We start from the raw sequence: 123,887 nt of genomic DNA, 5'->3' as shown, positions 1-123,887 counted from the left end.
TTAGGCTCATTATATTCGTCTCGCGAATTAGTCCAAAATTATGGATGGGTTTTATTAATAGTCTAAGTTTACTATTTATAATAAGTGTCCAAACATCCAATGTGACCGACAGTGGCGGGCGCAGGATTTGAAACTTGGGTATTCGAAATGTAACGGTGTAAAAAAAATTTTATATCCGAAATCACACAAATTAGATTATATAACATTGAACACTAAGTGATTGTACGATATATAACACATATGCCAAATTGAGTCTAAAGTCATATTTCATTGAATAACAAAAGCACAACATTGTTCAACTTATAGAAAGCGAAAGCATGTGAAATAGGTAAAGGATGATAAATGATAAAACGAGGAGAATTCTTACCATTTAGAGGACAACTTTGCGATGCTCCATATTTTGAAAATATGTTATGATGTCCTTATCCTTTACTTGCAAGAAGAATTCCCATTCAATGATTGTAACCAAACAATCATTCAAATATTGTTGGCCCATCTCAAAACCTAAAGTGAAAATAAAATGACCCATCAATCTTGAATCGATTATGATTCAATTGTTGTAACATTCTAAGTTCTAACTTAAGAAATTGGCAATGCACTGTGCACAAAATAAAAATTAATAGTTCATGCAATCATACTTCAATAACAAAATAAAATCAATCAGCTTGGAATCATACTTCAATAACAAAATAAAATCAATCAGCTTGGAATCATACTTCAATAACAAAATAAAATCAATCAGCTTGGAATCATACTTCAATAACAAAATGAAATCAATCAATTTGGAGCTTGTTGCTTGCTAATTTGCAGTCTGGACAGAGTACAGAGTACTGGACATGGACCGTGGACGCAGTAGACCGTGGACGGTTGCCGGCCGGAGTCGCTGGACGCACCGACGCAGGACGCCGATGGCGGATGGCCGGCTGCAGCTCGCCTCGGCGCCTCGGCCGCTGCCGCCCAGCGCTAGCCTGCTCGCTCTCGCTGCCGCTAGCCCGCTAGACGCTGTCGTCTGCTAGCCCGCTCGCTGCCTCGCCGCCTTGCCGCCTTGGCCGGCGGCCGCGCGCGCTCGCCGCCCAGCGCGGCCGCTTGGCCCGTCGGCCGGCTAGCCCGGCTGCGGCTCCCCGCGCCCGCTTCCCCGCTCGGCGTCGGCGGCCTCACCGGCTCGCTGCCTCGGCCGCTCCCTACTCCCGGCGCCGATGGTGACTACATGGCTGGACGGCTCCCCGCGCCGCGACCGGCGACCCCGCCTCGCCTCCCCGCGCCGCGACCGGCGACCCCGCCTCGCCTCGCCTGGCCGCCTCGCCTCCTCGCCTAACCAGCAGCCGCCGCCGCCTTGCCCTCCACTCCTCCAGCCTCCAGCCGAACAGGCCAACCGGGCAACCCTCTCCACAGCTCCACACTAGGGTTAGCAATTTTTGGGCCAAATGGGCCGTGGGCTTTATGGGGGAGGGGTCAAAAATAAGAAAAAATGGCCCAAGAAGACTATTTTTGGCCTGTTTGGACTGAATTGGGGTTTTCTTTTTATTTTTTTAATATACATGTGTATATGGAGTATATATATGAATTTTTTTGCTAAAAATCTTGGGTATGCATCTGAATACCCGTGAATTATGGTGGGCCCGCCCCTCATGACAGAGACTAAAAATAAGTCACTACAAACAAACACCCCCTAGTCTTGTACTGCAAGGCAAGTCTCTAAATATGAAATTAAATGATTACAACAACATCATGGATTATTACATTTTGGAAAAAACATGTCGATGGACTGGCTTCAGCCCCACTCACAAGTCATATATGCTCCTCCAGAGGCCCTCCACTTACTTACCTTTTAAAAAACAACAAAGTTGATGTTGAGGTAGGTGATAGATTTACTAAAACCATTACTACTTTTAAAGAAATAAAAGTAGTATATTACATCTTGTAATTACTATAAATACTTGATATTACTTTGCCGAAATATACTAAATAGACTGGTTTGGTCAATTACACTACCATACCTAAAAGATATTAGGAAGAATCAAAGCGAAACCAAAAATGCAGAGGCCATATGCAAATCCACAAGCATCAGTAGCTTTAATTTGGCGGATGAGACGAATATCGATGGCATGGTGCTCTCGGTGTCTACATGGAGATTGACAAACTGGCGTGGTTTGAAATATGTATAAATCAACAAATATATCTGTTATTACATGGACACATCATAAAAAAATAATTGGAGTGTGACAACACAATAAATTCATGATACCATACTTTCATAGGACAAATTAAAAAACTAGTTCAATTCTAAAACCACCACTGATTCACTAAAAAAAACCCTCCGGTTCACTGTATTTTTCTACTTCCCGCCTCAATGATAAAAGATGAAATACTATTTAATTCTTACGTAGTTTTCTAATAACTTGTGTACTAAATCTATTGTTCTTTGAAACTAGTTCTTACGTCTGTGGTTTTGGAATCAATTGTGCAAAATATCCATAGATTTGTGAAATTTACTTTAAAGACGCGTTGTTGAGAATCATTTTATAGAATGTGACATTTGTGCCGGGCCTTGACAGGAACCAGCACAAATAGCATGAAAATTTTCACCTGTCACAAATGATAATTCCCTCCCGTTTCTCCGAGATATTTTAAATGTCTGGCACAAATGATGAAGTTATTTGTGCCCGTTCTTGTAAAGACCTGGGACAACTAATTATTTGTGCCGGTTGTATCTATTAACCAACACAGATAGTTACTTATTTCTGCCGGGTATCCATGCTGGACATCTTTTGGTGAGCTTTACTGCCTATCCATGACGCGTATTAAGGAACCCGACAGAGATGTCCTGGCTTTTTTTTTTTTTTTTTGTAGTAGTGTTAGTGGTCAATTTTTTAACTTTGAATTGAATAAATTCCTTTTGTAAGCATCTGATTGACTATGTAATCTTTTAAATAATTAAATCATAGGATTCAGTCCTGAAATACTTAGTCTGAATATTTGGAACGGGGAGTAGCATAATTAGTCTGAACCAAAGACTTGCTCAGAAAGTGAATTCCTTTTCTTCTTGTTTCACTTGCCCGCATATTTCCACGGGATAGGCTGCGGGCCCACTGATCCTCGGCTCTGCGTGCATTCGAGCAGCAGTCTAGGCGTGAACAGAAAGCTCGTGATTCATTAGCTCGCTTGACTCGTGACAAACTCAGTTCGGCTCGATTTGGCTTGGCTTGTTTCATTTTTCTAATGAGCCGAGCTTGCATTTTAGCTCAGTAGAGAGATGAGCCAAATCGAGTTGGCTCGTGAGCTGCTCGCGAGCCTAACGAGCTAGACCAAAGACACAAAATTCACCGGTATTCATTGATTTTACCCTAGAATGCGTGTTCAGTACTTCATAGGTTCATCATGTGACTTGTTGTTGGTTCAAACTTTAATATTTAAATACAAGTTCATATGATTTGCATATTTGAAATAAAAATTTGCTTGTATAATCTATTGAAAAATTATTTAGATTAACTTTTTATGCATGACTCACAAGCCTAACGAGCCAGCTCGAGCTTTATAACGAGCCGAGCCGAGCTGGGTTTTTAACTCGTTACGATAACGAGCCGAGCCAGCTCGTTATATTAACGAGCTGGACCGAGTCGAGCCAAGCCGAGCTGGCTCATCATCCAGCGCGAAGCAGCACTCCGACACCGTGCCGTTCCGTCCGATAAAAAATCAAAGTGTTCGTCTATTGATCAAACGTTTGATAATTTTAATTTCTTCAATCAAATTCGGTCAATGTCGTTGGATGATAATTTAAAGATATACGCACAAGTCAAAAATCTCATGCACGCCCTCTTCCCAAGCCCCCATCCATTACGCGTCTTTTTTACGGAAGAAAAAAAATCAATAGCAAAAAGTGAAAATCAAACGGTCAGATCAGTCGCACTACTTCATGCCGGAGCCAAACATCAATTCCCCGTTCCCTACCCGATCGTTTGCAGAGCCAAACCTTTCGTCTTCGAATTCGATTTCATTCATTCTTTTTTTTTCTGAGAACCGATTTCATTCATTCATTCATTCACAATGCAGCCTGGGGAAGCTCAAAGGATATCGTCTCACCTCGCTCCTATAAACTGAGGGCACGTACAACACATAGCCAGCAGCTGTCTATTTGGTGCCACATAAGCAAAAGAGTCCTACGTGGACACCATTTATTGAGGAGAGAGAACAGAGTCGTCGCCTGGTTCGTCTACGATGAGTACTTGTGCTCCCAGGCGAGTCGCCCACTCCGGCCGAGCGTTGTACGAGCCGCTGCGACTCGTCGATGGCGACACAGATCCCTTGCGCCGCGCGGGAGTTTTTTTCACAATCGCGCCAAAATTTCTCAGTCGTGCCACTATCTTCCCTCCCCAAACCCCCTACCTTTGCTGCATCAATCCAAATCCAAATCCCTCTGATTTGAAACCGGCGCATGTGGCAGAAGGAGAAGCAAGCGGCAGTGGCGGCGTGCCAGCTGCTTGACGTGGCTGCAGTACGGCGGTGGCGGCGGCGGCGTGCCGGCTGCTTGACGCGACGGCAGCAGCGGCAGCAATGCTTGCACGGAAGGGGTCGGCGTCGGCGTCGGCAAGTAAGAAAGTCTTGGCGGCGACGCACATGCGCACTGGAGAGGGAAGCAGAGCTGCGCCGGAGCAAGTAGCAGCAGGTGTCGGGGGAGGAGTTCAATTAGCGTCTTCACCGACATCCATCACTGATAGGAGCAGCTTCTTCCCTGGTATTGGCCCGTTCTTCAACAACTCTTGCCATAGCTCATACTCTGAACCATAGATATTTCCCAATATTCAAATTCGGTAACTTGGTAACATATATTCCTGATTTTCCAATTTTTCTTTCAGAGATTGGCTATAGAATTAGTGTATGTATAAAAATTTTGATAGGTTATGTCAGCATATAGAATCAGCGTATGTATAAAAAATTTTAGAGATTGTCTATAGAACCATCCTAAGTTTAAGTGACTTATATGATTTATTTGGATATATCCTATATTCTCTTATGAAAGCACGTAGTAGGTTACGAAAGATCAAACTACTGATCGTCATGGTTTTTGATGTAGATGGATGATTTAAATAGTTTACAGACAGCCAAATAGACAATCTACTATATACATTGTCTATTTAGTTGTCTGTATGTGACATGGCAAATCAAATAGACAGCAGCTGTCTAGACTAATATATATAACATCTTCTCAGGAATTTATTAACCATCGTTTGGAAATCATATCTGCTAGTGTTTAATCACTGGAATAATATATAGCACTATTTGCTCCATCTAATTAAACAGCCAAGAAAAGTCAAGACGCATAATCAGGCAGCAGAACTTCATTTTTTTTCTGATATCTATGATTTCAGGTCACCCTGTCTGAAGGGCCTCTCCCTCCATTCATTGACCGCTGCGATCTGGACGTGGTTTTTACCACTTGTGTGGCGACGATGCGGCAGCTGCGACACCTGGCCGTTGGCGGGAAACACATCCGCAACGAGGACCTGACGGCCATCGTTGATGGCTGCCCTCACCTTGAGCTTCTCGATGTGAGCGAGTGCGCTGGTCTCCACGTCGACGGCGCCCTGCGAGCCAAGTGCGCCAGGATCAAGACGCTGAAGCTGCCCCCCTCCTACATCAGTGGCTCTGCATGATGCATGATTATTGTTTTGCTTTGCAGAACACTCATAACTACGCTCGATCGATGGTAATTACTGCGGATGACCGAGTATTTGGTGGCTTGTGTTGTGTCTCAGGCTGCTTCTTTCTCATGCCTTAGCTGCTCGGTTTAATTGGTTGAGAGCGAGCTTGTCCCAATTCGAGTTCAGAATGTGTATCTTGCTTGTTACCTTAAACTCAATTAAGCTGCTCGGATTAATCGGTCTCTTGTTTACGGAATAAGATCCCGAACTTCTTTTATTTAGTTTGAAAAACATGTGATCTTAAATTACTTTCGCTTTTGTTATTTCAACCTCTTCAGAGTATCATTATATGCCAGATTACGGTGTCGCTTGCAAAACATGAAGTTCTGTCATCCAACTCTAACCCAGGTTCTTAGTCTAGCTTGCACGATGTAATCCAACTACCTCTAATGCTGTCTACTAAAATGACAATCATGCCAGTGTGCTTCAGTAGGAATTTATTTTTTGCTAGTTAATTACACATTCTCCATTTCATTCCTTTTCAAAATATAAGAATTTCTGGAATTTAAATTGCATAAAAATTATTCAAACTACTTGTGGTCTGTGTCACAGTTGATAAAGAGAATACATATATGCATTAAAACTGGTTGAACACCCTCCTAACCTATCTAAACCAAATTTCGTCAGATCTTGTGTCCTTAGGATAAAATAAAGAAAAACTGTTCAATCTCCATTTTGGTTCTGAACCCTGCCAAGGCCGAAATGTTAGGCTTGTTAAGTTCTGACAGATTTTGAAAACCTCTAATTAGACGAATATCACCAAATCTCATAACAAATGGGGAAAATGAAATATTATATATTTTTTCCCTTTTGTTTTGCGGGAATATACATGTTGAGAAGTTTATCGCGCAAATGTACATGCGCCACGAGACGGGGGTTACAGCGCAGCCGGACCGCAGCACTGCCTCGTTGCTGCGTTACAGTGTAGCGGTACCGGAAAATAGCTTCACGTACCATGTGTTCGTATGATCCGTGTACGAATCAAACAGGTGTGGCGCTAGCGCGGACGGGGAGAGCGCTAGACTCATGGCGCGCTCAAGCGCCCAATGGTAGTACGAAAAACATCCTCAGTAGTACCCTGATATGTATGGCACCGTCATAAATAAAACTTTGATACACATACTTTTAGCAATCTAAAATTCATGCTATAAAACAAATTTTAATAAAAAACTAAAATCTGCTTTAAATTTAAGATTAATGATTTAAATTTTACTTATAAACAGCGAGATTAGATGGGTTCGAGTTCACTGATGTCATCGCTGTCACATCAGTACTCAAAATCAGAGCCTTGTATTTAGATTTAGGCCCCGTTTGCCTCCACATGTTACTTAACTTATCTCTCGTTTTCACACGCACGCTTTCTGAACTGCTAAACGATGTATTTTTTACAATAGTTTTCTATAAAAAAATTGTTTAAAAAAATCATATTAATCTACTATATATTTTTTAATAATTAATTAATAATATACTAATTCATTACCGTGTTTTGCACGCCGCATAAGTTAACTTACGGACCCTTCACCGAACGCGGCCTTACTGTCATACGTTGTTCATCGTGCTTTGCATACGCAAAATCCCATATATTTCATGACAAAGGTAGTAATAATTAGTGATTAATACGTATGTGAGCAAAGAGCAGAGCATATTAATACGGCCTTCGTGAGGCTAGCTAGTAATATACATGTTGCCTATTGTCAGCTGCTAACTGGAGTATGTTGGTGGCTATATTTGTGGCGTCTGACGCACACGTTAGCAGCTGAGACAAAAAACAGAAACTCTCATTATCATACATTAATAATAAATAGCTAACTATTAAACAAGTGAGCTAAGAGAAAATATTATAGCCAGCTTATTGACTATATTATTAGCCATGCTCTACGGAATAGATGAATAGCCTCAACAGCAGCCGTAACGACATCGATCCAGCGTTGTTCTTATACATAATTAATACTATCTCCATTCATAAATAAAAGGGGTTAAGGTATGAAACCAGATAAGCGTTCGACGGACATGAGACCGCCGGTCACCTAATCATGGATTGTCCGTTCTCCTCCAAATAGGTGTGGCACTCGGTATTCTCTGGTCCGAGAGTTGCCTCATCAAGCAACCAGGGAGACTACCTTCAGTGGATCATCGTAAGAGTATATCCAGTGGTCCATCTATCTCATTCTTTATATTAAAAATCAAAGATAAATGATAAAAATTATGCTTCAGCACAACATCTATTTTATTATATATTTTTGGATATCATCCATATAAGAAAAGAAACTCTAAAGATGTTCTCTCTCCATCCTATAAAGAGATATGAAGGATGTTACATATGGATGATCTGCTATAGTACAATGAGATGTGAAGAATGAAACTTACAATGAGATGTGAAGAATAAAACTATTTTGGATGATCGTTCAAATGAAAATATGTATGACCAAATTTAGATGACCTGCTATTCGACTTAATTGTCGCTTAAACATCATGGTCCATATGGCTGCAATGGAATGATAATAGGATCTTTAGCTCCAATTACAGGCCTTCCCAAGAGACACCGGGGAAAAGGCCATCGAGCTTAATAAAAGTTAGGAGCATAGCTTTTGGAAAATTTTCCCAATAGGCATGCCGCTAGTTGTTTCACCGAATCCGCTCCCTACTAAAACCGATTTAACTGATTTCTTTCGCTCTTAATTGAATTGACATTGCTCCAGCCTCTTTCCTAAAAAAAACACGGGATAAGTGTTTATTCAGATTTATTCGTAGAATCCCTTACTTCCTCCATTTCATAATATAAGACATAACCATTTTTTCTTTGTCCCATAATATAAGGCATACATACAAGTATGTATTAACTAGCATATTTTTCATCATCAAAACATCCAACCACGTTATATGCAGACAGGCATGCACCTAGGCAATCCAAATGACAAGGTAGTGATAACTATTTTTTGATCTTTGGGCTAATAGTGGTTGTGTCTTATATTCTAGAACGGATGAAGTAATAAATTTTATAAAAAAGTCTAACAAATGGAGGTAAAGTAGGATGGATAACCACTCTGAGCAAGTTTATTACTAGAGCCAACTTGGTTGTAAACTTATATTATAAATAACATGTACTTCCTCCGTTTCACAATATAATACTCTATAGTCTTGCTTAGATTCATATGGTTGCTAATGAATATATATATACACACGGCGCCATAGAAAGCGCTGCGCACTGTGAAGCAACGTAGCGCGTCACACAGCGATCACCCAGACAACCTCTACGTCAGTCCACCCCCCTCCCACCACCCCACTCCCGACAAAGCCAGTGGAGTTAAAAAAATAACTAATAGGTACGAGCGCTTGAGTTAAAAATAACTTATTTATATGTTAGGATATTTATATACTATAGAGTTAAAGTTTAACTGATGACAACGATAAAGAATATGTGTGTTTACTGGTTTATGAGTTAAAAATTAACTGATGACCCCCACAGCTATACTTTCATACCTCAGGATGTTGCTGAGTTAAACTTTAAGTCATACTTTGTTTGCATGATGCATTTAAGAGTTAAAAATTAACTAGACATAAGCAAAAAATGTTACATGATGTTTGTGTGTTCTTTCATAAATTTTTAACTACACTTAATGTACATGTCTCCATTAAAAAACAAGAATTTAAAAATTAACTCGAGTTGGTTTAGGCTATTGGTGTGCTCGATGGTTGGTGTATTTCAGTAAAATTTTAACTCAAATCGATAAATGCGGTATGTTGTTCAAAAAGTTAAAATTTAACTGGGGTGTGGAGGTGGGGGGATGAATAGTGTGTGGTCACGGATAATGATGGTGTCTCACGCGTTGTTTATTACGTAGCGCTCAAAGCGTTGTATAGTAGTTATATATAGAGTGAAGTGCACCAGCGGTCCCTAAACTTGTGTGTATGTGTAATCTAGGTCACTGATCTTTCAAAATGTATTTTTGGGTCCCGAACTTGTCCGAGTGTATCATATAGGTTCAAACGAGCTCTGATCCTCTCCATACACTGACGTGGCATGTCACGGTGGCGCCTACGAGAAGGGAGAGAAAAGAATAAGGAGAGAGATAGTGACATGTGGGACCCACATAGCCCCACCAACACGTAGGCGCCAGCGTGGCATGCCACGTCAGCGGATGGAGTGAGTCGGAGCCAGTTTAGACTTATATGACACCCCGGACAAGTTCGAAAACCTAAAATTACATTTTAAGAGTTCGGGGACCTAGATAATACATACACACAAGTTTATAAACCGCTGGTGCATTCACTTATATATATATATATAAATCTTTCGCCCGCCAGCATGTTTCTGTAGGATGGGCTATAGGGACCACTGAGCATTCAGGTCCATTTAAACGCCTCTGCTTCATTAGAGCATCCCTACAGCTCATCCATCCCATCCTCCATACTAGAAATAGAGGATGAAGAGTAAAAGTTGAACTCCAACAGATCATCTATCTCATCATCTATTTTTAGATGTCATCTATATTAGGGGAGAGAAACTCTATATTTAGATGTTCTCTCTCCAATCCTCCAAATAGATATAGAGGATGTTATATATAGATGATCTACTGGGAGTACAAAGGGATATAAAGGATAAAAACGTTTTAGATGATCATCTAAATGAAGATATGGATGACCAAATTTAGATAAGTTTTTGGGATGCTTTTACATCAGCTCTGTGTGCATTCGAACAGCACACCGTGCCGTTCCATCTTCCAGCCGTCCGATTGAAAAATAAAACCTTTCGTTTGCAGAGCCAAACCTTTCGTCTTCGAATTCGATTTAATTCCTTCATCATGCAGCGGGGCAGCCTAGGGAAGCTCAAAGGTTTTCGCCTCATCTCGCTCTTATAAACTGTACTGAACAACGGAGCAAGGCTCGGGAAACGCAAGATACATCGTCTTCTCTCCGAGGTATGGAAACATTTTGTGGTTCAGTGTTCGTTGGTGAGCTGGTAATTTATTCTCTTCACATTTATGTGTTATTTTCTCTCGGTGTCAGGTATTTCGTCCTTGCTTTACGGCGTGGTAGTGAGATGGACGACCTGCCGGCGCCGGAGACGAGGGACTGGTCGCAGCTGCCGCTGGACGCGCTGTCCCTGGTCTTCGCCAAGCTCGGCGCCGTAGAGATCCTTATGGGCGTGGGCCTCGTGTGCCACTCATGGCTCGAAGCGGCCAAGGTGCCTGATGCGTGGCGATGCGTGCAGATTGCGCGGCACGAGATTGTAATGGGATGGCCGAGGACGAAGAAGCATTTACTGCGGGCAATGGCGAAGGTGGCCGTGGACCGTTCTGATGGCCGGCTTGAGGTGTTTGAAGGGGCACGTTTTGTTGACGATGAGCTGCTCAAGTATATAGGTGCCAGGTACTTTAATTTGTTTTTTTTCCTATTATTGTGGTTTTGTTTTACTTAATGTCCATGCTTATAATTTATAATACTAATATTACATTCGTTATAAAACATAAACATAAGTATTCTTGTGTTGTTTAGAATAAAATAAGGAGATGCCAAAAATGATGTATGTCATTTCCGAGCTTAATTTTTAAATTTTGAACTAGATTCTCTTCCAAAGCATTTGGTTGGACCTGTGATTATTGTAGTGGTTAAGATTATAGTAATCAGTGTAGAAATTCTTATTACATCTGGCATAGAATAAGTGTATTTTTTTTATTGTTTATATTTCGTTCGTCTTACTTATAAAGTTTTATTTTTAGTATTTTATTGTTATTAGACGATAAAACATGAATAATACAAACATCGGACACGAAAAATAAAAAAAAATATAGTTCAATTGGGACGGAATTAATATACTAAAAATGAATTTTATAAACGATGGAGCAGCGGCACTCCGTTGCTAAACTGAACCTTCAGCATTTTCAAATGCTCACAGCTCTCGTTTATATGTGCTAAACTGTAGTAGTATGGTACAACGATTTCTGAAACTTTCGTCTAAATTTTGCCACTTTATAATGGCCTTAAGCTGGTGTTTTGGATGCATGTAGGTCGCAGTCTCTGAAGAGCATTACCCTGTTTTGCTGTCCATCTGTCAGCTCGGCAGGACTCACCGAGCTTATGAGAAACTGTCCTCTTCTGGAGGACCTCAACCTGATCTATGGCTGTTCGTCGTGTGTCGGGGCCAATCTGTTTGAAGCCATCAGGGAAGCGTGCCCGAGGCTGGCATGCATCGTGATTCGCACGGAGGAGGACCTGGACTGGAACCTGCTGGTCGAGATCGCGACGCTGCAGCAGCTGAGACGGCTGACCCTCGGGGGCTTCGATTTCAGCTGCGAGCAGCTGACCGCCATCGTCGATGGCTGCCCTCGCCTTGAGTTTCTTGACGTACGCTACTGCTGCTGCCGTCAGATGCTGGCCGGCAACGGCGCCCTGCGAGCAAACTGCGCCAGGATCAAGACGCTCCGGCTGCCCCCTTATATTGATGATTATTATTTGGGACAATGGGGCTAAATCTGTGATCAACGAGCCGTCAGCCGTAATGACGATCTGTTTGATCACCAATGCTCTGATTAATTTTGATGATTGACGACGATTGCCTGCAGTGCTGCTGTTACTATGAACCCGTGCCCCTAAATCCCTAAACCCGGTGGCCAGTGAATTATAGGTTGTGCTTGTTTTTGGAAGTGGTACTATCTTAATTATGCTGTAACGAACGTGCTCATTTCTTCATCCTGATGGCTTCATGCATGGGGAGCTTGAATGTACTTCTGAATGCTTTATCAAGGTCATGCAACCATTTTCCTAGTTAATATTTGTTTTCCACAAGCAACATAAAGAACATAATGCTATTTTTCACTGGAGGTGGTGGCTTGTCCTCCCCAACAATTTGTCCCAGCAACCTCAGCCCAAAGTCCCACAGACCGAGAAAGCCCAGAGCGTGGGCCGCGGGGTTGTTTTGTTGTTGGCTAAATTTACCACCACTAACCCTAGATGAAATGTGGTATGTCACAGAAGTATGACCATAAACTAGTTGGGTGCAACCGTGCAAGTGAGATAGGGCTAGCAGTAAAAATAAGTTACAGATGTTTGTTTTTTTTAAATTTACATGAACCCTAAATACAAGTTATATTCATAATAACATAATAGCCACATGCATCATATCTGTGAAGAAAAATTTGTCGATAGAGATATGTTGGCATCGTTGATAATCCTGAAGTTTTTTCACCAATTCAGTTACGCTGTATCCTGTAGCGTGTCTAGTTGTTTTCGTTCTTTCTTTTTCTTCAGTTATCTTGTTAGCTAGTCTTTAGGATCTGAGCCGGCACCTCAGTGCGTGTGGTTGAGTGCTCGTGCGCGTCGTGTGTAGCGAGAGGGACGTGTGGGACGGCACACGTTGCAGACTGATCGTGGCACACTTGTGAGGTTCGTGGCGAGAAGCCCGGCCGTGTCGATCTGTTCTTTATATTTGGGAACAAACATCAGAAAAGCTGCAGCAACTTTTTCGCAGCACCAAATCCTTTGCTTCCACTATGTTTTCGTGTTGAGTATTTGCAAGTTCCACTGTGATCCAGCTGTGAGCCAGATAACAGTTGGTATCAGAGCCATGTCGGCTCCGACGTCACCGCTCGCCGCCGCGGACGCACCGTCGTCAGTCCCGCTCCCCTCCGCCGAGCCACGGCCGCGTCGTGCCTCCCCGGCAAGGGGTGACGAATGAGGTAGGCGGTCCAGCAAATTACCCAATGTTGACGAAGACGAACTACGACGACTGGGCGCTGATGATGAAGATCATGCTCCAGGCACGCGGACTGTGGGATGCTGTGGAGTACGGTGACGCAGACTTTTGGGAGGATCGCACGGCCCTTGAGGCCATCGTTCGGGCCGTTCCGGCAGAAATGCTGGGCACTCTTGGGAAAAGTATTGTAAACCCTCAAGGGGATATCTACTCATCTATTGCATGCTATCGAAATAGTTATTAAAAAAATTAAAAAAATTATAAAGATAGATTAATATAAGATATATTACTACACAAATATGCAAGTTCAAATATGATTTCTACAATCCACAGCAAAAATAACAAATTGAATTCTAAATAGTATACGTATACTCACTGTCATATTTATTATTTTTGTTATGGATTGTAGAAGTTATATTTGAACTTGCATGTTTGTGTAGTGATATATCTTGTATCAATCTATCTTCACAATTTTTTTCAATTTTTTGATGACTATTTGGATAGCATGCAATAAACAAGGGGATGTCCTCTCGAGAGTTTAAAATCCACTCCCGGCACTCTTGCTGTCAAGGCTATCGCCAAAGAAGCGTGGGACACGGTGAAAACCCTACGCGTCAACGTAGAGCACGTGCACAAGTCGAAAGCGCAGACGCTGCTCCGAGTGTATGAAGCGATGGAGTTCGGCGATGGCGAGACCGTAGAAGAATTCTCGCTCCGGCTGAGCGGGCTCGCCCCCACGCTCGCCACCCTTGGCAACACAATAGAAGAACCGAAGGTAGTGGAAAAGTTTCTCAACTCCATCTGTGAACACCTATAGTAGGTGTAACACTCCAGTCTGTTTGAAGCCTGTTAATAGTGTGTGTGACCCAAGTGGCCTAGAAGTGAAAGTGTAGTGGTGGTTTAGTACCATCTTGTAAGTTTAGAAGGGTAATAGCCTACTTATAAGCCTTGGCCAGGGCGTCAGCCCTGCCTATTAGTAGTGTGTGTGGCCCATGTGGCTTAGAAGTGGGAGTGTAGTGGTGGTTTAGTACCACATTGGAAGTTTAGGAGGGGTCTTGGTGCTCCAACCATGTTATCCTCGGGTTAATCCTTTTACACGAAGCGAGGACGAAAGTGTAAGCGGGATACCATGCGAATATGGGTTCGCTCAACGTGCAGCGCACTAATGCGGATTTTGGAGGCAGCATGTTACAGCAGGTCACGATCTTAATCGAAACCCTTCTCAACCTCAACTCGATCTACTTGGAAGAGGTCACCGGGAGCCTTCGGAATGCTGAGGAGAAACGTGCTGGCAAGAAGCTAAGGGCGCAGAGCCGCAAGCAGATGCTCACAGAACAACGGCTGGTCCAAAGGCAGCAACCGATGACACCATGGCCACGGCCGCAAGCCCGACGGTGGCAACTCGTCCACGAAGGACAGGAATCACAACAACGCGCGCGACACTTATCAAAACTGTGGAAAGTCCGGCCATTGGGCCAAGGACTGCCACATCCCCAAGAAGACGGAGGAGGCCCACCTGGCCCAGCACGAGGAGGAGGACAGCACACTTCTCATGATCTAGGCTGGCCCAGTGCGCTTGGAGCTGGACGAAAGTCCACTCGCGAGCACCGTGTCGCCCATCATCGCCGTCAAGCAAGCACACGCGTCGTCCCCGATAACACCGCCATTGGAGATCGTAGAAGCCAAGGTGCTTGTGCAGCTCAACGACGGTGAGAAACACGCCGGCGACCTCTGGTACTTTGACACTGGGGCCACCAATCACATGACGGGCGCCCGCGATGCCTTCTCCGAGCTCAACACCAACGTACGCGGAACGGTCAACTTCGGGGATGCTCCATCATGCGGATCGAGGGACGGGGCACTGTGCTCATCACCTGCTGGTCCAGGGAACACAAGGCGCTCACCGGGGACTACTTCATCCTGCGCCTCTCTGCCAACATTAGCTGCATTCGTAACTATTGGTTGATTTATCGGTTAGCCAATATTTAGAAAAAGATATAACCATCGTAATCCTATCCATAATCTATCTCTAAATCTAAAATTCGTAACTGCGATCGGTGGTTACGGGTCAGAACCAGATTAGGAAAAGCCCTCGAGGCCCACCAATGCGATATAAAAGAAGAGGAACCCATGGGGACGCTCGTGTGGCTTATTCTCGTACTCGAAATTCGAAATTAATCCATCCCGATCAGAGACACGCTGGAAGGGTTTCGTGCGGCGATTCTAGGGCAGTGCCGTTGGAGACCCGAAGATCGGAGGTTCACAACAGATCACCGGTGATCTAATCTCGCCGGAGACGAAGGAAAGAGGAAGGAATTGAAGGAAAGGCAAAAAGGGAATCAGATGGCTTCATATGCAGGTTGATTTATTTTCCGTACTTAAATTAATCGGTGATCATGTATTGATTAGGGTTTAAATTCGTAATTTGTTATTTATGGATGAGTTGAATTATCTAACATTGTGGTATCAGAGCTAATCCTACTCGAACTTGATCCCAATTTAATTGAATTCGGCGTGTTCTTCTATTAGATTGAACTACGGTTCATCTTTACTGTTCTGTGCAATAGTTTTGTTTTATACTATATCAGCATATCACAGGAAACTCTAGAAAATTAATTAGAATCCGATTCAATCTAATAGATGAAAATTTCCAAATTCAATCATCAAAAATAAACCCTAAATTTGATTCGGTTTACTGAGTCGAAGAAACTCACTGGAGTGGGATTAGTCATCGTCATTGCCGTCGTGTAGGCTTTGGCCACCGCATGATGCCGCCGCCGCCGCTGTCTCCACGCCGGGGATCGACCGCCATTTGTTGCCGCCGCCGCCGTGCGGGCTTCAGCTCGAGCGTGCACGCGCGTATATGGTTGTCGCGCGTCGACGCGCCGTGTGGGTGTCGGCCCGTGCGCATGCGCGCTGCCGCCTCCGCCCTCCTCCTCTGGCCACGCCGGCCATGCCGCGCGCCACCGCCATCGTCGCCGGGCTACTGCGCCGACGGGAACGACCAGCTTAGGTGCCGCCATCTCCGGGGACGCGCCCCCTAGCTAGTGGGTGACGGGCCACGCCTTTGGTGCGCGCCCTCCCCGCCGGACCGCCGTGCCGCCGCTATCCAGCGCCCGGACGCTCACTGTCCGTCGCCGGAGAAGAGGAGAGGAGAGAGAAACGGGAGACCGATTTTTTCGGGGCTAGGGTTAGGGTTTTGGCCGGCTGGGTCACGTGATCCATGCTGTGCCGGATCTCGGTGGTCGATTTCGATCAGACGACCATGATCAAGCCCCTTATTTCCTGGGCCGCCGCCGCTATTTGGGTTGTCGGCGCTCATGGGCTGACTCGGCCACATGGGCTGGCGTCCTCCACGCGCGCACTCGCCTTACTAACGGGCCGACCTGTTATGGGTTGGCCCGATAATTGGATAGGCCGAAAATTTAATTTAATTTTGTTTAATTATTTTTTAAAATCTAGAAATTAGTTTATACCTTGTTTGGGCTGTTTAAAATTATTAAAAATTAGGAAAATTATATTTTATTGCTCAGAAAATTATTTATAGTCAAATAGAACCAACGGGAAGTTTGCTAGAAAGAATTTATGATGTGAAGTTATTTATTGACCAACGCTATTTATGATTTCACGTCAATTTAAATTTGATTAATTCTCCCTTGATTATTTCTGCCCAACGGTGACACAATGAAGGATTTATTTCATTATTTTCTAAGTCTTTTCTGCCCAACGGTGACAAGATTTGAAGAAGTATTTTATATATTTTATTTTATTTTTCCAAATGTTTTATATTATAAATTGTTATCTGCAGATTTGTCACAGCTTAAAAGGATTGAGCCACTTGATAGGGCTAATTATGCTGAATGGAAAAACAACATGCTCCTTAATTTAAGGTTGCTGGAAAATGATCTCGCACTTAGAGAGGATCGACCTGTGAAAACAAAATTAGCTTATTACATGGATGAAAATAATGAGAAATACATCTATCTCAAGTGGGCTTACAATGAAAAGTGGTCTGCTAGGAAGAAATCAAACAGAGTGTCCCTAATGTACATCAAGAGCAACATCTCTCCGTCCATTATAGGGGGATTGCTGACTCTGACAATGTTAAGACGTACCTGGGCAACATTGAACCAAACTACAAGGCGTGTACCAAAACTTATGCTAGTACTCTTATCATGAAAATGGGCTCTTCTGTCTATGATGGAAAGAAAGGCATTCGACAACACATCATGGAAATGTCACATATGGCTCATCAACTAAAGACGATGGACATGGAAATTTCGGAAGCCTATTTTGTCCATTTCATCCTGAACTCACTAAACTCTGATTATGATCCGTTCAAAATTCATTACGATACTCAAAGAGAAAAGTTGACCATTTCAGAGCTTATCTCCCATGCAGTAGAAGAGGAAGAGCGTCAAAAGGCCAAAAGGCAGAAACATATAGATCAGCTCAACCTCGTCAACTCTAAGGGCACGAGAAAGTTCCGTCAAGGAGAAACCTGTGGATCAGCTACAATTTAATACTTAATAATGTCTTAGTTGCTCCTTCCGTTAAAAGAAATCTTATTTCATTTAGAGTCCTAGCAGAGTCAGGATATGACTGTTATTTTTCCAAGAGAACTTGTTACATTAAGCATCTTAATAAAATAATTGGTCTTGACTTTGTGCGAGAGAAACTATACTTGCTCTCTTTGGATCATACTATGAAGAATGTAATAAATGCCTGCAATAATAAAAATGAGACTTCATCGAAATTGTGGCACTGTCGCTTAGGCCACATTTCTAGGGGGAGAATCTAACTTCTAGGGGGAGAATGAAACGTCTTATTAACCAAGAATTATTACTTCCCTTAGATTTTTCTGACGTTGATCATTGCATACATTGCGTTAAAGGAAAATTTGCTAAATCAATTAAGAAAGGAGCCACTAGGAGCACGAGTCTACTAGAAATAATTCACACTGATATTTGTGGACCGTTCCTAGTGACATCTGTAGATGGTTTTGACTCATTCATCACATTTACGGATGATTACTCCGGTTATGGATATATTTACCCCATAAGTGATCGTTTCGAGTCTCTCGAAAAATTCAAAATATTCAAAGCAGAAATTGAAAACCAGCACAACGCGAAAATTAAAATAGTGAGATCAGACCGTGGTGGTGAATACTATGGGAAATATGCTCTATTTGGGCAAAGTCCTGGTCCATTTGCTCAATATCTTTAGATTCATGAGATTATAGCTCAATATTCCATGACTGGGGAGCCTCAACAAAATGGAGTGGTAGAAAGACGCAATCAGACACTCATGGAGATGGTGCAGAGCATGCTTAGTCACTCCAACTTATCAAATAAATTATGGATTGAGGCATTAAAAACGGCTGCACACATACTAAACAGAGTTCCAAAACTCTATATGAATTATGGACTGGAAGAAAATCAACATTAAATTATTTGAAAGTGTGGGGCTGCCGTGCAGAAGTTAAATTATTCAACCCCCAATTAAAGAAATTAGACACCAAGACTGTGAGCTGTCATTTTATCGGTTCTCCGTCACATTCTAAGGGATATCGATTTTACTATCCAGACCGTGTCACTAGATTTGTAGAAACCAGACACGCTGTCTTCTTGGAAAATTATGAAACAGGGAGTTCACAGGAAGGGAAATTAATCTTGAGGAAATTCGGGTGAGTGTTTTTTCTCCTCCAGAAATCCAGGAGAATAATGTCCCTATTGTTGATAATATATCACAAACTGTAGTTCCCACTGTTGGAGCTATGGCTACTGCTGAGGAAAATATTGAAACCCATGAAAATAATGAGCCTCAACAGAGTCCTGTGATACATAATAAAGAAGAAATTCCGCAACCTGATCCTGAACCGTCTGTGGTCAATAATGAAAATCAAGAATTAAGGTGATCACAACGGAACAGGAGATCTGCCATCCCTGATTATTATGAAATTTACATGGGTGAAGATATTGGGAAGGTAGACGACCCCACCTCATTTAAAGAAGCCACAAGTAGTCAAAATTCATCCATGTGGATTCAAGCCATGGAAGATGAACTTAAATCAATAAGTCAAAATAAAGTGTGGGATCTAGTAGAAATTCCTATAGGAGTAAAAACAGTAGGTTGCAAATGGGTCTACAGAACTAAATTGGACTCCAAAGGAAATATCGAACGATTCAAAGCAAGACTTGTGGCGAAGGATTTTTTGCAGAGAGAAAGAATTGATTACAATGAAACGTTTTCTCATGTCTCTAAGAAAGACTCAGTCAGAATTGTCATGGCGCTAGTGGCACATTATGATTTAGAACACCATCAAATGGATGTGAAAACAACATTTCTAAATGGCAACTTAAATAAAAATGTTTACATGGCTCAACTAGAAGGTTTTGTTGTGGAAGGAAAGAGCCATATGGGATGCAAACGTAAGAAATCCATCTTTGGACTTAAACAGGCGTCAAGGCAATGGATCCTTAAGTTCAATGAAATTATCAAGAAATTCAGATTTAAGGAAAATAAGGTGGACAACTGCATTTATACCAAAATTAAAGGTGGGAAATTCATTATACTAGTACTCTATGTAGATAACATCTTATTAGCAAGCAGTGATAAGAATTTGCTGCGAGAACCAAGGAATTTTTGTCATTGAAATTTGATATGAAAGATCTCGGTGATGCGTCATACGTTTTGGGTATTGAGATTCACCGAGACAGGTCCAAAGGGGTGCTAGGATTATCTCATAAATCATATATTTCCAGAGTATTGGAAAAATATAATATGAGCAAATGCTCGACATCATCTGCTCCAATAATGAAAGGGGACAAATTTGGTTCATTTCAAAGTCCGAGAAATGAATTAGAAGAAAAAGAAATGACTCAGGTATCATATGCTTCAGCTGTCGGAAGCTTATTGTATGCTCAAGTTTGTATGCGACCAGATTTGGCATTTGTAATCGGGATGCTTGGCAGATATCTGTCTAAACTAGGTATGGACCACTGGAAGGCAGTAAAGAAAGTATTGCTGTCGACGATTGATGTCAGCAATAAACTTACAAGGTGGTTATCGGGCTCGGAATTCGATAGTTAAGATGAAGAGAGAGATGATTTACCCAGGTTCAGGTTCTCAACGGGCGAGATAATACCTTACTCCTGCTTGGCGATTGTATTGCGTAGATGAATCTCTGTTGCCTTTAGAGGGGCACCCTGTGCCCCCTTATATAGTGAGGGAGGGGCTACAGATATGATAGACTCCTAATCTAACAAGACTAAGATCTACCCCAATTCGGTTATGGCCCCGGTCCGAAGTACCAGCATGCAATCCGGTACGTACCAGACTCCTAGCCTATACTATACAGATATATTCTACTTCCTATTCGGTACCCTATTGACCGTACGTATTCATGTAGTCTTCGGATACCCCCGGTATAGAAATCCCACGACAGCCCCCGGAGTTGCCCATAGCAACGCAAGTCATCCATGTAGATTGTTAATCATCACACGTTCACCTGTGTTATATGCTTGATACTATCCGAGTGCTTTTTAGGCGCTCCCCGAGTGCTTCCCAAGTGATCCTGAGTACTCTATGATGATTGTAGAGGCTGTGGAGGGCTTCGAATGAAAGAAGTCATTAGGTGCATCGAAGATGCACCTAATAGATGTAGCCCCCGACTCTATGCTTAAATACATACCAATTAAACATAGAGTCATCTATGGATTGTAACCCAGAAGGTCTTCTCGAAGTTTTCGAGCTTTTTGACTCGGGCTGCACTACATCAAGTGCTTCTCGACCCTAGTGGTTTGGATATGATTTCGTGCCGTGTTTCCCCAGACATACAGCCTTCGGCTATGTTCTGCCCATGGGATAGGTTGCGCCGACCGGCCCATCCGTTACAGCTGAGTAGTTAGTACCGAGTCTATTTGGGTTTACTCAAAGTTTTGGCACAGGCTAAAAAGCGCAATTAAGTGTCATGGGCGATTACGGCCGTGGGCCCATAACATAGGCGTACCGTCGATTCCTGATTTGAAGGAGATTATGAATTTCACATCACCGTCTGGCGCGTCCATAAAACTTGCAATGTTCCTTAAAATCAGCATGGTATCTGTTATGCCAGAGCCGAAAATTTTGGCTCGCTCTGCCGCATGGGAACATAACGATACTTAGCCCGGTAATAGAATTTTTCTAGCCGTTAGGCCCATTTAAGCTTCCCGTAACCCTGTCTATTCGTCTTCTTCTCCGCCGCGCTACCCACTGTAGCCCCAATTTGCTCCAGCATTTCCCGCGCCCTCCAAACCCTAGCCTCCACTCTCCGGACTCCCGCATCCCCACCGCTCACCGCGCCCACGCTTCCCCTCCAATCCGCCGAAGAGCACCGACGATGGCTTCCCCAACGATTTAGGGAAGACATTGCCGCTGCACGCGTGGCACGCCTCTATCATCACCGACCAGCACCTCTTGACACTGTCCGAGGCCGACTTGATCCAAAGCAAGGAGATAGCAGGGTACCGCAATGCTCAAGGTGAGGATTTCCCTACTCCCGACTCGCGGGAAGTAGTTGTATTTGAGCCATTCTTCGAGCGAGGGTTCGGGTTGCCAGTTTCTTCCTTTTTTGTGGCTTGCTGGACTATTATGGAATCAGACTCCATCATTTGAACCCCAATTCCATTCTTCAAACCGTGGTGTTTGTATACACCTGTGAAACTTTCCATGGAATCCCCCTCACTTCAACCTCTTTCGCCATCTTTTCTCCGTCAAGCCCCAACCCAACTGAAACCATCCATCGGTGGTGGGCGGCGCCGGCATCTAGCATCGTCAGGGAAGCAAAAAAGCTTGGCTTTCATTGGCTATGAAGACCTCCCTTAAAGGTTGGCACGCAGCATGGTTTTACTGCTCGAACCTAGCCGACTCCCTTCCTCCCTTCATTGGTCATGCTTCGGTAGCCCGGGAAACTTGGTGATTGCTCCCGACGCCCGAAGAAGTGCCACAGGTAAACTCATTGCTACACCTAATCGAGAATCTGAAAACCAATGGCCTAACGGTGTTTGGGCGACTCAGCACTTCATCCAGCGCTGGATCCAACCACTCAAGGATCGGGTCCGATTTGCCTTCGACTACACCGGGAGTGACGACCCAACTCGGGAGACTACGGAGACACTTCGGTGGGAAGCCATCCAGGCGAGAGTTCACCGACTATTCACCCCGAACACCGCCATCCTAGCCAACGCCATCGGCTTCCCATCGCCATTTCATGCTGGGAACGCCCCTCCGGCGGTGAGTTCTCTGTGTCTTCATGGGTTTATCTTCTGCTTTTTGGGTGTCTTAACCGTTTGCCCTTATGCAGCATCACCATCAGTTCCTATCCTACCCTCTGAGTCGGGCTATGCCTATGGTCAAAAGGGGGGAGGAAGCATCGGCCGACGAACCCGCCGCCAGGAGGATAGCATTCGATCCGGATGCTAAGCTCGTCGGCGCGCCGACGGACAACGTCACTCCGTCCCCAACTCGCTCTCTGAGCCCGCCACCTCTAAGGTGCTTGAGGAAGCCCATCTTCAGAATGGGATCAAGGTAACATAACTCAGACTCGATGTCATGGCCCATTTAGGATTCGTACTCTCTGACCCCTCCTTGCATGGTCTTGCAGGAAATCAAGCGACATCGACCTGACTGCCCCGACAGGTCCCGGGGGCGTCCAGTCCCCGGGTCCATCGAAGGCCATCGTGCCAGTGGCACCGAGCGCGGTCCCTGTTTCGGGAGCCAACAGCGCCATGAGATCAGCCACCGAGGCCTCGCTCGCCGTCACGCCTAGAAATTTACACCAATTTCTAATCATTAGCATGTATTAAATCTCGGTTCAGGAATCAGTCCGAGTACACACTATGACAAATCAATACCGAGTTACATGACTTAAAAACAAATAAAAATAATTGTCTATCAAAATGCAGCGGAAAAAGAAAACGAACTAAACCATCTAATCTTCAGCTTCAGCTGGCGATGGTGACTCCACACCACAGGCAATCTTGACGGCGGACTGAACCTCACCTCAACCTTCGGAACAACCTTCTTCTGACAAAGGCTCTGGTACTTGCTCTGGTGGGGAAAAAATTAAGCAAGGCTGAGTACAAACCACCGTACTCATCAAGTAACACCCAAGAGAGTAAGAATAATGAATGCAATTGGGTAACAAGATAGGCTGAGGTTAGATTGCATAAACGCGACAGTAATCAAAACAGTAGAATAAAATAGACTGAATAAAAGTAAAGTAAAGATTTAAAATAATCATCCACTGTCCAACGTCACACCACGTTGCAACAGGCCCAAACTACTGTCCAGCGCTACACCACACTGCAACAGGGTCAACCCTCTACCCAACGTTAAACCACGTTGCGACAGACCCAAACCACTGCCAACGTTACACCACATTGCACAGGGTCAAACCAGTTCCAAGTTTAATCATGTTATTAAAGGGTTCAACTAATCCCAGTGAATCTGTCAGTTCACTTAATAAACACGGGCACGGCTATTCGAATAGTTTTACTCTGCAGAGGTGTACAACTTTACCCATAAGACACAATTCCACTACACTTGAACGTGCGCCGGTGTATCACCACGATACCACGGAAAGGAAACTGTGATAGGACTTGTCACATAACCCTCCCTATTTAATCGCACCGTACTTCAGGTTTCACCCCCTCCTTTACACCAAGTCGGGCAGTACCCTCTTGTGCCTTGGTGAATCCGGAAGCAACAGAGGCTTTCGTTACACCATGATTGCCCGTCCATACTCCATCACGCTCACCCTTGCCTTGGTACGTCAGATCCCACCTTACCCACTTCGGCTTGTGGTTAGTACGGGTAAGACTTCCAGGGTTTTCTGAGAACCGGTCCTTAATTGCCATGGGCGCGACTCCCACAACCATGCACCCACAGCCCACCATAAGCAATATTTTAGTTGTATTAAATCCACATCGGGAAATTAATCATGATCATAGCCAGTAAAGGTCTATCAAGTCTAACGGATAATTAATTAAAAAACATGTGAGCTAGTTGGACTAAGCATGGCTAAGCAGTGCCTAAGCCTATTTCTAGTCAAATTATCCCTAGGATGACAATAGTAATGAATGGGAATCAACGGGTATAAAGGTAGTAGCCCAATAGGTAAATAAATAAAGTAAATCTGCATAAACTAATGTAGGTTTGAAAGTAAAGTAGGGAATTTTATAAATATAGGTTCAATATGATCAAAGAGGGATGCCACTTGCCTTGCTCAGACCTGCGAGGAACTTCGGCGACGACTTCGAGAACGAACGACACTGCGACAGAGTCAAAACCTACGACAAACAAGGCAAAACAAGCAAAAACAGACTATAAAACTACTAAAACAGAGAAAGAAACTATTTTTAATGGATTCTTGGCATTTTTCTGGATTTAATAAAACTTGAATGGACTAAAACAGAAACTAGATGAATTAGTTATGAATTTTAGAAAATTAATTGTGTTTTTAAACTAAACAGAAAACCTTAATTGATTTATTGCGTAATTAATTGGAGTAATGATGTTAGCGAGGACAGAGGGAGTGCTGACGGCTGGGGACCGCCTGTCGGTGAGAGAGGGAGGGAAAGAGGGACTGACGGGTGGGCCCGAGGGGGAGAGGAGAGAGGAAGGGGGGTGCCGACCGGGCTGACAGGCGGGGCCCGCACGGCAGAGAGAGGGGGGGAAAGAGATGGGAGGCCGACGGGTGTGGCCATCCAGCGGTGAGGGGAAAACAGGGGAGGGGCGGGCCTTGGCTCCGGCCGATGGAGAGGGGAACGGCAAGGGCGACGACGGCGCGGCTCGGCGGCGGCGACGGCGCACGACGACGACCGGGACGGCGGCGATGAACACGGCACACAACGGTGACACGGCGGGGACGCCGGCCAGCTCGGGGAGGCGACGACGACGGCGCAACGGCGACGCTGCGAGCTTGGCGCGCGCGGGCGTCGGCGACGACAGGGAGAGGTCGGCGAGGTGACGGCGACGGAGGCCTAAAGGGCGACGCCGACGGCAAATGCCGCACGGCGTGCGGCGGTGGCGTGGGAACGTCGACGGTGATGGCCAAAGAGAAAAGAGAGAGGGGGAGGCTCACTGTCGGCGGCGACAACAGCGGAGTCGGCGAGGAGGCAGAATAGGGGTGACGCGGGCGAGCGACGACTTGCGGCGTCCGGCAGCGAGATCAGCCAGCGACGACGAGGCGATAAGCATGGCGGCGGCTCGGGACGAAGAGCAAAACGTGGCGGCGGTGGGCGAGGTGCAGGATTTTATAGGGGAGGTGGCCAGCTAGGGCGGGCGGAGGTTGGGAGCGTCCGGGTCGAACACGAGCAGGAAGGGTGGCGGCGGTTTCGGCCACGGCGGGCGACGGTGCGGCGAAGCCAGGGTGGAGACGGGACACAGCCGATGCGAGAGCCGTGGCTGACATTTTGCCGATTTTTATAAAGTTTATTAGAGCAAATTTTATTGACTGCAATTGAAATATAAATCCTGTTAATAATTTTTAAATGCTTTCGAGATGTTTTAGAACATCCGAAAAGCTTTCAATTAAATTAAATTAAATTACACAAGGTTTTATCTTGAACTTTAATTCACAAATTATTTTTAATGTATTATTTAATTATTTTTTGGCTAGGGTAAAACTCAGGGCGTGACACTTGCCATCATCCCAGCCACTGCTCCAACATCGACTACGGAGCTAGAGCCCACCAGGCCATCGACCGCCACTGTCGCTATGGCGCTCCCAGCCGCAGGCATCACCGGGTCAGATGCTTTTGCGGGGCTAGATACTGAGGTGCCCGTCCCGTCAGCCGCGACAACGGCCCCGGGGATTGCCTAGCCTAGGGTCCAAGGGAGCCGCGTCGAACAAGTCAAGGTTGACCTGTCGGACGATTCCAAGGACATCACCAAGATCGAGCGTTATATAGAGAAGTCGGTCAAGCTCGTGAAGGTATGCTCCTCGACCGTTACCCCGTGAGAGTGACTCCGTTGGCTTACGGCATGACCCACAGGGGATCGAGGCGCGTTCCAAGGCGAAGTCGGAGGCCTTGCGCTCACTGGACCCTCAGTTAGGAGACCTTGATGCTCTACGCCGGGATCGAGATGAGATCCTGGAGCATGTGAAGGCTATGGAGGGCCGCCAACAAGGTGAGATAGTTGAACTTCGTGTGGAGCGAGTGTCAAGTCATGCCCGGATCAAAGGTGTGATGATCTGACATTAGCCTTCGATTCTGATTTGTTGGCTTATGATTGTCTTCTCTTCCTAGCTCTAGACGCGGCCCTATGGGAGCTGAAGAAGGCGAACATCGGGCTGCAAGCCGAGTGCGCCAAACTGCTGGCGGTGAAGGCCGAGCTCGAAGTCGAGCGCTCCCAGCTGTCGGCCTCAAAGACCGTGCTAGATGCCGAATGCGCCCAACTCAAGAAGGCTAAGGACACCGCCACAGCCGAGCTTGTGGGTATGCTCTCTCTGTCCCAACCTCGGCCCCTTCCTCAATATGTTTGCTGATGTCGCTCCCTACTAGCAAAGGCACAATCCCGACCGAAATCCGTGATGGAGGCTGCTGAGGCCTGGGCCCAAGAAGTTGAGCTAGCTCGGGACCGACTCCTCACGGTCACCCTCAACGTGCTCGGGGTGACGCCACTGTTGGCGTAGGTGTCATGCCCCAAGTTTCTATCCTAAGCCAAAATTCAATAAAGAAAATTATTAATTAATAATTGGCATAATTAAAGCTCTAGAGAAATACCCCTCTAAAGAATTAATTAAATTTAACAAATTAAAGGTTGCGAAATCGTTAACTGGAGGTAAAGTTGAAATTCAAATTATAAAATTTGCCCCAAAAATTTAAATTAAAAATTTGCAAGTTCAGGCTCCCTCTCTTTTTCCCTTTTTCTCCTTTCTTCAGATTTGGGCCGCAGCCCAAATCTCCTCCCTTCTTTTTCTTCCTCCTCCTTCCTTCCAGGCCGGCCCAAGCCGCCGCGGCCAGCTCGACCTTCTCTCCTCATTTCCGCGCGAGAGCGTCCACGCCTCGCCACTGGGCCGCCGGTCCAGCCGTCTGCCCACGCCGCGACTCCGCACCGCCTCCCTCTCTCCTCCACGCCCGCTGACAGGCCAGCCTGGCCCTCTTGTTAGCCACCTCCCCTCCCCGTTCCCCAAGTCCGGCTTGGCGCCGCCACCACGATTGGCGCCGTCCACTGCGATTGTCGTCGCCGCTTTGCAAATCCGCACCACCTACCATCCCATGACACTTTCCAAACCCCAGCATCCTCGTTTCCCCTATTTAAACCCCCCTCCTCTCGTCGTCGCCGGTTTTCCCCACGCCACCCGAACGTCGCCGCTCGTGCCCGTCATCCACGCCGCCTGTCATTTGCGCCTGACCCCGTCACCACGTGTTCCGCCGTCTCGCCGACATCACCGTCGGTCCCCGACGCCGGTGAGTGCCTCCTCCCCTCTCTCTTTTCCTCTATGGCCGACCGCCACCGAGCCGCACGCCAACGTCAGACGTGTGCGCCACTCGTTGTCGTCGCCGCCCATCGCCGTCGTCATCGCCTTCGCGATGCTGTCATCGAGCCGCCGCCGCCCGCGCCCGCGCTCGTCGCATGCCGTCGCCGCCGTGTCAGTCCACCGCCGCCACTTCCCTCGGCCGCTCCTTCGTGCCATTGTCCTCGCCTCCCACCGGGTGCCGTGACGCCGTTGCCGCCGCCCATCGGTCGATGGTCGGCCGACCCCTGCGCCGCCGCCCGGTCGCTGGCCGAGCGCTGACCGTCTCCTACCTCCTCTCCCCTATTCGCTCTCATTGGCCGGCGGGGCCCACCCGCCCGCCAGCCTCTCCGCCTCACCCTCTCGGCCGGGCCCACTAGTCAGCCACCCCGCCACCTCCTCCCTCTCTCTTCCCATGGGTCCCCACCCGTCAGCCTCCCTTGGCCGTCCTCTCTCACCGACAGGTGGGGTCCACCTGTCGGCGTCGATTCCCTCTCTGGCTGACGTCATAAGCCTCAATAATTGCGCAATAAATCAATTTAGGACTTTTCTGTTTAGTTTAAAAACCCAGAAAACTTCTAAAATTCATAACTAAATCATCTAGTCTGCGTTTTAGTCCATTCAAATTTCATTATATCCAAAAAAATACCAAGAATCCACTAAAAATAGTTTCTTTTACTGTTTCAGTAGAGTTTATGTCTGTTTATTTATTTTTGTGCTTTGTCGCCTAGATTCGAACCTCGCCGAAGCTCTCGTTTACTTCGAGATCGTCGCGGAAATCCTTCCTGAAGCTGAGCAAGTCAAGTGGCACTCCCTTTGACCATAATGATCCTATTATTGTCAAATTCTCGTTGTTTACTTGCAAACATGCATTGTCTTACTTAAGTTATTTACTGTACTTTACTTTATGTTATTTTCTAGGTTCAACCTATTGTATTATGCCGTTGTTCATCCTTTCATTACTCTTGTTGCACATGGGGTACCTAAAGTAGCTTTAGGTCTAGGTTATGCTTAGCCCTGCTTAGAACAAGTGGCACATGGGAACCTTTAATCACCATTTAGACTGATTTTAGCTAATAATGATCCATTACCGGTCAGGGTTAATCCCAACTAAAATACTGATAATGGTGGGTCGTAGGTGCATAGTTTTGAGAGTCGCACCCATGACAACTAAGGACCGATTCACGGGAAACCCTGGAAGTAATCTAGTGCTAACTACATGCCGAAATAGGTAAGGTGGGATTTGAAGCACAACTTTGAACTATTTGACGTACCAAGGCAAGGGTGGGCGTGATGGAGTATGGATGGGAGTCGTTGTGTAACGATGGCCTATGTTGCTTCCGGATTCACAAAGGCAGAAGAGGGGACTGCCCGACTTGTTGTAAAGGAGGGGGTGAAACCTGAAGTGCGGTACGATTAAATAGGGAGAGTTGTGTGACTAGTCCTATCACGGTCTCCTTTCTGGTATGTCATGGTGGCATGTCGGCGCACGTTCAAGTGCAGTGGAGTCGTGTCTTGTGGGTACAGTAGTACACCTCTGATCAAAGTATAATCTATTCTAATAGTCGTCCTGACGGTTATGGGTGGACTCCCAGATTCACTATGATTAGTTGAACCATTAATAACTTGGGTAAACTGGTTTCCACTTGGGCCTAGTGCAACGTGGTGTAACATTGAGTAGGGGTTAGGCTTGTTGCAACGTGGGGTAACGTTGAACAGTGTGTTGATACTTTATTCAATTGCTTTATTTAGCTGTTTTGTTTATTTAAATCCTGTCATTCTACTTAAAACTCTATTTTACCTAATTGCTGCTTTTGTGCAACTAACCCTAGCCAATCCTTGTATTCACCCGTATACATTCATTACTCCCTTTCCGTGTTGCTTGTTGAGTACGTGGATGTACTCAGCCTTGCGTTTTTACCTTCAGAAGTTGAGTACGGTTCAGATGGAGGCGACTCGGAGGTTTAAGGCTTGTCTGTCGTCGAGGTGCTGCCTGTGGATGGAGCCACACTACGTTGAAGCCAGAAGCCTTTTTTTTCCTTTCTGCTGCATGTTGTTAGACTTTAATTACCTTTTATTGTTGTTTTTAAGAACAATTGGTGATGTAATCAACATTGTCTACTGGTGTACCCCGACTGGTCCTGGACGGGGAATTTAATACACAGTAATGTTCAGAAATTCGTGAGGAATTTCTGGGCATGACAAGTTGGTATCAGAGTCACCCTTGACCGTAGGATAAGCCAAATGGAAAACCCTAAGAGCCTTCTGATTTTCATATCTATGCATTTGTTTCTAAAAAGTTTTGAAAGCGTGTGGGCGAACTACAAAGGTGTGAGTGATTTGAAGATAAGTTTTGGCTAGGAAAGCGTGAGTAAAAGTATTTACGGGTAAAACCTTGTTTACTTGTTTCTTTTACTATTTATTCTATTTAAAGTCAAGTTTGCATCTATTGATTCTTAGTTCCTTGGTATCTGTTAGATGGCCAACTTTCCTGCAATGCACCGCGGTCACGGGATGAACAGATTCATGACGGAGCTAACAAGGGTCTCCTTCACCGTGGGCTACCCGTATGAACCAGAGTACACCGCCATCCACCCACTCAGCGGTGAGTTCCCTCACCGAGTTCTGCTGGAGCTGCATGGGATCCAGGGCTACCTCCCCAACCTGGAGGTGGAGGGAGCCGGAGGATCGCACGAGCATGCTTGTCAAGAAATAGCCTACATCATGATGGCGATGCTCAGGGTCAGACATGACCTGACGTTTCGTCACTCCGCGTACCGGTACCACCCTGGCCGTGGACCTAACTCCATGGTCAGTGTGTTCTGGTCTGCCCGGAGCGAAAAGGACCCTACGTTCGGTAGGATGTGTGCGGTGCTGCAGGGACTCGACCAGATGCATCACGATCTCCACGAGGCGATCAAGGCCATGAACAACCGCAAGTTGATGAAGATCATCCGCTTGCAAAATGAGGTGGATCGCCTGAAGAAGGAGAACGTCAGGCTTCAAGGATGCCCGGAGCCCGGAGGAGCGAAGATCCGCACCACGGCAAGGAAGAGGACCCGCACGCCGCCACAAGTTCAAGCAACTCTCGGTGGCCCGTCGCAGCCACGACCTCTAATGCAGCTGGTGCCAACTTCACCGACCCCAGTCCTGGAGTACAGTGTCTCCCCCAGTGGCGCGGTTGGAGACCCCATCAAGACGAGGACCGACGCGAGCAGCAACGGATCTGCCATCGGCAAGAACGAACCAGGCCTCCCCAACAACTCCAGGAGCCGCTCCGAGAATGAAGAAGGACCTGCTCCCACAGCCAGCCGTCGCACTTCCTCAGGGCACTAGACGCTACCTTTAGCTTACGCTTTTCTTAGTTGCTACGTGTTAGTTTCTTTGGTGTGTTAGGTTGCTTCACTTGTGGGCTAGTGATGCACCATAGCAGTAGTGGGGTTATGGTTGTACTGTCAGGAGATTCGTGGATTTTTAAGTGTGTTTCTAAGTCAGACAATTACAGCTCATTCAATAATTAATTAAAGCCCCTTTTCGCTTTGCTGTTTATTTTTCTCCCATCTCTTTCTATTTCCCCGCTCGTGTAGATGGTGAACACTCGCAACGGTCACCGTGACAATGACAACATTGACAACAATGGGCCTCCCTCACCTCCTCCACCAGAGAACCCGTCCCTGGCTCAAGTCATCGTGAGTCAGACAGATGTTCACACTGATGATGCAACAAATGCAACAGCAGCAGTAACGACATTAGCAGATGATCCAACAGCTGCTAAACCAGAACCATAATCAAAACAACCAGCAACATGGGCCACCCCCGTTGTAGTCCAAGTTGCCCTAGTTTCTCCGCGTCCGACCCCCAACCTTCTCAACCACCACCAACCCCATGGAGGCAAACGACTGGCTCCACACAATCGAGAAGAAGCTCAACCTACTCCAGTGCACGGATCAGGAAAAAGTTGCTTTCGCCGCCCACCAACTAATGGGTCCCGCCATTGCTTGGTAGGACAACTTCTTGGTGTCCCGCACCGTTAACACGGAAGTCACCGAGTCAGAGTTCTGCCGCAACTTTCGCAAGGCCCACATCCCAGATGGAATTGTGTGAATTCCGTGCTCTACAGCAAGAAGAAGAGAGAATTTTGTGGGAATGCATGGGTTTAGGAAAGAGAAACTAAGGAACCCGATGCTGGTTAGCACCCCTGGGCATAGTGTGACCTCAATCAGCTATAGCCCAGAAGTACCCATAGAAATTCAAGGAGCACAATTTCTAGCCAATCCCATCCTCGAATCTAAAGACCTAGATGTTATCTTGGAGATGGATTGGCTTACCAAGCACCAGGGAGTAATAGATTATGCTAACCGCACCATCACCTTGACTAGTGAGGGTGGTGAGCGCGTAACTTATCAATCCCCGGAACCTGTGATAGTGGGGATCAATTTGAATCAAGCAGAAGCAGATGAACAGCCGTCGAGGATGGATGAAGATGTCCCAAAATTGGAGGACATACATATGGTTTGTGAGTATCTAGAAGTTTTTCCAGATGATCTCACCACCATGCCGCCCAAAAGAGAAATCGAGTTCCGTATCGATCTGGTACCCGGAACGGCACCGATATACAAGAGACCCTATCGGATGGCAGCTAATGAGATGACAGAAGTGAAGAAGCAAGATGATGAGCAGTTGCAAAAGGGTTACATCCAACCGAGTACTTCACCTTGGGGTGCTCCGGTGATCTTTGTTTAAAAGGACAAGACCAAGAGGATGTGTGTGGATTACCGCGCCCTGAACGAAGTGACCATCAAGAACAAATATCCTCTGCCGATAATAGATGATTTGTTTGATCAGCTGAAGGGTGCCAAGGTTTTCTCCAAGATTGATCTGAGACAGGTTATCACCAGTTGAGAATCCAGGAAGAAGATATCCCCAAGGCCGCATTCACCACTCGCTACGGCTTGTATGAATGCACAATAATGTCTTTTGGGCTTACCAATGCCCCAGCATTCTTTATGAATCTCACGAATAAGGTGTTCATGGAGTATCTGGATAAGTTTGGGGTGGTCTTCATTGATGATATCCTCATCTACTCCAAATCCGAAGAAGAACACGAGCAACATCTATGAATAGTACTAGAAACCCTAAGGGAACACCAGTTTTATGCCAAGTTCAGCAAATGCACTTTCTGTCTACAGGAAGTGAAGTTTTTGGGACATGTGATTAATGCTCAAGGTGTCGCAGTCGACCCAAGCAATGTGGAGTCTGTTACGAAGTGGACCCCGCCAAAAACAGTTACTCAAATCAGAAGCTTCCTAGGACTCGCGGGTTATTACCGTCGGTTTATTGAGAACTTCTCGAAGATCGCTAAACCAAAGACACAGTTACTCAAGAAAGAAGAAAAGTTCAGATGGTCAGCCGAGTGCGCCAAAAGTTTTGAAGAGCTGAAGCAGAAATTGGTGTCAGCATCAGTGTTGATTCTGCCAAACCAGATGAAAGATTTTCAAGTTTACTGTGACGCATCCCGATCTGGGTTAGGTTGTGTGCTGATGCAAGAAGGAAAAGTGGTGGCAGCTTTAGGAAAGAAGTTCATTCAGGCACGAGTCTATGCAATAATGTTTGGAAATTCGTGTAAGGAATTTTTGGGCATGACAGCAGGGCTCCTCGTCGATCAGCATAGACGGCGTGGTCCAGCAACTTGAAAAGATGCCTGCGGCTCACGGCGCCGAGCTGCGGGAGACGGCGAAGTTGGCGTCCGGCCATGCCTTCGCCATCGTGAAATCGCTTTATCCCCGAGTGGAGCTTGATGCCGTCTGCGACGGGTTTGCTGCCGACTGCGACGAGGAGACGGCGATGAAGTATGTCAACAAAGCACAGAAGGCCGCCGAGTCGGCTGCAGATGACCTTGGCCTGTAAAGGAGTAGGAGAACTTGCAGTAGTTAACCGTGTCCGAGCTGAACAACTGTAATACGTTTTAGTTAATCTATTTGCTTTAGAGTCTTTTGTTGTGGTGTGTCTCAGCGTCATGTGAAGACTTATCCTCTCGGCGTGTGCCTATCCTAGCAGCCCCCGGGCGGACTTAGCCAGCGCGGGGCTTAGCGTAGTGTTACCCAGTTCAGTGGAGAGCGAGGTGTGGCCGAGCGAATGTACAACCGCATCCTGACTTCGATTTAACCGACAGTTAAAGAGCTCGTTGGCAGCAGATTTTATTAAAAAGAACCCAGAGATAGGGTACATTGTAGCTCCCGACTGGTCTTCCGAGTGGGGACCACTCGGCGAGGGCAATCGAAGGTTGAAAAAGAAAAAAAAAACAAGAAATTGACTATGTGTGGAAGGGACGTAGTTGTTCGATGTTCCATGAGTTCTCTAGCAGCCTTCCGTCTTACATCCTAAGTTGGTATGAGCCGGGCCGAGTGACCTCGGCTATGATATAGGGCCTTTCCCAAATTGGGGAGATCTTGTGTCGATCCTTTGTGGTCTGTACTTTACGCAAGACCAGATCGTCAACTAGGAACGCCCATCCGTGAATATTCCTGTTGTGGTATCGGTGGAGTCCCTGTAGATAGCGTGCCGACTGGATGGTTGCGATGTCTCTAGCTTCTTCCAGTCTGTTGAGGTCATCTTCCCTAGCCAGGTCTACCATGGATTTGGTGTAGTTGCGTATGCGAAAGGATTTGTGATCGATTTCGGTGGGTAAGACCGCTTCCGCTCCATAGACGAGGAAGAAGGGCGATTGTCCCGTGGCCCAACTGACGGATGTGCGGAGTGCTTAGAGTACTGGCGGTAGCTCTTGTACCCATCGTCCGGCGTAGGGATGTAGTCGGTCGAAGACTCTGGTTTTGATTCCTTGAAGGATCATGTCGTTAGCTCTCTTAACCTGCCCGTTGCTCTTCGGGTGTGCTACAGACGCGTAACAAATCTTGATCCCACGCTCTTCGCAAAAATCCTAAAAAACTCCAGAGATGAACTGCCTATCATTGTTCGTAATGATACGGTTCAGAATGCCAAAGTGGTAGATAATGTTCTGTATGAAGTCTCTCGCATGCGCTGAGTCGATTGTGGCAACTGCTTTTGCCTCTATCCACTTGGTGAATTTGTCGAGGGCGATGAACAGGTGGGTGAAGCCCCTGGTGCCCGCTTGAACGGCCCGACAATGTCGAGTCCCCAAACAGCGAACAACCACGAGATCGGGATAGTTTGCAATTCCTGTGCCGGCACATGTGTCTACCTTGTGAAGAATTGACACCCTTCGCACTTTCTAACCAATTCCTGCACGTCCGTGATGGCGGTTGGCCAGAAAAATCCTTGCCTATACGCCTTTCCGACAAGTGTCTTAGCTGAGGCATGGTTGCCGTAGAGGCCCGAGTGGATCGACTGGAGGATTTGTTTGCCCTCATCAAGGAGCACGAAGCGCATAAGGATGCCCGACGCGCTTTGTCGAAGGAGTTCTCTGTCCGAGACGATGTAGAAGTAGCTTTGTCGGCTGACGCGCTAGGCTTCTGCTTTATTAGCCGGGAGGACTTCCTCTATGAGGAACTTGATGAACGGGGTTCTCTAGTCATCATTCATGACAGCGACCGTTCGGCCGTCAGGGTTTGGTGATTAGCCATTGTTCCCTTCATCCACTCCATCGCTCGGAGTCAGCCTAGGGTCGGCCTTCTTTTCGACTGTTGGCTACGTGAGGTGTTCAACGAATATGTCGGTTGGCACCTGCAGTCGCTTTGAACCGAGGTTGGCTAGTTCATCGACGGCTTCATTGTTGCGCCGCAGAACGTGGACCAGCTCAAGTCCTTTGAACTTATTTTCAAGCTTGCGCACCTTCTGTCGGTAGGATTGCATGTTTTTGTCAGCATAGGTCCACTCATTTATGACATGGTTGACTACTAGTTGGGAATCCCCACGAACAAGTAGCCGCCTAATCCCGAGGGATATAGCCAACCGCAGCCTGTGGAGGAGCGCTTCATACTCGGCTACATTATGCGAGGCCGGGAAGTGGATTTGGAGTATGTACTTAAACTTTTCGCCGTTGTGCGATATAAGCACCACTCCAACCCTAGCCCTGACATGCGTAGGTCAAAGAACATTGTCCAGTGGGGCAGTTCTTCTGGCGCGGTTTCCAGCTGTACGTCGGTCCACTCGGCTACAAAACCGGCGAGTGCCTATGACTTGATCGTGGTGCGGCGCTTGAAGGTGATGTTGTATGGCATCATCTCAAGTGCCCACTTTGAGATGCGGCATTACACTTCCTTGTTGTGTATGATGTCGCCGAGTGGATAGGACGTGACGACTGAAACCGGATGGGCTTGGAAGTAGTGAACAAGCTTCCTTACCGTGATCAGGACGCCGTAGAGCAGTTTCTGGATTTGGAGGTATTTTAGCTTGGATTCTCCGAGTACTTCGCTGACGAAGTAGACTGGTCGCTGCACCAATTGGGCGTGTCCATCTTCTTCCTGCTCAACCATGAGAACCGTGCTGACGACTTGTTCTGTAGTCAAGACGTAGAGTAGGAGTGGCTTGCTTGGGTTGGGCAAAGCCAACACGGGGGGAGATGTCAAGTATTTCTTGAAGTCCTCGAAGGCTACTTGTGCTTCCGGGGTCCATGTGAAGTAGTCGGTCTTCTTCAATAGCTTGAAGAAGGGCATCCCTCGTAGGCCGAGTCGAGAGACAAATCGGCTAAGGGCCGCCATGCATCCGACCAGCTTCTGAACGTGTCGAAGCTCGCTGGGAGGCTTCATGTTGAGTATGCCCTGGACTTTCTCCGGGTTTGGCTCGATGCCCCGTCGGGAGACGACGAAACCAAGGAGCATGCCGGAGGAGACGCCAAATACACACTTCTCGAGATTCAGTTTTATCCTGTAACGTCGGAGGTTATTGAAGGTTTCCTCTAGGTCATCTAGTAGGTCATCCTTCTTCCTCGACTTGACGACCACGTCATCGACGTATGCTTCTATGTTTCGCCCTATCTGGTCGTGGAGGCAACCCTGGATCATTCACTGATAGGTTGCCCCCGCGTCCTTTAGACCGAACGGCATCGTGATGTAGCAGTACGCGCCGAAGGGTGTGATGAAGGCGGTCTTAGGCTGATCTGATGGTAGCCCGAGTAGCAATCGAGGAAGCTGAGTAATGCACAGCCAGTCGTCGAGTCTACGACTTGGTCGATGCGCGGCAGACCAAACGGATCCTTAGGGGATGCCTTGTTAAGGTCCGTGTAATCCACACATATTCGCCATTTGTGGTTCTTCTTTTTGACCAAGACGGGGTTGGCCAACCATTCGGGGTATTTGACTTCTTGGATAAAGCCAGCCGCGAGCAATTTGGTCAACTCCTCCTTAATCGCGTCATTCCTGTCTTGTGCGAAGCGGTGAAGGCGCTGCTTAACTGGCCTAGCATCGTCTTTTACATTCAAGGAGCGCTAAATCACTTCCCTAGGGACTCCCGGCATATTAGACGGTTTCCAAGCAAAAATATCTTTATTATTTTGGAGGAAAGTGACGAGCGCGAGTTCCTATTTGGGTTCTAACTGAGTTCCTACGAATGTAAATTTAGATGGGTCTGCGGGGTCGAGGGCGATCTGTTTCTCTCGTTAGAGGTGATCTTTGCCATCTTTTTGGATGGTAGATCTTCGTCCTTCATCTTGCGAGTTGAAGATTCGCGTATCTGCTCCCGATCGGCATGCTCTTCTGCCTGTTGTCCGATTTCGCAGCTTTCCGCTTCGCAGCTAAAGGCTTGCTTGATGTCGCTAGGCAGCGTGATGACGCCGTGGGGTCCGGGCATCTTGACCATGAGGTAGGTGTAGTGTGGGACCCCCACAAACTTCACCAGCGCAGGCCTGCCAATGATGGTGTGGTACGCTGTTTCGAAGTCAGCGACTTCAAAATAGATGTTCTCCATCCGGTAGTTGTCCTTTGTTTCGAAGGTTACCGAAAGAGTGATATGCCCGAGTGGTGTTGCCGACAGCCCCGGAATGACCCCGTGAAAGGGAGCATTGCTCGGGCGTAGCTCTGACCTCGGGATCTTCATGTCATCGAGCGTCTTGGCGAAGAGGATGTTGAGAGCGCTACCTCCGTCGATGAGCACGTGCTTCAACTTGACGCTTTTGATGACTGGGGCTAGCACTAATGGGTACTGCCCCGGGTGGGCCACTCGATTAGGGTGATCCGAGCGGTCGAACGTGATCGAAACTTCCGACCAACGTAGGTATTGGAGGACGTCCACTGTTGTGGTGTTTATCTCCCTTGATGCAAGCTTTTGCTTCCGCTTGGACTCGTATGCGAGCGGGCCACCGAAGATGTGATTTAGCTCGGCTTGCGGGTCTTGGAAGTCACCGTCCTTCTTGTCGGCGGCCTTCGTCTTGCTTGACCCAGTGGCCCCCGACTGGCCTTTGGCTAGTTGCTCTGCGTAGTGATGCATGACAAAGCAGTCTTTGGCCAAGTGGGAGGACTTGAGGTGGTAGGGGCACTTGCTGTTCATGACCTTGTCATAATCAGACATCTTGGGGTGCTGGATCAGCTGTCGATCTACGATGGCGACCAACTCCTCAGGCTTGCGTTTCCGTGAGTCCGAGTCTTTCTTGTGCTACTTTTCCTTTCCATTGCTAGACGGCTATCCTTTCTCATCGTGCTTGTCTCCCCGTGAGGCGGACACCGCATCGGCGGCTGCTGCGTAGGAGTTAGCCATGTCGAAGAGATCTTTGACAGTAGTCGTCTTTTTCCTGGTGAATTTGGCGATGAATGGCTCATCGCGTACTCCTTTCCCGAATGCAGCGATGACCATGTCATCTTTTATGTCTGGGATGGAGTTGCGGACCTCTAAGAACCGTTTGATATAGGCCCGCAGAGATTCGCTTTTTCTTTGCTGGACTTGGTACAGATCATACTTCGCCCTTGGCCTTTCATATGTACCTTGGAAATTGGGTATGAACCGATCGCGAAGCTCGGCCCATGAGTTAATAGACCGTTTAGGGAGCCCCGACAACCAATGTCTGGCCGAGTCATCCAGGGCCACCGGCAGATAGTTGGCCATGGCCTTGGTGTTGCCTCCTACAGCCGGGATGGCCATGGAGTACACCGTAAGCCACACTTTCAGGTCGGTGGAGCCGTCGTACTTCTTATTGCTAGTGGGCTTGAAACTAGTCGGCCAAGTCAACTGACTTAAGTTTTTGGTGAAGGCCGGGACGCCGTCTGTCATGTTAGTGTTTGAGCTCTCGGGTGACCGATGCCTAGACGCCTGGCTATGACTTCGGTGGTCCTGATCACGGTGACAGTCCTCCCAGCGGGTATGGCGTTGGTGTTCAAACTTGCGGCGGAGGTTGGCGGAGTCCTCTTGATTGAGGCGCCGTTTCTTAGCCCTGAGCTCTTGGCGTTGCCGATCCAATCGGCGGATCTCATCGTCGATGCGACGCTGCCTCTCGATGGAGTCCCTCCTCCGCGCCGAGTCAGGAGAGTGCCGGCGTGGTCTTCTTTCGCTATGCGGCCGGGATCCAATCGGTTGCCTGGAGACGTTCGCCAGAGACCTAGGAGATCTGGAAGACTGAGCCTCCGAACGGGCGGCTGGGGTACCTGTCGTGCGCTGGAGGAAGTGTTGGATCACAGTAGTAGTTACCATAGCCTTGACCTTGTTTGTGATTTCTACCACAGGTAGATCTGGCTGTGGGATCTGTTGGATGATGTCGCCGAGTAGATCGGCGGCCGCGTGGACGTTCTGCCGGGGGTGTCTTGAAGACGTCATGCCCATCAACTTGGGTTTGGAGCAGATCGCTCTGCATCTTCCGAGATTGGAGTCGCAGCGCCACGTGAGATTGCGTCGTATGTCGTTCCTTTTCCTCCTACTCCTGGCGTTCTTTTTCCTCCTCGAGTCGGCGCTCTTCTACTAGTCGGGCCACCTCCTCTTCTTACCAATTGGCTGCAGAAGAAGGTGACACCGGCTTGCCGGCGGCGAAGACCTCTCTGGGCGACACGAAGCTTTCAGTGCTGCTACGCGTCTCGGAAGCATCGACCAAAGGAATCGGTGCCACCTCGAGAATGGTTTCGACCTCCATCGGAATCACGCCTTGACTTGCCTGCCGGTCGGCCGACCCAGGAGAGAGCATCTCAGTGTCGTGTGACTCAGATTGAATCTGGGTCTGACCTAACACCTTCTCGTTGAGCTCGAACCGGCAAACTTATTCGTCGGAGTCGGAGGAGCTCGAGTCGATGTACAACAATGCGCCGAACTGGTCGGTCTAAAGCCTGATGCCACTGAACTTGAAGGTTGAGCCCGGCGGGAACTTCCTTTTCGTGATGTCCGAGTTGAAGTCCATCGAACTTCGCTGAAAAGAACCTTAGATTGAAAGAAAAAGATAGCGCACCCCCTACCTGGCGCGCCAACTGTCAATGATTGATGTCGGCAATAAACTTACAAGGTGGCTATCGGGCTCGGAATTCGATGGTTAAGATGAAGAGGGAGACGATTTACCCAGGTTCAGGCTCTCGACATGACGAGATAATACCTTACTCCTGCTTGGCGATTGTATTCCGTAGATGAATCTCTGTTGCCCTCAGAGGGGCGCCCCGTGCCCCCCATATATAGTGGGGGAGGGGCTACGGATATGATAGAGTCCTAATCTAACAAGACTAAGATCTATCCCAATTCAGTTATGGCGAGGGTCCAAAGTACATATCATACAATCCGGTACGTACCAGACTCCTAGCCTATACCATACAGATATATTCTCCTTCCTATTCGGTACTCTATTGAACGTACGTATTCGTGTAGTCTTCGGATACCCCCGGTATAAGTATCCCACAATTGCGTTATTTGCAAGGAACTAAACATTACATGCTCACATACAGAAAATCTGATAAGCCTGTAGTTACAGACTATTCGGATACTGACTTCGCAGGGTGTTTAGATAACAAGAAATCTACTTCTGGGTATATATTCACACTCGCGGGGGGAGCCATTTCATGGAAAAGTACTAAACAAACACTGACTGCATCATTGACAATGCAGGCAGAATTTGTGGCATGTTATCACACGACGGGGCAAGCTGTATGGCTTAAAAATTTTATCTCGGGATTACAAGTGGTTGACAGCATTAAAAGACCACTGACAATATATTGCGACAATGAGGCCGCAGTTTTCTATACGAGTAACAAGTCAAGTGAAGCTGCCAAACACATTGACATCAAATACCATGTTGTAAAAGACTTACGGAACAATGCTTGCGGATCCATTAACTAAAGTTGAATATATAAACACTAAATCAATGCTTGCAGATCCATTAACTAAAGACTTACCTCCCAACTTGTTCAAAGAACATGTGGCCAACATGGGATTGTGTAATGACCTTGAATATGATCTTGGAAACCAGGGCAATTAAGTTCAATCAACACCTGCTTAATTAATCAAGGGTTTATTTGTGTGATATAGTGAACTATAAGTCTTGTTGTCTTAATGATGCTAAATGTTATTGTGACACATTGCTTTGGGGAGCTGTATTATATGATGGACTCGTAATTAACCTCTAAATCAAGGGAAGAATGTTGGTTGATTTATCGGTTTTAGCCGATATTTAGGAAAGGATATAACCACCTGTTAACACCAAAGTTTGGTAAATTTCCGTATTTGATTCGGATAAGGAAAGGTGCAATCGTCGATAGAAATTTTATCTGGAAGAGTTCGAATTCAACAGGGAATCGTGAAGACCAAGGCACTTGTTTGTTTTCTTTTATCTCTAAGAATTAATTAGGATTTTATCTGGAAGACCAACAGTGTAATTTTATTTAGTAGTTAGAGTTAATTAGGATTTTATCTCTAAGAGATTAGAGTCCGATCGGAACTTGTTTGTTTTCTTTTATCTATTAGAAACCGTGTTGTGTTAGAGAAAGAGTTTGTTATTTCTTTAGGAGTCGTATCCGACATGGATTAGCATCCACCTGAGGGTATAAATATGGATGCTCGGGGTTATTGTAAATCATCTACCTATCAATTAGATCAACTTCTTTCGGCGCATCGCCACCCTCTTGTCCAAGTTTATCAACTCCGGCTGAACTTGGCACCTGACACGGGGCTGCATCGCTTCGATCTACGGCGGAGGGATAAGTCCATCATTCCGCCGGGCCACGGTAATCGTTCGGCTAGATTAGAACTATCTCGGTTCGGTCTGATGTTCTAATCTAGTTGTGCGATTGCTAGTTATCGTATCAGTTTCAACTTAGATCACTTTCGTGTTTTGAGTTGATCTGGTCGACCACTTTGGACGATCTACATGGGTTTGATATTTGCCATTTGACATATTCAATCTAGTATTGTCTCGGTTCGGTCCGATCTAGTAGATTGTATTTGTTAGATGGTTTATATCATATTGATGTATTTTACTCGTTGTTTTATCGAAGTACCAGTTGATAAGTTACCAGTCATCGGCTCATTGGCTTGGTAGCAATCTAGATCTGTTTAGTATCTATCCTAACATCGCTAGGTTTAATGTTGAACTGTGTCAGTTGGGTCCGATCTTTTATGATTATTCTTAGTAATCTGGGCTAGGTATTTTATAGATCTTGGTTGTTTGTCCACCGTCTATAGCCGATGATTTTTGCCGATCTACGTGCTTATCATATTTACATCAATAGAGTAGTCGATCGTTTTACTGCATTATTTCTATATCAATCGGCTTGATTTAGTTAGATCAGGGATCAGCAATTATTTATGTTGCATCGGCTTATGAGAATTACGTGCAAATTGGTTTTAGCCGATCGTAACACATGATTCATTGTTTATTCCAAGTAATTCGTCAGTTTATTTTTTAGCCTTATCGATCTTCATATTTCCTATAATTATATCGTGCTCGACTGCATATTGTCTTGGTTAAGTCCAACCTTTGCACGTCTAGTTCGATCTGGTTATAGGGGCTCGTCCGATCGACTAAGATTAATAAGTAACTGGACGGATTACGTTGGTCTAGTATTTAATTTAACTCTATTTCTATTGAGTTTCTGACCGATCCAAAGCTTTTTACAGCCGATCGTTCATCCTATCTGCTAATCATTGCAGCATCAACATCCGATCGACCAGATTATTAGTTACCTATCGGCTTGATAGCTGATCGGCTTGTTTTACTGTTTATATCTTGTCAGTTGCAGGATCAAACTGACTGGCACGCCCGCGCATTCTAAGAATTAAGAATTTAGGTCATGCACTGGAGCTGTCTAAAATTGACTCCTAGGCCTTCGTGTGTGACATGTCAGATCGTATTTTCGACGTCAACACCACCGTAATCCTATCCATAATCTATCTCTAACTCTAAAATTCGTAACCCTCATGGGCCATAACTGCGATCAGTGGTTACGGGTCAGAATCGGATTAGGAAAAGCCCCTGAGACCCACCAGTGCAATATAAAAGAAGAGGAACCCATGGGGACGCTCGTGTGGCTTATTCTCGTACTCAAAATTCGAAATTAATCTCTTCCGATCAGAGACACGCTGGAAGGGTTTCGTGCGGTGATTCCAGGGCAGTGCCGTTGGAGACCCGAAGGTCGAAGGTTCAGAACAGATCACCGGCGATCTGATCTCGCCGGAGACAAAGGAAAGAATAAGGAATTGAAGGAAAGGAAAGAAGGGAATTAGATGGCTTCATCTGCAGATTGATTTATCTTCCGTATTTGAATTAATCGGTGATCATGTATTGATTAGGGTTTAAATTCGTAATCTGTTATTTATGAATGAGTTGAATTATCTAACAAAACCAGCCGACGTGCTCGACTTGGTCCATGGCGACCACTACGGCCCTATTACGCCGACAACCCCAAGCGGAAGTCGCTATATGTACTTTCTGTTGCTAGTTGATGACAGAAGTCGCTATATGTGGCTGTCACTTGTTGGCACGAAGGATGAAGCGGCTTCCGCCATCCAGCGCTTCCAGGTAGCCGCCGAGGTGGAATCTGGCAGGCGCCTCAAGGTTTTGCACACCGACCGCGGCGGGGAGTTCACCTCCGTCAAGTTCGGGGAATACTGCGCTGAGCGCGGTGTCCAGCGGTAGCTCACGGCCCCGTATTCGCCTCAACAAAATGGGTGGTGAGCATGGCGCGCTCCATGTTACAGTCCAAGAACTTGCTTGGGGCATTCTGGGGGGAAGCGGCGACCACGACCGTTTTTCTCCTGAACCAGGCACCGACGCGTGGCGTCGAGGGCATGACGCCGTATGAGGCCTGGCACGGCAAGAAACTGGGCAAGAAACCGGTAGTGGGCTTTCTCCGCACATTCGGTGCGTTGCGCATGTCAAGGTGACCACCCCACATCCCAAGAAGCTAGACTCCCGTAGCTGGACGGGGATTTTCATCGGGAACGAACCCGGCTCCAAGGCGTACAGGGTGTTCGACCCAGTGTCCAAGCGCGTTCGTGTGACGCGCGACGTCGTCTTCGACGAATCGGCTTAATGGGACTGGACTTCGGAGGAGCATGCAGGTATGGAGCAGTATGCCGATGGGTTCACTGTCGAATACCTAGTGCCGGTTGATACAGGCACGACCTCCGAAGCGGCTGCGTCGCCCAATTCGTCGAGCACAACCCGCGCGCCAAGCCCGGCAGCGTCATCTTCCCCGGTGCGCCCGAAGGCAACCACGAATGTGGAGTTCGTGAGTCCCACCTCTGACCTCGGAGATGCACTCGATGCTGATCACGATGATGACACCCCGTTGCGGTTCCGCGCCCCCGACAAGATCCTCGGCAATGCATACACCCCAGGCGTGGCTGAGGGCGAGCTCACCGGGGAGGCGTTGCACCTGACGTCGGTAGAGGAACCGCGTACCTTCAAGGAGGCCGACGGCCAGGACCCTTGGTGGCGAGCGGCAATGGTCGACAAACTCAAGGCCATCGAGGAAAACGGAACGTGGGAACTTGTCCCGCGCCCCGCCGGCCACCGTCCCATTGGCCTAAAGTGGGTGTTCAAGGTGAAGCGTGATGAACATGGCGCGATCGTTCGTCACAAGGCGCGCCTCGTCTCAAAAGGGTACGTCCAACATTAAGGGATCGACTTTGAGGAAGTCTTAGCCCCCGTCGCACGCATCGAATCGGTGCGTGCTCCTGCTTGTGAAGGCTGGGAAGTCCATCACATGGATGTGAAGACTGCGTTCCTGAACGGGGAGCTGCTCGAGGAGGTCGACGTCGAGCAAGCGCCAGGGTTTGTCCCACCGGGCAGAGACGACAAGGTGTACCGCTTCAAACGCGCGCTCTACGGACTACGCCAAGCCCCGCGTGTGTGGAACGCCAAGCTGGATGGCACCCTTCGGCCTCTTGGTTTCAAAAGAAGCGACACCGAGCACGCCGTCTATGTGCGCGTCGAGGGGAACGCGCGCCTGATTGTCGGCGTGTACGTCGACGATCTCGTCATCACGGGCTTGACGGTGGATTGTATCTGCCGATTCAAGGAGGAGATGGGCGCCATGTTCAAGATGAGAAAATCCTGGAGGTTGGTTGCATGACAGGGTACAATCCCTGCGCCACGCCGATGGAGACCCGATTGAAGCTGAGCAAGAAAAGCACCTGTGCGTGCGTCGGCAGCCTTCGGTACCTAACCGTCCCACAGCTGGCCAGACTTGATGTACTCGGTCGGCTATGTTAGCAGCTTCATGGAAGAGCCGCCGGAGGATCACCTTGCGGCAGTAAAACGGATTCTAAGGTATGTCGCTGGAACCCTGCAACTTGGTTGCTCGTTCACCAGATGGAAGACAGGAGTTCCACGGCTACTCGGCTTCAGTGACAGTGATATGGCCGGTGATGTCGATGATCGGAAAAGCACGAAGGGCACGTTCTTCTTCCTCGAGCGAGCGAAGTCCCATCAGCTGGTCATCACAGAAGCAGAAGGTGGTTGCTCTAGCGTGTCAAAGGAGTTTGGCTCGCGCGCCTTCTCGCTGAGGTGCGCGGCGGCGAACCTGCCCGAGTCAAGATCAATGTGGACAACAAATCAGTCATCTCTTTGTGCAAGAACCCAGTGCTGCATGAAAGAAGTAAACATATTGATACTAAAGTATCACTTCATCCGTGACTGCATCGAGGAGGATGGCCGAATCGAAGTGGATTTCGTCCCCACCGGCGATCAGCTAGCGGACGTTCTCACGAAGCCGCTGGGTCGTGCGGTGTTCCAAGAACTGCGTGATACAAGTGGAGTCGTCGAGGTAAAATCCAAGCATCAGGATTAGGAGGAGCAATGTTGGCATCGTTGATAATCCTGAAGCTTTTTTCACCAATTCAGTTACGCTGTATCTGTAGCGTGTCTAGCTGTTTTTGTTTTTGTTTTTTTTTCAGTTAGCTTGTTAGCTAGTCTTTAGGATCTGAGCCGGCACCTCACTGCGTGGTTGAGTGCTCGTGCGCGTCGTGTGTAGCGAGAGGGGCGTGTGGGATGGCACATGTTGCAAATTGATCGTGGCACTCTTGTGAGGTTCGTGGCGAGAAGCCAGGCCGCGTCTGTTCTTTATATTTCGGAACAAAGATCACAAAAGCTGCATCAAGTTTTTCACAGCACCAAATCCTCTGCTTCCACTGTGTTTTCGCATTGAGTATTTGCAAGTTCCACTGTGATCCTGTGAGCCAGATAACAAGATATACAGTCCCTTGTACAGCTCAAAAACAAAAGGAAGCATGTAATGGACACGCTTCTGTAAAAGAGGATGTAGCCTAGTGGTTGCAGCGACTTGAGTCCAAGGTTCTGGGTTCAAATCACTATAGAAGTATAAATTTTAGATTGGGTAGTTGAGGAGCTAAGTCTTCTACCCTAAGTTACCAAAGTTCTCGAAATAATAAAAAAAGAAAAGTGGTTCGTACTTTTGAAACAGTACGGACCCGCCCTTTCACACACGCCATTCAAGAAAGGAATAATGTCGTACGTTCCCCAAGTTGCACAGCCCACTGTCTTCGCATTCTTCCGGCATACGCCGTTGCAGAGCACATATCAGCTCGCAGCCACGGTGTGGGCTGTCAATCCTTGAGAGCTAGCCTGGTACCAAGGTAGAGGAAGCTGAAGTTAGGAGATTAGATCCAAAGCGTTAATTCTCTGGTTCTATTGTATTGGCAGGCGTTCCCATCCGGCTCCATTGCAGCATTACAGGTATGGATCCATATGGTTGGAGAAAGCTAATAACGTTGTTTCAGTGATACCCATTTCTATTGATTTGCAGGTTCTGTTGTTTCCAGGTCGAACTTGTTCGACAGTTGTAATTAATTTCTTTCCATACATGCAGAATATTTGGGCCTGGAATGGTTCTGAGACTGTGAGCATTACGTGGAGTATTTCGTAGCGACGAGAATTAGCACCCTTTGAATTCCATCAGGTAAAATTTTCTATCCATGTCAACCCACGCTTTCCTTTTTTTTTCCTTTTGGTATGTCAATTATCACGGTGTGTTTGGTTAGTGGGAATTTGAGGGTGATAACGAGAGTTCAGAGATGGGAGTTTTTTTGGATGTGGATTGGGAATTGAGTAAGGAAATGAGACCTTTTTAATACCGTGGTAGGAGTGGGAACTAAGAGGGAGTTCCTATTTTATGTTGTCTAAGCAAATCTCAATCCTCCATTAAGATTTAAGATCTTGTCTATAGATAAATTATCTACTAATTCGCACTATCTCTATGAATCAATGGATTAAGATTAAGAAGTTAAATTCTCACCCTACTCTTATCATCAATCCTCTAAATTTCCACTCCCCTTTTCCAAATAAGTTGCCAGTTTTGGTGAGATGTGCATAGGGAAGTGAGGAAGCAAATAGGAGTTTTTTAATACCTATAGGCGTAGGAAGTGGAAACTATCAGGGACTCCAACTTTTAGGCCCTATTCGTTTTAAAGGAATTGCAAAGTAAAAGCGTGGAATATGAAATCATGTGAACTGTATACTGTAACAACGTTCGTTTCAAACAAATGCACCTAAGGAAAACTATAGGAAAATTTCCTATCTCTCCACTATTGAGGGAAAAGCATAGGAAAAAAAATCCACTCCAACCTCATTTCATAATACTAGAGAAAAAATTCCTATGTTTCTGAATCCTATAGGTTTGCACATGCATTCCTATCCTATTCCTATATTTTTTCTATTACTACGTTTTAAAAATCCTATGAACCGAATAATCCCTTATGTTGTCTAAAGCAAGTTTTATAGTAGAGGTAGATGTCACATCTAATTTTATCAATGTAAGTAATTCATTAATTAAGAGATGATTTATCCAACATATTATCTCTACACTATCTCTAGTTTACTAGTTTCAACCATTGATTAGTCAATCTACTCTTTTTATTTCTTCTTTTCTCTTGGAGATTGTGTAGAGGTTACCCCTTGCATAAAGGGTGTCTCACTCCCTTTCTCCTCTCCTCTCTCCTCCACCTCACCATTTAATTATACATGGCATCTTGGAGCTTGTGTTAAAAGGTTTACTGTAGTTGCTCTAACCAAATCTTAGGCAACGTCGGAAGCGGAAGTTGGCTGTAGCATATCATTGGCAAGGAAAACAAAATACTCCCTTTTCGTTTCATGTTATAAGATGTTTAAACTATGGTTAGATTTATATATTAATTAATGTATATTATTTGTATATATGTCTAGATTCATTAGTATTCATAAAAATCTAGTCAATCATAGAAAGTCTTATATCGTGAAATGCAGCTAGTAGGTTATTGGCACATAATTAATTAAGTATTAATTATTACAAGTTTGAAAAATGAATTTATTTGACTTTTTTAGACAATCTTTTATATAGAAAAGTTTTATACGAAACACACCATGCACAGTTCAAAATTTGTGCTTACAAAAAATGTAGAAGCAGCTACGACCATAGGGCACGTTCCCGAACTAGGCTAATTTTTTTTCTAAGCTTGTGTCCATGCTTCCCGAACTGTTAAATGGTGCGTCTTTTGCAAAAAAAATAACCTGTATATAAATGTTGTTTTCAAAATCAAATTAATACATTTGTAAGTTTATAATAGTTAATACTTAATTAGTCATATGCTAATGTTTTTTTTCGTTTTACGTGCACTAATTAGCCAAATGCAAATTGCTTTTGGGAATGCGCCTGTAAGCTGTGTGGAACAGGCCCTTTAGTTCTCCATTAAAATTTAAGAGCTAGTACTCATTTAAATTCTCAGCTAATTCGCATCTTTTACTAAGATCCTGTTTAGGAAGCTTGTAGCAGTTGTAGCTTTCTGTAGAACCTCTAGAAGTGACAAACTCTCACAAACAATACACAACTTTTGAGATTTTAGAGTTACACAATTTAGAAAATGAACTTGAAGGTAGAAGCTGAAAAAACTTGTTTTTTTAGATTTTGAAAAGCTAGCTTGTCATCAACTACTTCTTATAATGTTAATGTTAAGCTTTCTAAACAAACCTAAACAAGGCATCGAGACTAAAAAAAAATTCAAATCCCCACTCTACTCGCACCTTTAATTCCCTCCACTAAAGTCCCCTCTTTAATTTTCCAAAGTTGCCAAACATGCTATGGAGGCATCGGTCTATTTCTCCAACTATGTTTTAGGGTCAGATATGACCGCCGGAGCTGTCTTTGGTTTGCAACACTCTCTCTTTGTTTTGTCGATCCCTGTTTCTATCCAGCTCGTTAAAGGTGAGTGTGAGGGCAATGTGGACTGAACTAGTTTTAAGTTTGTTGGTACAAAAGGTGCATTTTTCCATGCCCTTTGACCAACCGGCCATGATGGGAAAAAAAAAAAGACCAACCGGCCGGCAAGCGCAAATCTCAAAACTCATATACAATTGTAAACCTCGCTATGAGATGCGCTCGGCCGCGCCTATATCGGAGCTCTGTCTATTGGAACGGAGAATCATGATGATATTTTATTGGGACCAATAATCTGCATCAGTATATGTTGGCATCCATGCTCACATAATACTCCCTCCTTTCATATACAAGTGATATACTTTCTCCGTTCTAGGAGCTAATTAAGACCATATAGTCCACGTTCTTTTCCTTCGTTAATAACTAAACAGATTATCTTCTTTTTTACCCGCACACTTACAAAACTATTAAATGATATGTTTTTTAAAAATTTTATATTGGAAAGTTGATTTAAAAAATTATATCAATACTTTTCAAGCTTTTATAACTAATAATTAATTAATTATATATTAATTTGTTGTTGTGTTTTCTGTGCCAATTACTTATCCAACCAAAGAACATGAACGTAGTCTTGTCTACACTTATATACATGCTAATTAATTTAAACATATACTCTCTCCATTCTAAAAAATAAGGCATAACCATCTTGTATACAAAGACCAAAAAATATTTATCATACATTAATTAGTATAAACTAGCCACTGCATGCATGCTATGTATTTTTGCTTTAGTTTATTACTTTACCAATACATGTAGCAATGTAATTAATGTGCGCCTTATATTTTGGAACATAATAGTAATAATAGTAAAGTGGTTACGCTTTATATTTAAATAGAGAATATATAATCTACGTACATTGATTAAATTTTAATATACGAAACAGAGGTCGTACATATTTGGATTTGCACCCAGACTTGCATGCACGTGAGAATAAAGCAAACTCGCATTTAATTATCCTCACATCCCTAATTTCAAGATGGAGCCACGTGCACGTCAGAACAAAACAAACGTCATGCATTCACGGGCCAATGATGCAACCGTAAGACTGTAAAAGGAAGTCATCTATGTATATTTTATGATATAATTATCAAGACTATAAATATAACTGAGTCAGATAAGTTTTATAGAGATAAAACTTATCTCATAAAACTTATTTAATAAACCTGTACAGTTTTACTGATATGATATTCTATTTAATATATATATATATATTACTTCTATAAAATATATAATATATACTGAGACTGACTAAGATGGGTCGAGGCCTGTACACACGCGGCCGCCGTGGGTCGGTGGTGGCCGCCCGAGAGCAATCGCTCGCTGCTACCTGGCTCTGGCAGCGGCACGTCACCATCACATCACCATCATAGTAAAAAATCGACAAAGTCTAAACAATGTCGTTGACAAATTTTAAGAAATACCATCCACCGATATGAGTTTTAAAAAATATCATCTTACAAACTGAGAAATATCATCACCGTTAGGGTTCCGTCTGTTTCTACCGTTAAATACACTATTCATACTATAACACTTAACGGAAAATTTTGACGGAACCCTAATAGCGATGGCATTTCTCATATAAATTTGTTTGAATGATATTATTTTTTAGAACTCGCATTCGTTGATGTTATTTTTTAGAAGTATTTATCAGTAGCATTTATTAGATTTTCTCAAAAAAAAAATCAGGCTAGGACGACGATTGAACAGAATTAACATAACAGTATTGCCATGAACCGACTGGTTTTTGGTGAACTGGCCATTTATCGTTGAAACAACCGGTTTTTTAATTTGTTCCACGATAGTATTATAAATTTTTTAGATTAATGTCTACAATTAATTTTTTATGTTATAGTTATGTAATAATATATATATATATATATATATATATATTAGTTTATTTATACATATTTTACCGATTTATTATGTTATATATTAAAAATAATATAAATTAAATACAATATTAATAAATAAAAACACTGGTTATACCGATGGCCGTGTGAGCCACTCGATGCTGGCCGCCTGTGCTACCTGCTCGCGTCGCATGCATGCCATTTGCTAAACATGGAGACGAACTGGCGCCGTGAAGCAGATGCATATGTGCACGACGGTAAGACTGTCGTCCATCCTCCTCCATGTGCAACGGTTCCTACAGTGCTTTAATTTATTTGAACTGTTGGTTGATTATCTAACGCCTTAGAATAAAATATATTTTCTCCGTCTCATATTATAAAACTTTTTGAACCTAATGTGTGTTAATAAATTTAGACACATACAAAATATACATTAATATATGAATAAATCTATGTAAACCTCAAAAATATAATATAGAATGGAAGAAGTACCCTATAAGAAAGTACTTAATTTACACATACCATTTAAAAAATATGGTGTATTCTGTTATTGTCTATTCATCACAAGCCCAAGGCCTAGTCTCTGCATCACCGCAATGAGTGTGGATGCTCCCCAATCCTCAACCCTAAAAACCAAAAAACCCCAACCCTAAATCAATAAATCCGAAAATCCTTAATATTAAATTGGAAAATCCCAAACCACCTCGCCTATGGAGGCCTCTGAGAGGCGGATCAAGCGCACATCAGTGCAGTGGAGGGCTGGCAGCGGTGTTGCATAGGCAATGGGCACATGCACAATAATCACCAAAATATTAAGGACATGTTTGGTTACCTGCACTAAGCTAGTGTTGCACCGCGTATGTAATTGATAGCTGTTTGGTAGCCTACATGCCCTCTAGGGCCTGGCTCTGAGCATGTAATTTTTATCCCGTGGCTAAGTTGATGAGAAACGTACGGTTCGAGCTTTTCAGCTTAGCCTAGCCCGAATGGTGCCTTCCATGACACCCGCACGTGTAAGGAGCCAAAGGGGGCCATCCCACCCCGAGCGTGCACGATATTTTTATCATTGGGCTAGGGTTCTATTAGACATAGCTACTTTTAACTTAAATCTGAGGAGACGTGAGTGGCTGACATGCGGGCCCCACCGTCCATAGGCCCACGTGCCAGCCACTGAGATCAAAGTGGCTGATATCAAAGTTAGACGATCTCGTTTCGGTTCCACTACCCTCCACTCACCTAGTGGCGCCCCATCCATCCTCCCGCTGCCACCGCCGCCTGCGTCTCCTGCATCCGCTCCTCCTTCCTCCCTAGTCGGTGCCCCTTCCATCCTCGCGGGTCGACGCCTCCTCCAGTCTGCGCGCATAGGGACTCCTCCCAAAGTCAACGGCACCTCGTCAGTCGTTGTGGTCGTCCGCACGGGGACTCCACCATAGATCTGCAGCCGCCAGTCCATCTACCGTATGCGCGCACGACCGCCGCCGGCAATGATCTCGGTAATGATCTCGGTAGTCGAGCTGTCTTGCCTTTACACCCTCCAGGGCAATGATCTCGGTAGCCGTTGCCAGGTCTTAGCAAAAACAAATTTATTTATGTTAAATAGGCATGGTTTCTCATTTAGTTCAATTAGTTTTGAGTACATAAATTATACTAAACTTCACGTTATAATTTGGCTGACATAAATATATCCTTGATAACTGAAATTCATAGCACGGAAATCGACTAGAGTAGAAGTCATTTAAAAATTATAAACACAGTACACATAATAATTAAATTTATATGTTTATCATATTATTTTAAGAGTAAATTTCATAAAACTCTCATATTATCAAAAAAATATAGATTTTAAATGTTGTATCACAAAACTGCATATTTAGAGTCTTGCATAGCCAAATTTTAAATTTAAATATTTAAATTTAAATTTAATTTTGGGGTTTTTCACCATAAAGTATTTTACAACATTTGCTTTTAAATTACTAAGAACACGTATATAAAAATTTTATCTATGATTTTTTAATTGCTAATAAGCTATTTCACTTATAATTATTTTGGCACAAATAAAGCACTTAATATTTAACAGCTAGCATTGAATTTCTTGCTCATTTAGCTCGCTAGAGGCAAGATAGAGCACCATAAAAGGAGCTACCTCTTGGGCACTGCTCCCAATACAGGAAGAGCTAATTATTCCCAACCCAAAAGCTATCGAGTAGTTTCTATACTCGTTATGTCATATAAACACTATGTGTAGAAACTATGTATTTAATAAACGGTGTCTTCAAATTAAATTCCCATCCAATCATCTCTCTTCTTTTATCCACCTATCACCTTGTTTTTATTCTTGGTTCTTGTGTAGAGATGGTTTCTTGCATGAGAAATAGTTTCTTTATTTTTTTTCCTCTCTCCTTATTAACTCACTTGTCACATAAGATTTTTGCTTATGTAACAATGTATTTAATGCAATAGAAACTAGATAACATGGATAGTTGAGGATGGCCTTACGAAGAATTTCCTACCTACCATCTAGTTCTCATACATCTGGTGGTCTTATCGGAGAACGAGTTCCTCTACTAACTTGAGCTGATAGCATGAGATTAAATCTAGGGAAAAGAACGGAGTCATACTTTTTTTTTAACGCAAACACTTCTCGAACTACTAAATGATATGATTTTTGCAAAACGTTTCTATATTAAAGTTTATTATCTCCTATTTTTAAAGTGGATCTTTAAATTTTATACTAGTTAATTACATTGTTAATATTATTAAATAGTTATTATAAAAATCAGATAATCTTTCGTCAAACATTAAAAAAAAGCAGCCGATATTCACACAGTACACCTCGTCGCCTTGGCCTTACACGGTGCTCCTAGTACTCACCCTTTCGAGTGACGTGAAGTAGGGCTCTAATCCTTATAGAGATTCTCTATGTGAGTAACAATAGTTAAAATCCAGAATCCTCATCACACAGTACTTTCTTAGTCGTAAATAAAATAAGGGTCTGTAATTGTTTTACTTGTGTTGACTGGTCGATGGGTAAATCTGTTTCAGAAGGAAAAGCTAGAGATCGACAACGATGGCAGGAGCAGCTGTCATGATGCGTGCATGGAATGAATGGGGTATCCAAGCTCTGGTGCTTCTCAGCTTCACGCTCCAGGTCTCGCTCCTCGTCTTGGCGGAGTTCCGCCGGCGCGTGGACTCCGGCGTGCTCAGGTTCTTCATTTGGTCGGCGTACATGATGGCCGACGGGACCGCCATATACGTCCTCGGCCACATGTCCGTGACCAGCAGGTTGCCCCAGCATCAGCTGATGGCGTTCTGGGCGCCGTTCCTGCTGCTGCACCTCGGCGGGCAGGACAGCATCACCGCTTACGCCATCGAGGACAACCGCCTGTGGCTGCGCCACCTGCAAACGCTCGTCGTGCAGGTGGCTGCGGCCGGCTACATCCTCTACGAGTCCTCCATCATCAGCAGCCATTCCTTGCTCTGGGGGGCCACCATGCTCATGTTTATGGCCGGTGTTGTCAAGTACGGGGAGAGAGTGTGGGTGCTTACGTGCGCCGACAGCGGCCAGATGGGAAAGAATTACCGAACCCTTCAGGTATCCAGCAGAGGTTTTGAATGCTCTTATTATCTTGACAAGATAATTTCTACACGACCATGGGACACAGAAGCATACCTATTGATGGCTCACCGGATGCTGGAGGTCCCCGGGAGTTGGTTGAAGGGGCCGCCGCCACATAATCTATCTCAGTACCCTTTTGCTTCGGATTTGCTTGGGAATGGGAAGGATGTGTATAAGGTGGTTGAGATGCAGCTCTCCCTGATGCACGATGTCTTCTACACCAAGGTAGAGGTGATCCACAGTAGTTTGTATGGCCTTTGCATTCATATGCTCCCAGCTATTGCCACCGCCGCCGCATTCTTTCTGTTTCAGCTGCTGATACTAGGTGGTCATCATCGCTACGACAAGCTAGATGTGGCTGTCACTTATGTCCTGCTAGTTGGGGCAGTCATCCTGGAGACTGCGTCGCTGTTGCGGGCCATGTTTTCGAGCTGGACATGTCCTTTCCTGGTGAGATGGAGTCGTGCTAATCGCGGGATGGAGGACAACACCGTGTGTAATAACCTGGGCCGTACAATTACGAGTCTCCGCCGGCTCGTGCACGCGGCGAAATGGAGGAGGAGGTACTGGTCGGGCTCCATGGGGCAACACAACCTGATTGAGTTGAGCGCTGGCAGCAGGAGCAGCAAACGCAGCAAGATCGCAAGATGGATGGGAGTTGAGGATTGGTGGAACATCAAGGCATACTCGCGGTCCATCCCCGTCCCGGAGCTCATCCCGGACCTGTTGGTGAACCACGTGTTGAAGATAAGATCAGGTGATGATGATGACCACAATAATCTTTTTGATTCAAAGGGCCAAGCGGAGCTAAAGAGATGGGGGCTGTACGAGCGCGGCCTGACCTGGAGCGTGGAGGAGCGGGTCGTCGTCTGGCACCTCGCCACTAACGTCTATCTCAGCTGGCGGTGCGAGAAGACGAAGGCGGAGAACAGCTATAAGGCCGAGGAGGCGGCGGTCCAGTCGCTCTCCAACTACATGATGTTCCTCCTCGCGGCACGCCCCTACATGCTGTCTCCCACCGCCAGCCGCGACGCCTACGTCGAGATGGCCTACGCTCTCACCCCCGCCGGTGGCCTGCGCTGCTGCAGCTCAGCCGAGGAGCTGACCCGCTTTCTACGGGCCTACGGGGATGCTCCCGAGGATGAACGTGGTGCGGTGCGACATAAGCACGGTTCCAGTCTTGATTTCACAACACAGCACCATCTCCAGGCGGTGTTAGACACAGGGTGTGAGCTTGGCGCAAGGCTCATCGGCAACGAGGAGTCGTCATTACAAGACGAAGACGCAGCAGCAGCACCGGAGGACACGCTGGGCCTGATCGCCCAGGTCTGGGTGGAGATGCTGTGCCACGCCGGCAAGCAATGCAGCGCGTATTCTCACGCCCGGCAGCTCAGCAACGGCGGCGAGCTCGTCACCATCGCCGCCCTTCTCGTGGAATACACCACAAAACGTATCCTAACGTTTCCTCGCTAATATGTGTGTCCGCAAACATGTTGTGCTTTGTTTAGTTTCTCGACTTTTCATGTATCAAAACGTTCTGATCGTGTGGGATGGCATGGCACACGACGGTGTGGAACGTGCCCCGTGCATGGTGGATCACGATGATCCCCTATCTGTTTCCGTTTCGAATAACCAGCATATTGCTCGTGGGATTTTAATTAAAAAATTATAATTAATCTGCTATTATCAAAAAAAATTCATATATCAAATTGTTACTTACATGTGAGTCAATTGACCTATATTCTTTTTTTTTCAAAAATCAGAGAGTTGATGGAAGTGGTTGACATGTAGTTATTTTTCCTTTGGAAAAGAAATAGAGTTGTGGTGAGGTACTGCCATTGATTCACCATGGGGATTAAAAAAATAGCAAAGCATCCTTGTTCATGTCATTCTTCTTTCCTATAATCCTATTATATCCTCTATTTAATTAAATTAACTACATGGCTACATACGTGTTCTACTTGTATAATTCATAAGCATCACGCTTTAAACCCCCTACAATTTCATCAACATATTTTTGGTGTTTTACCATTACGGATGTATCATTTATGTGTTAAAAACAACAACCTAAGAGACCCAAGCAGTCAGATATCTCTCTCCGAAGCCAACACTGTCCTGGGCCCTCCTAACAAAAATCAACACAACTCCGAAGAATTTGACCTCACTTTAATCTCATGGAACAACACAGCATAACGACACTCACTTTCCCTCTTCAAAAAGTGTTTCTGATAATCAAATTATCAAGACAATATTTTGTTTTCGTGCAAATTATCAGCACAACTTTAACAACAACAAAAACCATGCAGCAGATTCACAATCTAATACTATAGAAATTACTTCACTACAAGCCAGGACCCACGTGAGACACAAGAGATGGCCTTGGCAGCTAGCGGCCTTGGCCCACCGATTACTATGTGCGCACCAAACAGTAGCACCTAGGCCCTAGGACCATGACATACCAAAACATAAACACTGTTTCTTTAAGTAGAATATATAAGCAAGACTAATATATGCATCTCTTAGTATAAGTTATTCTATACCTCCTCACTTCCAAGGTCTCTCATAGCCCATCTCACCTCCCACCCTTTTCTAAGACCCAAAAAATCATCCCACTTCATTTAAAGGTTGGTCTAAGAGTTTCCTGTGGGTCAAACCCTTAGAGCAAGTATAATAGTAGGCTACAAGCTGGCTAAATGCTTATGTGAAGGAGAGAGAAGTAGTGGGCTATAATCTTAATACCAGCTTGGACATAAGAACCAAGAAATTATATGAGAGTGACATGTGGGTCCAACATTGATGATAAAGAGTTTACTACTATCTGGATGGGATAAAAGAAGACTATAAGAAACCTTATAGCCAACTTGTTGGACTTCCCCTCATGTTTATCTAAACTCACCTATCGCAGGAATTCCACAACATCCAGCCATAAGGGCGGTGGAACCCGCGGCTGCCGCCGCCACCACTACGGCTAGCTTCTTGTTTGGCCCACCGCCGCGCGCACGCGCGCGGGCCCGCCGACGCCACCGCCACCATCGCCACACGCTTCGCCCGGTCCATCCGAAACCGCCTGGGCCAGGAGAAAGCCCTGTCGCCCCCGTCATGGCACTGGCCGGCTTTGCCGTCGGCGAGGCGGGGAGGGGAGGGGATGCGGTCTGGCGGCTAGGGTTCGATGTCGCCCGTGCCGCCCTGGGGAGGAGCGACACGGGGGCGCTTATTTGTAGGCCTTATTTGTAGGTTCTGCTTTGCGCAATGGAGATGGATTCAATTCCTGTCTCACCTGATAGTGATAGAGATTGGTCTGAGCTCCCACTGTCTGCAATCTTCATGAAACTTTGGACTGTTGAGATTCTAATGGGTGCAAGCTTTGTGTGTCACTCATGGCTGGAGGCTTCAAAGTCACCTGAACTGTGGCGTTTTGTGGACATGACACGCCACAAGGTGATTCTCTCAAAGAGAACAGGCATACTGTGTGCGATGGCAAAAGTGGCAATAGATCCCTCTGATGGGCAGATGGAGTCGTTCTGGGCTCGGAAGTTTGTTAGTTGTGATCTCTTCTATTACATCATGAGAAGGTATTGTTCCCCAAATACAATATTCAGTTCTGGGTTTTAAGAAGTTGAGATTTTTAGCAATTTACATTGACCATGTTAAGATATCGGACTTAAGTAGCTTAATAAACTGGTTGCAAATTTGTACGATATTGAATTAGGCTTTATTTATCGCCGTCAAGTTAGATTTCCATATTTATTCATTGCGAAAAAAAAGAAAAAGGGGTGGCAATCAGCTACAATTTATATTTATGTTTGTTCATGTGAATTAGCCCAACTTCGTAGCTTTTAGGAGAAACATATGAACTATGGAATTCTGAAGGATTTAGTTAAGTGGCATCGCTCGGTTAATTTGATTTGTGTCGTTCTCTGTCCTCATGTCCACAGGGCCAGTACATTGAAGAGCATTCGACTCATCGCATGCACGTTTGTTCAGCAGCGACCGTTGGCTATGCTTGCTGCGAAGTGTCCACTTCTAGAGGAGATAGAGTGCTCGCACCATACAATATTAGCACCAACGATTAGAAACGATTTGATACCACGAGGTACCAATGTCTCGAGATATAAAAGGAAGGATGGGAGTAAAACTTTGGATTTTTTTAAGATACCCTTCGGTGCATACGAGCCATCCATTAAGGCTAATCCAATGGCTGAAGTAGGTTAATAGTGTGGTGATTAAATTATGTAGTAGTGTAGTAGAAGGGTAATATGGGTATAAAGTAGTGTGATGTTGTTGTAATTTGTGAGTGTTTGAAGGGTATAACGCTAAGTGGGGGATTAGGGATGGAGGCCGATCCGACGACGCATGGGAGACTAGGCCGGCGGTGGAGGGCCCACTTGTGGATGAAGGTGCCGCCGGCGAGCGGCGGAGGGCCGGCAGCCGGTTGGACGTGATTAATTATCTTGTCATCGTACGAGAACAGATATGCACAGATGGATGTTGGTTCAGATAGATAGAAGATAGAAAAACGAATCCTTGTACTTAGGACTCTAAACCGATGTCTCCGCATGCGTATATACACATGTAAATAGCTGTTTCAGCGCACAATCAATCAACACGATTTCCCGCTCTCATCTGAGTTCTTTTACGACTGCGTTTTCTTTGCTTCTTTCTTTCTTGGCGGCACGAATGGGCCTGCTACGTCGGCCCAGTTAGCAAATAAAAAAAAGACTAATTTATCTCTCTTTACTTAAACAAATAACGAAAATACCCATTAAAATCAACGGTGGTGGATGCACCTGCTACACTACTGCGTCTATGAGTAAAGGGTACCGTAGAAGCGCCCAAAACTTTTGGTTTGCAGGCAACGCTGTGCTGCTTCTATGACCTTGTGAACTTTGTGTCTTTTGCTACCTTTAGCTTATTATGTAGTAGTCGTTGGACAAGTCTCACCTACAAGCATCTGTTAACTGGGATATGTGTATGCTTATTATGGTTGTATTAGTGTTATCTGTTTATTTTTTCCGTTTGGCATTCTGCTTAATTGATCATTACTACTATGTTTCAAGAGTTTTACTCTCATACTTTCTTTTGTACTGTGAGATACTAGTACCTAGAGGTACTAATATCCTCACTCGTACTATCCACCGCATGACCAAACTGATACCTCAGGTACCATGCAATCGTGACCGTTCGATCTATCATCATCAACAGTTGGAATTTTAGTATCAACATCATGAGGTGACACAAGAGAGGATTTTAGTAACTCGCGGTACAAAAGAAACGATGGGAGTAAAGCTCATGTTTTAATGAGTCTGGTGTGCAAGTGTATTGCATCGGTGTTATATTCTTTTTCGCAGTTTACAATGGTGACTGTTATCTCCTAATGACCCAATGTGCTATTTAATTAACCAGTGTAGGACGTGCCACCTTCGGTATTTCTACTTCTCTAGCTAGTCGTGGTCGTACATTGGGTGGTTACAATATGGCTAAAACGTGTATATAACCCAGTAGTAATAGATCTTTTGAAGTTTATGTCTTTTAATGGCTTGAGCTTATACTCTATCTGTCCTAAAATATATAAACTTTTAGAAGTAAAATACTTTTTTATAATATAAAATTTATAACTTTATTTATGTTACTTTCTTCTCATCTTACCCCAGCCTACCTTCTCAAACTCATCCATTCCTTATTTATATGAGGAACGCCAAGAAATTATACCCGGAGCAGGAGATTCAATTAAGCAAGATTTTGAAGCTACAATTTCGCCTCTCCCATCAATAGGTTTAGCCAAAGCGTTTATAACACGACCCAGGTAAGCCTCGCTCACGGGGTATCTGAGCAATTCTTCCTGTTGCTTTTACAAAACAGCCCTCCTGTATCATCAATCCATCGTCCATCAATACAATCCCAACATTCTAGGATTCCAAATTCAGAGCAATATCCCTAGTCCCTTGTGCAAATTCGACTAATTCACCTTACATTATTTCACCGAGACATATAATACGAGCAATCACATCCCCCACTTGAACTACGTGACCGATATTCTTAATCATGACTATATTGTTCAATACATTTATTAGTTTGCACTAAAATTTATTCCGATCTTACCACAACCTATCTTCTCATACTAATCCATTCCTTATTTGAAAGAAAATAAAGTATTTTCTCTTAAATATTAGGATAGAGGGAGCATGGAGTAGTCTCTGCCTCTAGTTCCTCTTCCGCTGACCGTTGCCCTAGTCCTGCCAAACGCTGCCCCTAGAGATCACCGTCTGCCTCGTTCCTGCCTTGACCCACTCCTGTGTTGGCTTCGCAAGAGGAAAGATGGGAAGAGAGGGTCACTAATATGTGGGACCCATGTCAAACCCACAGTATATTTTTATTTATTGTATTGTCAAGTGAGCGTCAACTAGAATAAAAGTTAGGTCATCAAATGCCAAGTGAGTGTCAAGTAGAATAAAAACTAGGTTAACATGTCACATGAGAGCCGCATCTGGTTTTAACCGTTAATGGAGTCCATAGTCAAGGGACGGAAAATAGATTTTTATTCACCAAGAAATTAATACTTCCTCCAAAAGCCCAACAGGAAATACTTAGCCCATCTCGTATGTTTTACTCAATTGATAGGGTTATTAACTGCCCATTTTTGGCAAAACGCTTTCGGTAAGCATGAAGTGTTGGGCCCAGGAATCCGTTTTTTTATTTAACGCCGTTAACTTTTATACACCTTACTTATAATATTTTTCAAATATATAAAATTGTAAGTACTACTTAAAATATCTTTAGTAATAAATCAAATTACAACAAAATAATTAATAATTATGTTAATTTTTAATAAGATAAAAGGTCAAATGTATATTCAAAAGTCAACACTGTCAAATAAAAAAAAGAAGGTCGAGCGATCAACAGCTTAACAATCAATAGGAGCTGTAGAACATATCACGACCCAGCAATTGGAAAATATTTTGGCCGAGGACTTCAAATGGCAGCCGATAGAAGGCTTTTTCTGCTTCCGCTTGTAGGATGAATTAGGTCCTATAACAGCACGAAATTAACGAGAATGTTTCTTACAAATAACTGCTGGATTCTATCAGCAAATCACCATAACTAGCAGTCAAACATGCATCCAATCTAGCAGGTTTCAACCATGATGATTCGAACCGCAAGAGCATGATGAGATATTGAGATCTGTTAAGGATTCTGCTGCCCACTGGCGTCTTATATATTTTGCTTCACTTTGTTCTCTTAATGAGCTTTTGTGTAAGATCTTTGAGTGCTTGTCTTGAGATCAGCACGGATTCGTCCTTGCTCTCAGGAAGACCATCGATTGCGTCTGCTGCCAGTTTGGCATGTTCGGCAGCAAGTAACCTTGTCCTCTCGATTCCCTGACTTCGGCCAAGGTATTCAATGGCCTGTGAATAAAATGAGCACCTCTGATTTAGTTAGGTTCAGAGTTGTTCATAACTCACAGATACTTTGAGAAATACTTGAAAGAAAAAGGAAGTACAGTTTCAGTACTGACTGCATCTACATTTGAAGGGTCATCAAATCCCTGCTCTACAATCTCACGCAATTGGGGGTACTCCTCCATTGCAAACAATATGGGAGCTGTCACGATTCCCTGTTCATATAAGCCGCATATAATTCCTTGCATTATTGCTGTAAACGTAGGATTGCAGTTTTCTCCTAATTAAAATAACAATGTATTCATGTACACGCCCAAAAAACAGAACTCAAGTCTTGTGCTTAAATTAGCTTAGTATTCATAACATAATAATTTGAATTGTCAATGAATAATATCAAGGTAAGAATTCAATTTGATAGTGACCAAGAATAATGACAATACTTGATGGATATCAGACAAGGAGCCTTTGCCTAGTGAAGCTGACGTGCCTGTGAAATCAAGGATGTCATCGATCAACTGATATGCTATACCCTGAGAGGATATTACAGAAATAGGTCATCAATTATCAGTAGTTTGTGGTTAGTGAAAGAAGAAAAGGACTGAGTAACAATGGATATATAAAACAAACCAAGTGTTTTCCATACTGATAAGCAAGCATCGCAGCTTCAGCTGTCTGTCCAGCAAGAACTGCAACAGCTTTGCAACTGTTTGAAATCAATGCAGCTGTCTTGTAATATGACTTCTGCAAATAGTAATCCATGCTGCACATGCATTCAGAAATTGTCAAATAAAGTTTTAAAAAATGTAAGAGAAGTGTTGGATTTTCATGTGATTGATTGGCTTAACTTACGCTTATTTTTTTCCAGCCCCTTGTTCACTTTTATCTAGAACAAGGCTACTTCAGGTTTTCAAGCTGATACTTTATCAGAAGTGATATATAATATGAATGGTATAAGTAGTATTGCACACTCTTGTGGAACACATATAAATTGTATCAATCACAGCCCAGTGCATAAAAGTCGATAAGTAACAGTTTTTTTTTCTCAATCTCCTTGTGCGCTATATCACTAGGAAAAGCCCCATCACCCAGGAATAGCTTCAATGCAAGAAATGTGGATAATGAATTAGATATGCACCTGGAGCGTTGCGCTGGAGTTATTGTCATCTGCATAAACTCACCAGTTACAAGGTTATTTACAGCCGTTGATAGTAACAATATAACCTACAGAGAGAAAAATGGGGTAAAACAAGGTGGGTATCTTGATGTTATGGCCCTGCTAAAGGTCCATACTGGAATAAAACCAATAAAACCTGATGTCGCATGAAATGGAATACAGTGCAAGGCATCATGGCAGCCAACATACTAAACGTAAAACGGGTTTGTTCTCTGTAGTTTTTTCTTGATTATCAACATTTGTATTATATTTCATCCCAGACAACAAAATCACCAACATAATAAAATAAGGAGAGACAAAATTAATTCATTAACAAACAAAGGATAAACGGGCACACCTCAGTATTGTCAAGAGACACTGCAGCAGTAGAAAATGCCTTGGAAAGTAGAAAATCACCAGCCAACACTGCAAGCTGCAGCGGAGCATTAGTTCACTAATTATTTGGAGGATAATGTGTAAATGCAGCTATAATATGGGACGGAGCACGGAGATAAAAGATACTGATGATAATTGGCTGGTGAGAACTACTAAATAGTGAAAATAAAGTAGTTCAATTAATGCTATTTAACAGTATATGCTATAAAATGAAATCCACCATCTCAAGATGTATGCTTTTGAAATTAGATTGTCTTTTCCAGATTTCATTATTCCAATCAACAAAACAAGCATCAGGTTTAATTTTCAAACTGCCTTTTGCTTGTTGCAGATACCATGAGACATTTAACTATATCTATTATAAACACATTGTTATATTACCTTCTTTCCCATCACACAGTTTAGTGAGTCCATGCCACGCCTGGTATTAGCATCATCCAAGACATCATCATGGATGAGGCTTGTTACCTAAGATGCCAAGTAGAGGATAAGTCCTTGAGATAAAATAAATCAGGAAGGGCTAAAAGGTTAAATGAAACTTTATTTCCAAAAGGTTAAATGAAACAAGAAAGGTTGAACATATACATGAATCAGTTCAGTTATCTCGGCAAGACACATATATCTCTCACGAAGCTCATTCTTTGAACCAACAATTGGGTCAGCCATGTCTGTGCTAATAGCTGAAGCCATCAATAGTAGAACCTGACACATCAACAATCAAGATCTTTAAATGATAAAATTGGCAGAAGTAAATTGTGTGCATGTCTGTGTATTATAAATATCTTGTGTCTACAGAACAATAACAAGATATTCAATTACAGCCTGAAGCCTGTTCTTACAATGGGGCAAGTTCTTTTTCCTTCAGCTCCAGCTCTGAAGAAGTACCCAGCTGCTAACGTCAGTTCAGGTACCTGCTGACAATGTATTTCATACTACCTCTAGCATTCATGCATTTATATGGAATCTCACAGTATAAAACTCACAGTTGAAGAATTTACCTCAGCTACCACCAATGAACGCAATCTATTGGAGATTTCAGATACTTCATCTTTAATTAGTGCAAAGGGGTCTAGCAGCTCCTACTATACAGAAAAAACAAAAGATTATGTCAGGACATCATATGATTCATATCCTAGAATGCATTTTTCATTATTTCCAAAACTCACGATTAAGACGGTATCGGTTGTGGTTGTATTGGTAGAATCAATATCTAGGATTTTTGTCTTCATAACATGCGTTTAACAGGATCAATAGAGTAAAGTACATGGTCGGTCCTTAAACTTGTGGCGCGGTACCACTTAGGTCCATAAACTTAAAAAATACACGTTTAGGTTCGTGAACTTGTTTTAATGTACCATCCAAATCCATGAACTTGTTTTAGTGCACCATCCAGGTCCATGAACTCGTTTTAATGTACCATCCAGATCCATAATTTTAGACGTTAAAACGAGTTCATGGAACTAAACGTGCATTTTCTAAATTTATGGATCTAAGTGTTACCACGCCATAAGTTTAAGGACTGGTCATGTGCTTTTACTCGGATCAATACCTCTAATTGCCTGCTTATAAGAATAAAACCCCTGATGCCATGCCTTTATCTGTACCTTAGCCATTGGCTCCCCTTCTCTGGATGTTTGATGGCTTGTGCCGTGAAAATAACATGAACTCCATAGAAATCCTTCCCTATATGAAACATTCTGTGAAGCAATAAGGTAGCATCAAAACATTAAACGCACAAGCACAAATCTAATGATTTGCCACGCTAGAAACACTGTCTTCGCTCCTCGCATGCGTACATCTGGGTTAATTTGAGCAAGTAGTAATCGAGGATTTGACGCCATTGTAACTTTGTAAGCCTAAACTGACAAATGCAGCAGAATCTCTCGGCATATAGATCCAGGCTACCGATAGCATCAGAAATGAGCCAAATCAACAACAGCCGGGACGCCTTCATCTCCCTCACCTTCGGGTTTGGAGGAAGGGAGGAAGCAGCGGAGGCCGACCGCAGGATACCAGCGAGAAGTGGAAGACGCCTCGGAAGCAGCATGGTGGCTGCGGACGTCGGGGAGGTCGCCGGAGCAGGCGGAGCTGAACGCAGCCGCCGGCGACTGCGAGATGCGCTTCGAGAGAAGGTGGACTAATGTGGACCTGTACTCCGGTAGTGGTGGGCCCTCCACAAGATTAATAATCAGTACGGTCGCCACTGAATTGAGGGAAGTTCCAAAATTTTTTTCACGCAAACTAATCTTTGCAATCAGAACATTATATGAAAATTATATGACGAATTTTTTAAGTCTAATCATCCATAATTAGTCATAAGTGTTACAATAATCTACATATGCTAATGACGGATTAATTAGACCCAAAAAATTCGTCTCAAGTTTATAGGCAAGCTATAAAATTCATTTTTTTCCATTCGTGCCTACAAACCTCTTTCAACATCTATAACATCCAAAAAGTTTTTATTTTGCCAGCCAAAGGGTGCGTTCTTTTTGCGGAAAGGCAAAAGATTATTTGATTGTTTTATAAATATTTAATAGTATAAATAATTAAATTAATTAATATAATGTTTAAATATTATTTTATAAAGATAAGATGATGATCTTTTATCTGTAAACTTTTATAAAAAAAATACACCGTGCAATAGTTCAGAAAGAGTATGCGTAAAAACCAATTAATTAATAATCTAGAAAAATCTATAAACAAACACATCCTAATAGTTATTAAAAATTTCATCAGACTCGATTAATACAAGATATGAAATTTCAAATATAACTTCTATAATTACAAAAATAATAATTTGTTATTCTATTATAATTTATGGAAGTTATATATAAATTTTATATATGTGAAATCATATATCTACTTTGATAAATTTTAAATTATTATACAGATGACTTGTAAATATTAACAGATAGGAAGGCAGTTCAGGTTAATTTATAATAAGAAAAATTGAAAATAAAATTATGGCAAAAATGAAAATATTTTTATTCCCGGACGAAAATTTCTAACACGTAGTCCGACTCCGGTTGCAAGCTGCAACACGACGACGAGCTACGTGCAAAATCCCATGCGGACTCGAGCCCCGCGCGCGCGCGCCATATCATCCCCACCCCAAGCCAACGAGATCGTCAGATCGTCTCCTCGCGGTAGATGTTGAGCAATCCGTGTTGCCCGGCGAGGAGGATCCGCGCACACCTCGCCGAGATGCTGTCGAGGCTGTCCAGCAAGCTGAGCAGGTTCACCTGCGGGTATTCGTCGTCGTCGCCGCCGCCGGTGGACGACGACGACGACGAGCGGGATGATTCCGCCGTTCCTTTCCTGTGCGGGCGTCGATCGCCTCGGCATAGATCGACGAGGACGAAGGACCCGTGCTCCGCCGCCGCCGCGTCGTGTCCTCGGCGGGTGCTCGCCGACGATGATGACGAGGCGGACGAGAAGAAGGTGACGGAGGGAGGGAAGGCGGACGGTGAGGAGCGGTTGGCGACGCCTGCGCTGGCTACGCCGCCGCGGTCACCGGAGCTGAGGGGGGAGGGTGAGGAGGTGGGGCTCCCGTGCCTGGCGTTCCCGTCGCTGGATGGGTATAGGGTTTTCTCCCTCGCCAAGAAGTGCATGTGCGACGACGGCGACGTGCGGGTGAGGATGGCGTGCCGCCGCCGCTACGTGGCGTCCCCGTACGGCGGGAAGGTGTTCGTCACGGACCTGAACTGGCGCTACTCGTCGCATCTCGTCGACCCGTTCACCGGCGAGCGGACGCCGCTCCCCGACCTGCCCATCCCGTTCTCGGAGACGGAGCCGATGCCGTGCGCGGCCGACGGCGACGAGCCCCGCGCGGGAACTACGACGACCAGCAGAGACGACTGCTTCGCTTGGGACTGGTCCCCGTGGGGCGCCATGATCTCGCGCGGCGACACGGTATTCTTCTGCGAGGCCGGCGGCGACGCCGCCGCCGCGTGGAGGCCGGTGCACCGGTCGCGGTGCAACTCGCCGATGACGGTCAACTACCGGAGCGGCTTCTTCTTCGTCCTGGAGCAGCGGTCGCTGCTCACGACGGTGATCGACGCCGAGACGCTGTCGCCCTGCGCCGAGATCAAGCCGCCCCCTGACAGCCACAACATCGACGACGCCTACCTCGTCGCGTCCACCGACGACGTGCTCCTCCTGGTGCGCCGCAGAACGCCGGACGGCGACGCCCGCGAGCTCTTCTCCCAGGCGTACCGCGCCCGGCACCGGGCGCCGTCGTCCCCGGCGTGGGCGCCGGTGACGGACATCGGCGACCGCGCGGCGTTCGTCACCAGGACCCACGGCTTCACCGTCGGCGTCGACCGCGTGCCCGGCGGCGAGCACGCGGCGGCAGTGCGGAGGAACCACGCGTACGTGCCGCTTCATTGCGTGCTGAAAGACCGGATGGGGCGCATCGTCTTCAACCACAAGGTCGGCGTGGTTGACCTCAAGAACCCGATGCCGCCGGCGGCGCTGCCGTTGCGGCAAGGCGAGATCAATAGCTGCTTGGTTCACCGGAAGGCGGGAGAGCCACAATGGATCATCCGCAACGATGATGTCATGTATCGCCGTTAGGATCGGTCAGAGAATCAGAGAGCTAGTGTTTAGTATTCAAAATTTTATGTTAATTTGCCTTTTTAGGGGTATTAGTTTCAAACTCTCTCGATTTGTTTCCGTGTGTCTGTGAATCAGAGAATCAGATTGCTGATCGTTTGTTCTTTCGCTTCTTTGTCGTCCATGACACGCGGAGTCGAGTCTGCTATAGAAACTGGAACATGTTATACTACCTTTGTATTTTAAAATAGAGTAAATTGCGTTTACGGTACACGAACTTGTACTATAGGTGCAAATAGATACGATAACTTACAAATTATTTATTCCGGTACAATAACTTGGCTAATTCGTGCAAATTTGAGCCAAAACGATCTACACAAGCAAAACTAATCTAATATGATACATAATATACGTAATTATGGTTATACATCAAAATTTTATACTAACAGTAAATTATTATTACTACTATTAGCAATATACCCGTACTAACGCCACGGTGTTAAATATTTTCATTCATATATTATTTAATTTCGTTAGTTAAACTAATTTTCTCAAAATAGATCTAATTGAATCTTAACTCGATTCAAGTCATATATGTGTTAACTTATGGTTATATTTAATAATAAAAATGAAAGGATTAAATTTATCTATCTATAGTCATAATTAACCAAATGAAATTCATAGTCATACGTGTATCATCCACCATGCTATTAAGGCATGTCTATACTAAAAATATACTTAATAGAAATCTTTTTGAAGAAGCGCACATCGGTCCTTAATACATTGTAATTAAGATCTATCTTCTAATTTATATAAAATATAGTATTTAGGCAAATTTATGCAATCTCAATGAACAACATTCTTTTATTATAATCTAGCATGAATAAAAAAAATCTTATATACAATTAGTCATAAATCTTGCGTACATGTGTATATATATATCATAATTATAGGAGCTATATACTATATAAATTTATATTTATAGGGAATTTCTAATAAATAGAAAGATTTTGTATAACATATACAAAGTTTCTAATACAAGCTTATATTTTATAGAAAGTTTCTAATATCTTTTATCACTATAGGGTAGATTAGATGTTACATGCGCATATATATTAAATAAAAAAATTAATTTGGACCCAAAAACAATTTATTTATTTATTTTATGAATGACTTATGATATTGTATATTTGTAATAAAATTTTAAAAATTTAACCATAGGTCCGAAATTTAACGGCGCCTAAAAAACCGAACAGAGCCGTACAAATACAGTACAAATACTAGTGTGTCAAAAAATAGCTCCCGCAATTACCTATGAGTCAATATGAACACACATCAAGTTGATTCATCCGTGTTGCTATATACATATAGAAAAACACCAAGTGGGTATTACAAATATTACCATGTGAAAAATATCTCATTGTTTAATATTATCAACTCAAACGTACGTATAAATATTAGATTATATATATATATATATGATACATCATTTAATTGATATCCAGTCTATTGTTATTTCACATCATTGATTTAGTGGTCTAAAGTTGACCATCCGTGTTGATATATACATATAAAATTTTATTTATTTATGAATTTGATTTATATATATATATATATATATATCCGGACTATAAGAATGACGTATAATATTCTATGTTTGCATAAAAATTTTGAAAAAAACGAATAATTAGATGAAGATATGACCGAGATCCGACTTGGTGGTATTTGTAATACTTCCTGTAAACTTTTTTATGACACATTGAATTTTGAATGTATATTTACCCGATATTTAATGCATTAAATTTAATGTAGGGAGGGTAGATGGAAAGTGCGCGTGATTTTTAGGGGTGGACAGAAAGCTCGTGTCTCATTAGCTCGCTCGACTCGTGACAAACTCTGCTCGGTACGGTTCGTTTTATTTCATTTTTCTAACGAGCCGAGCTAGCATTTTAGCTCGTTAGAGATAACGAGCCAGCTCGAGCTGGCTTGTGAGCTGCTCGCGAGCCTAACGAGCTAGACCAAAGACACATGATTCATTGGCGGTTCATTGATTCCATCTCAGAATGCATGTGTTCAGTACTTCATTGGTTCACCATGTGATTTGTTGATTCAAACTTTAATATTTAGATACAATTTTATATGATTTGCATGTTTGAACTGAAAATTTGCTTGTATAATCTATTGAAAAATTGTTTAGGTTAACTTTTCATGCATGGCTCACAAGCCTAATGAGCCAGCTCGAACTTTGTAACGAGCCGGCTCGAACTTTGTAACGAGCCGAGCCGAGCTGGTTTTTTAGCTCGTTACGATAACGAGCCGAGCCGAGCTGACTCGTTATCCACCCCTAGTGATTTTGGGAGCCGGTAAATAGAAAGAGGGTAGATGGAACGTGGATCGTCTGATTAGGTATAAATGGTTTCAGCCGTTGGATTTATCCAATAAGTAAATCAAGTTTGTGTACAAGCGAAATACTGACAGGTCTACCCATCCACAGCCAAAACTTCGTGTGAATTTTAAAGCAAGCACGAAGACTGTATGTATGGTATAGGATGTGCTTTCTCTGTTCTAAAACAAATGATTAGTTTGATCAATTTCAATCAAATTAGTACCTGCAAGGAAAAAGATACCTCGATGTCAATTTCTAACTCCAATCAGCTACCACTAAATGGAAAGAGCGATAATTACCTGTGTTTCTGTGTGGGAGACTGGGAGGAGAGTATATATGGAGCCGTTGCAACGGAGATTAGGAAGGCAAAGTATTTTAGAGGAAATGACGTGGGATGAGGAGAGATTTCAGGAGAGAGTCATGGAAGCAATCTTGGCCGTCCATTTGCGTGAAAAATATTTATGCCGTTGGATTCAAAGAGTGAGGATGGTAGAAGTGAGGAGGACTTATAGGGTAGACGACTACTACTGCTGCTATTGTTGTTGTTGTTGTTGTTTTTTGTTGTTTGTGTGGTATTTTCAAGATATAAACCAACCGAAGAAAATAATTAATAATTATTTCAAGATATATATCATAAACGCCCGATCATAAAAATACACTTTTAATGATATAGAGTGTCTGAACATGAACATGAAAATTAAAATGATTTTTTCCAGGAGTTAATTGGTAAGGATAAAAATTACAACATATAAATAAACATTAAACGAGTCATATAGAGATTATGTATCCTAAGAAATGAAATAAATTCTCTATCTTAGACATGAAAAATAAAATTTTGTACATCTAATTTATCCTTTTATTTGAATTCAAAATAAGATCTCCAAATCACAGTTCGTATGTGTACGCTACTATATCATTAGCGTGCCCTAATTTAAAGCAAATTTTCTTGTGTGGATCATTTTGGTCTGGTTCACACCAACTAACTAAGCTATTGTATCAAAGTGAGCAATTTATATGTTGCTGTATCTATTTGCACCCACCACGCAAGTTCATGTACCGTGAGCATAATTTACTCTTTAAAATACGACGTTATTGATTTTTTGACATATATTTAATCATTATATGTTATTAAAATTAAAAATCTATACAAATATATAAGTTATAATTAAAATACATTCAATAACAAATTCAATAATAACAAAAGTAATTAGTAACTATATATAAAACTTTTAAATGAGATGAATGATGAAATATATACCAAAAGATCAACAATGTCATATATTAAAATATTAAGGAAGTGGAGCGATGCTAAAGCCTTGCTAGCCCCGGACACGGATTTAGTGACATTGGACCGTGACATTCTCGGTGACATTCTGTCACTGACATGCGGGCCCCATGTGGGTCCAGGCATATGTGGAGCCTGCATGTCAGTGACAGAATATCACCGAGAATGTCATGGGACAATGTCACTGAATCCGGATCCCGACCCTTCTACTGTCATTTTCTTCTGTGTGAGGACTAAGTTTACATTTTTTTGGGGCTAGATTATTCATCGGTTTTTCACACACGCTTCCCAAACTGTTCAACATAATATTTTTTTTATAAAAAACTATATAAAAAAGTTCACTATCTCTATCTCGTATTTGTAGTAGATTTTCAATTTTATATTAGTTAATTCCACCATTTATACTATTAAATAACTATCAAATATCATATAATTTTTTATTTTTCATCGATAAAAAGAACGCGGTCTAAGTGTTACTGTTGTGAGTATACGCTTTTATTACCGTATGGAATTGTTTATTGATTTGTCATTTTGTATATCCTAGTTGATTATGGACAGGTATTTAGTACCCAAAATCATCTAGAAATTGACTTAATTTTTAAGGCATGACATGATGTCTTGAAAGAGCCTATGCTGGAAAATTATTGTAATATGTTGGAGTATGCCCACTAAAAACTATCAACTCGATAACATATAATAAAATAAATTAACTCAATGTTAGAAACTTGAGAAAATCTACTGTGTGGTACATTCACCCAATTCCATAACTAGCCATTGACTACTCCATCAACCTTACAATGGTGACTAACTCTATGACGATGGTAAATCATATAATCTAAATAAAAGTTGACAGTATATTATTATGGAATTGAACGAAGTCAGAGGCACATCATAGAACTGGACCAAAGCCAGTGATATGTAATACATTCTCTCTAGAGACTTTAATTGTCTAGTTATTGTTTGTTAGCCACAACAAAAATTTAGATTGTCAGCCTGAATTTTAAATTTGATCTTGGATTCTTCTACCATACTCTATTTTTCAGTGCTTTCAAGTTTCAATCCACAAATAATGCATATATAAAAAGATTACCCGTAATTATTTTTAGTTGTTTTATTTATGTATCTACGGCTTCTCAGCCTAATCAATAATAAGCTAAAACCGTAGATTTTGATTACACGCCATGGACGTCTATGATGACTTCTCTATAAACATCTTGTTCACCGTTACCGACTAGCATATGAGTGATGACCAACAAGCATGATTGAAAACGGATTGTTTTTTTGGAATCCGAATCTATTTTCGAAAACAGAACCAATCGATCAAAAAAAATTCGGAAATATTCGAAAACGGTATCAAGATCAGAACTTTTTTGGAAACATAATTGGATACATTAAGAGGACTATCTATCGAAATACGAAACCGGTTGAAAACTTTCCAGAAATTTTGCCAAAATTCCGGACAGTAGCCTCAATAAAAAATTGGCCCAATGGGCCAATCGACCAAGTCAGCCCAAACCTGAACGACTAGAAGTCAAATCATGTCCCTAACCCTAGCTACCTATCCTGGCTTCTGGTTGTCTGTCGCCCGTCCGTTGAAACATCTAGGCCCCGTTGTTAATTTTGATAATTAATGGCAATCGCTAATTGCGAACTAATCGTTCTCTTGAGTTATATATTTTAAGTTAGGTTCACATGAAAGTGTGTATGGATGATTACCGATGGACTAAAATTTGATGACGCAAGGCAAAGCAAAGAAGACGGTAAAACTAGGGTTTTAAGTTTAAATTGATCGAGAAGTTGTGCAATCAAATTGCGCTAGTTTTATTTATAGTAAGGACCTATACAAAGAGTTGATAAAAATGCCACATTAGGTCATTTGCATTTAGACTTACACTTCTCTTTTTCACTGAATCTCTACTCTGATCAAGGCCAGTCTAACCGGGGCTGAGACCCACGGTCGGTTTGATCGAGGGCCTCAAGCCGGTCTGACCGACGCCTGGCCAGTCTGACTGGTGGGTCAAGGTTGGTCTAACTGCCCCCCTAAACAGTGGTCGCTACCTATGTGAGGTGCTTCGAAGGTGTCGACACAAAACCGTCATAGCAACAGTCGATCAAACCGAGTTGATGGCGGTCTGACCGAGTCGATGCCGACCTGACCGGCCACCCTATGGCGATCTAACCAGCCGAGCTGACTAGGGTCAATAATTGCCCTGTAAACGGCTAGAAAACTAGACGTTACAAAGTTACCTGGTTTGATCGGGCGTATACCTGCGTTTAACCGACAGTACACTGAGTTGGATGATTTCGCCTCCATCGGCTAGTTTTGGTGTGTGGAGTATAAATACTCTCCCACCAGTTGCTAGGGAACTATCTTGGCACTTGCTTCACTTGCATACAGCCCTTGCATGCTCTCTCACACTCTCTAGTGCTTGTGGCATCCATTAGGTGTGGTTGAGGGTTGATTAGCCAAGAGTCAAGTGCATTTGCTTCATTGTAGAGCTAGTGTGACACTTGATCATCTGCGAGTTAGGTCATTGCTCAGTGATCTCTCCAAGAAGATTGTGGAAGAGGCCTGACGCCGATTGTGAATGGTTTGAATTTCACCACCTTTGGAGTGAAGGAAGAACTACCCCTAGTGATCGAGGTTTGGGTAGTCCACTTCGAGGGTTGGCTCCCATATTGCCCACCCCTTGACGAATGGGGCTTGTGGAGGCTTTGTGGTTTTGAACGGTGAAGTTGGACTCGCCTCAATTGAGATTAGAAAACCGGTGAGTTTCCGAACGTCAAGTGAAAAATTGATTGTCTCTTGTCTCATTTACTTGTTATATTTACATTTGTGTAATTTATTTTCATAAAGACATACCTAGAGTTCATATCATCCTAGGATTGCAAAACTTAATTTAGGTGTGCTATTTAATTTCATAGTGATATACTTGAGCCCATATCACCCTAGATTTGCAAAACTTAACTTAGTTGCTTAATTCTCTTTGTGCTTCATCAAGCCAAGCAACTCAGATTAGTTTTGATTAAGTGCTATCTTTTTTTAAAAAAAATTGCCTATTCACTCTCTCTAGTCGAAATCCCGATCCTGCATACGTGCAGCGTGCCGCCAGCCCCCGACACCATCCAGGTCCCGCGTCACCCCTGGCAGCCCTGCCGCCCCCCAAGACCCCACGCTTCCCCCTGCCAACCTCGCCACCACCCGCCCCGATGCCGCCCCCTGCCGGCCCCTTCACCGCCCTTGACGTTAGCCCTGCCTTGCAGCCCCCAACGCCAGCCCTGCCTCTTTGCCCCTGACGTTAGCCCGACCTTGCCGCCTTGCCACTTGAATATAATGTGTTGTTATATATTTTACTTTAAGAACTTTATATGTTGAAAAGATATGGACACTTATTTTGAGATGCTTTTATATTCTGATAAATTTTCGATACCATATTCACTACGCTTCATATTCGCTCCATTTTCGTTTTTAATATTGCCCGATTCCACTTTCATATCTAGGGTTTTTTATATTACTGCGCTTCATTTTGAACTGCCTTCGACGCCGCCGATCGAGGCTTCCTCCGAGCCGCCGGCTGACGCTTCCTCTGGTTCAGTGTGCGACACTCGCGCACAACTACAGTATGCGTAGTTTTTCTTATCTGGTTCTGGAAATTATATGCTGGCAGTCCACAAATCACAATGAAATATGCTGTACATGCGGTGTGTATATGTTGCATATTCAGATGTGTGTATATGCTGGAAATTATATGCCAAAACTAGAGAGGATCATTGTGCACTTATATTATGAAAATCTGAACTTAGTTCAGTCACTTTCTACATGCATGGTTGCTTCTGCATTTTTGAGTTTTGGGCGGGTATGTTGCGCTCGTGTAAAGGCGGGTAAACAGGTATACCCACGGGTGTACGGCGCCTGTAGGTAACGGGTATGGATAGATTTTATGCCCGTGAGGTAGTAACGGGTATACCCGCGGACATAAATTTATTTGGCGGGTACGGGTATGGGTAGTTAATACTCATGTCCGTCATGCCTGATTGCCATCCCTAGTTTTATTCGTTTCCAAGCCATTTTTTCATCCCTAATCCCTAATGATGAACTACACTAAGCACGTTTATCTAGATTTTAGTAATGGATAGATATTTAAGTGGCCCTGTGACATAATCACGTGATATTTCAGCTTTAGAATTTCTCTTACGAGTTTAACTTTAACTAGTTGGAGAAGGGAAGCATCAATATTACAGCTATAATTTAACAAGTTAATCCTAATATTAGGATTAAGTTGTTAAATTATACTTTAACAAGTTAATCTTATACTTGCCACACTAATCGTTTGGTCCAATAGTGGAACGACTTACATCTCCATCCTTTTGGTTTGCGTTTATATGTCAAAATTTGAATTTTTAATATTAATTTTGGAGCTGATTTTAAGATTTTTTTATCGTATTTTATTTTCTAGCCATGACTTTTAGATCGATAAGAACACACATAAAAATTTTATTTAATTGTTTTTCACTTGCAAATATGTCGTTTCATATTTTCATGAAAACGTCAGACAATCATCCCGTTACTAATGATTGAATATATTTCGTGGATATAACTTTTTCTTTCCGATGGGTAAAACTTTTATGAAAAAACTATAGTACTGTATCCCATCCTTACTGTTAGTAAGGAGACACCCTTAGGCTGCCGTCGCCACCCCTCTTTTAGTTAACTTATTCGTCTCGTTTTCTGCGCACACCCTTTCCAAACTGCTAAACGGTGTATTTTTTACAAAAATTTTTTATACGAAAGTTGTTTTAAAAAATCATATTAATCTATTTTATATTATTTTAATAATTAATAATTAATTAATCATGTACTATTCTATTATTATGTTTTTCGCGCCGGGACTAAGTTAACTAACACCCCAGCCGAACTCAACCTTAGTTCCCATCAAAACATACGAACTAACGTTTACAATCACCCGAGACCTTTTTAGTTTTTCTTTCTAGGTATTACCAATATAGTGTATCATATGGTACAATCCTAATATCAGTTCGTGCCAACCGATTATTAGCTGGTACCGTTCTGGTATCACCCCAGTATTAGTTGGTACCAACTAAATATCAGCTATCAACTGATATTGTACGAGTATCCGTCGATATCGGTGTGACATTTGATATTGGTGAGGTATCATAATATAGGATACAGTAAAGCAGCAGGCCGCCCCAAGTTATATGATTAGCGATTTAAAAACAAATATAAAAAAGATGTTACTATAAAAAAAAACCCCACAAAACCAACTCCAAAATTACGAATTTTGCCAATGTTCACAAACGATGTACGAATGGGCCAGCCTACAAAAGAGCCCAAGAAAACTAACAAAGCCCAACAAAGGCCCACAAAAGGCCAGTCGTAAAACCCTAGAAAGCCCAAACTGGGATTGCGCGTCCACTATAAACTCCCTTCACCTTCTCCTCCCCACTCCCCTCCCCTCCCTAAAACCCTAGCAGCCACTAGGGTTTCTCCTCCTCCTCCCCCCTACACCGCCGCCGCATCCTCCTCCTCCGCGCCCATGGGCAAGGCGAGCAAGAAGTCCGCGGCCGCGGTGGCGGCGGCGCCGCCGCCCGCGGTGCCGGCCAAGGGGAAGGGCGGGAAGAAGCGGGAGGCGGAGGACGAGATCGAGAAGGCGGCGAGCGCCAAGAAGCAGAAGGCGGCGCCGCCGGCCAAGGCCGTCCCCGCGCCCAAGGGGGACGCCAAGAAGGCCAAGAAGCAGCCGCCGCCCAAGAAGGCCGAGAGCAGCAGCTCTGAGGAAGAGTCGTCCGAGTCCGAAGAAGAGGTATCATACCTGGCCATTTCCTACGTTCCCCCATCGTGACGCTGTCGTTGCTTCGTGCGTCGCTTGTTTTTTTGGTAGTATATACACAAAATTGCTGTGCGAGTGGTGATGAAACATCTGGGAACACCCATGTGGCGTTTAATGTTTAGTTTTTACTAAGTAGATTGTTGAATGTTTACTTATCTACTCCGTAGAGTTTAGAGTTTGGAAACGAGGCTACTTTTTTTTAATAAAAAGTGAGCAGAGTAGTTTTACTGGAGGTGTATGTTTCTCCGGGTTTCTATAATTTGTTGCTTTTAGACTAATATTCAACTTTTAATGATTATTAGGAGTTTTGTGTGACAAAATTTTGTGGCTTACTATTTTATCTTTTTTTATAGGTGAAGGTTCAACCAAAGAAGGCTGCAAAGCCTGTCAAGCAGGAATCTTCTTCCGATGAGAGCAGTGATGAGACCTCTGATGAGGAGGTATGGTGTCACTATTGCAATTTATTCTTCTTTTTAGCGGAGATACTGATTCTCTCCTGTATTTCATCTTTTAATTAAGGATGCTAAACCTGCGGCTGCTAATAACGGGTTGAAGAAAGGCAAGCCAGAAAGCAGCAGTTCTGAGAGTGATTCCGATGATGAATCAGACGAGGACGAGGTTGGCATTTCATTTCTGTTTGGATATGTTTCACTTTTTTAGTTTAGTATTCATGCTTATGTGTTCATCGTAGGTAGTTAGATTATAGTGATTTGTCTTTTCCAGTATCTAGTACATTAAACATGTGATATGTCAAAATTTGCTGAGCAGTTTTTTGTGTTTATGTTCATGTTCTTTTGTTCATCCTTCAGAAACCTGCTGCTCCAGTGAAGAAACCATCTCTGACTAGTGGTCAAAAGAAAAAAGACGATTCTGACTCCTCTGAGAGTGAGTCAGATGAGAGTGACTCAGATGAGGTGAGTGCTTGGAGATGGATGATGCACATACGAGGACATTTTTGCATGGAAGAGCATTTTCGTTAGTCTGAGAGTGATTGACTATTTTCTTCAGGATGTGCCCGCAAAGACTAAAGCCCCTGCTGTAGCTGTCAAAAAAGATGACTCTACTGACAGTTCTGAATCTGAAAGTGACTCTGAGGATGAGGTATCCATCATACCAATGTGTGTCTAATATGGTTCCACTATTTTTAAGTGTATCTCCATTTATATTTGTCAACTTTATAGGAGAAAACTAAGAAACCAACCCAACCTGCCAAGAAAACTGCCCCTGCCACTTCTAAAAGGAAAGAGGAATCAAGTGATTCCTCTGATTCTGATGAGAGTGATGATGAGCCTCCCCAGAAGAAGAAGAAGGTGCTAATCAAAATTTGCTTTTAGTTTATTTTGAAGAGTTGGTTTTCCTTTACATGGCCATCTGATTCCCCTTTTGCATTACAGGATGCCGCACCTGAGGTTGCTGCCAAGGAGAGCAGCAGTGATGATGAAGATGATAGTTCTGAGGAAAGCTCTGATGATGAACCTAAACCTGAACATAAAAAGGTAATGTGGAAGTTTTGAAACTGATGGATGCCGGTACCATCATTTCGAAACCATCTACTTGTTTTTAACAACTTTATTTGATAATGTTTAAGCAGGCACAAATGGCATTTGAGGGCAGTGACGAGGACTCCTCTGAAGAAGATAGCGACGAAGAGGATGGGAAATTGGCCAAAACTCCTAAGAAGGTTCCTTTGCATGCTAGTACTGAAAATTTGATTGTAACATGTAGATTATTCTTTTGAATTATATCATTAGTGATGAACTAATTACTTTCTGTAAATTCCTCAGGAAGCGCCTGCTGTCACCAAATCACAAAATGAAGAAGTATAGCCCTGTGCCTGCCTTGAAGTTTTGTATTTATCATTTTGTGAGTGTTGGATATATAATATGATGTTTTGTGCAGCCTAAAACTCCTGCGAGCAACCAAAGTCAGGGAACTGAGCCAACAACCCTTTTTGTGGGCAACCTTCCTTTCCGTATAGATCAGGACCAAGTGTAAGCCTTTCTGCAGAAGATTTATTGACTTATTTCAGAAGTTATATATCTTAATCGTTTTTTATTTGTGTTTACAGGAAGGAGTTTTTTCAGGGAGTTGGTGAGGTTATTGATGTTCGTTTGGCTACCAATGAAGATGGTGAATCTAGAGGCTTTGGCCATGTTCAATTTGCTTCATCTGAAGATGCTAAGAAGGTAAGTTCTCATATGATTTTTCATGTCTTGTGTCTGTCACTTTTAGTTCCCTGTGCTCAGGGTCTGATATATGTGCTGCACCCAGTGTTTTCCTTTTTCTTTTTGAGGTGAAAACTGAGGTTTGCTGAAATCCGGTAAAAAACCAATTACTTTTGGTCAACTGTGTGCACAAACTGGCTTAAAACTGATTAGTTTCTATGAAGCACCAAGTGTTGGTCTCATGAAAACCGAGTGGTTTTGGTTCTAAAAACCTGGCTACACCAGACTGAAGAATCTAATTACCAATTCCACAATGATTTGTGTATAGATCTAGTTAGATGATTTTGTTATTTTATCCTAAAGCATAATGACACAGTATCAGAAAAATGAGGCCAATATATTGCTAGTTCCATCTGCTGCTTAAATTACATCATTCAGCGACCATGTTTGCAATAGTCTTGGTATGATGATTTGTTATTATTTTTCAGGCAATTGAATTGAATGGCCAAGATCTGATGGGCCGTGCAGTGAGACTTGACTTGGCTCGTGAAAGAGGTGCATACACCCCTCACAGCAGGTGACATGTTTTCTTCTTGTATTATTCTAAGTTGTTTATTTATGAAATGCTTTAGCTACACCTACTGAATTTTTGTTTGTACTGACGGTGTGATGACTACTTTTTTAATTTGGTAGGAACGATACTGGATCATTCCAGAAGCAAAATAGAGGTTCCAGTCAGTCTATATTTGTCAAGGGTTTTGATTCATCTCTTGAGGAGAGCAAGGTAATTTCTTTTGGTTAAGTCTATTTTTATCACCTTATTTCTGATTGTCATTCCAAATCCAGATCCGAGAATCTCTCGAGGGACATTTTGCTGAGTGCGGAGAGATCACACGAGTCTCAGTTCCCATGGATCGTGAAACTGGTGCATGCAGAGGGTCAGTTCCAAAACAAAACCATCGATAATCATTGCATTCTTGAATCCCATGAAGCTGTTACTTAATTTATTCCAGAAATATATTTTTTCAGTGAGCATGAATGGGTTGACTTAAATTTGTTATGTCAAACAATTTTCTTTGTTGAATTATCTGTTGTTAATTTCCATGTATAACTTTGAACTGAACCTTGAAAATGGTCATGAACTGTTATATGCTAGATAGATGAACTCAACTTATTCTGTTACTTAAATACCTTCAATTTAAGTGATACCCTTCTGTTTTACTTGTTTTCTATACTATTTTGGTTACATTTTCTGAAGCATCTACTGATAATGCAGGATGGCATACATAGATTTCAAGGATCAGGCTTCCTTGTCAAAGGCTCTTGAGCTCAGTGGGTCTGACCTTGGTGGCTACAACCTGTATGTTGATGAAGCCAGGCCTAGAGCAGATAGTCGGGATGGTGGTGGCCGAAGTGGTGGCAGATTTGGTGGCCGAAGCGGTGGCAGAGATGGTGGTAGGTTTGGCGGCCGCAGTGGTGGCAGATTTGGGGGCCGTGGTGGCAGAGATGGTGGCAGGAGAGGTGGACGTGGCGGAGGCTTTCAGAACAGGCATGGTGCCGGTACAGCTAGTACAGGTATGCTCTTTGCCAACGTGGCAAATCAAATTCTGTTGTGTATTTAGAAAATTGTTATTGAGTTGATTGATACTTGTGAGTTAGATACTCTGGCTTCTAATAACTTTCAATTTTGTTTCGCCTTGCAGGAAAGAAGACAACTTTCGGAGAAGATTAATTAGCCTGATGCTGCTTTGCTACACAAAGATGTAGCTGTCAAAAGGACTGCCTACCTGCAGCCGTAGTGAAATGCGATGAATTTTATTTTCATGTTTGCCCTATATATTACCAAATATTGGCTGTACCAGTGGACAAGTGACTGTGCTGGTATTTTTGTCTGCAGTTTTGTTGTGTTCCCGGTGATTGTTCTAGACTTTGTAGTGATAGTGTAATGCAAGGATTTATGCTACATTATTATACCTCCAAGTATCTGCATCCTGCGGTTTTGGTTTCATCGGAGTTTAATTTGCACCTGTCTTTGGCCTTATTTTTATTAACTTATTATCATTAAGGTAGCTCTGCTCGAGGATACACTATGTGTGTATTTCGTGCACATGTGCCATGGGTAGGTAGCATTGGTCACATTTTTTTTCTTCTATTTATATTTATAAGCTAATTTTAAATTTTAATCTTGGCTTTTTTAATCACAGTTTATTTTATTTTTCTAACTTGGTTTTTTGATCGCTAAGAATATATATAAATCGATGAACTGAGAAGTCAGTCAGTTGAAAGTACTATGAAAGTAACCATCATCTAGCTCCTTGTCATTCCTACACTGTCGGTTGTAAAGCCTGGTTGGTGATCCTCAATGACCAAGTCACTAGCATTGCAAATGACAATCAGCAGTCTGTTGCATTGTTTCCCTGTAGAAACGCTTGAGATTCTGTTAATCTGCTGCATAGGAACGCTTGCAGTATTTCTGTCGGCAGTGCACAGTTGGGTAGTAGGCAGTACTCTTTTGTCAGTACATGATTGCTAGGTGTACAGACTCCAGAGGCTATCTAAAAGTGCATGATACAACCAAAACATTCATATAGAATGTTAATACATTTAAATATATAAATATAGAGATTATATTAATTGATCTATGGATATATCTAATTAAGATCAAAATATTTTTAAAGTAATTTATAATATGAAACGGTAGGATTAGTACTGTTTTAAAGTTTTTAGGCAAAAACTGTGAGATTGTTTGGCTTTTTCATAAAAAAACAAATAACATATTTACAAACGAAAAATAAATTTATAAATAAAAAAATTATATACATATTTAACAATATAAAAATTAAGGCTGAAAATTAAACTTTGATGAAAATCAACTCTTAACTCGATGAAAATTCAAAATTTGGCTTTTAAAAGAGCAGGACGTGTGCCTTTTTCAAGTACAAGTGTTTCACGTAGAGTTATATAGGCCGCGTTTGTTTGAAACATTGGTAAGATAACTTAGCTCACGCGAAAAACATAAGACATAGTAATAGATTAGTATATAATTAATTAATTATTAATTATTAAAAAAATATAAAATAGATTAATATGATTTTTGAAAATAACTTTTCTATAGAAAATTTTTATAAAAATACACCATTTAGTAGTTCGAAAAACATACACGTGGAAGATAAGTTATCTAACATGGGGCCGAACGCAGCCGTCTACCTGGCCAAGTAAAAACACCGACCAGTCGTCGCGTACTACTTTTCACAGATCAACCAAGAAACAGCACGGGAATTACAACCTACCCATCTCCATCAACGTCACAAATCCACAACTTTTCCTTTGGCTGACCCCTGAGACTACAAAAATATATAAATCAAAATGTTCCAAACAAGATTCGCAAGCACTTTAACATGAGACAAATCAAAACCTTGCACTCTAACAGCATCCTAGATCACATTTTGTCACACAGAATCGGTGGGGTGGCTGGTTAATCACATAAAACAGCTTTCTAGGCTTGAAACAAATAGATGGACTTCATAAACAAGAGGAGGTCAGGCTTTGCTAAACTCAGAGAGTGCCAAGCCAAGAATATATAGGAACAAAACTGAAGAATAGAGCCAAAGCTGCACGCTTCATATTCATATATCACGAAAGAAGTTGGATTTCCTAGCACCCATGTTTCTCTGTAACATCATCTAAAATGAGGTCCTTTTGTAACAATTAAAACCACCATCAAGTTGGGAGCAGAATACACGCTATTGATTCATACTTGTATAAAAACATCAACACATATTGACTACTAATGCCGGACCACAGTTTTAGAGAACAACTCTTCAAAATTTAGATGAACAAAACAAGATGTAATAATGCTCTGCATAGAATAGAAGGCATGTTAAGCCATTATTCATGAAACTATATAACTAGAATGCAAATGCACGACATTTTGGCACCAAGAGTTACATCCATCCCTAGCTTATGATTGATCACTTGCAGTTACCACCAAATTAGTATTGCAGCAAATTCCAGTGCCATCATTTATGATGCCCGAGCCAGACAAAGATCCCCAGAAAATATGCCACAACAGAACAGAGACAGCAGACATACAAACATATGAAGATGGTTTTGAGGAGACAAACTCATGATAAAATGCTACATTGCTACCTTTCTCTTTTCTCGATTATATTCGCTTCTTTACAATGGTCTTCGTTTACACCAAACTAAGCACATGCTATCCACTACAAGTACCAACAACCTAAGCTGAATGCAGGAGCACACGAGAACATACCTCACAACAACTCGAACAAGAACCCATCCAATTTCCTATACCACTACTCAAATTACCTCGCCAAAATGGACCTCAGTCACCTACTAAAATCACTAAAATCCTATTGTTAGAGAAAGAAGCACCACCTAATTGGGAGACTGGGCATCATCACCATCTGAATCAGAGTCCCCAGAGCTCCTTGAGTCAGAATCTGCAGCACAATTTCTATGTCAGAGCAATTCAAATATGAAACAGAAACTGTGGGGGCATAATTCATTTGTTCCACCATACCACTGGATGCAGACGAGCCGCTTTCAGACCCGCTTGAGCTGCTCGCCACTTGGGCATCCCTCTCAATCTCCACCGACTGGTAATTCGCTGTCGGCATCTCATCACCAATATCAACATACTCATCAACCATATCAACCTCTGAAACCCTCTTCTCCGTCATGTCATTCTCCTGCAAACACAAACAAAGAAAGCAACAGAAACACATCCCACATGAGAACACAATTCAGGCACCTCTCACAAAACAAAGGATTGCAGCATTATCTCCCAATGCCATACCGAGTCTCCAATGTCAACCACCGCACGCGGATGCACATTCACCTGCATCGCATCATCCTCAATTGGGACAATAGTGGTTGCATCAACAACACCACCATTCACCACAACAGTCCTCCTGCTTTTGTTGAGTGCCTTCTTGCAATTGACCACAAATCGATCAAGCTCCCAGAGCGTCTCGACATCCATTTCGTCGAAATCAAGCTCAACAACCTCTCCCATAAGAGCCGGATCAGTATTCCTCTTCTGCACAATCTGTAGCACATTCACCATTTTCTCCTCAGGCAAGTTCCCGATCTCCACCCTCAACTTGTGCTTTTCCTCCTCGCTCATCTCCCTCTTGTTGGGTTCCCTTGCCTTGGGCTTCGGCCTCCTCCCCCCACCCCCAATCCTTGGCGGGGCCTGCACCGGCACAGGCACCGGGGGCTGCGGCGGCGGCGGCAGAGCAAGCGGCATTGGTGGCTGGAGACGCTGGGACTCCTCCTCGAACCAAGACACGGCCTCCTTGTACAACCCCTCGAATGTGGCGAGGAGGTTGCCGGCGTACCTATGGACATGGTGGTCGGGCGGATTGTACCGCAGCGCGTTGTTGAAGGTGAGGCGGACGTCGGCGGCGAAGGCGTCGTGCGAGGGGTACCTCCCGAAGGCGAGGTTCTCCTTCACGGTGCCGAGATCCATGGGGTTCCTGATGATGGCGTGGTAGTCGTGCAGCTTCAGCCGCTCGACGTCCACCGGCGAGTTGAACCAGACGCTGATCTTCTGCTTCCGCAGCCGCGTCAGGATCTGCGTGCAGCGCTTCCGCATCGCCGCCTGGAGGGCCGGGGGCGGCGACACGTGGCCCCGCTGCTGCGGAGGCTCCGTCGTCGCCGGCGCCGCCGCCGGCCGCCGCTGGTCCTCCCACCTCTCGATGTGGGAAAGGAGCGCGCGGACCCGGCTCAGCTCGCCGGTGAGCCGCGCGCGGACCGCCTGGGCCTCCCTGCGGGACATCTCCGAGGGCCGGATCGTTACGTGGCCCGACGGCGAGGGATCCGCCGCGGACGGTGCCACCTGCGGCCGCGGCGGCGCAGGCGGCGGCCCCGGGGCGCCGGGGCTCGGCCGGTGCCGCCTAGGGTTAGGGTTGGTGGCGTGCTTGGGCACGAGGGGGACGCGGGCGTCGCCCCCCCAGTGGGGGTGGTGGTGGTGGACCTCATTCCGGCCGGCGAGCACGGCGGACGTCATCGCCGGCGGCGGCGCGCAGCGGCGGTCCGGCGATCTCACGGCCTCCGGCGAGAGGCGCGCATCGCTTATCGGGTCTGGGCCTGGGGCCGGGCCCTTAGCGGGTTATCGGGCTCGAAACCCGGTTGGGGATCTGAGCTGGGGGGACGAGGAGGAGAGGAGGGGAATGGATCGCCTTTTAACGGCAGCGCGAGCTGCCCGGCGCCGCGGAGGGCAAGATCTCAACCGTCCAAACGAGGCTTCAGGAGGATCGGACGGTCCAGATTCGCCGCGACCGTGCCCGCGGGCAGCGCCGGCGCGGAGGGTCGGGATGCGCGAGCGCGACACGTGGCGGACATCTGGGTGGTGGCGTGGCCTCTCGGCCCCCCCGGGGAAAAATGCTACGTCGACGCGTCGGTCGAACGGTCGGCTGGTAGCGTCTCACTGCAATGTGGGCCGTGCGTTACAGGGAGCCGTGGGCCCAACGTGGCAGTGCTGGGGGTAGTTTGCCGTTTTTGGGGGGAATTTGGCCGGGGTGCACGTGGGAGTTTCGGAGACGTGTTTCTCGCGCGAGTTTGGGCCGCACGAATCGTGTGCGTCCGGCGGGTTGCCCCCGGTACTGTCCATTCTATGCGTGGAGCCGGAGGTGATTATTTATAGTAGCCACCGTAAAAATAAAATTAAAATTTTACCTATGTTATAATATAAGATATTTCAACTAGTCTAGAATTATCTATATTAATATTATATATATTTAGATTTATTAATATTTATATAAAAACTAGACGATAATAGAAAGTCTTATATTATAAAACAGGTACGCTATATAATTATTATGCATGGATCACTTGTATTGTATAGTATAGATTGTTACTGCATCTGTCTTAAAATAGAGGGTTGTGCTATTTTTTTAAGTAGTTAAAGTTATAAATGATTGTGATTCGTTAAGAGGCGTGATCATATGAAGAAGTAGCTATGTTTTGAGATAAATCTGAATCACAACAGTTGTTATATTTTGAGACAAAAGAAGTATGTTTGAAAACCCATTCAAAATATAATATTATGGACATGTTTTTTAATATTAACCCGACATTGTGATTTTCATTTGTTTAATTGTAACATTGAAAAATACACTAAGGCTAATAGTTTTAGAACTTTAACATTCTATTTTTCTCAAACAAAATTTGCATAAAAATGGAGTATCCAACAGTTGCATACAAATTTTATTGGACAACATTTTTTGCCGCAACATGGTTTACTAGAGGATATATGACAAGCATACCTGACATCATGGGCGGATTACTTTGGCAGTCTTCAAAATCAATATAGTTATAAATCAAGTACATTTTCTTTTTCTAGTTCAATTGATATGTTCAACCATCATGATATATTTATGAAACAAATACGATTATTTCTCTATTATTTGGCTTTTTATGTCATGGTTTGAGATAATACCACGATAGTTTAGATCTTAGGACATTCATGAGAGTATGGCTTTATCCTTTGTATTCCTATGTACTGATCATATGCCTAGGATCAAAGAAATTTAGGTTGTACCGATTCCAATCAATTAAAGCACGCCTTAAAGTGTTTGGTGGTGCTGGATTTGCATGTCATAAAGATGCAGGGTGCAACTTCTGTAGCTTGGTTTGTAATTGTTTTTGGTTAGGACATTTGTCTAAGTACAATTATAGAACCACTAATGTCAAGCAAACATATCGCTAGAAATAGGATACATGGGAAACGTGCCGCCGTGGTATGTCAATTCCGTTAACAAAATTTGGAACATGCAAACATTTGTGACTAAATCTTAGGTGTTAGCTTATACCGATTTGGTTATGAAATCATACCCTTTTGGATATTGACACTGTTATAAAGATGCAATATTAACAACTGATTTCTACAATTACACATCCCTTTCAAAATGTAACACTTTCCAGCATTTGACTAGATTTATATAGATTATAACAAATTTAAATATATATACAAACGATATTCGTTAATCAATAATAAATCTATACATAGCTTAAAAAAGTCTTGCAATACGAAACATGATACTAAACATACCAGAAGCCTAATAAAATTATAATCAATTGAAGTAGTTTTCTATTGGAATTTACATACTAAAATTTTTAAAAATACGGAGTATTAAAGTTTTAAAATTCTACTTGAAACATATACAAATTGACATGCTTCCATGACCAAGAGGAGTAGGGAAAGAACATGATCCAAACAAGAACACACTAGCATATAATTAATAAAATTACCATCATGTTGCACATTACCAATCAAAGAGAGACGAATCTTGGTGCCCATATTGTATCACGATCTCGCAACCATAGAAACCAAAATTTGTGAGCAGTAGTATCAAACTGTGCCTCATGACTCATGAGCAGGCATGTACACTACCTCGACAGAAACAATCATGATCAATTGAAGCGGTCTGGATCGTGTTCCAAATTCTAAACTTCCAGGGATTCATCTTCGAATTTTGGCCTGCATCAAGGACCTAATATAGTAAAAAAAACTCTTCAACTTTCCACTTTTCCAGCCAAGTCCAGTGTCCACCCTCGCGCAGTTTCTCAATTAACTTTTGTTTTTTGAAAAACATGCAGAAGGACTGCTGATAATATTTTATTAAGAATGAGTAAAGACCTAGATGGGTTACAGAAAAAGAAAAAACTCGTGACCGAAACAACTTACAGTACATGAGCAACACTACAACTCTACACCACCAATAAAAGACAAAGACGAAGCCTAAAGCGAGACAATGTGGTGTAGTTTGGCTATAGGCGACATCGAGTATCTGATTTGATGATACTCATGTCATCGTTGCCGAGCTTGCCACCAAGCGACAAAGCAGCTCCGACTACACGACTATCCTGTCATCAGTGTCAAGAGTTGCCAAGACAAACCAAACAAACAACAACGTTCCAAGGTGGACCTTAGCCCAAACTACCAAGCACCAGAACCTAGACCTAGGAAGCGTCTGCACCCTTGTAGGGAAACTGCAACGCACTATCATTGCCAAGCCTCGCCGCACCTAAAGAGCAAGACAACTCCAACTCCACCTAACAACAACCAAACATGAGAGCTAACCCTTCACTAGAGATAGGGAGGGGCTAAGGCAGTGAGAGCCTCGCCGAACAACTTAGGCTACCCGAACGACGCAAGTAAGTTAGAAGACCGACACCCCACAGGTAAGTTTCTCTAAAAATGGTGCCCCCAAGTAGGACGCGACGTGAACGTCATCACCGCTCGTCCAAGGAGGATGAGGTTTTTACCTGGAGAAGAGACCGGTGGAACGACACTAAAAACGACACCTCCAAGGAGGGCAACGACGTCGTTGTCGTTAGGTCGGTTAAGGCCGACCATGGCATTCACCAGTGAGTTTCACCCAACCCTAAACAATTACCCACGCCTAGAAGAGGACTTTATCGGAGAGGGAAATTAATACTCATGTTAGTTTCTCAACTAGGGATCTCAGCCTAGGAGATCATCTGTAGGCCACACATCTCTTCCTCTAGTGTGATATTAGTTGGACCCAAAAAAAGCTCATATGTTTATTACATCTCATAGACAGTGGTGTATCTAGCCAACAAGATTAGGAGGGTCTAAATATTTTAGATAGAGTTTTAGTCCCCCTTTCTATTAATCTTTGCCATAAAATTATAGGGGATCTTCGTGGGGGCTCCAATGGCTTTAACGGGGGTAGTGGGGGCTCGAGCCCCGCCGTCCTATGTTGGATCCGTCCTTGCTCATAGAAAGTATGGTCTTCCATCTGAAACTCACCGAACACAGGCGTGGTGATATCGTCAGGATAATTGATGCTAAGGTCAATATCTTAGCGTCAATAACGTTGACATTGACATCCTTAGCCACGTGACAGCAGAGCACTGACATAGAGGGGATCGTCGTCGAATATGTATTTATAAATAATTTATTTTATAAATTAGATTATAAACAGGTAAAATGTAATGACTTATTTTTCAGTTGATCCTCGTTGTCAAGCACATATACAAATGACCTATTTAGAAATAGTTTATTTATAAATAAATCTTTGGTTTGAATATCTTTGACCACTGCCCCTTTATATAGCGGTCATGGGGGCGGGGGTCTGTACCTCAGGGTGTAAGACGCTAGACCTTGAGCAATTCCTAACAATTTTTTAGGGGTTTACTTATGAAATAAATTTCGAACGACTAACATAAAAAAATCGTTCATATTCCTCCACCTAAACGTAAATAAAAAAGTAAAAAAAAAAAGAAAAATGGGGCCCACCCGGCGACGCCAGCTGGGAGCCGGCAGAGGGGGGCTGCAAATTGCAAAAGCGACCAAGAAACGGACCCACGCATCAGCGCAGGGGGCTGGGCCCCCCTCCTCGACGTGCCTCGCGCGGGACGCAAAGGGTGCCAAGCGTGTAAGCGCGTGGCCACGTGGAAATCGTCTCCTCCCATCTCCGTTGCTTTTATGCTTTTCGTTTTTTTTTTCCCGCTTCCTTCCTCCATTCTTTCGCTTTGAATCATCTCAGCTGTTCATGTGACTGGATCTTCTCTGGATCACCAAGACGCAGTTCCTTTTATATAAAGTCAGACAGACATGATCGCTGACATATGAGCCCCATTATTTATAGGATTAGTTACATTATTTCTCTTCTAAGTTATACGTTAGAGGATCTCGTTCCAACCATCAGAAGAGGCCAGTGGTAAACGTTGAATTTTGGATGGGTTGATTAGGGTTCACATGTGGTTCTAGCTGTAGTTGCGGTGTAGTGTGCATATATGTATATATTATCCTTTTACTTAGTATCATACTTAAATTTCTTTTACAATTTTTAAGGAGACACGGTTGTTGTTAAATTATTCTTGAATCGTTGTGATACGCGAATCTGTAAGCTTCCTGGCCACCCAGCAAAATTTGATGGTGTTCGAAGTTTTGGTTTGGTAGAGGCGGTGGTTCAGTGGCAAACCTTGAATGTACGTTATCAATATGCATTCAAAAATTTTAATTTTGTTAGGTACAATCTTCTGTATGGTTTATACGGTATAATTTTCACAGCAATGCGTGGTGTGCCAACTAGTTATTGAGGCAGCCATCTTTTTGCATTTTACAAGCATAAGCGAAATGGATTATTCACTTAAAAATATTTTATGGGTAAAAATTATGTACATATTCTTAACGGCCTAAATACAAATGCTATAAAATAATCTGCGATGAAAAACTATCAAAATCAGCTCTAAATTTAAGCTATAAAATTAAATTTTTATCTTATAAACATAATTATAAGAAAAAGATGAGTGTATTAGATTATTATCACCAAAATCTGACTATGATATGAGTATACACGTTACTGATATTTTTAGGCGCTTCTTCCGGCAAACCAGCAAAGAAAGCCAAACTATAATTTTCTTTGCTGGACATCGTAACAGTTGAGATAACCAAGTTTTAGCAAAGTGAAAGTGGACTAAGGAAACTCGCAAGGAAAGTAAAATTTCCCCTCGTAGTAACGTTCATGTGTGATGTGTCATTCATAGCATGGACACATCCTTTTTGCATCTTGGTTTTTTCAAAGCAAGCACCTAACATGAGAAATATCTGAAAATGGTTGGACCAAGAATTGTCATAATCCACCTTAGTACTAATGAAGACCTTAAACATTTGGCAAAAACAAAAAGGCATAGTACATTTGCAACTCCATGATGTAGACACAAGTGCGAGAAAGCTATAAGCACTGAAGGCTAATATGACAAAACATATGTTAGTGTGTTGTAAATATCTTACTAACTACTCAGTGCAGGCGTCCATCCCTCTTCTTTCACCTTGTCTGAAACATGCCCCTCTCCGAGAAAACCAAAATATTAACCCCTATTATATACTCGAGTTCCTAATGCCCAGCACATTAATTAAACCTATTTCCAATGGATCCATAAAACAATAAACAACATATAATAACTCCATGTCTTATTGCAAAATACGTACACCATTCTTGTTTTAACTAAGCTAAAGTTGTTTGAAGGTGCATCCTTCATGTTTCTTGGTCACATGCTGACACCTGTCATGCTTCGTAGGGTGATTGTTTAGATGTTTCATAAAAACAAACCAAACAACAAAGGCTGGAAAATATGCTTCGATGAAAAAACTTTAAATCAACTCTAAATTTAAGGTTAACAAATTAAATTTTGGTTTATAAGCAAAAACATAAGCGAAAAGATGGAGTGAATATGTATTTGCAATGGTCATTAAATCAAACATAATCATGACTCCTATCTACCGTCAATCATTAACTTGATTATATGGATAAATAAAATATTTTAAGAAATAAACTTAACAAATAGCTTAAAACAAGCGTCCTAAGCAATGTAATAGAAGACGATTTCCTTCTTTAAAAATCGTATTTTTAGAGGTATGGGAGCAAATATTCCGTGAGAATAATGAGGTAAAGTTGTTATTGCTTCATGGCACTGAACTTTGCCATCCCAGTTTGAGTTGCTCATTCAGGTCAGGCACGGATTGCTATCAACACACCAAGATATTGGCAATGTTTCCCAAGACATCTTCCTCTTCCCATCTTTCAGTGCTCTGCCCCTGCACAACAAAAGGAGGAGAGGCCTGGATGAATGGCTGATCATAGTAAGGTGAGGAGGGACAGTAACAACCACCATGTGACCTGCCTCTTGGTGTTCAGGAAAGAAAAATGCTTGCTTTTATTACCCTTGAGGTCTACTCATCTATCCAATTTCAGTAGCTTGTAGGGATAGTGTCCAAGATGGTAAGTAGGGTTTATTTAGGGGAACTTAATATCCTGATAAGTAACCGGTGAGAAGCTAACTAATCAGAATCTGGAAAATGTATAACACTCTAGATTCTCAAAAGATGAGTGTTGTTTGTGAGAGCTTCTCACTAGATTCTGCGAGATGCCGCCGCTGCCAAAAGCTCTTTCAAACTGACCCACAGAGTGCATCATGCTTGTTTGCACATACCTTGTGTTCACTGCCACATATATGTAAACAATTTTTTATAGAGAAATGCATTTGCTAATTGTTACCATGTTAATTTACACAAGTTTTTTTGAGCCTATTGATGTGTGTTTTCAGTGGTGGATGTGCAATAGAGTTTGGTTGTTTTCAATAAATTGAAAAGAAAATCATAGAAAACATTTGGTATAATAAGATTTGTCTAGGCTCTATTTTATTTTCTGAACCCACCGCTATATATGTTTTGATAAACAATTAATCAGATAGTAGACTGAACAGTGCTGAGAAGAGCTTCTCAAGATGGGGAAGGTTAATTTTCAGACTGAAGACCAATCTATCAGACTATCAGGACACTGATGTATGTCAGTCAGCTCAGCTGCTCCACTGTGATGCACCTACCATTTGATGCAGAATGGTTTTGTTTCCATGCATCATATAGTGATGACTGCATGATGTGGAGCTTTTGCTTACAAGAACAGGATAAATTTAGGGTCAGTGGAAGCTAGTAAGTCCTAGGTGCAGGCCTGCAGCCATTGATGCTTGTGTTTGTACTGCATCTTTCTTAGGGCAATTGATGTGATGAAATGATGAGGCCTGTAAACTGAAACCCACCTACCTACTCCTCTATTGAGTAGCAGCAATTTATGCAGGGAAGAGGCAGTATTCTTTCAGGTCATTGATTTGATTTTTTGAACACAAAGAAATTGGTTTAGTGTGAAAAAACAAATTAGTGTGAAGTGTGCATGGTAGTGATCACACAGATGGAACAGACATGTAAGTTTCAGAAGCTGAAGAAGGTCCTCAGGGCTGGTTCTTTTACTAGCTTATTCCTATATTATTTTCTCGGTTTTTACATGTACACTTTTTGAACTACTAAACATTGTGTTTTTTTAAAAGTTTATATATATAAGTTCAATATTTTATATTTCTAAAGTAAATTTTTAACTTTATAGTAGTTAATTCCATTGTTTATATCATTAAATAGCTATAAAAAAATTAGATAATTTTTATCTTTCATCATTGAAGGTTTTATTGTCATATGAAACAGGCTACTGGGCTTCTTTGCAGTCCAATTGCAGAAGCCTCAGAGGTTCCATATTCCTGGTACAACAGATCATCTGGAGGAAAAATGTAATGAAAGCATTAGAAGAGATTTCTTGCATTCGAGATCAGGAACTAATTCTGTACACCTTTCCTTCAGAAGTTGAAGGCTCTGGGTGACATGGTTGATGCACTATTGGGTAAAGGCAAGGGATCTTCTTCAACTCGAGGCCACCTGATAATCCTTTGCTTGCAAACCTTCTCCAGATCGGAATACAGCAGCAATACACAAGACAAGTTCTGAAGATGCATTGCTGCAGCAAGCAGAGATGAACTTGGACTCTTGGTACATGAGCAGAAAATGCTCATCTTTCTTGATGATAACTGAAGCTTCTGAACAACATGATAGGCACACAGATCTTGAATAACTTGACTTACAGATGGTAATACGTTCAAGCTGTGCTGCTGATGTTTTTTCTTGTCTTATCTGTAGAACTCTTGATTTTGTAATTTGTAGCGGTTCAACCTATGGCCTCCATAATAATTGGTTGTAGCTTTTTTAATACAAAAGCTAGAATAAATTCCATTATCTTAAAAAAATAGCTGTAGCGCTCTCCGTAGGTCAGGTGCTATATTGGCACCAAGCATATCTGGTAAATAATTCATGTAAAAACACATACATATTTTCATACATCAAAATTTGGTACTTAACGACAAGCTGATTAAGGGCGCCCATATTTTGTTCAAAAAAAATATCTGCAGCCTCTGAAATATGATTGCTTCACCATCGAAATCTTGTTTGTTAGTTTCCACCGTGAAAAGGAAATAAACCATAAACAACCTTATTACCTTTTACAACATAAAATAGAGATATTTATAATTTATTCAAGGCTGCTCTAACATGAGCAGCTCTACCTCTACTCGGCACTGGGCAGCAACTCTCTATCTGTCGCTACTGTATGGAGTAAACCCGTAAATCAGTACTGTGGCAAAAACAACAAGACTCATGAAAGTTTCATGGATGCTACCTTCTCAAACTGGAAAAAAATTAGACAGCCTGAAACTCCATCTCTCACATATATTGAACTAGGCCTTGATCTTCAGGCACCCTACTTTCACCATTTTGGTGGTGGGGTGGGGTGGGGGGCAATCTAACTTATTTGTCATACTTTGTTCTATGCAGGGGCGGAGCTACGTATATGGAGGGGAGTTTACCTGAAAAATTTTTAGCTAGAGTTTATTTAATTTTTATAATCCCTTAATCCAAATTCAAGTACCCGTAGCAGTCTAAATTTAGTTCAAAGCACTGAAAAACAAATGAATGACACCCATCTATTTTACTCTAGCTCCATTCCTGGTTCTATGAGGACCCCTTTGTGATTCCATGGTCTCTTTGTCATCTTCCATGATGGCGTCAAGCATCATTAGGAGCCTCGAGTGTCTAAGGATCGATAACAACTTCGATGGTGCAACCTCCATTGTGATCTGGCCAATGAATTGAGACATATTCTATAATCTATAGTAATGAGTTAACTTTGTAGGTTGAATTTGGACATAAAAGGTAAGGAAGAGGTTTGTAGAACAGGAGAGCAAAAACTAACTCAGGGGAAATTTGGATTTTGCTGAATGTGACTTGTCCTGGCTCCCATGAAACCTCATGGGGGTATTTATATAGCTTATTCTCTCTATGAATTTTTTGGAACTGTAGATTGATATATGGACATGACTAGAGAAATGATAATTAATCAAATTCGCCGGAAGTAGCTTTTCATAAGAATTAATGATATGAAAGTGAAGTATGAATACAAATGAGCAGCTGGGTAGAATTCAACAGTTATGTAATAAATAGTGGACTGATATCATGCTGAGTACTATTTTAACCATGCAAGTGTACATGCATGAAAAAGATGCCACTATAATTTTCAATGTTCCTTTCAACCAACATACTCCTAGGTTGAAAGAAGAATACTCACAGAAATTATCTGCACTTCTTTTTTCTTTTCAAAAGAAATCAGGTTCTAAAGTAAATTAGGAATTGAACGGCAACAGTCCACTACTCCATTAGTAATTTGGGACCTAGGAGTATTCATTTTAATTTGTGATGCATAGACATATATTTGTTCGTAATATAACACAAATCAATAATTTTATGGCACTTCCATCCCATATTGACTATGCCCACGGCAACATAGCTCTTTTTTTTTTCTTTTGCTTTTTCATAAACATAAAATTATAGCAATTTATCTTTTTCTTGTTTTATTTCCACAAATTACCAGTGACACCGTGGGAATTATAAAGTTATAAGAAACATGCATGAGGGCTACAAAGATATCAAACCAAAAATTATACATTGTAGACTGCAATATACTTAAAATACCAAATACAAATGCAAGCATTGCACTTTCTTTTTCATCCTTTTCTGTCTCAATTTAGTTAAACATAATTTTCAAAGCAGGAGATACATGCACGGAAGTGTACCTTGCTTTGTAGGGCAGCCACAGAATCAGTGTCCTCATGGTGAGGGCAGCCACATGGCAACAAAATAGGTTGTTTTCTTCACCTTTTGGTAATAAATGATCTGACAAAGACATGGTGAAGAGGTGTGAATGTGATGTTGTATGTCCCCTTAATATTAGCTTAGTAACGAAGAAAAAACAAATGAGTTTTTGATCCACTGGTGCCAATGGCTGCCACAATTCGCTTTCAAATTCAGTGAAAAGGTTCTAGGAATTAACTTAATTATGAATAGGTATCCTCATATGAGCCAAATAGAACTCATATCTGAGAGGTTCGTATAGCTAAACCCATACCTCCTGGCAACTAAACTAGACACAGAATCAGTTCAATCTAGACTGTCATTGAAGTACTATCAAGTTGAACCAATATTTCTTTACAATTGAAATCTTCAGGGCGTTTGAAGCCTTCAACTTATAAAGCCATTTGCTCATATTGCAACACCTTTATTTACTCAGCTCAAATACCTTAGGTCAGTGCTCCACAGAATTCAGATCAATTTTAACATTTTGGGCATACAATACTGTCATTCTAAGCTAAGATTAGAGGCTGAATACATGCTTAAATAGGTTCTACTCAGCAACAAAAACCACATATGAACATAATTTAACAATCCAAGAGAACCTCATCACAAAGGATATCGACAATTTCATATATCCAAAAAGGATAACACTTGCATCAAATATTAATTAATCATGTTAGAAGTATTAGACAAAATATAACTAATAAACAGGATACTGATCATACCATATAGGCAAAAGGAGAGCACATGTGTAGATGTTAATTAATCATGCTATAGGCATTGGACCAACATCCTGTACAGTAAGAGCAACATTCCATTGTGCATAATGTTACGCTTAGGAACAATACATGTTTCAAGTGAAAAAAATTCCAGCCACTTTCAGGGATTAACCCTTCTTATGTCAGTTTTTCTGGTCTTTGGAGTAATCAAGAGGTACTAAATGTATCTCATATTAATCCCTTCTTTCTATAAAGTTCATGCCCACTAAATGTAGTTAATACTAATTCTCTCTTCTCTCATGAAGCCAAATCACCTCAATTGTTTTTAACCTTAGGATGATACATCAAGAATGTAAATTGCATCTCTCCACATCACCTCAATCGTTTGTCTTTGGATGATTAATCAAGAGTGTAAATTGCATCTCTTTTCTCAAAAAGCATACCATACAACCCAATCATTTATAACTTATGGATAATTGATAAAGACAAAAAATATATATAAACACATAAAAAATCGTATAGTAGATAAGAAAAAATTTTAGAACTCATATCTACTATATTATCACATAATTCTCCTGTAGCAACACACGGGGTATCCATCTAGTTCAATACAACTACGTACCCCTGATTAGAACTTCTTCTAACCTCCCAGGAACCGTCTATTTTGTTCCTCAGCAAGTGACCTATCATTCTCTTCGCCGGCTTTTGTGATGGTGGTGGTGGTGTTGATGCTTAGGTTTATTCTTTTCATTTTTCTTCCTTCTCTCTTCCTTATGTCTTTTCTCTGAATTGTTGTCCTTCCCCTTTCCTTTTTTCTTATATTGCTCAGAGATGGATGGCTCACCATCCATTATTTTCCTATGCCAACAATCAGCGGAGGATTGGGATCTCAAAGACAGTGGCCTTTCTGGACCTTGTACTCGGAGTTCCCATTTTTCTTCCACCCGTATATTAGGACAAGGTCCGATGTCTTGACTACTCGATGAAGCATTAAGATATGGACCTGTCTCATCCATCCTAGAACCAATGGCCCCTTGTCCTCTCTTCACCCTAGCATAGCAGATAATTGAATTGTTTATCAAAAGTGTTAAATAGGTAAGAGAATCATATTGATGCTATGATTATCAAAAGGTAGATAAATGGACTCATTAGTTTTACATATGACCAAGACAAGACAAAATTATACAGTCCCATCAAGAAAAAAATGGATGCTACTCCCTCCGATTTTTTTTTAATTGACGCAGTTGACTTTTTGATTTAAGTTTGACTCTTCGTCTTATTTAAAAAAATTATCCAAATATACAAAATTATAAATCATACTTAAAGTTACTTTAGTAATAAATCAAATCATAACAAAATAATCAATAATTATATAATTTTTTTGAATAAGACAAAGGGTCAAACGTAGATAAAAAGTCAACTGCGTCAACTAAAAAAACCCGGAGGGAGTACTAACCTAGAATGAAGGAACATCTCAATTTCATCATCTCCTAGAGTGCCCTCCTGGTCCAAGTAAGAACTATTATAAGATGTGCTTTCTTGTTCCACCCTTGGACTGGAGCTCTGGCTTCTTGAGTCATTTCTGCGTTTATCACCTCTGTAGTCACGACGATAATTATCTCTTCTTGTCTTAGACTCCAATTCAAGTTCCCTATCCCTGGCTCGCCACATTTCATTGATCTCCACTACTCGGTTTGCTGCAGGTGAACAGTGCATGTTTATTCAACAAAGTAAAGTGCCAGAACATCCGTTTTAACAAGAGAATGGGCAATGTGATATTGGCTATACTTATGAGGTAATTATTAATGTTTATCCAGTTAATCATTCCTAGACACAGGAAACAATTTTCCACATATGCTTTTACATTGTGTTTAGCTATTATTCTGGTTCTCCAGTCACCTTGTTGTATAAGCTTAAAACACACACAAAAAGATATTATCTTGAGTAAAAAGACAAATACCAAGATTTTAGTAATGTAAATCTAGTGAGCAACAACTGACTCAAGAAAACCAAAAGTGCAACTACAGTGAACATTAATCAACACCAGGGATAAGCGAATGGAGTAAGAAAAAACATGATGCTAATCTTGTTGAACTCCACGAACTGTGGCTGCGAGGAATCGTGAATCTGGGCGATGCTTTACATTGGGCTTCCGTAGATATGCATGAACACCTTCCCTGTCAGCCTCTAACTGCAACTTCCGTGCCTCTTTGAGGAGTAAAGAAGCAAGACGATTCTCCGTCTCCAGATCCATTGTCTAACTCAACTTCAGCAACTGTGAACACGAGCAATAAAATCTTCAGTTAGTGAGACCAAATATTGAATTCAACTAAGATCTAAGGTAATCTTGAAAACAGAAACAATGAAATACCAAATAATTCATTACCATCGCCTCCAGATCCAGAAGTAGTTTCCAGAGATTTTTTTTTTAAAAAAAACTTGCAAATTCACAACCATGAGACCCAGAGACTGTGATGGCCAAGATTCCAAAAGGAACAAAGGAAGTGACCTTTAATTTTCATACAAGTATTCCATTTCACTACTCTTTTGGCCACATTTTGCTCATGGCATGGTTTAGACAACAGCATAGTCCATACTCCTGTTGTCATACTTATCTGTGATAATTCAAAACACCATACTAATTCTCAGTCGGTTTACAGCTAACCTAGGTTTATTCACCCAATAGCAAGGTGGTAGAGTTGAAGCCATTAATTTTATCCTTGTGCATGCCAGTCAAAATAACCGAGGACTAAGGAGACAACATGAAAAGGGTGATGCATGGATCCGGACCAAACAAACATGACAATGGCTGTCGATTCCGAAGCATGAACACCGGTGACTCTCGGATGAAAGGTCCGTTAATGGCATCAACGAGTAAGCTAAACAGGACTACCAATTGCAACTGTAGATTGCAATAGGCCATATGCACCTATTGAAACGAATCTCGCTGAGGATTAAGTTGCTAATCGAGACAAACATGAAGAACATCAAGGCCCAAAACTAGCAGATACACATTTGTAATTCTGTTCTACCTCCATCCCTTGAATGGGGAATACGTACGCGTAGCACGAGCGTGACGAACCAATCTCTCCTACGTCTCCTCCCCTAAAGAACGTTTTTTTTTTCCCAATTCCACATGATTAACAAGCACAACGATTTCTCCCACCAATCTAGCGACAACGGGGTGATTCCCCTCATGTGAGATTCATCGCACCTTGACTTAGGCAGGAGCGAAGGGGGTAGACCGGCAGAGGAGGAATTTCCCTGTCCAGCGGCGCCGCACGGAGATAATCGCCACGGGAGCACGGCGATAATCGGTCACCGCCGCCGGCCGCCGGGACGCTATCGACGGGAAGCCGGTCTGGAGACGCGATACGGCCGAGTGGGCAGTCGGATGGAGAGAGTAGGCGCCAGCTCCGGCGAGCCGCCGCGCGCGGCCTCCGTCGCAGGCTAGGGCTTTTATCGAGTGGATGATGGAACACGAAACGGACGCAGTTCCTCCAACGTAAAAAAAAAAAACAATAGTAAATCTCATCCTACTTTAGAGACAAACTATGAAATTTAATTTTTTTTAACTTTGTAAATTTGACCCTCTTTTTTTTAAAAAAACAGCTGAGTGAACCTGTTTCTCCGTGAAAGACAACTTGACCAATTTATCCAAATGTCAACTTTTAGGAAATATATGTAAATATTTATTTAGAAATATTAGAATAAAGATTGAAATATATGTTGTGTTATTTGGTATGTATTTGATAGATTTGAGGTTAGTTTGATATATATAATTTCAAATTCGATAAATTTAAACTTAAATTAATATAATTCAAAATTTGGTATTTTATTTGATAGATTCGAGATTAGTTTGGTTTATATAATTTTAAATTCGATAAATTTGAACTTAAATTAATATACTTCGGGCAGGCAATGGAAATGCTACATGGGATATTGCAAAGAAAATCAAACATGAATAATCCAAAGGGATCGATCGGACATTCCAAAGAAAATCAAACATGAGTAATCAAACATGAGGCTTTGACTGTACTACTTGAGTCTTCCCTCATCTTCTTCAGTGGTGTGTGGGTTGCAGCCGCCGGCGAGGTGACCCAACCGAGGACGCATGGCCAAGGGGAAGGAGTACTCCAGGAGTCCAGGGTGAGGCAAGACCTTGCGGTGAGCGCCCACGAGCGCTCGCTGGTGGATGCGGTCTCCGCGGCGCCCACGCCGCCGAGCGCGAGCAGGGACGGGGGTGGGGCATCCTCCGCTCGACGGGATCCGCGTCGACAGCGTCCAACAGGGCCTCGTCGACTGCTCCTTCACCATCCGCTCCAGGCTCACCGTGAGTCGCCCCCCTCCCTGGCCGCCTGACGACGAATCGGCCAGCCCCATCCCGACGCCGCCTCCTCCTCCCCCCAGCCTGACGCCGCCTTGCCGCACCCCTCCCTCCCCACTTCCCACGCGCGGCCGGCGACGCCGCCTCCTACGCCGCTGCTAGATTATTATTTATTATGTTAGTTTATTATAATCTAAAGCCACATATTACTATAATCTAACGAGCTTCTCCAAAAATGTTTTTTTCCATTTATTGTCAAGGACACACCCTTAGGCACTTTAAATTAATTACCCATCTTACCATGCATTACCTACTTTAGCTTCTTATAGTAATCCACATTAATAATCTAAATTATAACAATCTAAGTTGAAAGAAACATGACCTAATAGTTATATTAGAAAGATGTTGGGTCTAGATTGTCCGTATAGACGACCACTGTTTATGTGAATGTGAAGTGAATAGTAAAGAAATGATGTGAACCGTCACGAAATACTATAGTATCAGTATAGCGCTCGATCTAGACCACCCATTTTTTATCCAACGGTAAAAAATAGCCTAAATTCACGGTATTGTAGCCCTCTGCAATAGCACACGTAAATGCTATTGCAGAGGATCCCAATTCAAAGATGCTCCCTCAATTTTAAAATACAAGTACATGCGTATAAGACTTAAGTTTTATAAAAAAGGTTAAGTATTGTAGTACCTATTTACTGTACTATTTATCATATTAATCACTTCCCTTTGAAATACTTATCGTGTTATCCTCACCTATCTCATACTCTCATCTATTCCCTCTTTATTAGGGGGCAATATAGTCTTCTATTTATAATCTTAATTTATAGTACACAGCCTTGCTTATATTTTGGGACAAATATAATAGTTTTTTTTAGTCTTAGAGAGTATGTTTTTAAATAAAAATATTTAATTATGTTCTAAAACATAAACATTTATAGGTTGTTTAGCAGAGAATATGGTTGAGAAGGAAAGACTATGATACTCCTAGTAAATGGAAAACATATGGGATGGAAGGGTAGATGGAGATGAAATGAAAATAGTTTTGAATGAGAATTAATTGATGGATAAGTAGTACTTTGAATGGTGCTAGAAATAATTATATTTGGATACAAAATTCAAATCCAAGAAATGCTTACATGCATTCTGGAACGGGTGAGTACGCATCTCCATTTTTTATTGACACCATTCATCTTATTTAAAAAATATATTATTATTCATTATTTTATTGTAATTTGTTTTATTGTTAAGGTATTATAGGTATCACTTATAATTTTACATGTTTGTAAAAGAATTACATGTTTGTAAAAGAAAAGATGAATGATTAAAGTCCGTTTGCTGAAAGACACACAAATAAGTACTGAAACTTACTCGCAAATTGTTATGGACACGCGAGTTAGTATTGAAACTTACTTTTAAATCATTTTTCATTTGTAAACAATCCGTTTCGCTTTTTCAAATATGTTAAAAGCAGGGGAAATTGAATTAGTGCCACCTTTTTAGTCCGGTTCCCAAAATTACCACCCGTGAGACTTCGTTTCGAGGGTATTATACCACAGCTCCGTTGCCCCGTTTTGTTATTTCGGCAGTCATGGCTAATCCCATTAAGAGGAGTAGAAAACAATATTATTGAATTTAGCCGATTTTGATGCCCATTGAAAATGGCCCGAGTAAGAAAATACTCATGATACGAGGAATTTAAAAACCAAACTTCCAATACCATGTCTAACCGTTGTAGATGCTGAATCTCTCAGTATAATCGGGCCCTATTCTTTGTTGGTGTTAATAATCGGTGCGGAAACCATAGCGGTAAATTGACATAGCATTAATTAATTATTAGCTATAAAAATAAAATGTTGATTAATGTGATTTTTAAGCATATTTTCTATAGAAAATTAATAAACTGTTTAGCTGTTTGCAAAACGAGTATGCCGAAAACGAGAAATCTGACTTACTGGTAGCCAATCAAAACAGAAGACGTTGGCAGCATGGTACAACGATGGATCACCAGGCACAACTGCACAAGAGCATCGCTCTCAAGTGACCAATTGTGCTACACTCATTGTGCATCTGTGCCAGCTCTCAGCCGGCACTCGATCAACAGTCAAAGCACACGCTCGACAGCAAAGACTCGCCGACCAAACTGCAGCCAGCACACAACAGAAAACCGTCTTTCTTGTCCTACCGATGATCATCACATCGGTGGAAGGAGATGCAAGATTTTGATCTGCAAAAACAGTGAGACAAGGCTGGATGGGTGATGGGCAGTGCCATGCTGCCCATGCCATGCCCCAACCAGGATGGATGGAAGGAAGGTGCTGGCCTGCTGGGTGCATGCAGCAATGCAGGTTGCTGTAAGATCTTGCAGGGAGATTCTGTGGCAGCTGATGTGAAGATCGGAGATAAAAAGTTATGCATGAAGTTGATACAGAAGATGGAATAATGCTAAGATTGAGTTAAACCAGAGAGCATCTAGAATAAAAAACAGGTGGATCATCACAAAAGGGAAAATAAAACTTGGCCACTGTTTGATTTAGATTATTGAGCGGATTATTGTCATGAATTATTGATTTTATCATAGAGATAAATTAAATGTTTTAAGAAATAAACCTAAGTTAAAAAAAGGTCGTCTAAGCAATCTAGTTGAAGAAATTTCTTTGAGCAAGCATACTAACTATTATAAAATATATTTTATATTATAAGATGTTTTCGCTGCACCCAGATTTATCCCTGTATTAAACAATAGTTTGAGTAAACAGTGCAAACAAGACAAAGCACAACATCTGAGTTAATAATTTAATCCATGTTGGGTGCTGATTCACATTGGCATATGCATCTTAGCGGTTCACTTGAATCGTTTCCACTTGACTAGGAAATTCTGCAAAGAACTTCAACATATGAATCTTTTGACCACGCTATTATTGGTGGTATGACAAGACAACGATGTCACGCCTTTTTCTCCAAGATTTAATAAAGTTATTTATTAAAAATATTTAAAAAATAAAAAAAATCAATGGCACCACTGATGATGTGCTACACTCATTGTGCATTTGTGCCAGCTCTCAGCCGGCACTCGATCAACAGTCAGAACACTACACGCTCGACAGCAAGACTCGCCGACCAAACTGCAGCCAGCACACAACAGAAACCGTCCTTCTTGTCCTACCGATGATCACCACATTGGTGGAAGGAGATGCAAGATTTTGATCTGCAAAACAGTGAGACAATGCTGGATGGATGATGGGTAGTGCCATGCTGCCTATGCCGTTGGAGCGTGTAAAGTGAATTGTTTGTCTTTCTCTATCAATTTAGATTTTTAGATACAACCGGATCGCGTATGCAATTTAACCCATGCAATGCCCCAACCAGGATGGCAGGATGGAAGGAAGGTGCTGGGTGCATGCTGCAATGCACGTTGCTGTCGAGCAGGTTGGCAAGATCTTGCAGGGAGATTCTGTGGCACCTGATGTGAAGATCAGAGATAAAAAGTTATGCATGTAGTTGATACAGAAGATGGAATAATGCTAAGATTGATTTAAACGAGAGAGCATCTAGAATAAAAACAGGTGGATCATCACAAAAGGGAAAAGAAAACTTGGCCTCTGTTTGATTTAGATTATTGAGCGGATTGTTGTCATGGATTATTGATTTCTTCATAGGGACAAATTAAATGTTTTAAGAAATAAACTTAACAAATAGTTAAAAAAAGTTGTCTAAGCAATCTAGTTGAAGAAAGTTCTTTGAGAAAGCGTACTAACTATTATAAACTTTGTTTTATATTATAAGATGTTTTGGCTATATCTAGATTTATCTCTGGATTAGACAATAGTTTGAGTAAACAGTGCAAACAAGACAAAACACATAACATCTGAGTTAATAATTTTAATCCATGTTGGGTGTTGATTCACATTGGCATATGCATCTTAGCAGTTCATTTGAATCGTTTCCACTTGACTAGGAAATTCTGCAAAGAACTTCAGATTGGATGGCAGAAAATTTCAGCTTTCAGCATAGTATCCCATTTTTCCACCATGAATTTTGTCCGTACAGAGTAACCAGGAATAGCTTTGGCAATAGTTTGCCATGGACAGTATCGATCAATTGCAGCATAATATCTCAAGTGAGCATATGAATGTTCAGAAAACAACACAATCAGTCTATAATGTGGTCAGCATGAAGGTTGGTTGAGAAGCAACAACAGGCACAGGTCAATTTTAATCGCATTAAGGGTTAGAGGTTATGAAACCATTGGATAATTAATGGAAGTTAAGGAATCCTGTCAATGTTCATAACTGAAGAGCAAGTACAGTGCCAAAAAAAGCCCAAGTACAGTTGTACAACTAAACAATGACGTCTCATTGATTTTTAAAGTAGGAAGATCAATCACTAGCTTCTTTGTACCCAATTTTATATAATCAGCATTCAACGTCCAGCTGTATAACTGAGTGCTAAAAACACTCCATTTCTAGACTTCAAAAAAAAAACAATCAATATTGATGGTAAATAAGTTCGACGATGTTCAAGGATTTCAAATTAAAATTTCCATTTGAGACAGAGGCATGCCAAGCCAAATTGTGTAGAAGATTCATCATGTTGTTAAAATAACATGCAAACCTTGTGATCAGAATATACCATATACATCACCAGCACCAAGTCAGAGATGGAGTCCCAGAACATGAGTAGAAATGAACATGTTGTCTTAATAGCAACTGAACCTTTTGAACGGGGACAGTCCTTGGCCCAACAGCTTTCAGTCCGTGCTCAGCATGAACATTGGCACTGACCAATCCATATAGAAGAATGTAATATTACCCATTCATAAAAAATGATAACTCTTAGGTATTGCTATTAAGCAACATGGCTTCCCAATTTCTGTTTCAAAAACACATGTAACTTCTGAAAATTGCCGTGTCCATACCTTTTCAGAAATAAAATGGCAGAAACCAAAACAGCCTTATTAACTTTCACCATATCAAAGAGGCCAACATTTATTCAAGACTATGGTACGCTCTGCTGAAACACAAGCATGTCTACTTGGCACCAAACAACACCTCTTGTTCGGTACTGCAAAGAGTAAACTAGTAAACACACTAATGTTTGTGAAAAAATGAAAAGACTCAAGAAAGCTCCGGATGCAATCTGCTCAAACAAAAAAGAGAGCAAGACTAGACAACCTGAAACTCCATGTTCCTACAAAACTAGGCTTTAATCTTTAGGCACCCTGCCTTCATCATCGAGGCAAGGAATACCCCCTTTTTAGTGTAGTGCATTGAGGTGTCTCCAGTCTCCTTGGTGTAGCTTGTGCTGCGAGAAGAGGCCCTTGGTGATTCCATGGTCTCCTTGTCATCCTCCATAATCGTGTCAAGCTTTCTTGGGAGCCTAGTACGCCTGATGATCGATGACAGCTTTGGTGGTGCAACCTCCATTGTGATGCGGGCAGCAAGTTGAGCCATTTCTATAGTAGGAACTTAAAAAAACTTCTAATCTAAATTTGTAAGAACATACAAAAAGAGGGAAGAAAAGTGTAGAATAGGGGAGAGAAAGCTAGCTCAAGGGGGCATTTGTTTTCTGTTCAGTGTGGGCGTGTGGCTTGTGTTCTGGCTCCTATGAGGTCTCCTGGGTGGGCTTTATATAGCCTATGCTCAGTAAATTATTGAAGTGTATTTTACACATGGGAAATTGAAGTGGTCATGACTGGAGAACTTAGAATTACATTGCCTGAAAATGAGTTTTCGCAATAATAAATGAAATGACAATGAAGGCTAGAAACAAACAATACTCATCAATCAAAGAAGATGGATATGCACACAAAGGGAGAATTTAAGACTTTAAGTAATTATGTAATTTGTACTGCTCTGGTCCAGTGTACTATTCCAACCGTGCAAGTGTACGATCAAGAAAAAGATGGTATTATACTTTCTAATGTTCCTGTCAATCACCATACATGACATAAGTTATTTTTACACTCCTATATTTCGAAAAGAAAAACACTTAGGCTCTCAGATAAATCTGGAAATTAAAAAGTTTATTTGTAAGATAGGACATTGTTTGGGATTTGTACAATTTTAATTTGTGAAGTACAGACATACCCATTTCTTCCTAGTCTATGTTGGGGGGCTTTACTCATAAGCTCACGGACATGACAAACCTGTAATTTATGTGTTTTTGTAAATCAAGAGCCATCTTTTCCCATCTCTTTCTCAAAATCTATTATTTTGAAAGTAATGCACAAAATTTGCGTAGCACTATTGACGCATTAAATACTTGGCTTTCTGAAGTGGAAGATAAAATTAATAGTGAAGCAGAGAAAATATCCAAGAAAACATCCAAAGTGAAACTTAATATATAGTAAACAGAAGAGTCTTCTTTGCAGAAAACTAACTTTTCTGGTTATCATCAGCTTTCCAAGAAAGGGTCAGATGACTCAGATTTGTGTATGAGCAATATGATGACAGATTTGTACAAATAACCCATAACTATAGTCTATTTTTATTTTCAAAATTACCAAAATACTGTAGGAATTATCACAAAAATAAGTATGTGTGCATCATTCAGCACTTCAATATTGCATAGTCTACTACGTAAGAACAAAGAACAAGTTTCAAAAAAGAAAATAAAACAGCAGAGGAACCACAATATTGAAAAAGTCAAAATCGTAAATGGTAGGCTGCAAAATTTCTTCATCCATAAAAGAACCAAATATGCACAAAAGTGTTATAGTTCTCTTCTACCATTGTTAATTTAATACAGAAATACACTTACCTGTAGAATATTTTGTAGGGTAGTAGACAATGGAGCATTCAGGTACCCTCATGGCTAGGGCAGCCACATTGCGACAGTGGAGGTTGTTTTCTTCAGCTTTTTGTAATGAATAAGCCGATAAAGACAAGTTAATGAGGTGTGGTGCCAGATTGTCCCCTTTGAGTTCTGATTTATTGGTGCCAGAGGCTAGCATGTATGCTTATGTCCTGCATGTATTTTAGCTTTTGTGCGCAGTTTAAGAAGCTGTATGATACACTCATTTGTAATTAGGGTTAACAATTTACTGCCTTAGGGACTTGCAAGTTATTTCAGGTTAGCAGACGTAAGTGGGTTGAGGTACCTACACATTAATTCCAGTTAATGGAACCAAGTGAAACTTAACTACAATTTATAGACCTATATCTGCAATTTTCTCTAATTCAATTGAAAAATGTGAGATTACAAGAAGAACCATCAACTTATAATTAACGATAACAAACTCCTAAATAGGAACAAAAGAAAACCCTAACATAAGGCGTACATACTAGTATCCACACATGTACCACTGAGATAGGCTCCACTCAGTTCCTCCTAAGTTAACCAATAAATCATCCTTTTCTATGGTCATACGTTGTTTGTGTTGTGCATCTGTTGATGTATTCCATGGTTAAATTTCATAGGGGAAAGGAATAGAAAAAATACAATAAACAAATGTAAATTATGAATTTCTCAATGAAAACCAATTTTGCACATAAGAAATAATGCGAGAGAGAGAAAAACAAAATCATATAGCCTTGGCAGCATGGTACAGTGATGGGTCACCAAGCACAAGCATGCCTTTCAATGAGAATGACGTGTCACCGATATGGCATTCATTGTGCCATCTCTCGACCGCCAGCCAGTGAGAATTCTCACCGGCTCAAGTGCTCAATACACGCGACAGCAACCGGAGATAAGCCTCACCAGCTCAGGTGCCCAACACATGCTTGACAGCAAGACCACCAGGCAAGCTGCAGCGGCACAGAACAGCAATTGTCTATATCACTGCCTATCTTTTCCTATAGATTATGATTATCAGTCAGAGGAGTGGCAGATTTTGATCCACAAAGAATGAGATGATCAGTGATGGGTAGGATCATGGCCCAATCAGGATCAAAGAGGCAGGGTGCATGCAGCATATTGTTGTCAAGCATATCAGATCTTGCTGGAGATCAGAGGAAAATTCCAGGAAAATTTACTCAAAGCTCTCCTTTTCAGGTTTATGGAAAACTTTTTCGGGATAGTGAGCAAGAGGGGAACAACATGGTTGTTTCGCTGAAATTAAGCATAAGAGAAATGGCTTATTAACGGTTAACAAATAATTTGGGGGCATTTAACTTTTTGCCACTTTTAGAAATGACACCTAACATATTTGCCACCCGCTGTCTATGACACGTGAGGCTTTATGTGTCTATGATATGTGGGCCCAGTGGCAAATATGTTAGTCACATTTCTAAGAGTGGCAAAATGTTAATTATTCCAATAATTTATGGGTAAAACTTTTGTATACGTGTTTTTAGTGATCTAAAAGTAAAGGCTGAAAATAATTAAGATGAAAAAAACTCCAATATCAATTCCAAATTAAGTTTTAAAATTCAAATTTTGGCTTATAAGCATAAGCAAAAAGTTTTTTTTTTTGGAGGGGGGGGGTGTTAAAGAAAGCAGAACTACTGTTAAAATTTTAATCCAGAATGTTTATCCAGAATAACCATGAAACCATCAGCAGAAAGGAACAATAAAACTAGTAGATGTATTAAGCAATAATTTGGATCAGGCAATATGAGTAGTTGTGTGTGCACGGTACTGCCATTTTGTAATTTTAACCGAGGAATTTTACCACTCTAGCTATCAAGTTATTCTACAGTATGACAGGAAAAACCAGGAGATATGATATTAATCATTTTTGCATGTGCTGGGCACTGAACAAAATTAAGTGAAATATGGAAGGAGTTCCAGATTGGATGGCAGAAAGTCCAATTGTGCCATCATAAGTGCAATCTTTAGATTTGAAGTTACCTTTCCACCATGAAATTTAACAGTAAATAGAGAATAGTTTCAATAGTACACCTTAATTCCAAGAACGTATTCACTGTCACAGGATATCTCACTTTGGAAAAGAATATGGAAAATTAATAAAAAGAGCAGAACGAGAAGATAAAAAGGCCAGAATGGATACAAGTTGCACTGGCAACAGACACACGTCAATTTGATGCAAGAAAAGGGTAATAATCATGCCTTAGGCAAATTAACTAGAGTACGAAAGCTTGTCAACTAAGTACAATAAAAGAATGATATACTGACTTAAATTGGGAAATGTGTTATGATTATACTATTATATGTCTAATTTTAAGCTATCAACATTCAACTTCCAGTAATCCAGTAGTATAAGTAAGCACCAAAATAACTTCTACCAATCTTGATAGGAACACTAATATACAATTTTGGACAGGAGAGGAAATCATAGAAAGCTCAGGAACTTACAAGGAGGTCAAGTGAATATTTCCTTTTGACGATAGAGAGACATGCCAACCCAAATAGTGTATAAGATTCATCATATGGCCATAACATCAACATGTCAACTATTACTACATAAACCACCCATTTCAGGATGGTTGTTTCCTTCTGTAGGAAGAAAGCACCTAGCAATGGTTAATTTGGGGAGTTGAGCCAATAGGTAAACAACAGTTCATTCCAATTTCAGCCTATTAAAAGCACAGAGATGTGTTAGCATTAGTATTTAAACTGCTAAGCATTAATGGAAAGCAATAAGTTTACACATACGTATGGACAAGCACCAAGACGTAAAACGTCTAACTACCACAGTCTCAAAAATCATATGGTGTTGTAATACTTGCATAGCAATTGAAATTAATTGGATGAAATCAATGCTTGTCATTGCAGTGTACTGATGCAGCTGCAATCAACTGGGAAGCAAAACTTACCTGATAAATCTCCGCAATTACATTGCAGGTATCCACCATTGATATTTTTAGTCTCATTTCTTGAAACAGACAAGGCTAGACAGAAATATCACTAAGACAGCTGTATTTGACATTTAATGAACACCATGAACACGTATAGAAAATGCCATCACAAGTTTGCAACATAAAAATATACATCAATAATCAGAACATCAAGTTGCAAAATTTGGCTCTCTCTTATCTTTGAAAGAAACAAAATTTAACTCCTCATCATCCTCTTCATCATAATCATCGTCATCATCATCAACCTCCTCAAAATGACCCTCCCCAACCTCAACTTTACCATTTAGACGACTTGTTGTGCATGCAACATCTAACAAACTGTGAAGTCCAGCATCAGTTTCTCCATGTTCATGCTCATTACCACCACCATTTACTTCTAAACCACATGTTGTTCCATCGGGTTTTGCTTCCAGCTGAATTGCACAATTCCCAGTCAATTCATTTGCTTCTTCTTGTTCTTCAGGAGTTTTGGCAAGAGAAAGTAGGATATTCTTCGCTTTCTTGTCAGCTGGGTATCCACGAGCTTCCATTTCTTTGAACCAAATGACAGCATTTCCAAAATCTGAGTTCCTGCCATGCACATCCATGATGGTAGTATAAATAGTTTGGTTTGGTTCAACACCCTGCATCCGCATTCTCTCATACACTCGCATTACTCTCTCGACATTATTTAGATTTGAGTAGCCCTTCATTAGAGTTCCATAAACAACAACATTGGGCTTCAAACCATCCTCTTTAATCCGGCGGAAGAATTTCTCAGCCCCATCCATGTCAGAAGCATTTACATAAGCTAAGACCATAGTTGTGTATGAGCAGAGATCAGGCTCAACCCTGCAAAGGAAAAAAAAGTAATAAGACAAGAAACCTACAGTTCAATCAGTCTTGAAATTCAAGTAAACAGATAAAACGTGTACCTGTGTCTTCTCATGGCCTTGAAAACTGTATAAGCTTCTTCTACCAATCCAGATATTGCAAATGCATCAAGCAAAATGTTATACGACTTGCGTGTTGGCCTGGAAAGTTAAAATCAAAATAACCACCATTAGAGTGTTCTGTTTTGGAATATCTCTTGCAGAAAATACTGATCTCAAGCAGATCTTCTTTGTCAAAATTTGTTTTTTTTTTCTAAGTTGTGGATGTAACAGAGCACTGACTTGCTTCGCTTTCATGGAACATAATGTCCAAATTAATTCCCTCTTGTTACTAAAATTTTAAAGGCATGTGGCTTGACATAAACAGCAATGCATCATATACATGTCATTGGTATGTAGCAAACAAGAGTGAGTTACATTTTTCACTTAACACACACACACACACACACACAAAAAAACAAAGATGTTGCTAGAAGTATAAGATAATATCAAAACACTGTTATCTGAAACTTCACATGGATGATGCATGTGCTTAGTGCTCACAACTTACACATTATGACTTTAACCAATTTGGCCGAAAACTATGTTCATTGTTGCATGGAGTCAGAAACAGTGATCAATGCTTAAACTTGTATCAAGAAAATACTTAAAGGAGAATGTGAGAATGAACCTGACTCCAGCATCAAGCATCTCTTCGAAAACTGCCAATGCTTCTTCTTCCCTCCTAGCTTCTCCATAAGCTTTGATGAGCAGGGAATAGCTCACAACATCTGGTTTTAGCCCGGTTCTTTGCATCTAAAGTTATAGCATTTGTTAACGGAAAGAGCACGCGCGCACGCACACATATATATTTCAAGATTATGTAGTGTCGCACTGCTGCACTGGTTGTGCAGTTAAGCTGGGAATGTACCTGATCATAAATACTTGAAACTTCCTTGTAATCTGTTTCAAATGACATCAAACTATTAAAGGTGACTGTTGATAGAGGGATTCCTCTCTCTGACATCTGAGCAAATAGCTTTCGAGCCTGGGCATAGTCGCCAGCTTTCTTGTACATATAAATCATCATATGAAACATTTTCTGGTCAGGCTTAAAAGAAGCTCTTTTTTCATTAAGAAGGTCCTCAAAAATAGCTTCAGCTTCCTTGTATTTATCGCCCTGTCAGTAACCAGCAGCATATTTGTTATGGACAAATTTAGAGGAATTAAGGGTACTGCTACAATCATAACAAATTACTTTGTTGGTTTCTAAGATAAGTTATAACGAATTGAACGAGGGATGACATATTGGGAAATCTGGATAATAATCTGTGGAACAGTACTTAGGAAAATTACCAGAACACAAGGGATAAATAAATTATAAAGAATTCGATAAGATCTCAGGAAAAGAGAGACCAGGCACTATCAATGCTTGGAGGCAGTTGATGTGCAACAGCATGGAATCCAAGCAAAAAGTGACTTTTTGCAGAGAATTGGTCGAGACACTACAGCATATCACACATCTATTTTATTTCAAGCATGTACACATGAGATCTCTACAGGATTAGTGATCATTTTATTGGTGGATGCACAAATGAATTCCTACAGGATTGGCATGTACACCATATAAGATTCAGAGTTCTTAAGTCAACACCAAGGACACATGAATTTTTTGCAAGACAAGGTGCGGCATGCAAGTAAATCTGTAAATACCAACTATACTATCCATAGGACGTCTGAAACAAAACATTATTGTGAAAAAGGCTTCAGCATATTATAAGTTAAGCCACCAAACCTCATATGGTGTGCCAGGGGGAGGGAGCAAATCATACTATGCCTTCAAAACTCACCACCTACTGACTATCGTCAAGTACTCAAGGGTACACCAAAAAAGAGTTCATGAACTTGTAAACATTTATGGATCAAAGAACAGAAATGTGAGATTTTCATGTCTTATGATGACTCATTGTCGACGTTTGGTGTCGGCAATAAACTTATAGGGTGGCTACCAAGCTCGGAATTCGATGGTTAAGATGAAGAGTGAGACGATTTCCCCAGGTTCAGGCTCTCGACGTGGCGAGATAATACCTTACTTCTGCTTGACGATTGTATTCCTCAGATGGATTTTCGCTTACCCTCAAGGGGGGCACCCCGTACCCCTTATATAGTGAGGGAAGGGTTACAGATATGATAGAGTCCTAATCTAGTAAGACTAAGGTCTATCCTAATTCGATTATGGCCCAGGTCCGAAGTACACGGCATGCAATCCGGTACGTACCGGACTCCTAGCCAACTCCGTACAGATATATTCTCCTTCCTATTCGATACCCCGTTGACCGTACGTATTTGTATAGTCTCCGGATACCCCCGGTACAGGTATCCCACACTCATAGTAAACTGGTTAACATTCAATCTGGCAAAATATTAATGACTAAATATAGGACTACATTCTGATCCGCTTCGCTGACTAAATCAAGGCTATAGACTGGATGTGCGAGTAGATAAAATGCTGACCTCAACAAAAGATTTCAAAATGATTTGATATGTCACAGCTGATGGCTCAGGGCCTGATGTTTGCATCCTGCGAAACACTGCTTCAGCCTTACGATACTGCTTGGATCTTCCATATGCTTCCATCAGAGCAGTCTGAGATATTACACTTGGGTTGTAGCCTTTCTTGTTCATGTACTTCAGGACCCTCTCTGCTCTGCTAAAATCTCCCAACTTTCCATAGGCTGTAACAAGCATCAAAAAGTCCATCTCACTAAAGTCCCACCAATGCTGTGTACGTAGCCATTCAAGAATCTGAAAAATGAGGCATAAGAATTCAAATATTTATGGCATATTGTTTTGAAATGAAAGGAAGCAGCTAGCTGCTTCATCAACAGGATGGCTTCACGTTGGATAATAAAGCTGCAAGTGAATATACCTCGCTGACCAGGTTCCATTTCTTGAGCTGTTTGAACCGCACAAGAGTCCCAAGAACAGCATGCCTTGGCAGTGGCTCTTTCTTGCTTCGCTGAGTTTTCAAAATGGATACAGCTGATCCTGACTCCTCTATCTCCCTCATCATCAACCTCCAATTCTTCTGCTCGGCCTCATCATTTGCATCCTTGAAGACTTCTTCTTTCTTCCTCTTCTGCATAAACTTTCTGGTTGTCAACATTCCACGGCAAACCACCTCAAACCTTCGGCTGCTCTTGATCTTCACATTGTGAACAGTTAAACCACAGGATACTTTTGCATTGCTGACAGTGTAAAAGATATTTCAACCGGGGTCATACAAGGAAGCAATCATCAAGTGAGAAGAAGAAAAGAAAATGCAACACAACAAGATTTGAATTGAACAAGACAATTATACACAAGTAGAGTGTAACAAATTTCCAGACGCTGATTAAACAAGCAATGGTATAATCTCGTGCTCAATAACCTGTAGGTTATGCTCTCCTCTTACTCTTTACCACAATGAACATGGCAACCTTATCCACCAAACCCTCTTTCGCAATTGCGCAACCCACGGCATCACCCATACATTCTCTCGGAGACCATTCGCGTAATCGCGTTCCTAAACCCACCAAAGCCCACCGCCAACCCCCACGAATCGCCGCCGCTCAACTGCGCAAGCCTAGCGGGGGGGAAAGCCTAGAGGAGGGCGCGGGCGCGGGCGCGGGCGCTTACCAGAGGCTGGAGGAGGAGAAGGAGAGCGGGGAGCGCGCCCCTGAAATCGCCGCCGCCGCCGCCTCCATCGCCGCCGGGGAGGGGGAGGGCGACGCGGCGGAAGCGGAAGCGCCTGCCTTATCAGTTCAGTGCAGAGCAGCAGAGGAGAGACAGCGAGCCGAGGAGAACCTCGCCTCGTCTCTCCCTCGCGCGGCTTAAACCCCACGAGGATTAGGATCTTTTCGGAGATGCGTCGGGCCCACGTGTCTGTCGCTGGTAAAGGGGCCCACCTCGTCCGCGAGATGGCCCCACTTACCTCGCAGCCCGAACAGGTACAAGAAATCCATTCGGAAGCCCAATATAAGGCCCGTGAATACCGGTATTATGACCAGTAGCCCAAGCTACCGAAAAGGCTAATGCGCGCGGCACTGTCATTCTCTCTCTCTTTTGCCTTGTGTATATAAAGTTTATATGTATAAATACGTTTATATATAGTTTTTATAGCTATTTAATAGTATAAATAAAAAATTAACAGTTAAAAATCTAATTAAACATGGATATGATAAAATAAATGTTTTATATAATTGCACCATTTAACAGTTTAGGAAGCGTGCATATAAAACCTGATTAGGAAACTAATTCCAGATTTACTTATTTACATGGCATGGCATTAGTAGTTAGTGATTACTAACCCTGAGCTACAGTATCTCTTTATATGTAATGACAGTATAGTACGAAGTGGCCTACTGTATCTACTTTCACCTTGTGGGTTGTCGACCAATTCAATTTGAATAGATATCCCCGGCCAAATCTGCTCAGATATTCATACAAGAAACGTGGAAATGTACTTAACTTGAACTGATATTTTTTGGTCTGGTGGTCTTAAGATCATCTCTTCATTGCCAATATTGCTCAGGTGCGAATTCAAAACAGGGAAGCAATTTATCCTTGCAGGGCTAAATCGAATTCGATGGTGAAGGTCTTTTGAAAACAAAAGTCGATAGCAATGAGGCTAGGCAGAGTTGATTGAGCAAGCAAGGACACATATCAACTGTTGGGCTGACTCAGCTGATTGGCACACTTTTTTGTACTAGGAAGTTATAAGAGTTGTATATACTTCACCCAGAATTGTACATAGGTCTTGCTTAAATACTCATGTTTTAGAAAAATTTACTGATACCAAAGCAGAGCAGTTAATTTTAGGTGAGAAATTAAATATATATATCATGGTAAAAGCAAACTGAAGATTCAATGTAGTCATAGCCATACAGATATATAGACATAGGTAGATGTAGATAAATATTAGGATATTAGATAGGGACAAGTGTTTAATTCAATCTTTTTAAAGTTGACGCAGAATACCAACTACGAAGATATCCTTGAACGATTGTGAGTCGTCCATTGTTTTAGATCCAACAGATTTAATTTTATTATACTACACATATAGCACGTGTAATATAAATTATATAAAAGTAAAATTAGGGCTAAAATTTATAACTTTACGATAAATGCATGTGTCATATATCATTTAAAATAGATAAATTGATAAATATATCTTACCAAAATTTCAAATAAAATATTTAATATACTTAACAAAATATTTACTATGCTATTATCGCTCCAATTAAAAGGTACCGTACCTGATTCATATCTGTCTGAACTGAAGTGTCTTAATTGAACTTCTGAAGCACGTTTCTACCATATTTGGCTTTCAGTATACACCCAATTTACAATCTTCCCAAGATCACACAGTATGAAATTTGTTTTTAGACAATGAGAGTATGAAATTTGTGGAGATGAGAAATGTGTGCGTCAGCTTCAGGCAGATATGCTCAGCACATACTAGACTTTCTGAATTTGTGGTGTCTTTTCCCCTCTACAGGCCTGCGATTGTTCACGACATGTACACCAAGGCTTAGGCTACAGCCTACATGCGTCGTCTGATTGTGAAATTCCTCCACTACTTTGGAGAGATGACAGTGTGAGAGTGACACCTTGTGCTAGTAGTATTTAGTTTGATTAAGGTTGCAATCATTGGTGTTTTCTGTAAGGTTCTGCTTGTCTCAGAATCACCTGCTAGGTGAGGCTTGTGGTTAAAGACGAGCAAATTAAACACCTTTCCGGTGGAACCCGCTAGGATCCTCTAATGACACCCCTGGCTATATTTTCGCTGATACGTATGACTATATTTATAAACCAAAATTTAAATTTTTAAATTTAAATTTAGATAATTTTAAGATTTTTTATCATAGTTTATTTTTTAGCATATGCTTTTATATGCTAAGAGTATGTATATAATATTTTTTACAAATGCACTATTTGATTTCCTCTTAAAAAAATCAAACACTCACCTGCTAAGTTATTAGTACTATTAATATAATATTAATATAAAGGAACTTTCTTTTATATACTATTTTTTCTTGGGTTACTAAGAACATCTCTAACAGCATGGTCATTTTTTACTCCCCATTTGTCCATTTAGTCAACTTGCCAAAAAAATTCCTCTCCATTCCTAAGCCACCCACTCGTGGACTCGTTTAATGGAAGTTCATAAGCCAGCCACACCCACTTTGGGGAAAATAACTCGAAAGAACCGGTTTCATCATACGACAGAGTTAAAAAAAACTTAACACAGTTTAGGATCTCTTTGGAACGTGGAAACTTTATGTGATTTTCATATAAATTTGTTTAGTTTCGGTGAAACTCCTCCAAACTTCCTGAGGCGTCAGATTTAGATGAAAAATGGAAGCTGGTTGGAGGCAGAAACAAAGCTAGGGTCACTTGCATCATCAAGATTATGGGTCCAGCGATAAGGCTTCTCCTATACGTGGCGAATCGACGTGGGCAGTTTTTTGTCTTTGCTCTTGCAGCGTCAATGATCGCCGCTTTCGGCATACGGATGGATGTTTGTGAGTTGGGATGTAGATTGAATTTTTCTTTTAGTCCATGCTATTTTCAAAAGATGACAATTAATATATCACCCTCAGCTCTATCCTATATGTCTTAATATAAATACATTTCTAACACGTGATAGTCCAATTAGTCACAAGAATAAATAACTTAAATACGTATGAAATAGAGTGACAGATGTATAGGATAAATGGATATAGATTTGAATATAATGTTATTGACGTGACAACTAGTATTTCACAAATGTACTCTTCTTTAGACAAATTTGAATTCCAAAAATATATTTATTATGGTTATATTTACCAAGTACTCTACATATACTTGTTACGAATTAGTCTTTCTATATTGGTTATATTGTATTTCATTTCTAAAATCCCTCAATTAATTAGTTTCAAACTATGTTAGTATGAGTTTAGCTTATATTTATACATGCGTTCAGCCATTCATTATATTTTAGAAATATCTTTTACATGTAAAAAATATAAGCTATACTTAAAAATATATTTAATAATAAAATAAGTCCCTTTTATTTTATTTATACGCTCAGTTATTTTTTCAATGGCATCATCTATTAGAAGTACGTGGGTGTTCTCGATCATTCATTGAAAGAAAAGAAAAAAAAGTCCTTAATTAAGAAAAAAAAGAAAAGAAAAGAAAAAGTCTTTAATTAATTAAGAAAAGAAAAGAGGAGAGAGAGAGACGTCAGCACCGGAGCGCCAGTACTTGAGTCCCTTGCTGTTCCTGCGCCACCGCGACGCCACGCCCACGCCCGCGGCGAGACACGAACCGAACCTCTCCACCACTCCTCCCACCGGAGCGCCGCCGCGGTTCGCAGGTACCCTTCCTCCCTCTCCTCCTCCTCCTCCTCCTCCTCCTCCTGGGCTGGTGTAGAGTGGAGATCTACCCGGACTTCACTGACCACTCTTCTTCTGCTTCCTAGTGATGAACTGATGAACTCCCCAACTTTCTTGGATTGTTCTGACGAATTCGCTGGGGGGACTTGTTTTTGTCGTGGGGAATCCTTGGTTCTCTCCAGTCCATCCAAACATGGCGCGGATTTGATTGCTGATTAGTTGTTCGCTTCCGGGTTTTGCTTTCCTCTCTCTCCCGTACGCGGCAGGGACAGCGGGCCGGCCGGCCGGCCGGCGAGCTCCCCCCTCCCTCCGCGCTCTCCCTTGCGGCGGCCCAGGACGGGCTTCTCCTCCTCTCTCTCCTCCTACCTGCGAGCAGGGGCGCTGTCGTCCTTCATCCTCACCGGTCAGCATCCATCCACGTCGTCTTTTTCTCGTCTCTCTCTATCCACGTAGTTCTTTCTCTTCTGGAATCTGCATCATGAACCCTAGATAGGCTCTCTTCTGGATCTGGCTTAATTTGCCTTAATAATAACCTTAAGGGAGACAAATATCAGTTTTTTTTTGGTTCCCAAAAAGTTTGGGACTTTATTTCCTCTCTTTTTTGGACCCTCTCAAACACTGTAAAATCATGGGGGAAGGAAAGGAATTGAGAAATCGACTGGTGTGCCTATGTTACTTGTTCACAGCACAAAGGCACCATCTTTATCTTAGAGCAGTCTCTTCTTGGTTTATTTTGGGCTTCTCAAATGGGAATGGTAGCATTGGGACATCCTTGCTTTCTACCAGAATTCTGACCAAGTAATTTACTGTCGTTATATGGGCACTGAGAGTGTTCTTAGGTTTTTCATTTTTCTTATTCGTATCAAATTTACAATGTCTCATTTTAGGAATGGCAAGTGGTAGCGAAGCAGAGAAGTCGCCTGAGGTTGTGCTGGAGTGGCCTAAGAAGGACAAGAAGAGGCTTCTTCATGCTGTTTACCGAGTTGGAGATTTGGATCGCACCATTAAGTATGTTGTAGTACTTTTCTGTAATATTTTCCACACCTAGACACCTAGTAATATGTCTGCTGATGTGATGCGATCCTGGCAGGTGTTACACAGAATGCTTTGGGATGAAGTTGCTGAGGAAAAGAGATGTTCCTGATGAGAAATATACGAATGCATTTCTTGGGTTTGGACCTGAGGACACCAACTTTGCACTTGAATTGACATACAGTATGTTATTGATCAAATTAAAATTTGTTTCTCCATAGACGATTAGATATTCTAGTTAACGTTTTCTTGACATGTGTTGACCTAGTAAGACAATTGGAGAATTGTTCTGTTCTGCTTCTCTCTTAACTAGAACAAGTCAGATCTTGTTTTTAATTTTAAGTGTACTATCATCCATTTCTGTTTTAATGTGCTTATGCATTCTTTTTGTTGTTTGATAGATTATGGTGTTGACAAGTATGAAATCGGAGCGGGATTTGGGCATTTCGCTATTGCAACTGAGGATGTATGTATTGTGCTGTCTCATGATTATGTTAACATAAATACATGGTATCATGATGCAAATATGGGTTGATCTCATGATTATATTAACATGATATCATGGATGCAAATATAGGTGTACAAATTGGCTGAGAAAGTTAAATCCAGTTGTTGCTGCAAGATCACTCGTGAACCTGGTCCTGTAAAGGGAGGATCCACTGTTATTGCCTTTGCACAGGATCCGGATGGCTACATGTTTGAGCTTATCCAGAGGGGTCCGACGCCTGAGCCTCTTTGCCAAGTTATGCTTCGTGTGGGTGACCTTGATCGCTCTATCAAGTTCTATGAGAAGGTATTCTCATTCCTTCCTTGCATAACTATAGTCTATTCCTGTTTTAATAAAGAAGTACTCTAGGCTATCCCAGGACTTAGAAATGCTGAAGCATCTCTTATATATTCCTGCAATAGTGGGCTCATGTGTGATACTGGTGTTGTTTGTTCTTAATGAAGGCCCTTGGTATGAAGCTGCTGAGGAAGAAGGATGTACCTGACTATAAGGTACATCTACTTATTTTGAACACTCAATAATTCTGTTATGTCTGAAAGTGCTGAGGCCCATGCCTTGATATTGTTCCTCAGACATATTTTATCCTATGAACTTCCATTGACTGAGTAACTTTTGTCATGCCACAGTATACCATCGCCATGTTGGGCTATGATGATGAGGATAAGACAACTGTTATTGAGTTGACATACAACTATGGTGTCACAGAATATAGCAAGGGCAATGCATATGCTCAGGTTTTACACAATCCTTCTTTTCTTCAGCGTTTTCCTAATAGTTGTTAGCATTAATTTATGATCTCTGATGCAAGTGCAGGTTGCTATTGGCACTGAAGATGTCTACAAGAGTGCTGAGGCTGTCGAGCTGGTTTCAAAGGAACTAGGGGGAAAGATTTTGCGGCAACCAGGCCCACTACCAGGGATCAACACAAAGATTGCCTCTTTCCTTGACCCTGATGGCTGGAAAGTGGTATGGCTCCCATCTGTGTGTCATTGTGTTTTACTACTGTTAACCTTTGCTTTGAGTGATCTGTACATACAATTTTATTTAAGCCGGGAGCTTCTGGTTGTTCTTGTTGAAGAACTTGGCTTACACAAAACATAATTTTCAGTGCAGGACCAAAACTAAATATGAACTATACTAACATAGTCACAAAGTGCCAAAGTACAAGGGCTAGTTCTTAGGCATTACTAGTTCTGAACTCTACTTTTGATTAGGTTGGCACCTTTGAAACAAGACATTTACTTGTGAAAAAGGATCCATCTTCCATGTCCATATATATTTCCCATGAGTCTTACATAATCCCCAAAATACAGTGGATAGGAGACATCATTGTTACAATATACTAGAAATGCCATCCAGTTTTCTTCTGGATGGATTTTAAAACATAAGTAAGATAAAAATAGGACATGTGCCACACTTGATACTGATATTTATTAGAACACAAAATTTGAATGCACTTGCAAGCCTTCATATATCTAACTGTCAAATATGCTTAGAGCATGGTTTCCAAAATGCAGTAACATTGAACTGCGTGTTGATATGCCAACTGGTCCACTGAAATCGTTGTGAAATCACACATTGTAACTAATGGCATTCTTCGCTTTAGGTTTTGGTTGATAACTCCGACTTTCTCAAGGAACTCCAGTGAAGATGAGATGGCCCAAATGCTGTGCTAGGAGGCAAAGTGCAAACCTTATGTAGTAGTGCCAGTGCAATGTAATAAAGAAGTGGTTTCCTCTCCATGAACAAAAATAAATACTGGTACAGGTGTTGTGCGTATGTTAGTATTGCCTGGGTTTGGCTGTGCATCCGCTATGCGTTGCTACCTGTAGCAGCATGAAAGTTGAGTGTTGTTTGTGACAAGGACCAGTTTCCAGTTGAGCTGTGTTTCCTTATCTGTTCTGATTGCCTCTGCCTGCTGGCTGCAGTTTTTTCTTGCATTTGATCGCACAGAGTGCCTGGTGATGGTTCTTCTGAGATGATGGTCTGTACATTTTGTTCAGTTATGGTGCAAATTAGCTAGCTGCTTGCCAACATGCCTTGCATTGGCATTGCACGAAATGAATGCTCTATCGACGGTTTAAATGGCACCAGGTTTGTCACTTGGATGCAATCTGCCTGATAATTAACATCAAACCGTACTTCATACTGTAATATTTAGGAAGCGTTTCCATGTTGAGTTTTCGACGCCGATAAGAGCATTCCCAATAGATATTTCATCCATCCTTAAAATAGAATATGTTCATCTCATTCTTAAAAAATAAAACATCATTCACACTGATCTCATCATTAAGAATAAAGCATCATTCATATTGAAAAGAAAAACTCTAATCTCTCTCATTTTATATCTCAACATCCAATCACATTTTACTAATAAAATATATATGAATAATATAATATAATTGTTTTGTTAGAGTGATAATGGATATGAATAAAAAATCTATCTTGAAAGGTTATCCAAATGACAATACGGATGACTGGATGAGCTATTAGGATGCAAGTTCACCTATAACTAAGCTCAAGTTGCTGGAACTTGTTAATACCAAAGGAGCTTGACTTGTTTGG

At 42.4% G+C, this 123,887-nt stretch overlaps 8 protein-coding genes and 1 pseudogene across 9 annotated transcripts; 5 read left to right on the top strand and 4 right to left on the bottom strand.

Moving 5' to 3' along the window:
* The first annotated feature begins 10,740 nt into the window (after nt 1-10,740).
* Nucleotides 10,741-12,170, top strand: LOC102719141 (putative F-box/LRR-repeat protein 23). The gene is made up of 2 exons (XM_006659845.1): nt 10,741-11,069; nt 11,708-12,170. Exons 1-2 carry the CDS (start codon nt 10,741-10,743, stop codon nt 12,168-12,170), a joined length of 792 nt encoding a protein of 263 aa, XP_006659908.1.
* Nucleotides 12,171-54,393: 42,223 nt separating this feature from the next.
* Nucleotides 54,394-56,588, top strand: LOC102718017. Its single transcript, XM_006659844.3, has one exon. It carries the CDS (start codon nt 54,394-54,396, stop codon nt 56,413-56,415), a length of 2,022 nt encoding a protein of 673 aa, XP_006659907.1. The 3' UTR covers nt 56,416-56,588.
* Nucleotides 56,589-58,197: 1,609 nt separating this feature from the next.
* On the top strand, nt 58,198-59,154 carry LOC102717736 (F-box protein SKIP19-like). The gene is made up of 2 exons (XM_006659843.2): nt 58,198-58,514; nt 58,878-59,154. Exons 1-2 carry the CDS (start codon nt 58,198-58,200, stop codon nt 59,152-59,154), a joined length of 594 nt encoding a protein of 197 aa, XP_006659906.2.
* A 2,652-nt stretch (nt 59,155-61,806) lies between these two features.
* Nucleotides 61,807-66,026, bottom strand: LOC102714758 (solanesyl-diphosphate synthase 1, mitochondrial-like). Of its 2 annotated transcripts, none has more exons than XM_015840254.2 (12): nt 65,852-66,026; nt 65,493-65,585; nt 64,887-64,967; nt 64,728-64,799; nt 64,474-64,590; nt 64,270-64,356; nt 63,851-63,925; nt 63,475-63,560; nt 62,967-63,099; nt 62,780-62,869; nt 62,441-62,554; nt 61,807-62,345 (listed from the first exon to the last, which is right to left on the bottom strand). In XM_015840254.2, the coding sequence occupies exons 1-12, from the start codon at nt 65,933-65,935 to the stop codon at nt 62,166-62,168; spliced, it is 1,212 nt and encodes a 403-aa protein (XP_015695740.1). In that variant the 5' UTR covers nt 65,936-66,026; the 3' UTR covers nt 61,807-62,165. The 2 variants fall into 2 exon arrangements, with proteins under 2 accessions (XP_015695740.1, XP_006659203.2); XM_006659140.3 differs by having other exon boundaries at nt 62,456-62,554.
* An 11,582-nt stretch (nt 66,027-77,608) lies between these two features.
* Nucleotides 77,609-82,100, top strand: LOC102717459 (nucleolin 1). Its single transcript, XM_006659842.3, has 16 exons — nt 77,609-77,935; nt 78,316-78,402; nt 78,482-78,580; nt 78,772-78,876; nt 78,971-79,063; nt 79,144-79,272; nt 79,357-79,458; nt 79,554-79,643; nt 79,747-79,782; nt 79,862-79,953; nt 80,031-80,148; nt 80,616-80,704; nt 80,821-80,911; nt 80,974-81,065; nt 81,404-81,702; nt 81,831-82,100. The coding sequence occupies exons 1-16, from the start codon at nt 77,672-77,674 to the stop codon at nt 81,857-81,859; spliced, it is 1,815 nt and encodes a 604-aa protein (XP_006659905.2). The 5' UTR covers nt 77,609-77,671; the 3' UTR covers nt 81,860-82,100.
* Nucleotides 82,101-84,235: 2,135 nt separating this feature from the next.
* On the bottom strand, nt 84,236-86,309 carry LOC102717179 (transcription factor GTE7-like). Its single transcript, XM_015840032.2, has 3 exons — nt 84,947-86,309; nt 84,671-84,839; nt 84,236-84,590 (listed from the first exon to the last, which is right to left on the bottom strand). Exons 1-3 carry the CDS (start codon nt 86,159-86,161, stop codon nt 84,526-84,528), a joined length of 1,449 nt encoding a protein of 482 aa, XP_015695518.2. The 5' UTR covers nt 86,162-86,309; the 3' UTR covers nt 84,236-84,525.
* An 11,506-nt stretch (nt 86,310-97,815) lies between these two features.
* Nucleotides 97,816-101,033, bottom strand: LOC102714482 (annotated as a pseudogene).
* Nucleotides 101,034-111,573: 10,540 nt separating this feature from the next.
* LOC102714207 (pentatricopeptide repeat-containing protein At3g59040) lies at nt 111,574-116,202 on the bottom strand. Its single transcript, XM_006659138.3, has 7 exons — nt 116,040-116,202; nt 115,291-115,609; nt 114,876-115,166; nt 113,293-113,541; nt 113,053-113,177; nt 112,425-112,523; nt 111,574-112,341 (listed from the first exon to the last, which is right to left on the bottom strand). The coding sequence occupies exons 1-7, from the start codon at nt 116,105-116,107 to the stop codon at nt 111,660-111,662; spliced, it is 1,833 nt and encodes a 610-aa protein (XP_006659201.1). The 5' UTR covers nt 116,108-116,202; the 3' UTR covers nt 111,574-111,659.
* A 3,457-nt stretch (nt 116,203-119,659) lies between these two features.
* LOC102713929 (lactoylglutathione lyase) lies at nt 119,660-123,262 on the top strand. Its single transcript, XM_006659137.2, has 9 exons — nt 119,660-119,763; nt 120,670-120,790; nt 120,873-120,997; nt 121,216-121,280; nt 121,392-121,607; nt 121,766-121,813; nt 121,949-122,056; nt 122,136-122,288; nt 122,929-123,262. The coding sequence occupies exons 2-9, from the start codon at nt 120,672-120,674 to the stop codon at nt 122,968-122,970; spliced, it is 876 nt and encodes a 291-aa protein (XP_006659200.1). The 5' UTR covers nt 119,660-119,763; nt 120,670-120,671; the 3' UTR covers nt 122,971-123,262.
* The last annotated feature ends 625 nt before the right edge of the window (nt 123,263-123,887 follow it).

The sequence above is a fragment of the Oryza brachyantha genome, chromosome 8 (genome assembly GCF_000231095.2).
Source record: "Oryza brachyantha chromosome 8, ObraRS2, whole genome shotgun sequence".
Classification (NCBI taxonomy): domain Eukaryota; kingdom Viridiplantae; phylum Streptophyta; class Magnoliopsida; order Poales; family Poaceae; genus Oryza; species Oryza brachyantha.
The sequence above is the reverse complement of the archived record's forward strand: the minus strand, read 5'-3'. Positions and strand labels throughout refer to the sequence as shown.

Bases quoted from the DNA above. Each gene is read 5' to 3' on its own strand.
- LOC102718017 (XM_006659844.3), top strand. From the start codon at position 54,394: ATGGCAGGAGCAGCTGTCATGATGCGTGCATGGAATGAATGGGGTATC.
- LOC102713929 (XM_006659137.2), top strand. From the start codon at position 120,672: ATGGCAAGTGGTAGCGAAGCAGAGAAGTCGCCTGAGGTTGTGCTGGAG. The intron at 120,791-120,872 runs GTATGTTGTAGT...CGATCCTGGCAG, and splicing joins GATTTGGATCGCACCATTAA to GTGTTACACAGAATGCTTTG. The intron at 122,289-122,928 runs GTATGGCTCCCA...TCTTCGCTTTAG, and splicing joins ACCCTGATGGCTGGAAAGTG to GTTTTGGTTGATAACTCCGA.
- LOC102719141 (XM_006659845.1), top strand. From the start codon at position 10,741: ATGGACGACCTGCCGGCGCCGGAGACGAGGGACTGGTCGCAGCTGCCG. The intron at 11,070-11,707 runs GTACTTTAATTT...GGATGCATGTAG, and splicing joins CTCAAGTATATAGGTGCCAG to GTCGCAGTCTCTGAAGAGCA.
- LOC102717459 (XM_006659842.3), top strand. From the start codon at position 77,672: ATGGGCAAGGCGAGCAAGAAGTCCGCGGCCGCGGTGGCGGCGGCGCCG. The intron at 78,403-78,481 runs GTATGGTGTCAC...CTTTTAATTAAG, and splicing joins ATGAGACCTCTGATGAGGAG to GATGCTAAACCTGCGGCTGC. The intron at 79,783-79,861 runs GTATAGCCCTGT...TGTTTTGTGCAG, and splicing joins CCAAATCACAAAATGAAGAA to CCTAAAACTCCTGCGAGCAA.
- LOC102714758 (XM_015840254.2), bottom strand. From the start codon at position 65,935: ATGCTGCTTCCGAGGCGTCTTCCACTTCTCGCTGGTATCCTGCGGTCG. The intron at 62,870-62,966 runs GTTTGTTTTATA...ATATCCTCTCAG, and splicing joins ATCAGTATGGAAAACACTTG to GGTATAGCATATCAGTTGAT. The intron at 62,555-62,779 runs GTATTGTCATTA...TTATATGAACAG, and splicing joins CCTTGTCTGATATCCATCAA to GGAATCGTGACAGCTCCCAT.
- LOC102717736 (XM_006659843.2), top strand. From the start codon at position 58,198: ATGGATTCAATTCCTGTCTCACCTGATAGTGATAGAGATTGGTCTGAG. The intron at 58,515-58,877 runs GTATTGTTCCCC...TCATGTCCACAG, and splicing joins TTCTATTACATCATGAGAAG to GGCCAGTACATTGAAGAGCA.
- LOC102717179 (XM_015840032.2), bottom strand. From the start codon at position 86,161: ATGACGTCCGCCGTGCTCGCCGGCCGGAATGAGGTCCACCACCACCAC. The intron at 84,840-84,946 runs GTATGGCATTGG...TTGTGTTTGCAG, and splicing joins TGGTTGACATTGGAGACTCG to GAGAATGACATGACGGAGAA. The intron at 84,591-84,670 runs GTATGGTGGAAC...ATTGTGCTGCAG, and splicing joins CGGCTCGTCTGCATCCAGTG to ATTCTGACTCAAGGAGCTCT.
- LOC102714207 (XM_006659138.3), bottom strand. From the start codon at position 116,107: ATGGAGGCGGCGGCGGCGGCGATTTCAGGGGCGCGCTCCCCGCTCTCC. The intron at 115,610-116,039 runs GTAAGCGCCCGC...TTACACTGTCAG, and splicing joins TTCTCCTCCTCCAGCCTCTG to CAATGCAAAAGTATCCTGTG. The intron at 113,542-114,875 runs GTCAGCATTTTA...GGTTACTGACAG, and splicing joins TTTTGAAATCTTTTGTTGAG to GGCGATAAATACAAGGAAGC.